The sequence below is a fragment of the Camarhynchus parvulus genome, chromosome 11 (genome assembly GCF_901933205.1).
Source record: "Camarhynchus parvulus chromosome 11, STF_HiC, whole genome shotgun sequence".
Classification (NCBI taxonomy): Eukaryota; Metazoa; Chordata; class Aves; order Passeriformes; family Thraupidae; genus Camarhynchus; species Camarhynchus parvulus.
The window spans coordinates 5,486,327-5,630,505 of NC_044581.1; the positions used below are offsets into that span (position 1 = coordinate 5,486,327).

At 43.1% G+C, this 144,179-nt stretch overlaps 1 protein-coding gene across 1 annotated transcript; it reads left to right on the top strand.

Annotated features, from left to right (window-relative positions):
* The first annotated feature begins 48,589 nt into the window (after positions 1 to 48,589).
* MAF (MAF bZIP transcription factor) lies at positions 48,590 to 110,559 on the top strand. The gene is given in 4 exon segments (XM_030956220.1): positions 48,590 to 49,887; positions 49,890 to 50,286; positions 60,922 to 60,987; positions 109,767 to 110,559. Coding segments are annotated over 3 exon segments (1,113 nt in total). The 5' UTR covers positions 48,590 to 49,205; the 3' UTR covers positions 60,956 to 60,987; positions 109,767 to 110,559.
* The last annotated feature ends 33,620 nt before the right edge of the window (positions 110,560 to 144,179 follow it).

Sequence of the window (144,179 nt, forward strand, 5' to 3'; positions counted from 1 at the left end):
ATACTGTAGGGGCTCTTTTACTCCACTGAAAATAAATAATACATGCTTTAAGGACTTGTTATTTCACTGGAATTTTGTTTTTAAATGGGAAAAAAAAATAACAATCAAAATTCACTGAGTTCCACTGCTGTGCAGTGTGCTTTCTGAGGTATTTTGTTGAGCACACCTCTGGAGCTGCAAACCTAGAACAAAATGTCAGGCAAAGCCCCACAATGGGGGCACACAGGATTATTCACACAGAAGATGTGTAATGCCTTCCTCTGGTCTGGGTATCTCTCCCTATAGCCTCACTTTGTGGGTCAGTGATTTTCCACCCTGCAGTAGGAAGAAGATGGAGCCACCCCTCTGCAGATGCTGTTTTAGGGCTCTCAAGGATTTCCTCTGCCCTGAGCCCCTCTGGCAGGGCCCTGCAATGTCCAAACTGCAGAGGGGACTGACTCACACCGGGAGTCACCTGGCAGAGGTTGGTTTTGGCACAATGAATGTGCCTCTCATACCTTCCCCCTGTCCCAGCAGCTGCAGAGCCACGAGCTGAGCAAGCCAGGGCAATGGAGCTGAGTGTATCCTCACCCAGCCTTTAGGCAGCGTGTCCTGGCATCACCATTCCCAGGACAGAGGCTCTTTCCAGCCTGTACCCACTCTGAACAGCCCGGGCTGAACGTTCAACCTCTATTAATTGCCCATAACCCCCTATTGTATTGTTGTATTGATGCCTAGATAGAGATCAGACAAGGGGAAGAGAAGTGCTGAAGTAGGTGTCCCTGGCTGCAGAGGTCTGGATCTTTACCTCAGCATTTGCAGAGGCTGATTTCAATGCAGTTGTCAGGCAAATATGCCCCGATTGCAGCTGGGACACAACAGGACTGCCTGGAGAGAGGAGTTAACTTTCAAAGCAAACTGCTGTAGCCAGGATGCCTCACTTCATGCCTGCTTTCTGAAGTAGATTCTTTCATCCACAGCCAGAGCACACACCACCCTCCATCCTTCTTCCTTGGGTGGTGTTTTTACTGGAGGCATTGCTGGATCAGAGCTTCATTTTATCCTGCCTTGCTGCTACTGTTTAAAAACCTGTCCAACTTGAAGACACGTGTCAGTGTTGCATCTAGGGCTCCAGCTTATCATCTTTATTTCTTTATAACCAAAACAGCACCATTTAAAATAACCCACATACCTGGTAATGAAGGTAGCCCTGCATGAGCTCTTCACAACAAAACCTCCCTCACTAATCTGGGATTGCAGAAAAAGCAGAATTTCCAAAGGACAGAATTTCTGACCCAAACTTGCCTTCAGTGATCCTCAAAGGCCGGAGTTTAGCTCTGAAACCACAAACTTAATAGGGTTGTTTGTTGGCTGGGTTTTTTTGTCATTTCCTTTAGGCTTTGCTGTATCAACATGAAACTCAAAAAGCCCAATTTGCATTTACACTCAGGTGCATTTGCACTCCCCTTTGTTAAAACAAACAAACAAAACAAGCAAACCAGTTTTTCAAAGCTCATTCCCTACAAGCCTAATGAGAGGTTTCTTCCACTGAAACATCTGGTTTTAGTCATTGCTGGTTGCAATATACTGACAATTCATCTGTTCTCAAAATGCAGGGAAAGCAGTGTTAATCCTGGGCCTGGGGAGCTACCACAGGCCCAGCCAAAAGAGCTCTTGTGACTATAATCATTCATTGCTCTTAGATATTTTATGGTGCATCAGAAAATGGATTCTATTTATATGAGCATTTCTTAAACTAACAGTGAGACTTTTGTGCAAGTGAGAAGTAGGCTCCAAACCTGTGCACGTTAAACAGAGATGTGTGACTGATGAGTCACACAAGAGCCAGCAGTGCCTGATTTCATTAGCTTTATTAATTTCTGTAACACAAGCCATCTAATAGAGGCCTCATCTTCAAGGAAAAGTTTTTAAAGATTTGCAGAGGAGAAAATAAAAGTTAACTTGGTTTGGAGAAGAGATGTGCCAAGCTACCTGCAAAGCTCAGCACGGCAAAGTGTCTGCTCAAAAATGCTGTAAAAAGGTTCTCTCTGCACCGTGGGCTGCTGCTGGTAAGCCTAGACCTGTAAATCACACTTCAGCCATGAACACTTTCCAAGTACTTTCCAACAATATATCACATTGCTCAACATTTTAAGACTGTCTGACAGGAGACTGTGTATACTGGTAGCAAGTTAAATAGATATGGGCTGGTGACACAAACCCATCATCCTTCCATGGTTCAAATTTAAACCTGATTTCTCCCACTTTCATGGTGTTTTAGTATATTTTTATTCCTTAAGTTTGTTACCATTAGGCAAGAATGAACCTTCCAATTCAACAACCAAAATTCATTTGGAAAGGGTCTCAGAGTGGGATTGAAAAGCCACTAAAGTAAACCTTCTATGGTTCAAATTAAAACCTGTTTTCTCCCACTTTCATGGTATTTTAGTATATTTTTATTCCTTAAATTTGTTACCATTAGGCAAGAATGACCTAAGCTAGATTTTGAAATCTGAACTTGTTTTTTATTTTAGAACCAAAAGTCACTTCCAAGCCCAGAGGACCATTTGTATGTGATGCACTTATAATCTCATGAAAACAGGGATTCTTGGAAGATTTTGACAAAGAGAATTTAAAGATTGAGATTTCTCTATGGTTGAGCACAACCCTTGTCTTAATTTCTCAGCTCAAAACCCAGAGTAGCCCTTAGTTGAATCCACCTCCAGGCATGAACATCTTTCTCACCATTCCATATTTTATGCTGTATTTATTTTTGACATTGGTTAAAATCAGTCTGCTTTCTTTGGTATGGACTGTCTGATTCTGAGATGTGCACTCAGTTGTTCACCTCTGGTTTAAAAACGTTGCTCAGCCCACCAAACAATAGATACGCAGGGAAAGAATTCTCAGTGTAGGAGAGTTTGTATATTTTTTGCTATCACAGTGAAGATTTAAGTTCCACCTCAGTGTTTTCATAACTTTACACAGCTGTTGCAATTATTTATCTGTAGTCAGAACTATAGCTCTTGTTTTACTGCTTAATGCTTAAAAATCCTTAACAACTGTCAAAGCAGAAATGAATTATGTTTTATCTATTTCAGAGCTCGTAATTAAATTGCTTTTTCTTGCACTAAGACAAAACCAGGGAAAAAAAAGCCAAACTCCTACCAGAAATGCTCACTGATTGCAAATTTCCATCAGCACAGTGCAGAAAGCAAGAGCAGTTAATACAAACCTGGGTGTAATTATTTACTGAGCAGTTTGCAGGGCATCCGTGCCCACTCTGTTTGTAAACTGGCCAATGTTCTGACTCATATAGGAGACACAAGTAAAATTCTGGGTATCTGTCCTACACAAGCCTCACTGTAAACAAATAAGACTATGTGAGATGTCTCCCACAGCTTGCACCACATCACAGCCCCTCTTACACAAGAGATCTGTAGGCACAGCAGAGATACCAGCGTGCCCATCTGCACCTTCATCATCCTTTATCACAGGGCTGCTCACAGCTCTCCTCTCTGTAGGCAGCTGACAAAGCCAACACCAAATTGTCTGTTCAGCTCAAGCACTGAGCAGGCACAAACCATGTGAAAACCACCTTCCTCTTCAGCAGGGCAGACAAAGATCAGCTCAGCTCCCCTGGCAGGTGCACAGCCCAGTGTGCTCTGCTCAGGGGCAATGGGGGATTCCTGCAGCACGGCCTCCAGAGAGCCACACTTTGGGCAGCAGATGGGGACAGGAGTGCCCTGGCTGGTGAAGGGGGTGCCAGCTGTGCCTGTAGCTCAAGAAGCAATCTGTACGTGGAGCTCAAGCAGCAATGCCAACCAGCTGCTGGTGCTGGGTGCCACGGAGGAGTCCCAGCCTGGGAACATCCTCTCGGGTTGCTGTTGATGTTCTCTGCCCCAAGAATGTGCAGGATGTCTCTGCTTCAGCCCGCGCAACTGAAGAACGAGTCTGAACTCTTCACTTTTCAGTCTTGAGGTTGTTTATTAATTCTTATCTAGAAAATTTTCTTTCTGCCCAGCCGAGATCTGCTCAGCAGGGCAGCCACAGGCACTCTGACCGCCCCTGAGGTGGTGTTGTCCTTTTATTCTACAAACTATGTATAACATATGTACACTTAATTCCCAATACCTATCACCTATGTTAGATAGTGCACTTCTACCCTAAACCAATCCCAAAGTGCCAACATCACTGCAGAAAATGGAGAACAAGAAGAAGAAGAAAGGCTAGACACATCAAAGTTCCTCCATCTTGTCCCCATAACCACCATACCAAAAATCCTAAAATCTACATTTTCACCCTGTGATATTTTTTTATTATGACACTATTCAAAACTCTGTGCCTTTCAGGTGCTCATACAAAGGTGGCAACTTGCTCCAGGGGTCAAAATCAAATCCCCAGGTGTTTTGGGCTGCATGCCAAGGTCTCCAAGCCCCCCAGTGGGGTCCTCAGCAACTCTGGACATCCGGAGGGATGTACTGAGCTCAACACATCCCACCACAAGCAAAGCTCTTGTGATGGGCCAAGGCTGCTCAGAGATGAAGGGCTGGAGGTGTTCAATTCACCAACCAAAATTCATTTGGAAAGAGTCTTAGGGTGTGATTGAAAAGCCACTAAAGTGAGCAGTGTGACCTGCCACTGGCTGTTGCCTGGTGGGGCTGGCTCACAAGAATTGGCCCCCTCCCTTCCAGACCCCTTTGGCTCACACTTTGTGTCTAATGTTTCAAAAGCTTCACATACTTTCAGAGTGTGTTCTCAGCTTTGGGAGGTGAATTGCTGGGAATTTTTTCTAATATAGGTAATTTAAACCAACTATACAAATATGTGACCTTTGAAAATACTGGTGGATTTTGACATATTTCAGATTGATGATAAGGCTGTGCCTAAAAAAAGGCAAAACAAAAAAACAAAACCAAAAAGCTGAAAAAATACCTCTTTCTGTTTATAAACTGCAATTACGAGGCAAAAAAACCCAAACTTGTCATGTTGCATCCTTTGTTGACATACCAGTGCTGGTCAGTGAAGGAAAATGGACTCGAAATAAAATCATGACCTTTTTTGTTTCTGAAGGGGGAATTCCCTTGGGAATATTATTATTTTTCTAGAAGCCTGCTGCAGATAATAGATGTGCTTTATCTCTTTAATGATGGCTGTTGTGAAGCTCATAGAAGAGCAATTGCAAGCTACACTGCCGCTTCAAAAAGTTGTACTTTAACACATCAATTACTATTAATGAAACACTTGGAAAAAGATTTACAAAACCAGGCCATCTCTTTAATTATTAGCTGTGCATTTTTTCATTCAGTAGTTTTCTTCCTGACCTCACTGATATTTTTGGGAAATCAGTTAATTCTGTTGAAATCTGTGGAGCTCCATCGGTTCATATAAACCTGCAAGGAAAAGTTTCTTCAGAAAAAACATAAAGTCACATTAAAATATATTTTAAAACATACTTAAAACATTTCATAAGAGCTTCATCTCCATTAAAGTTTACTTTTTGGTCTTTTATGATTTTCAAGTCTTTAGTAAGAACCAGATCCTGAAGTAAGATTAGAGGAGTGCATCAGTTTCCAATTGATTGCCTTACAGATGTTTAAAAGGAAGTATGTTATCAATAGAGATTATTATCTCTATCAAAATATTCAGTGAATACTAATGTTATTCTTTTCTCATTTAAATATAAAGATCAAGCCAAGACCCTGCTTGCTTGAAGTCAAAAAACCCACTATCAGTTGAGCAACTACTCCATGAATATTTTAAATAGGTTTTTAATTTTTTTTGTTTTCCATGCAGAATTCAGATGTGATTTCATGTCCTGTTCTAAGATCAGCATTTGGAATGAGGACATTGTTGTCTCACAGACACCTAGACCTGAAAAGTAAAATGCACAGAAAGAAAACTGATTTCAAATTATCTTTCTTGAACTTCTTTAATTAATTAAATAGATAAATAAACAATTTTTTTCTGAAGTATTTCTAGCCCAGAAATCTATTACCCTACAGCAGCTGGGAGGGAGATTGGTAAGTAACAATGTCTTTTAAAATGGTGTTAACAAAATACTTCTTAAGTCCAAATATGAGTGTTTGGCTACCAACATTTTCAATTAGTGCCAGCTGTGTCTGGTGCAGCCATGAACAGTAATCCAAAAAGAGCTACTGAGGACAAATTTATTTATGTTTTGCTCTAATTTCACTGGCCACTTTTTGGTGACATTTTTCAGGCCACCAATGGTCAATAGATCAGATCTGATTAGCACTACTTGAGAGGGTAAAAGTCTAAATAGCAAAACCCAGCTGAGCTCACCACGTATCTGACTTGGCCTCAGAACAAGCCAACAGGGGCTTCTTCCTCTGTTACTTGTGACTTGATTTTGCTAACAACTGCTTCAAAACTGAGCCAGTTTTGAAGGGGAAAATAGAGGGAATAAGGAATCTTCAGAAAACTAAATTGGTTTAGTGCCCCGTTGATGGACTGAATCATAAACCTCCCCTTAACCCCTCACATTTTGTCTCTGTGACTTTGCAGAGGGTGAGCCCAGGGAAACGGTCCTGGAGCGCACCTGGGGAGAGAAAATGAGTAGCCAGGGGATGAAATGGGTAGCCAGGATGTGATGTACCAAATGTGAGCACAACCTTGCCCTGTTTCATCAGGAGAGAGGAGCCTCCAGCTGATGGCATGGGGGCCCTACAGACCCAGGAGTGGGCAAAAGGCACCGCTCTTTATTCCCTCAAGGACTCCACATGCCAGTCTGTGCAATCTGATTTGCAATCAATTGCAAGTGATTACACATTGTTTATCATCGATTGGCACAAGGAATCCTTGAGAGAATAATGAGCTGCAGCTGATGACAATCAGAGACTACTGTCTCATTGCAAGTTTGATTGCACATCCTTCCACTGGTGCAATCGAGCACCCACCAGCACCACAAAGCACCCCCGAAAATAAATAAATAAATAAATAAATAAATAAATAAATAAATAAATAAATAAATAAATAAATAAATAAATAAAGGATGGCACCAGAAAGCAAAACATTAAAAGCCCTTCTGAAAAATGAAGGCTGAGTGGAAGCTCTTGAGTGTATTATCAGAAAGGTTAACATCGTTAGAATGTTTTGGGTTAGAAACACAATAAAAAGGTGTCAGTAGATCTTCCAGCTTTTCTTTTGACAAAATAAAATCTGGACAACAGGCAAACTTTTCTTTAAACAAGCAGGAGAAATTTTGAACCAAAGCATCTAAAGGAAATCTATTATTTTGAAATAAAGCCTGCAGCCAAGTTTGAAGTTTAGAAAGAAAGATGGAAATTTTAAGACAATCTGCTAATACCTCCTGGTTATCAGAAACTCTCCTGGTCTTCTCAACATGACCTGTCTTTCTATCAGCAAATGCACAAAGAGCAAAAGTAAATTATTTTATCCTGCTGGAACTGTGAGCTTTATCAATGTAGTGTACAGCTCTTTGCAAGTGAAACACCGTGGCCTCTCTGCTTTAGCAAAGAGCATCTAAATTTGAGTAACCAGCAGATCTAGACCAATACTGTCATGAAGGGGAGCTCATCCCTGGCTTTATGCTGTGGTTTAGGGACAGGAGCCATTAAGGATGTTGTATTCATTTTGTGTCTGGCATGGTGTGCAGGACAACCAATGCCTGTGACAGATCTGAAGTTACAAATTTTTGTAAAAGGTAGCAGCAAATGCAAACATGTCTTGTATCTGTCTCAGTGCCAGTGATTATGATGAAAAATATACAGATCCCTTCATTAGGGATTTAAGTTTTGGAAGTTTACTTTCAAGTTAGGTCTTGATAACTGTTTTGCTGTCTCAGCAGTGTCAGTAGGAACTTCACCATTGCCTGTGCTGGAGCTGAGATGTTTGCCTGAGATGTTTGCCTTATCTGTAAATCAGCTCCATGAAAATAAAGCAAAATCATTGCTTTGGGGTCTTGTGTTTCATGGGGCTATCTCATAGATCTCACTGCCTCCCTGGTGGCCAGCTGTCCACCACCTCCAGCATGGGTTCATTCGATGTGTAGGCCAGCTTGTATGTTCTCCAGGATCTGTGACTCCTTTTTTTAGCATTTCAGACAACATGGATTCCAGCTGGGTTTTCTCATTTAGGAGATTATTCAAAAAAGCTTCACTATTGTGAAATATTTTGGAGTAACAATCATCTGGTGGCTGAGTCAGGTGCACAGAGATCTCAATAATTCTATGAAAATGAGGAGATATAAATTGTTTCAATACATGCCCGAGAAACATCCAAATGACCATGTTTAATTTAGACCTTGTTTTCCATGGGTCTCCCCATACCAAGCTCCATCAGAGACCCTCTTTGCAGCCCTGTGGGCCCTAAATAAAATCCTGACTCTCATTTAATCTTCACCCAGTTGCTCAGGCAGAACAGAGCCAAGTCTACAGGCTCCCCAGCTCATAGCCCAGTGTTAAATACACCCACAAACTCAGAACTGTCCAACAAAAGCCACCAAGCATGACTTAGTCCTCTCCTTTGGTGAGAAATGTCAGGTAGAGCTGTACCAGCTTGTTAGCACAGAATACAATGTGCCTGGTCTCAAACTGTTAATCAATATCTCTATCTGAGAGGTGACATTTCAACAGCTGTGGAACGCTGGAGCCTGTTAGGATCTCTCTTTTTTTTTTTTTTTTTAAGTGTCAGATTATAAACTTCATAAATAACTGATGAGCACACCTCTAACAACAGCACGTGTGTTTGTGTGTGCCTGTGTCAGCACCTTTCTGGATGCGAGCACGGTGACCCTGGAGAAAATAGAATGTACTGCTTTACACACTTGCCCTGTGCTGCAAAGTTTTGATTAAGCTCTGACATACCCTGAGCCATTCAAACACCCCCAGACCCTGGAGGGGTGAAAGGAATCATAGAAACACAAGGCTGGAAGAGATCTGGAGGGGGTGACTGGTCCATCCTCTTGTCCCAAGGCCAGATTTAGGAAATCCCCAGCCCATCTCTGTTGAATTCATTCCTCAAAACCACCTTGAAATGGAACATCCACCACCTCCTCAGGTGATCTGTTTCTAATGTCCAAACTATCAAAGAGGATTTTCCTAATATTTAACATGATAAACTTCCTGGAGTTTAACCATACAGAAAAATCACCAAGCAAGGCAAGGAAAAAAATGTGGGGAGAAAGAGATTGGTGTGAAAAAGGGAGTTGGATGAAGAAAAGAAATATGTTTAACTGGAAAATGTACTTGGAAGGAAGTGAATGTCAAGAGGAAAGGCCATGCAGAGGAGGACATGCAGCTCTCTGCACAAGGCTGTAAGAAAACTTTTTCTTGGGGGAAGGGAGTCTCTGAGAGCAAGAATTTTCCTTTCAATGTTTTTCCCTTTCCCCTTTTATGTTCTCTATACCTTCTTACTTTTGCACATTTCCATGCTTCTCAGAATTCCATTTTCCAACTGTGCTGTAGGGGTTTTTTTTCCTTATAGTTAGAGGTTTTTTTCTTCTCTAGGTTTTATTGACCAAACAATGTATTAATTTGTCAGGATGCAGTATGCCCAGGGAATTTCTGAGGCCAAGCCAGCACCAGTGACTGTAGATGAATGCATACTCCAGTACAAAAAAAATTCAGACATCTTTCTCTGCTTGTACATATTAATACCTACTTACACATTGTGAAAAGCTCAGGAATGAAAATTTTTAACCAATCTTACATATTTCACATACAAAGTTGCTTTTGAAAGGCTTTTACTTTTCTTAGCCCTCTCAACACCTCCCTGAGATATTGGCAGTCCTTCTTTAAATGAAATGATAAGAGTAATGCAAGTGGATATAAAAAGAAAAAATGAGAAATGAAATTAAATCAAAGAGGAAATTCTGCTAGGAAAATATGTCTAAGTTTGTCATTATCAGGCTTGTGGTGTGAGACAGAAATAAAGTTTGTTTATGACTTTGACCTCTCAAATGTTGCAGTGACATTGTAATTTAATCATAAGCTAATAATTTACCAATTCTCTACTTTTGAGTAACAGAGAGCCATTGTGAGAACAGCAGTGAATTTTCAGCTCTACTTGTGTCTTCATCAAGGCTATAAAAACTTTTTACAAAAGACCACAAGAAAACCAGTGAGGTGATCACACACAATAGGAGAAGTTATCAATACAGTAATTTACAATAATTGTATTTGCAAATACAACATGAACATCATTACATATCATTGAACATCATTAAAATAACAATAACTATAAAATCCCAAAAAGATACTTGATGCTCTTGAGTAATTACATGCAATTAATTTGTATCTAATTCCAGACTCTGGCACACTCTAGCCTAGCCTTTCTCAGAAATACTTGCTGGCAATGAAAAAATAAGATGCTGCCCAAGCCACCTCTGCTGGGAAAGCTTTGTGTTATGCAAGAAGGGTTCAGTTTTGGCAAAGAGAAACAGTGCATCTGCAGGGAAACCTCTGAAGGATCCCAGTCTGTCCCTTGCACACGTGGTAACAGCATTTATGAGATTATTCCTGTCGAGGTCTTTGGTTCCACCTCCTCACATCCCTTCTGCTGCCTCATGCTGAGCTGTGCCCCCACAGCAGCGTGGACACAATTATTGGCAGTGGCCAAACCAAGGCAGGGAGGAGAAGGCCTTCTGCAATCTCAGCTGATGTTTTCCTTTCCCATGCTGATGAGTGAGGAGCAGGAGAATTTGAGCCTCCCCTTCCCAGCTGGCGGAATGTTTGTCACCAAATTTTTATACTCCCACATGTTAATTGAGGAAAGGAACTAAGGATTATTTCTGGACCATAGCTCTTCTTTTGGCTAGTTCTAGGGAGGGTTGTGCAGACCTCCAGAGACAAAGAAATCTAAACAAACAAAACAGAGGGAGAAAGGAAGAGTGTGGGGACTTTAGAGAATGCAAAGATTTTAGACTCCTAAAATAAGAATAAATCAAAATGCAAGGGCTTGTTTTCACGAGCATATATTTTTGACAAATGTACATTATTCATTAATAATCTATATGTCTTGGCACAAAGTTCTGTGTTATATCTCACTATGGATATTGTTTTTCATCTCCCTTGCTCTGTACATGTTCAGTTTCAACTTTTAAAGGAAGAAAGGAATTGAGGCAGAGAACAGTGCAATGAGAAAGAGGGTAACAGACACTTTTGCTGCTTTGCTTCATGATACACTGACCTAGTGATGGCTGAGATGATCATCCATCAGTACACATTGATTATTCTTTTAAAATTTAACGACTATCAGACACAAGGAAAAGTGATGTGTCTCTGTGAGCAGACAGGCATTCCAGGTGCACCTGTGGACTGGCTAGATTGGTTTTGGGAGCCACTACCTGTGCAAAAAGGTGTGATGAAAATCTTAACTGACCTACAGAGATGTTGGAAGAGAGGGACTTCTGCCCTAAACTCCTGCTGGGCTAAGCAGGAGGAAAAGGGACCCTGGGGCAGAAATGGTGGCACCTCTGCAGGCTGCAGCGCTCGGAGTGTGACAGGAACCTGGGCAGGGCACTGTGCCAGCACCTGCCTCTCTTTGCTCCCTCTGTGGATTTCAATATGAAAGGTGTGTGCTGCAAGATCCAAAATCACAAGCACCAGTTGTTGTTTGCTGTTATTATAAACAGCCCCACACTGCTTTTCCTCTTGGGCAAGAGTGTGTGTGTGTGTGTATCTGTGTGTGTATAAATACACACATGTAGAGGTATGCAGATCATGTAAATAAAACCAGTACCATCTACAAGCTTGGCTTTGATGTTAACTCAGTGAAACAAGGCGTTTTATTCGGAGTAGCTGGTGAATAAATATTGTTGCAGGCATCGCATAACAAGCAAACTTGAAACTCCTCGGTGCTGCAGCGTTGAGGCTCTGTATAATTAGGTCAGTGTTATAGCTAAGGGGAGGAGGAGCCAGACCTGAATGATGCACAGTCCTGAACCTTTCAATTAGAGAGCTTTTTCTGTGGGGGTAACTGAGCATTACCTCTGTCTGATGTTGAGGGAGGTCTGTTCAATGTTAAAGGTTTTTCTGGAGGCTTTGTCTAAAAGACAAAGCTGTGACCTGCCATTCTCTGCTGGCTTGGAGAAAACTGTCCAAAAGCACTCCAGATGCAGAAATGATTGCCTGAGTGGAAGAAATGGTGGGTAGAGGGTAAATCTCCCTGAAACAGAGGGCAGTGAACTGAAGCAGAGAATCAGCTTGCAGGTTTTTACATTCTAGCATATGCATCAGCTGCTCCTGGGAAGGGTGACACTCAGAAAAGAAGCTGTAATTATTTGTTTTGGATATTAAGTTATGTGTTAAAGAACACATGTGCCTTGGGACTTCTAGCTCTAACAGCTACTTAAGTTTCACTAAACGGAGTGAACAAATGAACCGAGTGAAAATGAGAAGGAAGCTTTTGACTCACATCTTCTCTCTCCTGACTGTAACAAGAAATGTCTTGAAAGCAAAATGTATTATTTTATGCTATCAATAAACTCCCCATTGAGTTTATGACAGAGTTATTTACCTCCGTCTGAATGTTAAGGAGGGGTTGGCAATAGAAAAACACACAAGTTTTTTGAGTTGCTTCACAAATTTGGTTGTGTGCAGATCTGAATGAAGCTGTGCTAAAATGAAACAAAGTATGACCTGAGAGAACATTAATGATAGCTGCATGACTAGGGAATTAACTTGGCAGGTCAGAGACCCAGACAAAAATCCCCAAACTTCTTGCAAAACCTCTGTCTCGAAATTCATACCTTTTGGCCAAAAGTTGTGATTTTGACAAATCAGCTCTTTTCAGCAAAGATATTTTAACCAGCTCACCAGCATGCTAATTTCCCCTCTTCTCATTCTCCACTTGACTTCCTCCAGTGTTTTGGGCTGCAATGCCAGAGCAGCAGCAATCAATAGCCCAGAAAATTGTAGTGTTGCATGTCACTGTAATGGCTCGAACGCTGGAATCTGTGTTCACTCCTTATCTGGCTCTGATGATGCCTCCTGATTGGAAAAGAGGGGCACTTGCAACAAAGCTCTTCTGAAATTATCCTCCCAAAGTGTGCGTGAGGCAGCTGGGAACCTTGTGATAACAAGCCAGTCAATCTTCACTTTCTCATTGTCTTTGTTCAGGTGAGTCTATCACCTGCCATGGGGATTTGGCAGAGGAGCTTTCCTGCACTTGGCTCTAGAAAAGAGGGCAAGAGGGACAGGATGCTTCTGCTGGGTTAGGAAACTATTACTCCACATTGTCTGAGGGATTTTTAAGTCCCATCCATTTATTCTGTGAGATGGAAAATATTGAAATGTGATTACAATGAAATGTGAATACATGTGAAATGCACAAGTACTGTGTTGATTGTGGCTGCTCTTATTTTCCTGTCAAGTCTTGCAGATGCAGCGGGGTTTATGGTGGAGTTCTCTCCCTGAGTAAGAACTCTCCACATCTCTGTCTCCTGAATGATTGTATTCCCTGGTTTCCAGTTCTGTAATATCCAAAAAGTGCAGTAAATTGTGCTGCTAATCTCCCTCACATTTCATCTAGCTCTTGTGGATACACAGCACAGGGTACTGGGGAAGGAGGCTCCAGCTCAGGGGGTTCAGAAAGATTGCTAATCAGAAGTGGATTTTCTGTGAGGGAAACAAGGAATCTGATGGAACAAGGAAAATAGTTGGGCTTTGGCTGTATTTCCAACTTTATGTGAGCAGCAAATGCACAGAGAAGGCTGTTTAGGGGATTCTTGGTGGAATAGAGTCATGCCACTTATTCCTGCGGTTTAATAGGGGACATAACCAGCCTGTTAGCAAAAGGGACATGTATTGTTTAAAGGACTCTTTGTTTTTCCTCTGTTATTGTTCCCCTGAGGTTTCATGAGTGATGAAAAAGGTATTCTGATAAACTTAACAGGAAGAGAGATAGAAATCTGATTTATCTGCTTTCTATACTGCTTTGAGTAGTGTTTTGTGGTGGTTGAATAGGTTCAGTGGTAGAAGTCCTTACAATTCCTCTCCTTTGCCTTGTGCTCTCCAAAGTTTTGGGGAAGGAGCATGGTGCAAATGTGGTTTTTGCTGTCCCTGTCTCTGACAGTTCTCTGGAGGAGGTGGAGGCAGCTGTTTAAGCACTGTTCAGTACTTTTCAACAGTAAAACCCCCTTCAGTAAAACCCAGGCCAGGGTTCTGGGCTTCCTTCAGTGGCTGAGATGGAAGATGTCTCCAACCAGATCCCCAAAACGTGTGTGTGTGTGTGTTTTCCCATCCCCAAGCAATGCCAAGTTTCTTCTAGAGCTCACAATGGATGCTTGTGGGCTGAGGACATCACTCATGGTGTGATGTCACCAGGGCAACCTTCCGAGAGCCAGAATGAGAATCTGGTGAGGTCAGATTAAATCATATGCCGTGCTTTCAATAAAGCACATTTTCTTTACCCCAAATTAGTCTTGGGAGATGACAATGAATTCCTTTGATACAAATGAAGAACGAGCAACTTCTGCTATATACTTTTGCAGGAGCTGTTTTTAATTCTTCTCTCTTTTTTTTTTAATCTGCAAGAATCCCTCCTGTGTATGCTGCTCTCATTACATACAGAGCTGTTCACCCAGCATAGTTGAGACATAGTATTTTAAAGCCTGCAATCAGTGTTTTTTCTCTTCAAAAGGGTGTTAACAGAAGGTTACAATTATACATACATTTTAATATGTAACCCTCTATTGTAAACAATTCACTCTTAATATGTCTGGCTTTTGTTTGCTATGAAGTTATACATTATATCTGGATAAATGATTCACTTGGCTGTATAGTAGTTTCTCCATATAGGTACAATCTGACTCCAGTCATCCTAGATTATTTTTTAACATAATCTAATTTAAAAAGAAAACCTCCTCCCTGTTTATAAAAATATTATTTGTTCCTGGCTTTCATACATATATTTGGAGGAAAGAAATGAGTGATACTGAATAATGACTAGCACTCAGTCTCTCTAACCACAAATTATGCGCCTCTATTTGCAATTTATTCTAAATGTTCATTGTTGTTGGGGTTTCTCTTTGTGTGTCCTCTCATCTTGCCGTGCATATTCATGCTCACAGCTCCCCTGAACCCATATGCAGAAACACAAGTACCTGATCTGGATTGTGGAGTGTGAGCTCCTGTAAAGGCACAGACACTTCTTTGGTTGCTCTGAGATTGGATTTAGACACACAAACCAGTGGGTGGAGAAATACAAAGACCAACTATTGCACCACCCCAGCACGACTTAGTCTGTATAGAAATGGGGGCATAAGTATCTGCTGTTGATATTGGAACAAAGCAGAAATAGGGAGGAATTGTTTCTGTGCTGTCTCAGAAGGGAAGACCTTCCTCCCTCTTCTTTCTTGGGGTGTGTCCTTGAGATACCATCTAGCTCTGAGAGGGAGAACACACAATCTCATCTATAAATAACAAATATTTCTGTAGCATAAATGCAGATGCCTATCTGAATAAGATCTCTCTTACAACAAGTTTATTATGTGGCAATGTAGGAGAGGAACCTCTGGATGGAAACACTGGAAAACACTTCTCTTCCCACCAGAGGAAAACCCTTGCTCAAGATGCTCTGGATGCCAGGGTAGGGCAATGACAGCAAAGGGCTATGGGGGTTATCCCACTCAACACAAGCCCTTTGTGTTTCCTCAGTGTTTGAGGAATACTCTAAAATCTGTGCTCTCAGTGTCCCCACAGAAGCAGCAAAGAAATGGGGACAAACCCTCCCTGGCATTTGTACTCCTGCATTTTTGTCACTGATGCCAGTGAAATGGGAAAATGGCACCAAAATGTTGAAGTTTCTTGCTGAGGATCCAGAGACAGGCATTGGGGCCACAGAACTAGGTTTTAGTTTGCTTAGTTAGAGAAGAGCACAGTTTCTAATCCCATAGGTTTTTCTTTCCCAGACTGTAGAAACAAATGTGCTTTGAGAAGTCAGCTCCTTGGACATCCCTGCGTTGGATCATTCAGATGGATGGTCCTGAATAGCTTCACATTCAGGTGTCTGCATTCATGATTTCTTGATCTCTGGAGTGACTGCTCCAGAGAAGATCCAAGCTGGGTGCGAGGAAGAGGAGCAGCACCAGGCAGAATCCTGTCTCCCCCGAAATCAAGGGCAGCATTCCTCAGATAACAGCTCCCACTAGTCCAGCCTCCCACATTCCCTGTTCCCCCAGAAGTAACGTTGTGAACTATGAAATAAATAAATCAGCTCTGCTTAATGGTGTTCTCTGGTCGACCATAGATCTAATACCTACAGAACCAGAAACTCTGAATACAGAGGTTTATCAGTCATGAAGAGGGAAATGCAGCTCTTTCTTCCCAGACAATGCAAAGAACCATTTTTTCAATGTTAATTCCCTATGTCGAGGTTTTGCACAGGTATTAATTAACTTCAATGCACACTTCATACATAGTTACTAATCTACTCTGTTCTTTCTAAGCAAGAAAAATAGTACTTTCCAACTCTATCCTCTCAGAAGATTGCAGGCCCAACATAATATTATGAAATGGAGAGGACTGTCTCTATTTTTTACCCAGAAATAATGTATAATGTACTGAAGTCCAAAGCCAAAAGAGCTGATGGCATGGAAATGGCAGGCAATCCATTGCATTAATGATCACCACTGGCTCCAGAGTTAGGCAATTCCAGCATGGAAAGACTCCAGGCAGCTCTGGAGTCCAAATGAGGAGTTTGTCAGCTTGGGAAATACAAGCATGGGAGTTTATGGGACTGAGATGACCTTTCATATGAGCAGAGGGTGGTTAAGAGATGAGTGTGCAGGCTCTGGGTTGACTTTATCTTCCATCTGACTTCCCTGCTGAGGAGCATCAGCCTCCTATGCTTAACATAAGCTCTGCCCTGATGCTCCTGTGCCTCAAGCTAAAAAGTCAAGGTTTCAACTGGTTTGGGACTGTCATAGGTGGATGAGAGGCATGTTAAGTTGCTATTTAGGGTCAAAAAAAACCAGGGAAAATGAGCCTGTACAGCTAAAGGCCTGCAGTTCACTAGAGCTGAGCACACACAGGCGTGCCCAGGCAGAAGGTGTGTGGATGGGGAAACAAATCCCAGAATTAGTGGCTTGAAAAAGACCAAGAGCAGAGAGGTGACTTAAACACAGCCACAGAAACATGGACAGGAATGGTGAGTGCAGCTTCCTTGTTTGCTAAAGTGAGACAGTCTCCTCATGAGAATTTTCAAAATGCAATGAAAGTTTTCTATTCTTAAATGAAGGAAAAAATACTGCAAACCAAATTTAGAGCTTTGGGTTTTAACCTTTATGTTAAATACATTAAAAATGAGCCTTTCAGTATTTCTTTTCACTGGGAAAATGGGTAAATTAGGTATGGCTGTGATGGTGAGTGAGAAACCAGGAGCACTAACCTGGCTTCTTCCCCTGTCAGTCTGGTTCAGTGAGAGCAACATGGGGCTTTGCATTTCTGAAAGTGAAGCCACTTATTTGGGAGAGTTGAATAAACAAGTTTACCTGCATCTGTACCTCGAGTTCCTCCCTCTAAGGCCCATGCACATTCTTACCCTGCTTTTCATAGCCTCAACAGATAAAATGAACTGTAATTACAACTCAAAGATGTTTCTTTCCTCTTGTGGATGCTCTGTTGGGCAGCAAGCCCTAACAGCCTGACTCCTTACCACGCTACTCCACTATTACCCTTTGATATAATCCATTGGACCAGTGGTCTCAGGAGTTGGAGTAATGGAACAAAATTATTTCATCACTGGATATGAAAATCTTTTGAACTCCCTTATGCTGCTGTTAACTGAGTTGTTGCCCCCTGTCTAGTTGTTTGCATTTTCTAAAGACGTCCAAAAATCCTCTGCAATTTTTTCTTGGCTTTCAGGCATATTTCATAGAATGGTTTGGGTTGGAAGAGACTGTAAAGATCACCTAGTTCCAATCCCCTCTCAATTTCATTTGTTGAAATTGAGAACATGTCAAAATTCTCTCCCAAGGTGGGAACCCTGAAGTGTTCATTTCCTGAAAAGTTCAGCTTTACTAATCTCAATCAGACACTCCCCAACATAACAGGTCCTCCTGGGCTTGTAACAGTCTTCTCAGAAATCTCACTCCCCATCTCCTATGATAATATTATCTTGATGGTGGCTTTGAGTCATTTTTGTGGATATTTACATGGTATCTACTGAAGTTCCTCCTGCATTTAAGGGTGTCAACCAAAGTCCAGTGAGAGATTTTCCACTCTCTTCAAAAAGAGTAAGATAAGGCACTTGAAAAGATCATTCATTTAGAGAAAATAAGTTCTCTTTGCAAGTAGATACATGCTGCTGGGCTTGAATCTTTGCTAAAGGGATTGCAGGCTCTATAGTGTGTGTGAGTCATGCTGGTGAATCAGAGTTTTCCCTGGTTTTCAAACTGTGGTTTTCTTTGTAATAAAGCATACATCGTATTTTCACAGCCAAAGCTCCACCATCACATCCCTTTCACAGATGTACATGCTAAATTGGAGAAGCTATCCGTGGGCTTAAGTATCTCACACAAATAAAAGGGGAATTACCAGAATTACACACTTTTGTTTGTTTGTTTGTTTCCAAACTGGATCTTTTTTAAGGTGCAATATCAGTTTCTTGCAATAGTTTCAAAATACAGGAACAGTTAAACTGCTCTGTATTTTGGGCAGGAGTCAGGCATTTCTGTCAGCTAAGTTACCTTCTGTAAATCTTCTCTGGGGAAAAAATGCACCCATTTTCCAGGGAGTAACTCACTGCTACTCTGTGATGAGTGTTGAGTTCAACGAAAAACATATGATATACTGCATGGTGCTAATTATCAGATATTTTGCTGTTCTGTCTTCATCCCTCTCTCTACAATATTAATCCTCTAGGCATTTCTGTTGTGGAAATGGTCTTGAAACCATAAAAACAAATGCTATTTAGGATGTTGTGCTCAGGTGCCTGGTTAGTGTAAATCAGCCCTGACTGGAGTGTATTTATATTGCTATCCAGACTGTTACCATCTTCTTTGGCCTTTCACCAGATGACCTGAGACCTGCTCCCAGAGGAAATGGGAGCCTCTCACCATGGACCCTCCAGATAATCACTGATGGGAGCTGAACCAGATGTACCTCTAGGTCCTTTCACTGATGGACACTGTGATACATCAAGTTAGCAACACAGAATTAGATCACACCAGATTAAAATTTTTAAAAAGACCCAATTGCCTTAGTCATTAGCAAGAAAAAGGAGAACAGAAATAGAGGAGAGAAAGATCTGAAAAGATTTTTGAACAACAGTTTTTAGGGTGTTTGATTTACTATTCAAGTGTGCACAGCTGCTGCTCGGGGGAAACGGCACCATGCCAAGGAGGAGAGACAAGGGAAGAACAGTAATGAGAGAGGAGAAGACTGTTTGCAGGCTGGACTATTAAATGAGCTTGGAAAAAGTCTCCTCATTCCCCCCTCCATAAAAAAGTTGTCTGCTTCAGTGCCCCAGTAGCTCACAGATATGCCACTTAAGCATTGTTGATACCATGAGCTGATGGCAGGACCAGAACCCACCCTTCATCCCTCCAGCCTGGTTTTTCTCAAAGGCAACATTAGCTGCAATAAAAGCTCCTTTATTGGTAGCATCTCCCTTGTGCTCTCCCTCTCACATGTTCAAACAATCAGCTTGAGTGGGAGATATATAATTATTCATTTTGGTGAAACAGCAGCAGTCAACACTGCTTGTCCACAGCAATTCCAGCTCTCAGTGTGGCAGCAGCACCATCACATAGGATGTCATAAAGCTGCAGCACCTGACATCTGATGGGAGCAGCCCAGGTATGGATCAGAAAACCCTCGCCCAAACTGATCAAAGCAGCCACTTCCTTACTTTTCAACAAGGTGAAGGATGTCTCCCTTTGGACCCAGAGATTTGTCATCATCCTAGCGCTGCTGTGCTTGTAGAGACCCTGATGGACTCAGTCTAATGGCGTTGATTGTTTCACTCAGGTGACACTCCTACAGCATGGCTGTTCATCCTGCTGCTCTGCCACCTTCTCTACTTCCTTTGATGCTATTTTTTGCTGTTCCACCTCCTTGGCTTTGCTCATGTTTTGCACTGCCTGAAGGTTTCAACACCACTCTGCTCCGGCTGTAAGGTACAAGGGCACAGGCAGCAGGGGCAGGTGCCTGTCACTGAAAGGGGTTTGACCCAGATTTTCATCTGTTCCACACTGACCAATGCTCAGCAAGGCTCTGTGTTGCTGGTTTGGATTACTCTGTTTATGAGAATCTCGCTTTTGGTGATTAATGCCTGTGCATTGTACAAGAGTGGCTTCAAATTTCTCTTTGAAACACGGCTCTAGAAATGCTGCCAGATGATATTTCTTCCCAGGCAAACGGTTCCTTTTCTATGGAAAATGGGAATGCTTTGGTGGTTGCAAAAGACCCTAATATGGTACAAATTATCATCTTATTTACAAACACAGCCTCTTTGTTCCAGTAAGAGGTAAGAATAAACTGTTCAAACACTGGGCTGTTCAAACTTACCATAAACTAAGCAGGCACTGCCCTCCCAAGTGACCAGTTCAAATGATTCACCAAACCAGCTATTGAATTCCACTGCCAGGGCTCTGGACACAACATCTGCTTCTGCCTAGGCTCTGCTGGTCACAGCCTTCTGATCCTCCAGCACTCACTTGGGAGCAGGCTGTGGATGAGCTGGAACTACTTCAGTCTGACTTAACAAGATATGGGGGTTTTTTCCCTCCCTATGGTATGGTCACAATTTCTTTTACCTTTTAGAAAAGAAAATGGTTTAAGGAGACATTTATTTAATTCCTAGTCCTACTGGATTTTTGAGATTCAATTTATCGTGCTCAGTGGTCATGACAAACACACTGTATCCAAGTGCAGGGAGAATTATTTGAATGCATATTGACATGAAGGAAAAATTTTCAGAGGAGCTTATGTGACTAAGATGTACAAATCCCATTGACTTTGAAGTTTCTACCTAATATCTTTCTAATGATCTTAAGAGTCCAGTTGTCTGGTTTACTAATAATGAAACCAATTTTCAAAAGCGTCTGTCAGACTTTTTCAAATGGGACTTAAATTCTTAAGTCACTAAAGAACTGCAGCTTTTGTGTTAGTGGGAACCGGGGTTTTAATTGAACTCAGAAATACATCAATGTGATTAAGAGACAGGTAGACACACAGAGAAACTGTGTGTTAGGACCTTGATTTCACCCAGCTGCCGCTCAGGTGGTGTTGGTGTGTGTCTGGGTGGTGTCTGTGGGCACTCAGCCCAAAACAATCACCTATGATACATCTCACTGCCATCCAAACCACTCTGCTGTAGTCTTTGTCATCTTTCTCACAGTTTGTATGTTTGTTTAAGTTGCTGAATACTATTTAATCTTAATTCCTTGTCTATGAAAATATTACTAGGATAAAATTTTGCTTTTCTTTGCCATCATTCTACCAGTGCTAGAAGATACTCTTGAGCTTTTATTCTACATAGTTTCAAAAGACCCTTTTAAAATGAGACCCTTTTGCCTCACTTCCTTTTGAAAATCATTGCTTGGTGTAATATTGGCTACCATTTGCCAATTTTACACATTTTCATGCAGAAAGTTTTTTTTTATTTAATTGGATTTCATTCTCTGTCTCACTCTTCTTGAGTGACTCCCTTTTCTTTGAAGTTGTACAAATTTAAATCCCACTTTGTCACTTGCTGAGTGTAGCAGGATCAATGGTTAAATATGTCCTTGGAATCAAGTCTCTTGAGATTTTTACCTTCTAATATTGTTCCTGAAGAGATTCCTCAAATTTACTGAGATACTGATGCCAGTGTTTGAGTAGAGGCAGTTTTTGGCTGACTCATTCATCCACAGCAAAATACCCCTAAAGCCCCAAACTGCTTCTCACTGTGACTGTTCTGGGGCAGTTTGAGTAGAGATGTTTCAGAGTAGGTTTTTTTTTTTTTTTTTTGGCTCGCTTAAAAACATTCTGTGTAGATGCATCTGCTTTGCAATCAATGTGTGGTCATTTGGCTGGTTATCCTTTCCAATAGAGCAATTCAGCTGCCCTGACTGATCTACTGATTTCAAATAGCCAACATGACATTAAAGGGCGAAGTCTCTTTGTGAGGTCGTCATTCTATAGCTGGCATTTAGAAAAGAAACAGTCTTATTAATAAAAATTGAGGGTTTGGGCTTGATTTTCTTTCCCTTTCCAGTGTGACACAGTTTTTACAATTTCTATAAATAGCACAGCAAATTGAATGAGAATTTTGATCCATATTTTGGTGTTTCAATCAAAAGCACGGGCTGCTGTTCATTATTTTATGTATATAATCCTGGACACACACACACAGAAACACACCCTTCCCTAACAGAAATCCCTTCCTGATATTGACGCATGGGATTTCCTAGGGTGCCATTTGTTTTCCTCAGAAGTTACTCATCCTCCTTTTTTAAATGCTAACAGGTAATTACAGACATTATCCTCTTTGAAAATTCCCTGAATTCTTGGAAATGAACTGGTAACCAGTATAGCATTCTCGTTTTCTGTAGCATTGATATCAAATTCATCGGAACAATCCAAACACTGATTAAGACAAAGTATTAGTTGATTTTGGTTGAGTCATCCTTTGTTTTTATCCCTTTCCTATCCGGTATCTCAATCTCATAATTGCTTTTAAATGTCACACATGGTACCAGAACTGAAACACTCTTTGAAATAAAACATGACCAATTATTTGCTTATTTACTACTAAATGAACATTGTCAAATTAAAACATCTTATTTTCCACATGTAGTAAAGCTGAAGGGAAAGCAAAATAAGGGAAATGGTCCAAATTCCTTTTCTGCAGGGATTTCTGAAAAGAAATAATTTCAAATTATGTGAAATATGCATTTTTTCCGACAAAAGACACAAAGACATTATACGATGTAGGGAGTGTTGTTAGTATGCAGCAATAGAGCTGAGTGTGTCCTTGCATCTGTGATTTCTAACTGGTTTCCCAATTCTTTGTTTTGGAACTGGGTTACCACCTTCACATTCAAAGCTTTTCTGCAAAGATTTGGGTTCTTCAGCCTGCGGACCAGCCCCACGGCAGCCTGTGGAGGAAATAGTGTGGAAAATATTTGGACTAAATAAATGGACTAAATAGTTTATTTGCTCACCACAAAGCAGAAGAGGATAGTTGAAATCTAGGTATCTCCTTGCAAGATTTTGGGTATGGCTGAAACTTGAAAATTAGGGAAAGAAACATCAGTCTTGCAAGTTATCAAAACTTTTAATGACAGTCAGGCAGATCCATAGTGGGAGCTATGAGATACCACAACCAGTGTATCAGCACTGGATTCAGATGAACTTCCCAAATAAACCCACTCCCACAGGATCACCTTGCAAGGACCAAATTGTGGAAACTTCTTTTGGCTACCCAGACTGAGTGAGCCAGTCAGTTGAGCTCTCCTTGGGACAGCTGTGAAGCCATAAAACACACCTCAGTGGCTTCCAGGGGCAGGCAGAAATGCAGTGGGACTTCTTGAAGTGTTTCAATGCATCTGAGCTCACCAATAGCCCTTGTATAAGGGAGCATGAGGCTATTAAAGGCAGTTTAACAGTGTAGAAGTGAACCCTACATTAAACCAGATAGCAGCCACACAAGCCTGCTTCATTGCAACTCAGCTGCACAACCTTCCCTATATAATAGATATCATTCTCTGTGTAGGAAAACCCTTCCCATAAATGCTGTTAATCTCATTCTAACCATACTTTTGTAAATACAATGACATGGTCAATGGTCCCTCTGAGACCACATTTCCCAATAATGAGGGAAATGGTATTTACAGGAAGGACTTAAATATTTCTTTTGTACCGGAGCATGCATTTTTGCATGGAGTGTATGAACCCCCTAATACAACTATGACTAATGTACCCATCTAATTAAATTTTTACAGCATTCCAGCGTGTCAATGTCAAATATTTGCATCCAGTTACCCTCCTCATAACACTGTCAAATAAACTTCTGCTTTTTATATTTAGTATCTGCCTCCCTCCTTCCTCACCATGTGAAATCAAGGCATCATCATCATCTTCATGAAGACAGGAGAACTGCCTCCTGCTTCCTCTTGTCCCAGCAGTGACCCCATAGCTTTTAACTTGCCGTTTCAGATATGCTGTTCTGCAGGAGGATCCCATGCACTGTTATTCAATGCAAAGATTAGAATTTGGAGTTATAAGATTACATGCGCTTGCAAACAAAAGGAAACAAAACATGGATAAAACTTTATTGTTTCGTTTGCCATTTTCTTTCCCTGCAGAAAAGTGAGGCTTTCCCACTAACCAGATAGCTGCTTGGAAACAATTTGGGCACAGATAAAACAGGAAAACAACAAGCCTAAGGCTGGTAACTGTTAGGACATCAAAGCCAGGTGAAAAGGTCTATAAGGCACCTCTAGGTTATATCCCTCTAAATAACAAAAAGGTTTATGGGGATAAAGTGGGATTACTCCCCCAAATCAGATATCACCAGAAAAATACAGACATTGTTTTGTTCAGTCTGTTTAATCTTTCCTTACAACACAGGCAGTTCATCATGCAATCTCCCTGAATCCCTAGGTAAGCACTAAGTTGTTGCCTTTAATTAGTCTGCAAGTTATAGTTTAAATGCAGTGGCCTGACATCTCAATTAGGTATGCAAGATAAGATCCCAATAAATGATTTCTCAAGTCTAATATTTTGCAGTGGGGCCTTCTGGGGTGCCAACACAATAGGTGTTCTCCTGCCCATGCAGCAGATGCAAACAGGCCCATTCACAGGGCTCTGTTGTAAAGGAGCACTGCATAGTGCTTTAATCCCTTCGTTTAAATGCTTTTTATTTGAACAGGTTCTAGAAAAGAACCCTTCATTAATATCATGAGGAGCAGACTGGGGCCAAGCCTCGTGGCTGTAGATATGGTTGGATCTACATGACAATAAAACATTGTTTGGGGGAGTTTATCAATCAACTGCAAATGAGCATTTCGAGTTCAAAAGTTTCTTCAGCATTAGATTTTCAGCAATGAGTAAACCAAGAGGAAAACCAGGACTTCAAGTGATTCCCATTCCCTCCTCCTCATGGAGAAAATCACGGACCAGATTTTGGTACAGAGTTGAGCTCTATGCCTCAAGGTTTGTGTTTTGTTTTTAGAGAATTTGGGACACTTGTTTTTCTCAAAAAGTGTTGAGCCTTTGACACAATAAGACCACCAAGCAGTGACAAAGACATCTCTAAGTACGATGGGACTTCTCATAGGAGAAATTGGGAAAAATGTAATCCAAGAAATTATTGCAAACAAGTCAAGTTTGCTCTGAGAGACTGAAGTTTTTTTCCCCTTGGACTACAAAATAAGGTTTAGGTTATGTGTAAAGAGATTAAGATGCAGTAAAATAGTTCCTAAATTCAGGGTGCTGAGTAATCCTGACTTTGGTGCCTAGGTCTCTAGGGGAAGTGTCTGCAAAATGCTCAGAGCCCAAGAATGGGATTCACACAGATGAGGACGGTCAGCAGGGGACTGCCTAAGTGGTCTTACAGAGAAATACAAGTGAAGGTCTGGATTTTTCAGAGATTTGGGGGCCTTCCTCAGAACAAAGCAGAGAACTTGCCTTTTTCAAAAAATCCTGGTTGCCTATCTTCCATGGACATTTGAAACCTGAATCTTTCCCCTAAAAGTGGAGAAAGGAAAGCTCCTCTCTGCTCTGAAATGCAGCAGTAGGGAAGGTGGAACCAGCCTGGCGTGCTGAGAGCACCACTTTCCTCCTGACCTTCTCCTCCTCAAGGCATTCAAGCCCACAGCTCTTACCTTGCTCTGATGAGATTCCTCCCTGCACCACGGCAGGACTCGAGTCATTTGCTGCCCTCCCCGTGCAAAGTGCTCCCCTTCTCACAGAGCCCTGCAGCCTGCAGAGAGGAGCAAACCTGTGCCAGGACCCCAGCAGGTTTTAGCCTGCTCCAAGATAAGGAGGGGGAAGCACAGAGGCTCTAAACCAGTGCATGAAAAACCCAAATGCTATCTAAATTTCTCATTTGGTGATTAAGTGGTTGAGAGAGAGAACCCGCACTGCCGTGTCAGTGGGTAAGCACTAAGCTGGTTCAAACAAACAAGTGCTTTTCAGCAGGGGCTTACTCATAAAAAATTTCATATCTCATTAACCAGTTGATTCCGCAAACCTCCCCCACCCGTTAATTTTTTTCCCCCATCTCTTTCCCTTGGCATGCTTCCTATTTCTCACAGAAGCAGCTGCACACAGTTGAATAGTAAATCAAACACCCTAAAAACTGTTGTTTTAATACAATGTCTAAGATTTCCCAATTCTCTTTTCGCCCCTTATTTTTCTTGATAACCATTCTGGCTCATCTTTGTCTGGTAGTAAAATAACTAAATCTGGTAGCAAAAGCCTGACCTGTATTTTTATTTTTTGTAGAAATTATTGGGTAGGTTAGTAAGTGAAAAGCAAGTAATCCACAAGCAGTTTAGATAAGAAGATATTACAGGCTTGTGTTGTTAAGTGGTATTAAATACATTTTTAAAATTACATTTCAGTAGCAAATGACTTTTCTCATCAGACTCTCTTGTGGCAGAGCTATTTCTTTCTTCATCGTGGTTATAAGTCTTTGGAGAAATCAGTGTATGCATCCCCCGCAGCCTTCATTTCATCCTCTCCCTGGGCCGTGCCATCTGGCAGTGTCATCTTTCTCTAAGTCTTCAGGTGCCTCTGTTGGCTTGAAAAACCTCCTGAAAGCAGGCTGAGCTCACCACGTCTTTAGAGACATCCTCTCCAGGACAAAAGCACCTTCAAGAGTTCCTGGAGGTGTTTGGAAGATTCCCAGCCCATGGTGCAGCATCAGAGGTGGCTTCCTGGCTCCAGGAGGGGTGAATGAATCCCCCCTGGCAAGGCTGCAGCTCTTTGAAGCAGATTGTTCAGAGTAATCAAGTGCTCAATCTGCTGAAGGAGTTATTGAACTTTTGTTATCTCTGACTTGGCTTGTCTAGTGTGGGATGTGCAACTTCTGGGTCGGTGCTCACGTCCCTGATTACACACAATACTGGGGTTTTTTCAGTTTTGTTTTAATCTGAGCTGTGCAGGGGAGCCAGCCAATGGTAATCCATCTTAGTGACATGCTGTCTGTTATGAGGTAGGAGGGGAGCTGTTTGGATTATTCCTGTGATGTGCAGACCACAGATGACACTCTACTCACTGCCAGGGACACCCCCAGAGCACTAGTGGGGGAAATGCCCTTCCCTAAAAAGCAGCCTCTGTGTTCTCTTCTCCTGGGAGAGGGGACTGTGAACACTGCTGAAGGCAGAGGCAGGGGTGTAAACCCAGCAATCACATCCTGTGCAAGCAGCTTTTTCCAATAACCCTCCAGGAGCAGACTCCTTAATGGAGTCTCCATGCTGCTATCAGTGAAGGCAAAGTCAAGACCACATTCTTGACTCCAGCCATTCTGAAAAAAGAGACAGATAACAAGGCTGAGAGAGGGAACACCAGCCTTAGAATGGGTCCTCACAGATTCTGCTGGCATCCCTCAGAGCTGAACACGGCCATGGCCACGGGGAGAGCAGAACTCCTGACATTCGTTGTTTGTTTGCCCCTGTAAGACAGTTCTGGTGAGGTTAGAAAGAGGTTCCCAGTACCCACTAGAAGCAAAAATCTTCTGCATGATTACTTGTAGTCCTCACTGTATTTCTGTATCCCCTGGTGGAAGCTGGGAACACTTAAGGGGAGCTGGAGCAGCTCTGGGAACTGAAAGAAGATGTGGAAATGTATCAGAAACCTCCTGGCTGCCCACTTCTCTCTTTTCACAGAAAGGAATCTGGGGAAATCACTACTACTATCTCTCTTTGTGCTCCTGCTCCTTCTTGTGGGACATTGTGTTTCTTGTGGCTTTTGGTCTTTTGAAGTTCAGTTTGTTATACAGTCTTGGTGAGTGCTTTGTGGCTTGTGGTGGTGTGTAGGCGAAGAAAAAGGACAGAGCTGTGCCGAGGGCAGTTTGGTCTCTGTTGGTAGAACCTGCTGTTAAAATCAAAGCCTGTTTCCTAAGCCATCCTTAAAAACCACTCCAGCAAGCTCTGCTCCCTGCTGCTCGATGCCCCTGTCTTCTGAAGCCACACCACCCGTGATTGTTTTGGCAGATTCTCGCTCTCCTCCGCCTTTCCCTGCTGAAGCTGTAACTTCAGAGCCTCCTCCCATGGTCCCATGCATTGCACTGCTTTCTGCTGGTCTGGTAATAAAAATGGGGCTGGGAAAGGTCTGCAGACCTCACTGGGCTAAAATCTGTTCTGTGGGACTGGGCTGAGCAACCAGCCCTGAAGTACATGTGTTAACAGTGTTCAGCACTGGAGCCAGCATTAATGATTTGTGGACAGACCATAGTACTCCAGCTAACCAGATTAATGCCTCACCTGGTACACAAACCCTGTGTAGCTGTCAAGTTGCACGCTGTCCCCAAAAGACTATGACAACCACTCTAGAGCCATTACCACCTAACTAGCAAATAAATATTTGGGCACGCAGGCTCATTAGGAAATGTGGATTATTTCCTGAGTGGCTGCAATGTCTCCTCTAGGTAAACACTAGCTCAGGGCAGTCTCTGCAGCTGGGTTTTGACCCAGTAGACCTTGGCTGGCAGGCAGGAGTGTGTGCCTGGGCAGCGAGCCCCAGGCTGGGAGCAACGTCTTGTTTCATCACATAATGTGTCTTCCCCTTCCCACCCCACTCCTTTTTCCCTTTACATTTCTCTTCAGAGGAGACAATGGTAGTTTTCCAAACAAGGAACTGGCAATATAAGTGTTTTTAAAATGTGTTTGAGTTTAAAATTAGAGTTTTTCAAATGAAGCCTTGAGAAATTCCATAATGGAATGGAATGGAATGAAATCCCATGCTGGAATCTCCTTTTCCAGGGACGTTAAACTTTATTTTGCATTTAAGGGCTGTGTTTTAGTGGACAACTAACTTCTTCCTCCCTCACAGGACACCTCCATGTTGGCCCTCAAAAGGCTCTTTCTCTGTGCTCCAGCTTTTTTTTTTTTTCACTCAAGTGCCTCCAAAGCACATTTCCAAGGCAGAGGAACAATTAGGGGTAAGCATTATGATCCCATTGGAAAGATAGATTTTGTGTTGAAGTTAAGGAACCGGACAAGCTCAGGGGAATCTGAGCAAGATTTGGGGTTCTGCCTCCCACAGTGCTCAGCTCCCTCAGTTATGGCTTTGGTGACTTGTACCCCAACCCCTGCAGATGATCTGGTGGCTCCACTGATATCAGCTGGCTTCAGTACTTGGTGCTAGAAGGTGTTCGTGTTGTAGGATTCTCCACCAAAATGGATTTCTTTCTGCTGAAATATGCCCTTAAGCTGAAATCTCTGGCAAATAGCTAAGCACTGTCCTTGTTTCTGTCTATCCCTGGGAGAGGAATGTTTATGCCAAAAGCAAAAAAGAAAAATGTAACCCCAAAACCTGAAGATGGTTTTGTTGGGACAGGTGATGTTCAGACATGCTAAATATGGTCTGCACAAACAGTATCTCTGAAAATCAAGGCACTAAATTTGTGTCTCTAAACATGGAGATTTAGGGCTTCACTTTGAGAAGAGGTTTCAAAGATACCCAGAAAATCATGAACCTATTTTAGGCGATGTTAAGTCCTCACTGCTCTTCTGCAGTTTTTAAAAATTTTTCCTCTCTCGCCAAATTTGAAAACATTTTCTTCAAGTGCTGTCAAGCTAGAGCTACTCAGTAATGCTAAAATCCACTTGAAAGAATGTATTTAAAAATGAATACTCTCAAAGATTATGCATTAATTCATATGCATGGATTCAAATACATTGTCTCATAGACAACAGTGGCAGCATATTGAATCTCATATTGGGGAATCATTTCACAGCATTTTACTGTGTGTTTTAGCCCTATCTCTTTGCATCTTTATCAGAAGCCCATATATGTCATCATTCATCTCTCTCCTTGAAACAACAGAGTTACAGAATTTGCTGAAAAGTGTTACTGTAAACTTTTTTTTTCCTTTTTCCCCAAGTGATCCCTCTGGCTCTGGAAGGAGAAGGGACCTGTGTGGGGATTTGCCCTTTGAGGAAGGTGAAGGGTGCAGCTGGAACCCAAACCCATCTGGATTTGGGTTTTATCAGGGTCTCTGCGGGTCTATGAAGGCATGAGAAATCTGGTGGATTAATCTGCTGTGGAAGGGGACCCTTTGCCACAGATACCAGACGCACAATTGTGCTCAGGATGTTTTTTGTTATGAGAACTTACTCTCTGCAGGGAAGGGGAAGCAGGGGGAGGGGGGCTTTGAGCAGGGGTGAGCACTACCTCCCATCAGAACATTAAAGTCTTTGCAAATAACCTCTGCATCCCTGCACAGAAAGGGTTCTTGGGGAGATTTTTAAAAAATCAACAGCAAGAGTCTCTTCTCCCCAGCAGTATTTCTTGATGATGACAGAGCCCCTCTTTCCCTTCCCCCCTTGCTATCAGCTGGCTAATCTGCCTGCACATTCTGACACACAGCTGTGAGAGATGAAAACTGTACTGTTGATAGATGAAACTTTGGATAAGATTACATGGTTTTGAATATCTTGATGACATATTTGTCTGAAAAGTCTTTTAGAGGACAGCCTAATATAAATGCACGGAAATGTTTCTAATGACTAGCATTTGTCTACGTACTTGGTTTGGAAGATTAACATTCACGTGTTCTTCGACTGTCATTTGCATTTGTATGTGGAGGCAAACTTTTCAATAATCACTTCTTCATGCCGAGAAGAGTTAACAATTTATTCAAAATACACAAGGCCAAATTAGTCCCTTCTGTGAGGCTGGGAGCTTTGGTGGAGCTGCACCAGTGGTGGGTTTGGCTTCGCTGCTCTCGGCAGCAGCCGCAGCTCTGTGCCCAGGAGACCTCGCCTGTGGTAATGACGAAAATCCTTCCCTAAGAAAGCTCAGCAGAAGGGTGGAAAAAACCCACCACCCAAGGTCAGGACAGTTGCATCTTTCATCTGTTTGGCTGCACTGAGCTCTGGGTTGTTTTCCATTTCGCACTGATAAATGAATGTAGTAAGACTCGTTTTTTTGTTTTTTGTTCTTATTTTCACAGCACTCAGTGGTGGGGTTGGACCTCCAGAGTCCCATTTGTCAGCTGGGAAGAGGGCAGAGAGCACCTGATTTTGACACATATTTCACAGACCAGTCAGAGTGTAGCACCTGGGTGCTTTGAATTCCTGCTCTTGACTAAGGTTTTCTGAACCTTAGGAGTTTTGTTGCCTCAATCACTATAGACAATTGACCTTCAAGACTCTTGAAGAAAAGAAGCATCCATTCCTAAAATATGGAAGTAGTTATGGAAACATAGTCCCATTCAGGTCACAGCAAGTAGGTATCTGTATCCCTCTACTTCAGTTTTGCTCTGATGCAACAAAGGTTGATGAAGGGACTTTCTTGCGAGGGTCAGAAAGGACTTTGGTGGACCATGTGTTAACATGCACCTTTACATCGCCCACTAATTAAACAAAAAGTAATTAGAGCTCATCTGTGCTGCAGTAATGTGAACCCTCTGCCTTCCTCCTTCCTGCATGCAGCATAACATGAAGATACTCCTCAAATCTGGCCTCTATATGATACATTCCAGATGTCTGGGCTAAAATAACGTAACTGAACACTGCAGAGCTGCACTCCTGAAGTGGTGGGGTGTCCTTTCCAAGAGCGTGCAGGGAACAGGGCTATGGGAAACCTCCCTGCTCACAGCACTGGACAGAGCTCGGCACAGCTGGAGAGGAGGCAGCACGTGGGAAGGGGAGGTGCAGGGCTGGATATTTCATGAGACGTGGCTGGGGTGAGGAAAGACAAACACTTGCAGAGACTGGTGGAGCTGTGCATCCCTGAGGGCTTTGGCCAGTTGCTGAAACATAAATGAACCTTTCAATCTGCCTCTAGTGATCTCAAATGGTGAAATGAGCGGGTACCACCGGGCACCAGGAGCACTGTCTGTGCACTGATGTTGTGGTCCCTTGATTCCAGGAGGGGACTCCTGCCTGGTGTTGCTGGCTGCTGGTCTGATCTGCCCACAGGCTGTGCAGACCCTCCAGGAGAATGCTGCACCCTCCACCGACCAGGAAAAGGCAGGAAGGAAACCTCTCAAGGACAGTATTGTATTGTTCAACAAGAGATTGTTCACCTCTCTTCTTCTTTAACACTACCACTTTCCAATCACCTGCTCTTGCTATGGTGAGACTTCCTGTTATAGGTCAGGTATTTTAAAAATTTATTTGAATATTTCCTAATGCTTGAAAATATCCCAACTACCTGGTTGCTTCCTCTTGAGCACTGCACATGCTTCTTCAAAGGCTCCTGGGATGAGCATGTCTTTGTCCAACAGTGTGGTACAGCCACAGACACTGTGTCATTTCTGCTCCTCTTCTCACACCACCCTGTCTCTGCAAACTTGCACTGACACTCTTTTGCCTTTTGGAAAATGTTGACATCCTGATGTCTTCTCCATAGACTCACACTGACACAGTGTTAGGGACTATGTGATGACACCGCAGCCCACGTTAGGGAATGGTGAAATAGCCCTGTCACAAACAATATCGTGAAATTTCAAAACTGTTTAAAAATGTAGTTTTCTAGAAAAAAAAAGGAAATAAATCCCAAGGGCCTTAAGCTTACCTTCAGGACTGCTATGGTCAGTTAGATACAAATATTGATGCTTAAGCATTTTAACCTATGACAAATATAAATGGTATAGAATGTATATGTATTTATATAATGGCTGTACATTATCAAAATTCACAGTACCTAGGAATGATTTTCATGACTTGTGGGCACATCTCATGATATTTTTCCAATGCAGGGGCTTTGAAACTCTGGCTCGACTGATACTTGACAATAAATGTTTCGCTTTTTTCTTTATATGAAGCACAATGACAAAATTTGAACTGCCACAATCTGGGATTTAATTTTCAGTTATGAATACTCTTTATTACAAATACAGAATCAACTATTATTCCTTTTGGAAATGGTGGCATAAATTACTCCAGTGCACTTACTTAATTTCTTCTGAAATTGACTCTAATACAGAGTATTAATTTCTGCTGAAAATTACTTTGAAGCTTGACAGGGCTCTGTCAGAGTTTATCAGTGAAAGCCTCACTATGTGTGGCAACAGTTGGTTTCTCTGTTTCTTTTGACAGTTACGAGAAGCTGAAAGAGGCCAGGTGAAGATGAGTGAGATTGCCTAGTTTTTACTCCTTTGCTACTCCTTTTAACCATTAAAGACTGCAACCAGCACAGTACAAGACTGAAGAAAATAACAGCTTTAAAATAGGTGCAGGTCTTACAAAGAATTTTTCCTGTTAATATTTGAGATAGTCATTATATCTGGGATGAGATAACTTGGACAAATCAACAAATTAAGATAAATAGTTTTGATTTCTTTGTTTGTTTATGGAAAAAACACACATTTGCTTAAGAATGTTGGAGAGGTGATTTTGTCTCTTGATCCAAAAAGTGATTAATAGTAGGGCAGGCAGACATACAGTTGGAATTTGACCACACAGGACAGAGTTCATGAGACAAATTCAACCCTGCTTTAAATATTACATGGTCTAATGAGCCTCAGTATTTAGTTATTTTCTTAAATGTCTGCCTTGCAGACACCTCAGATCTGGAGTCGGAACATCCAGCTGTGCGCTTGCTGCTTCTCACAACACACTGTAATTAGAACGTGCTGATAACTCGGTTGATGCATGAGAGATAAAAATCCATTCTACCTCATGCTGGTGGTAAAAACGTGGTTTCATCAGGAAAGAGAGCAAATATGAATTAAAAACACACTGAAGATGACAGTATCATTTTCACCAACACACTCCTCTGACATCACCGACGGCAGTGTGTGTTGAACTCTGCTGCTTTATCCCTGGCATGGCATTGATCTCAGCCATGAGTCAGGACTCAGTGATACCAGACACTGCAGAGAATAAAAAATAAAATATTCACAGCCCTGGATGGTTGAGAAACCATCTACCCAGTGGCTCCTGCAGCAGAGCAATTCGTGAAGAGCTCCTGCTGCTCCAGAGTCAGAAGCCTCTAATGGAGCTAATTTTTCTCCTGCATCCTGGGATAAACTTGTCACACAGCTTTGTTTTTATGAGCGGGGGACATGACATCTAGTCAGGTTTTCCATGCTAAGAATTTAATGTTACATATTGTTAAAGATGACTGAAATAGGTTATGTACACATCAAAATGAGTGAACTTTTACCTTTCCTATTGCAAGTTATCCGTGACATCCTTGGAAATCATTGACTTCTCAGCTATTGACATTGGTGGGGGAAGGGGAAAAGGGTTCATCTTGCAAGAAATGCTGACTCAGAGATTTCTCAAGAAAATCTACTTTCTTAGCTGAAGAAGGAAGATTCATTCTTTACTCATCTTGGTGAAATCTAATTGTGATATTTATATTCTGTATTAATTTGATTCAGTAAAGATTTCCAACATAGGCAAAGAAGCCAATCGTAATAATTTGTTCTGAAGCTTTTATTACTATTGTGTTTTGAATGCAGGTATTAAAACAGCAGTGGAGCAGCAGATGCTATCCCTTGCATATTGTTAAAGATGCTACCTATGCAATTCCTAAAAGCATGAGCCCTTATAATGGGAGGAAGCAGCAAAACACCCATTGACTTCAGCTGGTTATAGATTTCATCAAGTAAATATGGGGCAGTGCTACTTGCTGGGGAACAAAGTCGTTTGCAAGGAATAGTTTACAGTAGCTTTTGCTTCTTCTTTGTACTTTTTACTTTACAAAATAGAGTTGAATTCCATATATAAAAGTGACTGCTTTGCATTAAAAATAAGTTTTCCTTTCAAGTTGAACAAGCCTGCTTAAAAAGAAGAGACATTTGGTACCAGTAGCTGTGATTAAGTGAATATTTTTTCTACTTTTTCAAGTACTCATTACAATTCCTACTTATTTTATAGCAATATCACACAATAAACATTTCTTTTCTGATTAAGGGATTGAAGGAGAACTGAATTATAAACAGTATTAATATAAGAGGGAATTTCTATCCTGTGCTCTGTAGGCCTGAGTTTATGTGACCTTAAACAATCAGTCTGAAGAAGTGACATCAGCTGCTGTACACATTCCACATTACTGAGGAATTAAATTAAGCAGCTTTAATATCTGTGAAATGGCACAGGCCTGAAAGAGAATCGTTCCAATTTATGGACTTTGTATCTGATTTACTAGCGCATGTCTAGCAATTTCAGAGCCACCAATTGCTTTAAGACCACCTCCAAAGTGTTTTTATCACTTACAGTAAATGTGCTAACATAATGTTTTAATTAAACATTTAAAGTGCATCAAACAAATTTATTGATGCTGCCAGAAAAAAAAAAAGATGGAAAGAAGAAGAAGAAATTCTTCCCTTTGCAAAATAAACCAATCTCCACACCATTTTGTGACCCTGGCAAGATTGGTCTTAAACATTTCAGCTAGCATCTATAAATTAACAAAAAGATTCCCCTCCCCTCCAGTTCCCTCATTTTCCATCCCCAACCTTCAAATCATACTTTGTGCATAAAAACATGGTAAGAGCTTTTTGAAAGCTATTCAGCTATAATATCAAATGGTTGTGAACACTGCATTTATTTTTTCTCCTTGAACATAGGCCTGATATTGAAAAGATATAAAAGTCCCAGCAGCACTTTATATTGATGTTGGCATTAAAAATGCTTTTTCTGTTAGTGAGAGAGGAGTTCCCCCTTAAAAAAATAAAAGCCAATACCAGGCCTATCAAAACTTTATCATCCTGTTACCACTTTGGCACTGTATTAAAATATTCACAACTGAAGCTTGTTTTCATTAAAAATCCTTTTCCATCCTGCACAGGGGATCACAGTCCTGACACAGATCCAGAATTCCTCTAACCCTTTAAAAAGGAGAAAAGCAAGCATTGCATTGACATCACCTGAAAACAACCCCCACATTCAGATTTGGTCCCAGTTTGCTCCCAGCTGGGCACTTGCAGAGATGATGAGTGGTGGCAGGGGCAGCCATGGCTTCTCCTCCCCACCTCCTGCAGCTCTGCCCATCTCCTCCCAGCAAGGTGCACCTCGGGCACTGTGGCACAGCAGCTCAGGGCAGAGAGGCTTTTTGCACAGGGCTAAATTGTGATTTATGCTTTATGGCACCAAAACTACGGGCATGTTATTTGTGTAACATAACATAGCTTAGGTTTTCCTAGCAAGGGGAAGAGTGTTTTGTCTTCCTGAGTAAGCATTCATTTTGGAGGCAGATAATCATGGCAGGTTTGCCTTCCTACATATCTTCTCTTACATACATCTGTCGTTGTGTATGAGAGAATAGCTAAATACAGTGGGTCATAATATGAATGGAAAGCATATTTCCATACCAAAGAGACTCAAGGACTCTGGTGCCTGGAGGTGGGATTCTAAGAAACTCTTCGGTCAGTACTGCTGCTAACAAGCTGATATACAAATGTAGAGTACATTTTATGTATATTATTATATTATATTACACTGTACTACATATCATCTGCAATTCAATTTGCTCTATTTTTTCAAACATGGTAACTATAAACATCATGTGGTTGGAAAGGAAATGAGCAAGGAACCCCATAACCATTGGAGCTGCCAGGAAACAAAAGTCAAGGCAAAACACCACGGCAGAGCTGAGAACTGGCTGTTCCTGGGAGATTAATCTTACCTTTGTTAAGAAAAAAAATGTAAAAAAACCAGACAAGTGAGTTCATCATGTGGGATCAGAACCCTCATTTTTGGGCATCATTCAGTCATGGGTTGCATGAAAGCTGTCCTGTCATCTATCATGATGCAGGATAATCCTTTCAGTGTGGTAATTCAGTGATGCGAGAACCACCACTAACCCTTTGTCCTTTGTGCTCTTTTGTCACGTCCTGAGTCACCCCAGCTTTGCTTCACTGCACCTCAGAAGACAAATCTACTGCAGGCTCATGGTAGCTGTGGCTCATGGTTACCTTGTGGTCCACATCTATTTTTGTATCTGTTGTCTCCTTCTTTATATTTAGCTCTTTGGGCATTCCAGAATTTAGCATAATGGAGCCCAATCAATGATGTGAGCCACTGAGCAGCGACACAGTGTGACTATGAAGAAATAATAATTGTGGCTTTCAGCATCAAGGTGGAGACATTTTTTCTAGAGAAAAGAAATAAAGACCTCAGAAGAAGGGTGCAGCATTTCTCTTCATATCACTTCATCGTGCATGATTTACCATTGTGTTCTAGGGGACTGATTTTCAAAAAGAATGAATTTTGCATTAAATTCTGAGTATGGTTGCTGCAGAAGATATGATATTTGCCTATTCAGATGATGAGCTGGATGCATAAGTGATCACATCAATGGGTAATATGCACATTCAGCCATGAGAAAAAATTTGCATGCCCTTTAAAGGCCTAAAAGTTGAACATCTGGCCTTTTCTGTGGCACCTCAATTTTTTATCAATGTCTTCCCTTCTTTGAAAGGTTTATTCCTAAAACAGTCAGATCCTCACAGGCTTGATACAACATTCACTGTACCCTGCTCACAAATGAGCCAGGCTCAGCTGTGGTGAGAATAACTTTATTGTTCTGCATTACAGAGGTGGTGTTTACCACAAAGTCCTTGAATTGCACATGACTGGACACTTGTGAGCGCTGTACTTGGGGCAGTCTGTGTTCTGTCCAAATGAAAATTTCATTGAACCTCTGTAGCATATGCTTTAGGTAGAGTTGACAGCCAAAGGGAATCAGATGACAACTTTTTCCTCCTCATCAGCTCTTGTGTTTTCCTGAAATAAATAGTTAATTGTCAGTATGAATTATAAGGAAAGAACACCTAAAATGAGATAAAACTAAGTACCAGACATTGCTCATTTCCTCTCAGATTTTTTCTGCTCTCCTATCTGATTCCCCATCCCTGAGTTTTCTGCTGGGTTTTCTGGTGAGACCAATATCTTCAACTTTCCAGGATACTGTATATTTTTTCATATCTTACTAATTTGGACACATGGTGATGAAAACTGCTTCTAAGCAGAAGGTCTGATGTACTAAGCACTTTTCTTGTCTGTTTACTACTACCTGGCTGGTGGTGATGAAGAGCATTGATATGCTATGGGTGTTCCCTCCTCAGAACAAGCCTCACATATCTCATCTTCATTTCTGTAATTTTGCCCTTGCCCCAACCACTCCAAGCCTCTAAAGAAGTTTGGATTTGGGCTGTGAAGCTATGAGTCATAGCAATATTTTCACACATCCCAGTATATTAGTTAGGGGACTTGTGAAACAGAGGAAGGACAGAGTGTTATTAGTTGAAATTCCCAAATGAAGGGCCAAACATTGAAAAACTTCCTCTGTTTTCATCCAGCCCCAGATGAGGCAAAATTCTTATGTAGCATCAATAAAGAGTTACCTGCTACGTAATGAAAGAGGGTTTTCTGCTACATTCTCTTCATCAGACTTCCAGTGTGGGTGGCAATGCTGGGGGTGCACCTGCCTGGGGTTTGCAGGACTAATATCCAGAATATTTAACCCCATTTTTATGCTTCAAATTGTGAAGATGAGGAAACCCAGTTTCCACTCCTGGCAGCTGCAATCCCAGTCCAAAAAAAAAAAAGGATGGCCCTCTCCAAACCTGGGTATTGTTAAAGCAGGTGATAGGGAGGATAACAAGGGGGTTTACACTTCATCCTCGCTTAGGCAGACTTTGCATGCTTGTACTTCTGACCCCAAGATCAAGTTCCAGATAGTGATGTATGCAAAGTTTAGTTATCTTTCAGAGAAGCCACCAGAAGCCTAAAACTGAACTTATTTTTTTTTTCCATGAGGAAATCTTGTAGCAGCCCTCTTCTGCTCAGATAACTGCAGCTTTGCAGCACCTTTGCTGTGAACAGGCATCAGAGGAATTCTTGCTGGTGTCCAGCCAGTAGGCAGAATGAAACTCCAATGAAAACAGAAAATTCAGAAAGAGGGGTCTGGGAAGGAAAGGACAGACACTTGGGAACAGTCACCTCCACTGAGCTGACAACAGCTTGCCCAGCTGAGGCTTGGTGTGAAGTGTTTACTCATCTGCCTTAGCCCTGGAAAACGAAAAAGAAGTTAAAAATTAATCTGTGCAGCTGGCAACTGCTGGAGTGGGTTGACATGGTGGTGCAAATTTTTATGTAGCAGCAGGGTGAGCAGGCATCAGGGTTCACATGTGGTAGCTTGACCCATGCAATACCAGGCACTACATGACCTTTGTGGAGTGAAGTGCCCTTTTCTGTACTGACCTGTTTAATTTTGGTGACACAAAGGTGTGGGTATCCTGATTCTTCTGAGATGGTGCTCACCCAGCTTCAGCCAGCTTTTCATTCCCAGCTGTACTTGCAGAATAATGTGGCACAATGGATATCTTCCCTTTAAATTTGAAAGGCTAGATTTGCTAATGGCAGGCTCTTTGAGTCATCTGGAAAACTACAGAAACCTTATGGTATATCACCTGTTTATTAGTGGCTCCTAGAGCTTGATTTTGTATCATAACTCACAAAAGGACTTTGCTAGGTGCTGCTGGAATCATCTTCAGGCTGAACCTTGAATTTCAGGCAGATAAAAAAATGAATCCCTGTTAGAAGAGACTGCAGGGGATGGAATCTAAACCTGCTGGGGCTAAACTAACACCAGAAAGTGCTAGCCTGCCACTGCAAGAGGCCAGTCTCTAAGTAGTTTGGTAGTTACCTTAACAGCTATAAAAGGTGTAAATCTGTAGAGAGGACAGAAAGAATAAAGAGAGAAACTGCCCTACCTGTCTCCTGCTCCACAGGGAATAACACAAGCTACGTTCACAGTAACTGATCCTAGTAACTGCTCTAAATGGAGAGGAAAAAGCTGTGGCTGAAATGTCTGTACAAATTACAGGGAGACAAGCCTGTATCTCCAACTCTCACTCGAATTCTTGTGCTGCACCACTGCTAAAGAACTTTAAGTCCCTTTGTATGACATAGTAAATATGCAACTAAAGAACTTCAGGCAGAGGAAGACCTCTTCAGCAGCACCAGGAGATTATTACTGTCTCCCAGAACAATGCGTGCAGTGCTGTAGGATAGGTGTGTATTGCCTGAAAAAAAAACCATATCAGACTTTACATTTAGGAGAGGCAAGAGACCACCTTCATTGTGTTATGAGTACAGGTAGTTGTAGAAATGTGCTCACACCCTGAGCAGATGGTTCCTGGGGCACAGGGAATAGTTTTTTTGCTTTTCACAAGCCAAGCTGGTCCTCGCAGCAGAGGAGAATAAAAGCTGAAACATTTCAGATATTCGGAGTACATCATGTGTGGCCATTAGGGCAGGATTAAACAAACATAATTAGAGAAAGTCCTTCTGAAAGATGGTTCTGCTAAAGGATTCGAGTGCACACCTATTCTGCGCCCTGCTTGAAGTCCTAATGCTGCTCCACTGCTAGAAGCAAATGCCTTTTGAAGGCAGCTCAGAGCCACCGAGCAGTCGCTTAGCTTTATAGTTTGCTAGCTGCATGTCATCTTTGAAGGCTGGGAAATTGCAGAGGCAGTGCCGTGATTCCCAGCCGAGTGAAGCAGACACTTGACACATTTCATCCCTTGCAATTACGGGAGAAAAGCAGAATCAGGGGAAAATTGAAGCAGCATTTTAGCAATAGACCACTCCCTTATCAAGATGAAGTACAAGCATAGATATATGCAGGATGGATGCTAAGCACAGACAGTAATAAATGCATGTGAACTTTGCATTAGAAAGCCTCACACTTAGAAGACTTCTTTTATTGCTCTTAGTCATTTACACACATCCTTCTAAAGTGAGGAAGCTCAAACATAATCAAACCCTGTGTGCAAATTACCAAGTCAAATGCTGTTGTTCTGTTCTGTTGTCTTTTAATAACAGAGCGCAAACTTCCCAGTGCAAAAATACAATCTTGTGATAAAATGACTAATACATGACTAAAGCCAGTTTCCATTGTGCAGGCATAGCTCTGGGGATCATTTGTTTTTCATGGTAGATCCCTCAGACAGTGAATTCCTCTGGTGGTTGGGATTATATTAATGACCAAGACTGTTAGTCACCTCAAGGGAGCTGAAATAGGATGCCACTCTGGTTGCCATTATTAATTCCAACTGCAGGTGTGAAAATTAATTTCATGGGTATTTTTATCATTTCCTTTTAGTTAAGGATTAGAGTTTCCGAATGACCCAGACTCCGGATGGAGACAAATCTGAACCAGGTCTGCCCAGCCTTCTTGTAACAGTGGACCAATTCTGATGGTGTAGGAGGGGAAAAAATGGGGTATGAGGCTTTCCATCCCTCACTTGAAGACAATTAATGGCACTGAAAGATATCAGATGTCATAATGACATACACTTCTTTGCACCAAGACTCTGTAAAGCAATCCAGTAAATTGCAGGTTGTTTTCATTTCTGTGAAAGAATAACACATTTGCCAATCGTGGGAGAAAAAAAAAGAAGTTAAATATATCAAACCAAATCAAATGTAGCTGATTAGAAAGCTACAGTTTCCATTTGCTGGCACGGGTACTGTTTTCACATAGATTTTCTGACAGATACTGCTATATCTCCATAGTCAAGGCAGCTCCAGCAGCCAAGCTCCTGCCTGGTGTCCTTAACCATAGGTGGAGTTGGGCTGTTGAATTTGGGGAATGGGAAGGGAATGGCTGGGAGGCGAGCTGGCTCACCTTAGCTGGAGAGGGCAGGAGTTGGAGTCAGCTGGATCCATTAAGGAGAGACAGACTGGGAAGGAGGAAACACCCCCCCACTTCTCCCCCTCCCCATGATTAAACCTCAACTCCTGCCAGTTCAACTGGCAAAGGTGCTGGCTCCAGAGCTGTCCTGTATTCACCGACACCTCCTCCTGCCAGAGCCCCGTGAGTAATGCTCAGAAGATAAGCAGGTTAGGCCAGATTCAGTCAGATAATTAAGGCTTGGAGGTAATGTAAGATCCTTAGGTGCTCTTACATACATACTGCTCATCCGGGGTTTGGATTTATAACTCGCTGTGCTCATAACCACCTTCCATCCGACAGCTTTCCTCATGTCTGCGGCATCTTTGCCGTGCGGGCAAGCGCTGTGCCTGCCCCAGAGATGGACAGACAGACAGACAGGCGGGGGTGCAGGGCTCGGAGCTCCCTCTCCGGCTGCGTCGCAGCCATCAGCCCTCCATCCCTCTCCAAGCGTCTCTTCCTATTGCTGCCATGCGAGGTTTTCCCGGCCGATCCCCGTCCCCCTGCCCTCCCGGGGCCGTTTCCAGCGGCGCTATCCCAGCGCACAGCGGGCAGGAGCTGCCGCTTGGAATTGGCTTCGCTCTCCCCTCCCTCCCTCGCTCCCTGCGCCGGGCGACCCTCCCCGCTCGGAGCTGCCAGAGCCGCGGGGCTCGACGCCAGCCCTCCTCTGTTATAATGAACCTTTTTAGGTCATGTAAGCCAAGAACCTTGTGTTGCTAAAGACCCCATCAGTTACTTTAAGCAGTTATCGTATTTTACTGTTTACAGGGAGTAAGTCCAGAGCATGGCGCTCAGCCCATCGCATGCAGCACAGTTTATCACCAAAAATTAATGAGTTTGTGCCATCTCGCACTTCAAGGCATTAAATCACGGTTTTGTTTAAAATTTACTGAAGTTCACAACTTTTAATAAAGACCATCTCAACCTTCACAGTTACACATCAAAACATCATGTCAGAATTGTGCCCTCCTCACCGTTTACTGATGGCTGACTCCAAGAAAGAGATAGCATATAAAATTCGCTTATTTTTTCATGCTGCCACTGCAACCATTCTTACTGTTGAAACAACTTAATGCAGAGCAGAAGGGAAAAAGGCAGCAATAATTTTTCTGAGCTAAAATAGATACAAATGCAGTGTGCATATTGCAGGACATTACCAGGATAGCTCAGACACGTAACATTAATGTAATAATTTTATTCCCTCCTCTTAACTAATGCTAGTTTTCTGTTTCTCTAGAGTTTTCAGTTTTATTTGTGCAAGAATTTTTACCAGATTCTCCATTTACCCACTTCAGCTAATTTCAGAGAAAACACCACACTGTATAGCTGAACATGATCACCCAGGTTATAAATGACAAATTCCACCATAAAGCTGTATAAAAATCTTTATTGCATCTTAAGTCTTTATTTCTTTTAAAGAATAGATTTTTTTCTAGCATCAAAATGTCTTCATTGATTTTTACATTTAGGCAAAAGCTGTTCACGAAAATTAGTAAAGTAGGACATGCATCAGGGAACATGCACAGTGCAAATCTGGTGATGCCAACCTTTAGCCACGTCTCAGAGTTACTTGCAGCTTTCCAGTCTTCCCTTTAGAAAGAGAAATTCATTCAACATTATTTGCAATATTTCTAGCATTTTATGAACAGTATAAACAAGCAATGAAAATATCCTGATTGCTAAAAAGTCATCACTTCATTTGGATTCAAAGTAGACAGAGCAAACTCACACACTCAAGTGTAGCACCGATGCTGCATTTTCCATATAGTGACTGTCAGGCACTTCCAGGGGAATAAAATAGAAGCAGCTGCTAAAACCTCACAATTCCTAGAGCTAAAACACAAGCCCTCTTGGATGTGACACAAAAGCAACCAAAATGTGTGTTTAAGCCTGCCTTTTTAAGCTACTTTTTTTCTAATTTAGCCACAGAAACTTTACATACAACTGAATAGAGGTTGTGTATTCATGATCTGGGCAGAATGGCCAAACAGGAGACTGTATAGGGAAATAAATACTTTTATTTTCTCACCTTCTGCAGCTTTGAAATGCAGCAAGTCTGGTGGATTCAGTAACGCTAATACAAAACTGGAAAGTGAAGAGAGGAGAAGCAAGTTTCATTAAGAGGGAGAATTCTACATAAAATATACTGGAGCTGATGGAGGAAAGGAAGAGACAGCCAAGATGTTCAGCTGCAAGTGGAGTCCAATTTGATGCTCAGCATGAGTTTAAAGGGAAGATTTTCTCAGCCTTAAAATAAAAGAGCAGTATTGGATGCGTACGGGGCAGAAAACTGTCGTCACAGAAATGGATTGTGCCGGGCTTGGGAAAAGCGAGAGTGGCAAAAGTAGCTCATTTTGCTGTGCTACATTTATAGATGTGCTCATTTGAATGCTCCCAGGAGGACCAGCTTTCTGCGTCCAGACAAAATTATACAGGCATCCCACCATGCTGCATCCCGGTGCTAAAACCTCAGCACAAAGGAGATCCACCACAGCTCTGCCTTTGGATTTTGGGGAGCAGACCTGATTTCCTGCCAGCAGATCTGCTGCTGTCTTTCATTTCTTGTAGGATCAGCCCTCTGACATAAACAAATTGCTAACATCAAGGACCTGATCCTGCTTCCACTGAAATCAATACAATTTTGTCATTGGTTTCAATGGCATCAAGGATTCAATCCCACCGTTTTTGAAGTCAATAGGGTTGGGGTTTTCTCTAAATAAGCAAGGTTGTGTTGATACTGCAGAATGGGCCTAAATTATATTGATTATTGGGACATAAACCCAAGCATAAAAACAGGGTTAGGGGGAAAAAGGGAAATGTATGGATGGTGAGTGTAGAGCAGCATCCATTCCTGGCGTGCAGCGGGTCAGCAGAAGCTCAGCCGGAGCAAAGGCTGCAGTGGCACAGCACCAAGGAGCCCAGTCCACCAGAAAATTTTGGGGGGAACAGAGAGAAGAAATTCATCCAGGTGATACTTTTTCATCTGCTCCTTCTAAAGCAAACCTTTGAGTCACTCATCCTTTATTAAAAACAAACAAAACATTGACAGAAGAAATTATTGTCACATATACACACACAGTAATTGGTTCTGCTTCTTCAGTGCTCCTTCTTTTCCCTCTACTCTGATACAGAGTTGTTCTGTGTTTCTGAAACAACTACTGGCAAATCAGAATTTATTGTACATATGTTTGTGTTCCACTTAATAAAAAATATACTTATATTTTCAGATAAACTTTGTTAGTAATTCATGAGGTAAGTGACTATTTATGCTAATAAGGGAGAAATATATTCTCAAGCATAATGCATTACATAAATTTGAATGCAAAATGTTCAATTATGAAGTAAATACAGGTAATGCAAACAGTAAATTACATCCAATAAAAATATATAAAGAATGAGTCTTCAAAGAGAGAGAGGCTTTTATTTGCATCTGTGAGTTGTTTAAAGAGAAAAGAATTAATAAATACTGAATTACTCTTATGATGATTTAGCTCATAATTCAGCAATCCATAACGACTCCCAGTAATCAGACTGTTGTTTCATACCCTCCAATATAAGGCAGGACTGTTTCCTCAGCAATTTTATCCCTACCAGATTATCTCGTCTGATTCTATTAATTCTCTCCCATAAATCTGCTAACAGTGATATGTGATTTACTTACCCTGTTAACTGATCTGAAGACTGTTAAAAGGATTTATCTAGCTCTGCACCTAGGAGTAGTTTATGCCTTATCACTCTGTTACCCTGCAGAAGTCTTTCTGAAATCAGTTTGGCCGGTTTCATAGTTAAATTCAGCGGACACTGTTTAGTTCCACACCATAAAATAAGACACTAGATAAACAAAAGGAGCAGTAACTGTACTTAACGTGTTGGTCTTGATACGTGTTCAAGTTATAACAAATGACTCTGTGAGTCCATATAACACGAAAGCTGCACGTTTGCTCCTGCTGGATGTGGTGTGTGGGACAGGCACACGCGCTCCAGCGGTGCAAGCTCTGCCTCTGCTGCTGGCGTGCTCCACACAGGCCGACCCCAGAGGCTCTGCAGTTAATGTTTCACGTCCCCCTGCACGGTCTGTCAGAAAACTCTCCCACAATAAATATACATTAGTTTGGAGGCTCATGAACCGGGTCAGCAGCACACTGGGAGAGAGCAGGGCTCCACAGGTACGTCGTAGAATGGAGATGCTTGAAAACAAACCGGAGCAAGAAGCTGTGAGAGGGACAGAGGAGTTTTCCCTCTGCCTGGCTCGGGGCAGGATTGTTACAAACAGTGCTGGGAAAAGGGAGAAGTCTCAGGGAATTGGCCCGCGATAATTGTGGAAAAAACTGGAGACTGAATAGCTCTAATTGAAATGAAAGTGTGTGATTGTTATGGAAGAAACACTGTTAATAGAGGACTGTAAATGTTTAGACACCCATTGTGAATAGCCAAATAATAAAGAAAAATACTACTAAATCGAGAATTATATACTGTAGGGAGGAGAATGTTGCTTCTGAAGGTTATCCAAAAATTGCTAATAATCTTTTTTCTCTGCTGCACTGAACAGTAGAGATATTTTGGTGCAGCAGTTCTGTGTAACAATCACACAAGAACAATATTGTCCAACTAATAATTTTACTCGCTGCTCTGGTAGGTCAGAGCTTCAATTAATTTGCAGTACTTGCTTACATTGGTATCAATTAAGAGACGGTCCCCATTAGCTGACACAATTTCATACTCTTTGTCTAGAGTTCAGAGTGTACTCAGGAAATTTACTCATTTGCAAATGTAGCACTTTGAATTTTCACATCCAAACAAACTGTTTTATGGGGCTGGAGCCACATTTCTATAGCCATCTACTACACGGCCTAGGGAAATACTACAACTGTGCATTCTGAAATGCAATCGCCTTTTCATTTAAAAATATTAGCACATACTTTATGTCTTAAGCATGTTAAGGGGTATATAGTTCCACATTCATCTTGCTCAGGAGAAAAAAAAAATACAGGGAATTGGCCTATCCTGGGGGGATTTATGCTGTGAGCCTGAAGTTTTGTTGATTCCAACAAAGTGAAGAAATGGGAAAGTCAGCCCAAGCAGTTAACTTGCATTAACTTTGTCAAGGATCGCCATCTCTAAGATCCAGCTGCAGATGTGCACGGCTCTGTGTGCGCGGGTGTGCTGCGGGACGGTGCGCAACTGCATTTTGATTTTGTTAGAAATGCTGGTAGCATTTTCTATCTTTACAGAATTGCCACTATGATAATTTCTAGATCTAGTTATCTTCCTAAACTTGCAGTATGCCCTACCCCTTTCAACTGCCAGGAACAGTACATGCTGTATGACTTTCAGATGTTAGTACTGGCACTCACACTGATAATGGCATAGTCAGAAGATGTTATCCATTCGTAAATCCACTCGCCAAGTGCTATTTCCTAAGCAGAGATTCTTTGGCTATTGCAAATGATGACTTTCACAGTCGGTGAAAAATCACCCAGAGCCCTGCTTGCACCTACAGAGTGATACCCTGAGCGGGGTTATAAATAGCAAACTCTGGGGGGGAAGGGACCGGGCTAGGGGAGAAGGGAAGATTTGAAGTACAATGTTCAAGAAGCAGGTTTAATATATGACCAAGTGTCAGAAGTCAGGTTTCTGAGAATTACTTTTCAGATAAACAACTTTATAGCACCGCACTTAATCTTACTTACTAGAGACATCTCATTTATCACGGAATTACAAGTAACTTTAATTCTATCGATATTCCCATAAAGCCCGGTCGGAAAATCGAGCCTGGCAGCCCCGGAGGCTGCGGATCTCCCTAGCCCGAGATGGGACGCGGCGGGTGCAGCCGGGGCCGGGCGGGACCGCGGCGGCTGTGAGGGCGGGCGGGACACGACGGGGGGGGGGCCGTCCTGTCCTGTCCTGTCCTGTCCCGTCCCGGCCCGGCCCGGCGCTCGGCACTGACCTGCGGACGAGAGATGGCGCTGTCGAGGTTCGAACCGAGCCGCTCCGCCGCTCCGCTCCAGCCGCCGCCGCTCCTCGGCCCCCGGACCGGCCCCAGCCCCCTCCCGAACGGGAAGGGAAGGGGGGCTGGGGGGGGAGGCGAAAGTAAATACAATTAGTTCTAAATGTATTAAATTAATTAGTCCTGGCCCGCATGCCGGGTGCGGCGGGAGGGGTGCAGGGGCAGCGCGGGGTTCGCAAACTTGCGGGGCTCTCGCACCTCCGGGCGGGCGTGGGGGATGGAGGGATCGATGCCCCGTCCCCGTAAGAAAATAATCAATAAGGGAGCGGGGCGCCGCGGGGGTGCGGAGCGATGACCCGCGGCCGGCACGGGGGAAGGGCCGCCCGCCCGTCCGCAGGTACTGCGCCGGGCGCGGCGGAGCCCCGCGCTGCCCGCTCCCTCCCGGGTGCTGCCGGCTCCCCCGGAGTACCGCGTCCGGCGCTCCCCTTCCCTAGTCCCGGCCGCCCGGAGCTCCCCCGCGCCCTCGGGTGCCGGGCCGGGCTCAGGGGCAGCCCCGGGCACTCCGCCCCGGGGCAGGGCGCTCGCCGCGGGCGCGCACGGTGCGGCGCGGGCGGAGCGGGCCGGCGGTGGCCGAGCCGAGCCGAGCCGAGCCGAGCCGAGCCCGGGCGCGGTGCCGGCGGCCAGGAGGGGGTTAAGCGGGCGCTGACAGTCAGCTGAGCCCTGACTGACAGCCCGCAAAGTTTCCCTGTCGCTAGACTCTTATGCTAATGAGGCCGGGCGACGCGCGCCCATTGGCCCGGCCCCGAGCCCGTGTCCCGCCTGACGTCACGGGCGCTATAAAACTCCGCAATGCTTTAAACTCTCCTGCCGGATCAAACCTTTAAATATTTTTCATCTTCTTGCTGTAGCTTTGAGGCCGAGTTGTTTTATTTTTTTTTTTCTCTCTCTCTCTTTTTTTTTAAACTCTTACTATTATTATTATTATTTTGGTTGCGATACAGACTTTGATTTTTTTTTTTTTTTTTTTTGCCTTCGCTCTCTTTCCCTCCTCCCTCCCCCGATGAACCTCTCTCCTCGCTCTGCACTTTGCAGGAGAGAGCCCAGAGGAAAAGCACCATGAAGTGTTAAAAATAACAAAACAAAACAACAACAACAACAAATTTACTCGCAACAACACCAGCTAACACTTCCAGCTGCGGCTCGCGAGCTGCGAAAGAGCGAGAGGAGAGAGAGAGAAGGGAGGGAGAGAGGAGGAAAAAAAAAAAACCTCTATGCAAAAGGCGAATAGCGAGAGCCCCGCGCTCTGATGCATCAGCGGAGCCTCTGCGAGGGATAACGCGGAGCGGGAGAGGAGCCGCCGGGGCGGACCGGATCGGAGGCAGAGCAGGAGAGCGGAGCGGAGCTCGCCAAAAATCAAGCTGGCTCACCCGGTGGCGACTCAGAGCAGCCCCCTCGCTCCCGGAGCGCACCCTTTCTGGAGGACTCTCGGCAGCAAAAGGATGGCATCAGAGCTGGCGATGAGCAGCTCCGACCTGCCCACCAGTCCCCTGGCCATGGAATATGTTAATGACTTCGATCTGATGAAGTTTGAAGTGAAAAAGGAGCCGGTGGAGACCGATCGCATTATCAGCCAGTGCGGCCGCCTGATCGCCGGGGGATCGCTCTCCTCCACCCCGATGAGCACGCCCTGCAGCTCCGTGCCCCCGTCCCCCAGCTTCTCGGCGCCCAGCCCCGGCTCCGGCTCCGACCAGAAGACCCACCTGGAAGACTACTACTGGATGACGGGGTACCCGCAGCAGCTCAACCCGGAGGCGCTGGGCTTCAGCCCCGAGGACGCGGTGGAGGCGCTGATCAACAGCAGCCACCACCCGCTGCCCGGCGCCTTCGATGGCTATGCTAGAGGGCAGCAGCTGGCCGCGGCCGCCGGCGGCTCCGTGCCGGCCGAGGAGATGGGCTCGGCGGCCGCCGTGGTGTCGGCGGTGATCGCCGCGGCGGCGGCGCAGGGCGGCGCGCCCCACTACCACCACCACCACCACCACCCGCACCACGGCGGCGGCGGCGGCGGCGGCGGCGGCGGCGGGCACCCCCACGCCGCGGCGCCGGGCAGCGCGCCGCCCTCCTCCGCCTCCTCGGCCGCCGGCTCCGGCTCCGGCGGCGGCGGCGGCGGCGGCGCCGGGGGCTGCACCACCCGCACCACGGCGGCGGCGGCGGCGGCGGCGGCGGCCTCCACTTCGACGACCGCTTCTCCGACGAGCAGCTGGTGACCATGTCGGTGCGGGAGCTGAACCGGCAGCTGCGGGGCGTCAGCAAGGAAGAGGTGATCCGGCTGAAGCAGAAGAGGAGGACCCTCAAAAACAGGGGCTATGCCCAGTCCTGCCGCTTCAAGAGGGTCCAGCAGCGGCACGTCCTGGAGTCGGAGAAGAACCAGCTGCTGCAGCAAGTGGAGCACCTAAAGCAGGAGATCTCCAGGCTGGTCCGGGAGAGGGACGCCTACAAGGAAAAGTACGAGAAGCTGGTCAGCAATGGCTTCAGAGAAAACGGATCCAGCAGCGACAACCCTTCCTCTCCAGAGTTTTTCATGTGAGTTCCCACAGCCTTGCCACCTTAACTAAAAGTTCTCCGTGTGAGTTGTTGTTGGGGGCTTTGCTAGAGCCACAACCCTGCTTGCCACCTTCTATTACCTTTTTAAAAAAAAAAAAAAAAACTCAAAACAATTTTAAAACAAAGTTGTTTTTTGGGTTGGTTTTTGTTTTTTTTTTTCTTTTTAAGGTGGGCTGGCTCCGTGTTGGCCAACCTAAAGTTCTACATGAGTTTCCTTTCTGTTTATTATTATTATTATTATTATTTTTATTTTTTTTGTGGGGGCTTGCTGTTGTGTTTTTTTTTTAATTTGAAAGATCCAACTCGCCACCAACTCAGTTCTTCATATGAAGCTTGCTCTTCTTTGAAACCTGCCATCCACATTATATATATATATTTTTAAGTTCATGAGGTTTTTTTTTTTGAGCTTGCTGTGTCCAAAAAGTCAGATTTTTTTTGCCATCCTGAGTTCTTCATATGAGATTTGAGCTTTGCAAAAAGAAAAATAAAATAAAAAAATTTAAAAACTAAACAAAACAAAAAATACAAAAAAAAAAAAAAAAGTGAAAATTTTAGACTCCAGCTTGCTGAGTTCCATCAGTTTTTAGCGTTGTTGTGCAAAACTAGAGATATGCCTAGATCAACCTGCCAAAATCAAGCCTGCATCAACCTTCGGTGTGTTCATGTGAGTTTTGGCCTTAATCTGCCAAACGTGAGACTTTAGTCTGCCATTAGAATCCCATACTCATCTCATGCATTACGCTTGCTATTTTGTCTTAGCAACAATGAACTATAACTGTTTCAAAAGACTATGAAAAAAGAGACATTATATTAATAAAAAACCCTGCATGCTGGTCATGTACGGTATAATTATTTTTTTTTTCTTTTGCTTGGAAATGGACTTTTGGAGACTATTATGGCATGGCATTCATCCTTTTGTTTTATTGCCTCATCACTTTTTTGGGTTGAAAGCAAAAAAGTGCAACCTTTGATCTTCCTCCTCCTCTTCCTCCCATTAAAGTTTGCATCTGCTCTAAAACTGCTTTGAGTTACTCAAAACTTCAGACTTCCTTTTAAATGCACTGAAGCATTCCCTCTCAAAAACCCTGCCAGAATGGATTTTGGTAACCTAATGTGGCAAAAAAAAATTTAAAAAATCAAAAAAAAGCAAAAACACAGAAAGAACTTTGGAAAGATGTTCAAAAACAAAATTCACATCCCACTTGGGGGGGACATTGAAACCATGCTGTTGCCTAAAAACAGTCTAAAATTAATTTTAGGTGATCTGCCCCATTTTCTTTTTTCATTTTACGTTTGGTCATTGTCAAATGTGGAATGCTCTGGGTTCCTAGTATATAATTTAATTCTAGTTTCTGTCATCTGTTAGCCCAGTTAAAATGTATGCTACAGATAAAGGAATGTTATAGATAAATTCGAAAGAGTTAGGTCTGTTTAGATGTAGATTTTTTTTTTTAAAGATTGATGCACTAAATTGTTTACTGTCGTGATGTAAAGGGGGGTAGAATTTGCAACGGGACTGTTTTAAAAAGTAGTTTATGCAGCATGTGCTTGCAACTTAAATATAAGTTGGGTATATGTAGTCCTTGCTATACCACTGACTGTATTTGAAAACCAAAGTATTAAAAGGGGGAGGCACCCCTGTTTATATCTATAGGGGTATTTTACATTAAAAATGTATGGGTTGGTTTTTTTTTTTTTTCAAAATTGAAGTATTTGGGACTGAATTGCACTAAGATATAACCTGCAAGCATATAATACAAAAACAACAACAAAAAAAATTACGAACCTGTTTAGAACGCTAATACAATTTATGCAGTTATAAAGATGGCATTACTGCACAGTTTTAAAATGATGCAGATTTTTTTACAGTTGTATTGTGGTGCAGAACTGGATTTTCTGTAACTTCAAAAATTCCACAGTTTTAAAGGCAATAATCAGTAAATTTTATTTTCAGGGACTGATATCCTGTCTTTTAAAAAAAAATGGAAAGTAAATCTTACCACAATAAATATAAAAAAATCTTGTCAGTTACTTTTTCTTTTACATATTTTGCTGTGCAAAATTGTTTTATATCTTGAGTTACTAACTAACCACGTGTGATGTTCCTATGTGCTTTTCTTTCATTTTCAACTCTATGGTTATATCGAAAGAGAGAATAATCTACAATAATAAACTGCATTTTTTTGATTCCGTACTCAGTTTCTTAGTGTGTAGTTCAAAGTTCCATAACTGCGAGCGCAGTACTTCAGCGTGCTGCCTGCCAAAGGGGCGATGCTCACCCACGAGCTGGACTCAAAAATGTTCAGGAGGGGAGAAGGAAAAGGATAGCTTTGTGTAAAATGGAAAATTGTCACCTGCTAGGACTCAAGTTCTCTTTCAGGTAGATGAGAAAAACGTGAGCTTTCAGGTGCTGCTTCTGACTTCTCAGTAGTGCAGTGAGGGCAGTTTCAGTGACTCAGATGATCCCACCAAGTTCTAGGAGATCTCAAAGGGGAGGTCTGCTTAAAAACCTGATGACACGATATGGCCCTGTATTTTGATTGTTTTATGATGGAGTGAAGTGAAAGAGAAGACTTCACATCCTCTTATCATCTGATCCCAGCTAAGCATGCCTGTCTCTAGTAAGAGGTGACATTGCATGAGGTTTGGCTTGTCACAGAGCCACTTAATGCTAGATTGAAAAATTTCTTATCATTTTGGTCCATACTGCCTCCTTTTTTCTTTCCTTTGCTTTTTCACCCTTCTTTTTACTTTTTTTTTACCCTGTGGATTTTTTTTTTTTTTTTTTTTTGTTTTTTTTTGTTTTGTTTTGTTGTTTTTTCTTTTGCTACAGGCCTTAGAAAGTCCAGAGAGCTGAGGAGCAGAGAAAAAAAAATCCAAGGGACTTCCTCCAACTTTTGAGAGTTATTTGCTCTAAACAATCAACCCCAAAGGTTAATGTGCTAGAAACATTCAGGTCTCTGAGCCCCTCTTCACTGCAGTTCCCCATGTCAAAGGGCATTTGAACTTTGAAAGGCTCCTCAGATGCTTGACCCAGTTCATTTAAAGCCACCTTTCCCTGAGAGCCTGCAGTGTCCCTCGGCAGAGCGCTGTCCTGCTCTCTGAATGGGATTATCTGTCCCCTTTCTGTGAGAGGCAGAGGCCTCTCCAAAGGATGCTCCAGCCTCTCTAGGATGGAGGGTTTATCTCCAGACACAGGCTCATAAACCAAACACCTTTTTCTTCTCCTTTGTGTTTTTCTCCCCTGCTGCTGGTGCAACTTCTTCCCAGCAGTAAGGTCATCCCTCCTGGGTGCTGGTGGCCCTGAAGGGACAGGACCTGTTGCCATCCCTCTGCCTGGCTGGTCCAGCCCCTGTCAAGGGTCGAGCTGCAAGGTCAAGGTGTGGCTCTGAGCCCCCCTGCAGCACTTGCACCCACAATAGCCTGTGTCAGTGGGCAGTGGCTGGTGCTGGAGGTCACTCTGCTCCTGCTGAGGTCCCTTTGGCAGGGATGGACACCAGCCTCTCTGTTGGTGACAGCAGTGGCTTACTCTCCGAAGCCGATGCTGTGTCTCACCCCTCCCCAGTGCCAGGGCACCAACCTGCCCTTTGGCATCTGACCTGCTGTTGCACCAGCGTTTGAGTAATGGTTCAAGCTCCAGATTCTGGTTAATTTGAGTTCCATTTTCTGGTTAATGTGTAATCTGTGGGTAAACTGGTTGCGATTGGCCGAGCTGGGAATTATCTCCTCTCATAAAGACAAGGCTCGTTATTCTGTCTCCCACCTTCCCTTCCCTTCCCTGACTGAGCCTTTACCGACGCCCAGGTGTTTTTGCAGGGACTCTGAAGCTTTGCTGCTGCCCTTGCTGAGAGCAAGGAAGGGAAGGGACAAGACCTGCCATCAGCAGAGCCCCCGCGGAAGTGGTGCTGCAGCCCCCAAGGGAGCACAGAACCCCAGGCTGCCCGGAGCAGGACCACTTCTGGTCCAGCCTCATCCTCACACCCTGCTGTCACTTCAGGCTTCCTTGCAGGCAAAGTTAGGAGCAGGCAATAGGATTTTAAAAGTCTTGTGAATTGACTGAGTAGTGAAGAGCGAGGAGAGCACTGCTGCCTCCCTGAAGTATCTTCTTTCACGGAGGGGAAAAAACCAAACATCCTATTTGAACGATTTGAGAGATTAAAGAAAACCTTCCTAGAAACAGATTTCCTAGAATAGGGTGACAAAGGGAAAATTCCCATCACACCCCCAACCTGAGAGGGGGAAAGAAGCTTTCTTCCAGTTTGGCATTGTGGTGACAATCTTGCTTTGCACATTAAAAAATGCAACCTTTCTTAGGCTGCACTTGAATTTTAGCCTGAAACACACCAACTGCCCAAGTGAAGGGGAAAAAAAATAAGGTACACATTTTAATATTCACTAAAGCAAAGTGAGTATTGGGGTTCTCTGTATGAGTCATTGCAGGGGAGCGCCCACCTTTGCCGCAGGACTGCTTGCTGAGGACTAATTGGAACCGCTCTGCTCTGAATAACCTACATTCATTAATCACCCCTTGCTTGACTCTGGCCTCAATCCTGCTCCCATTGAACTCAGAGGTGCAATCCTGGGGATTTCAAAGGGGAGCCGGATCCCACTGTTCTCCCACAGGTAAAAACCGGGTGGAATGCTGCCCGGGCCAGGCAATTGGGTGTCAAAAGGTGTGTGTGGTCTTAATCTGCCCATCACTAACAACATCCTATTTTTCCCATAGTCCTGTAGTGCCTTTGCATTTATTAACTACATTACAAAGAACTTTCATGTGACCGGTGCTGGGAGATACGTGCGTGGACAGCGGCCCTTTGCTGGCTGGGAAATGGTGTGCACTGAGGCTCAGCCCCCTCATCCCTCCCCAGCCCACCTTGCCCCTAAGCTTTTTTAATTTCCACACCCTGAAACGAAACATAAACCTCTCCTGCCCTGCCTCCAGGCTTCTGCTGAGCAGAGGCCGAGAGTATTTTTTTGGGTTTGCTACAGCATTTTCCCTGCTTGAAAAAATGTCATCCTGGACTGAATCCTAAAAAAAAGACGGGAGAAGGCAGGGAAATATCCCAGTCACACCAGTGCATATTTATTTCCTGAATTATTTCTCCCTAGGCAGGCAGCGTGAAGTGCCCGTTTGCAAACTGAGTGAGGAGATCTTCTATTTATTAGAAAGTCTTCATCACCCTTTTAAAACAAAAACTCCAGCGCTGAATCAAAATGTCACTTGAAAACTCCCCCCGTGTGAAACATGGCAGCAAATTTTTAGTTTAAAAAATGAACTTTCCCAGCTCTTTTTTCTTTTCCCTTCCGAAAGCTTTTATGCAGCTGTTTCCTCCCCCTCCCTCTGCGTAGTGTGTAGGAAGTTCTTGATCTAGAATCATTCATAATTTTAATACCAATTTCTATTTGACATAATATACTAATATCAGATAGAGAGTGTAGCTGCTTCCTGGATTTAGGGAGGAAATGATGCATATATCAGAATTATCTGCTCAGATGCCAGAACTACATTGGTGTCATTTCAGCATGTGCTGTGTTGAAAGGAAATCCTCTATATTTATTACTCCGAGCATCAGAGGAGCTAAATGGACCCACTGTTTCTGACACCTGTTCAGATGGCTGAATTTAAAATTTCATGCAGGAAAAAAAAAATCCTACATACTTCAATGTTAGGAATTAAGGTTTTTTTAATACCCTTTCTTCCCTCCCTCTTTCCAAATCGCTGTGTTGTGAGCGGCTGCCATGAGGCTTGGGCATTCCGGGGGTAGCTATGGAGAGCAGGATAGATTTTGTTTGCTCAGCTCCGACAAAAACCAATCCTGCTTGAGCACACACACAACACACACGCACACAGAGTCTGTAACCAAATGCTTCAGATCTCTGTTTTAAGTGCAGGTCTCAGTATGAATAACATGATGTAGCACACCCCAGAATGTGGCAGAGGTGAGCGGCCAAGAAAGAGCTTGTCTTTTCAGGAAGGAGCTGAACACTGAACCACTTCATAATTTTAAGGCTCCTCTAATGAATTTTTTTGGGCACAGCAGGTACAAATCAATAGATTAAAATACTGTACACTCTGCTGCATCTAATTCTTGACTGCCTGAAATTGCGGGGGAGGACCGAGAATAACATTTGTCACTCTGAGGGCTGAGTGCATTCAGATTTGTGAGCTCTAAGCCAACACAATGCAAAAATAGTCCAGGATGTGACTTAAGTTATCAAGTGAAAAGCAAGAGGCCAGGGATCTGCGAGGCTGTAGTTGGCAGACAGGCAGCTCCATCCCGAGCTATCTATCACCGTATCGGGTTGACCCGGCACAGTGTGACAACATCTCAGTGCCCTCGACACACGCTGCCTGTATTTCAGCACTCTCTGAAATGATCATTTTCGTTCACTATTGCTGCACCCACTGTTTTCCCTCCAAATTCTGGCTTTTAAAACTGCGTCACTTGCAACACACAGTGAAGCGTGCAGGCCTGTAATCGTGGTGCAGTGACGAGGACAGAACTTGCCCTGCCTCTCTCCTTGCTTGTTTTGAAGCCCTGTGGACTTTGTGACATGATTTGCTTTTTTTTTTTTTAATTAATAAATGTCATTGTTTTATAATGCATCTCAATGCAACACTTTACATGGAAGGAATCAAAGAGAGAGCAGAAGTTTGCTAGAACTGGTGTTTCTCCTCCATGCAGAAAAAAAATCCCCAGTAAATAACAAATCGAGCAGTGTCCTCAAGTTTCCAGCGGGGGTAGAGGTTGGAGTGTCCCTGGGTGCTGCTCTCAATTGTTAATTCATAAAGACCCACAGTCCTGAGCAATGCTGCCCCAGCTTGTCCTGATACAGCAGAGATGCCGATGGCTGCGGACGGAGGCGTTGAGCCTCAACACCCTGTTCCAGCGGAGGCTCTGGCATCTCCCTGACCTTCAGTCCTTGGGCTTTCCATTAAATCTGGGTGTCTCTGAAAGGCTGCAGGGTGTGGGGACAGTGGGGTGTCGGCAAAGCTCAGAGCCCACATGCCTTTGCCTCCCTGCCGCCAGCCCTGCCGGGTGAGCAGCAGCCCTGGGGAGGGCTCTGGCACGGATTTTCACCTCCGTGCTTCCAGCAGCTCCTGAACGCCCCGGGCCGGGGCTGTCTGTGCAGGGATGCAGCCCCTCCCCGTCCCTCACGGCACCGGGGCCGCGGCCGCCGGCATCGCTCGGGGGGCGGCCGGGCCTCCTCGGGGGCTGCCGTGAGCCCGGCCCGGCCAGGCCGCCACGTCCAGGGGCACAGCCGGGCACAGCCCCCGGCCCAGGCACAGCCGCAGATCCCGGCAGAGCCCTGTCCCCGGCACAGCCCCGACCCCGGCACAACTCTCACCTCAGGCAGAGCCCGGCACAGCCTCGGCCCGGCACAGCCCCCGGCCCCGGCACAGCCCTGTCCCCGGCAAAACCCCCGGCCCCGGCACAGCCCCAGCCCCGGCACAACTCCCGGGCACAGCCCTCATACCCGGCACAACTCTGACCCCGGGCACACACCCTGTCCCCGCTATAGTCCTGATCCCTGTCCCCGAGCACAGCCCCGAGGGCTGCAGCGGCCGCCCAGCCGCGGGTGCCGCCTCGGCCAGGTGCGGGGGACAGGCCCTGCCGCCCGGGAGGGGCGGGAAGGTGAGGACCGCATCCGCTGTTTGTTTGTTTCTTGTTTGTTTCTCTCTAAATCCCATCCCTGCAACAAAAGGGGAGTCTGGGCGGAACTGTGGATCCGTCTGGCCGCGCATCCAGAGCGGAGCTCCGGTTGTCACCCGGCGGCTCCCACGGGCCGCCCGGCCCTAGGTATGTCCGCAGAGCACTTCCCTCGGCTTTGGTCACAGTATTTCCAATTTTTTCTTTTTCTTTTTCTTTTTCTTTTTCTTTTTTTTTTTCTTTTTCTTTTTCTTTTTCTTTTTCTTTTTCTTTTTCTTTTTCTTTTTCTTTTTTTTTTCTTTTCTTTTTCTTTTTCTTTTTCTTTTTTCTCATTCCTTTTCTTTTTCTTTTCCCTTCTCTTCCCCTTTTTTTCCCTTTCCTTTCCCTTTCCCTTTCCCTTTCCCTTTCCCTTTCCCTTTCCCTTTCCCTTTCCCTTTCCCTTTCCCTTTCCCTTTCCCTTTCCCTTTCCCTTTCCCTTTCCCTTTCCTCTCCCCCCTTTTTTTCTCCTTTTCTTTTTCCTTTTTCTCTCTCATTCTTTTTCTTTCTTATTTTTCCTTTCCTTTTTCTATTTCTTCCTCTTTTTTTTCTAGTTCTTGGATTTTCCCCTTTTTCTTCCTTTCTTTTTCCTTCATACCTGTGGGCACACAGAGACAAATCTAAATGCAAAGGCAATCAAAGAGATCTTTTAAAATGACTTTTTGGATCAGGCCTCGAGTTCTCTGCAGGGAGCAAGAATGGGAGCGGGCAGGATTTACATTTCATGGCTTTTAAAGAATCTGAAGTGCAGGGAACGGCGTTTGCCGAGGCTGAGTTTCACAAGTCTGTGTGGATGTGCCTCGGAATGTGTATATGATTAAGCTTAAAGCCCTCTTCTGTAAGAAAGCAGGCAGATTCCCTTTCATGCAGCCTGAGCCCTGCTTCTCCAATTTTGAAACAAAACTTCTTGCCAAGGCCTTGGCAGTGGGATATCACTGCTGAAGGGGATGGGATCAGGGTGTTGGTATTGGCTTCCAAAGCTGAGGTGTCCCCACTGCAAACAGCCCCTGCTCCCTCAAGCACTGAGAGCCGTGACAATAAAAATTATCCCAAAATTGAACCAAACAAGACCTAGTATTTTTTTTTCCTTTCCTACCCCTTCCCCCCAGCTCGACTGCTTCCAAACTTCCTGATGAAAGCATTTTAATATGTAGGAAGAGCTGCTGGAGTCTGCAATGCGATTCAGTGTTCTGTGGTGTGGGATGAACAGATTTTCCTTTCCGGAGGGTTTCCTCCTGCAAAGTCATTGTAGAGGAGGGAATACTGTAAGATTAAATCTGGTTAAAATACTATATTCATGTCACACCAGATACGGTCTCCAGACTGTGCACAGTCTTTCAGCTTCCTTTATTGTGAAATCCTTTTAAAATAGCACAGTATAGTGTAGAGAACTTATTGAAGTATAACTGTCTTACACCAACTCTGTCAGATAAAATGAAGGAAAGTGATCAGGCTTCTTAAATTAATAAATCTGCTTAGTGTCTCTGGTTGCCTTCACGCTCTCTTACTGTCTTTGACTCTTTCCTTATTAATAAACTGATAGTTAAATAAAGCTGCTAAGTGAAGCAATGCACCTTGTCAGTGGAAGAGGCTTGGTGTTCCAGGTGTGCTGTGCTGGGAATGGTTGTGGGTTTAGGGCAGGGATGGCCACAGCAAAGACTGAAAGCAGGCTGACCACATCAGTTTCTAGATGCTCCTCAGGTGTGAGGCTTGAGTACCTGTTCCTCTCAGCCCCTTGCATTAATAACAGCATGAATTAACCGATTGGCATGAAAGGAGAGGTCGTCCTGAGAAAAATGACACCAAAGGTCCACAGGAGTTGTTTGCTTTTAGAGATCTCGGGCCAGGTGCCAAGTATTGCATTTATCTAAGCATTGTCCCCTTTCTCAAACAAAAAAAACCCAAAAAACAAAACAACAAACTCCAAACCTGAAAGAAAAAATCAAACCAAAACTAGAAGGCAATATCTCTTTCAGTGGCCTGTGGGGTTCTTTCAAAGAGGGGTGGGTTCTTTTGAGTGGGGAACTTGGGGTGGGATGTGGGACAGGGATCATTCAGCTGGCTCTAAATGTGCTCACTTTTGTTTTCAGAGCTGCAGAGCTAATCTGGAATCAAAATGCTGGAAAAGCGCCTACAGTTTGTCTTGCTTTTTTTTTTTTTATTCAAGTCAATCGGGCTTGTGGTTTATTCTTGCTCTGATTATGCTGCACGGTTCCAATAAATGCACGGAGCTCAAGCATTCCTGCAGGCACTTCATAGGAAATACATGTGTGTGTCTGTGCATGCACACTCAGGGAGGGAAAGTTGATTGTAAGGGACACAACAAAATATCCATATTTAAGAAATGTGGATTGACTCACTGACTTATCTCACTTATTGTACAAAGATTCACTCTATGCCGATTTTTTTTTAAATTAGGTTTTAAATATGTGTTGACAGGATGAATTTGTACAGTGTGAGTAACTGCAGGGGGAAATGACAGCTCTGCTTTTGTTATTAAACTACTGTCTTGAAAATAATGGACTGTGTACAAAAATTGATTATTATTTTGCCAATTACATTAGTGCAGCTAATAACAATCATTAAGAAAGAAATGCAGAAAGCTACACACTTTCAGATATTAGAAACTGATATTCACTGGTGAGGCAAAAATACGTGTTCTTAAGGTAATTTGTCAGTAAGAATCTCCTGTTATTAATGTGAAGTAAATGCTAAATGTGTGAGCTAGAAATGTTTCACTTCAAACTGTGTTCATTTCTTCTTCACTCAGCCAGAGTTAATAAACAGTACAAGAGACTTTCTAAATTTAATTTAGGATTTGCATATAAAAGGTCCTATTCTGTACCATAGTGGCACAACAGACAGGCTTTATGATGTTAAATATTCCTTTTAATAATAGTTTATTTTAATATATTTACTAAATTAGGTACCCGAGAGAATCATCTACAACGGTGATGTGAAAATCCCTGTTACCTGAGGTCAAAAATAAAAGGTATGTTTTCCTTTTCATTAGCAATTTGCCATATTTCAGCAGGGGTGGTAATTTCTCTGCTTTGTTTTCTGCTGCTAAGATGGTGCTTTTTGCTCAGCCCTGGGGAGCCGGTGACAGGCTGTGGTGCAGTTTCCTGGGCTTTTGGGTGAGGCTGATTTCAGGTGCCTACAAGAACCACTTGCAATGATGGGGCTTTGTACTTTTGTCAGCCAGGCTGCTCTCTCGTGTCCCACACCTCATATATAATCCTTTGCAAATGTTTTCTTTCTTTTTCTTCAAATGCTAGCGTTCAGACATCAGCTACAGGGATTAAGGATGGGTCTTCTGAAGATCTCCCTCAGATCTTGATGAAAATCATGAGTCTGTGTTAGATGACTTCAGTACTTACAAATTACAATAGAGTTTAATTCACAGCACTGCTTTCCTCTGGAAATTCATGTTCATTCAATCTGTCAACATTGACTAAAAAATATGCTGCTAATGAAAATGTGGGAATTAAAACTTTCAATCCCTTCCCCTGCTAGACTCAAACAGGCACTTTATTTTTTTTTTCCATGGAATCTGACTTTTATTGACCTTGACTATAAAAATACTAAGTGGGTTAAATGAGCACCAAGGTTGCAATGACAGATTCCTGTGTGAATTTTTTTTATGAAACCTCCTATTTTAGTTTAAGAACACAGCCTGCCGTACAGCCTGCCACGCTTTGATCAACGGTTAAGTGCTGTTAGAAACAGCTGAATTTTATTAGCTCATGGAATTAAGCTTGTTTAAATAATAGATTTATTTTTTTATCTTTTAAAAGAAATGTAAATAATAAATTAAAATAATAGATTTCTTTGTTAATTTTGAAAATAAATTTAAGTAACAGATTTATAAAAATTTAAGTGAGGATGGGGAGGATGTAACTGGTGCTGTAGCCTGTACATTAAATGGAATTGAGAGGAGTTTTTGATGGTGTGTGGGCTGTAGGAATAGATTTCTCAAGAAACACTACAGGATGTTCATTTTAAGCCTGATGCTCCTCTTACTTCCCTGAGGAACACCCTGGATAGGGTTTTGCCTGCATTGCATTTTTTTTTCTGTTTTTCACTACTGTAAATGAGAGGGAAGCCAGACCACTTGTGTTTTTTTGTGAAAATTTAGAGTGCAATATGCTTTTTTTGCAAGAATAGAGCCAGGTTGCTATCAGCTGAAGTAAATACATAAAGTGTGTATTTTAATAGCAAAGGTGCAGCACTTGTTTAATCAACTTGCTCCTAGGGAAACATTTCTAATTTCAATAATCCCATAGTAAAATCTGCCATGCTTCCTGTAATTCATATATGTGACTATAAGATTTATATAAATTAGTGGTATTTATTATTTTTATCCATATAATAAAAAAGCAAATATTTTTCCCTTATCGACACTTGTGATCTCAAGACTTGCTTAGCCTGCTGTTCTCTGGGACAATTCCTTGTGTCTTCCCTTAGTATTTTGTGGTTATATTTTCCCATATTATAGACAAAAAAAAAAACCCACAAAACAATCAGCAGCAAAATCTGTTAATTTTAAGCAAATAGCTCTTGGGTCTTGGAAGAGTTAAGAAACTTTTACGGCAAGGTTCAGGCAGTTCTGACCCCTATGGTAATATTTCATCTAAGGTTACTGTTGGGAGAGAAATCAAATTTCAGCTGTGAACATGATTGACAGGTGAAAGCAAGAGAGAGAAAGACATCTGGTCAGATGGGGAATTTGGGCAGGAGAAGGACAATTCAGGGAAGTGTCTCTGTGATATTAGGAATAATAAGCTTAGATATGAAAACTCCGATCCTCCACGCTGTCTGGAGGAGAGCTCACTTGATATTCATGGAGGTGGCTTGGTTGGGGGAATTTAAGTACATTTATAGTAGTGGACAGTAGTCTCCACGGTCTGACTTACTAACTTGGCTCCTTTGAAGGAATTATGTTATTTCTGGCAAACTTTAAGGATTTCAGGGCCATTTATTTAATGACTGTGACAGGAATATTTGGTGGTTGCTGGTTAAGAGGTTCTCACCATGATGTCCCTGGCAGGTCAGGCTGCAGCAGGGGTGGTGGAGGCCAGCACTGGTGTCACTCCATGTCCTCCCACTTCTGACAGCTTTCAGAGTAAGCTCTGCAGGATGAATTTTGTGTTTATGACATACACTCTTATACCAGCAACAAAATTAGTTGCTACCCCATAAAATACCACTAAGGGTCCATTGTGGTGTTTTACAAAACAACTGTTATTTTGCAAGGGCTGTGTTTTGTCTTATTCCAGCAGCACCAGCTAACATCCCTTACAATACATACATAACCCCAGGTGAGTTTCACTGTGCTTTATTTGGTGCAGAAAAGCTTTTCCATCCTCCAATGTCATGGAACAAATAAGAAAAAAATATCCCTGTATTTCCTGATCAGAATGATGTTGGAAAGTAGAATTTACTTTTGACATAAAATATGTAGCCAGGTTTTTTCTTAAAAAGGGCAAGAAAAAAATCCGTTGATTTTCTAACTGCTGTGTGTAACAATGTTTCAGTTTTCAAAGAGGCTCTGAAGGACCTTTTTAGAGCTCCAAGGGCAGGATGAGGCAATGATGGACCCTGGGATCTAAATTGCATCCTACCTACATCCCAGGTGAGAGGAGAGATCCTGAATGGGCTTCTGGCCCCACTGAAGCCTTTGGTAAAATCACCCTTTAATTCCTGAGGCCCACACTTCCACCACAAAGGAATATCTACAGGGGAGGTTGTAAAATAAAGAGCAAAATCTGAACTTATACGGAGGTAGCTGAGCTGTGAATTCCCAGGATGGATGTTCTTATTTGGGAGTAAGGGTGGATTTCCCCCTTCCCTAATACAGCTAAGCTGCTTTCAAAATAAAATAAATTAACCAGGAAAATCCACTCTCATTCTAGAGTAGGAGTGTCCACCCAGGCAATGACTAGCACTGCAGTATAGTTTATTTCCTAATTTCCCCATATGGATGAGACCTGAACTAAGGGGAGAATAAGGAGCAGTAAAGAACAGAAATGTATTTTTCCAGTTTGCCTCTAAGACTTTTCACACAGGGGAAATCATGGTGCTCTGAAAATACACATTTACTTACTTTTCACTGCTATTCCTGCATTTGCACATGCATTTTTAAAAAAGATTTGTGTTTTGTGCAAGATCTTTTGCATTCTCATACTATTCACGTGTATTTTTGATGTGCAGTTGAGTCTGTCTGTTCATGACATCATTTTTCTTCTCGTGGCCGTGGCCTGGGATATCAAACTACCCAACTTCACTGGAAATTAGATCTTGTTTTTATTCCTAGACTGTACATCTGATAAAATTGAAAATTAAATCTGAGAACTGTAAAAACAATCAAATTTCTTTGTGCATGAGCAAGTTATTTTTAACTTTACATTGTTGAATTAACACTCCCTGTAAAATGTCTTTATTTTCTGAGGCTGATAGCAAGATAACTTCCATGAAATATTATTGGCAAACTTCCCACAGCAGTCAATGGGAGCCTTGTATGTATTTTTCAAGCAGATGTGCTGTATTAAGCCTAAATGAGAATCTTTTTTTTTATCAAATGGGATGCAATATATTAATCTTGATTAAAAAATTCAGAGTAACCTCTCCCCCTCCCTTTCCTCTCCCCAAGCATATTTAGTACAATTTACAGATCATTTTGCGCAGGTAAAAAATAAGTTCTTGAGTGTTTATAAAAAGCAGGATTTTACTATGCCTCAAATGCCTTTCTAGTTCATTCCTGTGAACTTGAAGTATGAAAATGTCTCAAATCTTTATGAGTGAAGAGAAAGTATATTCCATATGTAACAGCTTTTACTCCCCTAAAATTCCCAGGCAAGTCAATTTAATACTTTTCCCTGTGTTTAAAGTAAGCTCTAAAATATTTTCTGATGATGTAGCTCTTGCTGTTGTTTAGGTCTAATAAAGAATTTTAAGTGCTAAAAAAAAAAAGTTATATTTTTAACATGTCTCCTGGGTTTTCTAATTTGTGCCACTTACTAAATGATTCACACTGTACCAAAATACAGGAGATTGATGAGACAGGAAAAGTACTTATTTAACATCCCACATATAAAATTACTTCTCAAGCTCCACATATAGTCACAATGTTTAGAGAGTGAAGAAAACGGGAGTTGGGAGTCACAGTCTGACTCACTTGTGAGACTTTGACCCACTTATTTGATTCTAGATTCAGCAAAATACTGAAGCACTTTAAACTTGTTATCTGAGGTTTCTTCTAAAGGTCTGTTACCGTTGATCTCTTTATATCTCAGTTTACACAGTTATAAACCTAGATAATTAATTCTTACCTTCTAGGCTTTTGTGGGAGTTAAAAAATAGCTGTAATGTTCCTTGAAGCCCTTTAATGAAAACTGGTTTATTGAAGTACTTGTCATTTACCTTACTTCATACTCTGGGATGAGAAATCACTGGTGTTGCCCAGGTCCCACGCACCATTTCTACTGGGGTGGGAATTTATTCTCCTGAGTTCACTGGGCCAGGATTACAAAGATCAGGTGCTTTGGGAGCTGGACATTTTCTGAATCACACATAACTTTACCCTGATTTTGAACGTGCCAAAATGTAGGCAAAATCAGTTATGTGCCCCATCTCTCTCTTAAAGACAATATATCTTTAATACCTCTATGTACAGAATAGCTCCTGTGCACCTGCAAGGCATGCAGAGGTCACACTGTCCTTGTAATTCCTCCCCTTCCTGCCATTACCTTTTTTTCCCAAGGTTCGAGCCATTATCATTCGGCAGTTGTGCAGCTTTTCTTTTCTTCCATCCCCAAATTATTATTGTTTCCCTCCTACCTTCTACCCCTCCTGAACCATAATGGAGTCGTCAGCTGTAAATTTGCTAACTATAAAGATTTTTGCTTGAAATGTTTTGAAAATGCTGTGAGAAAAAAAAGGAAAAAGAAAAGAAAGCCTATGAACAACACGCTGTGCCATGCTCCAGCATTGCACTTCTGTGGGAAAGATAATAAAGATATTAGCACTCATATAATTTCAGATAGGAAATGAAACCAGACATGAAAGAAACACTAGCTCCAGCTGTTGAGTGGGAATCAAACTAGCTATGGGAATTACAGGTATTGTCACCGGAGACAGCCTGACTTCTGAGAAATGACCTCAGGTGTAGGAGCTTGCTGTGGCCCCTTGCAGATATTAACACCTAATTAACAATCTGCGAGAGCATCCTACATCTTAATCACCAGTGAGGTGAGAATGACAATCACAAGGAGGAGAAGGAGAAGGGAAATGGTAATTTTTCCTCTGCATGCATCATCTAATAACCATGGTTATTCAGATGCAGCTAAATGCGATTTCCTTTTAGTCATTTCTGTCTATTGGATGGCACAGTAAGTTCATTTGCTAGCAGGTAGGCAGCGGAGGTGAGAATTGAATTGATCTGAGATACTCTGAAAAATTGACCCTGAGGTCATTCCTAGTTTAAATTGGGAAGTAAGGCTGAGCTCATGTCTTCCCTTTCTTCTCTCCCCTCTCCCTATTCCCCCTCTTTTTGTGTTTTCAGGCATATTAGTCTGTACTGCATAATTACTTAAACATACTCTGATGGTGGGGAACCTTGTTCCCTCAAAGTTAATCAAAATAAAGAGAGCTTTTGTTAGCAGTGATAGGTAATTAAATCTCGGCTCGGCTTGTGCAGGGCCTTTGTGCCAGGTTATTGACGGCAGAGCCGCGCTCCCCGGCCCTTCTGCTGCAGCACAGCCCGGAGCAGGCACCAAGAATCAGGCCCAGGCTAAATTAGGAAATGGGGTGTGAAGGCCTGGGAATCTTAAGGGGCCCAGGCTGTAAAGGAGAGAGGTGCATGGCAGCACATCCTGAGTCTCCCAGAGGAAGGGCAATTTTTCTGGGGAGAGGTGCATGTTTTAAAGAGGAGAAAATCAGAGGTGGCACTTCTGTGTTTCTGCAATCTTCTGGCTGTGGTTTTAACCAGCAACAGCTGAAAGTGTGGATAGGAACAGCCTACTAACCCAATTTCAGCTTCAGTGTACACACCTAGGGCCAAATTCTGCTTCCTATTACCTGGTGTAAATGCTCAGCAGCATGGGGGAGCTGATGGAGAGGCTCTGGGCTTAGTCCCATACCAGAGGGCTCGTGCTAGTAGAAAGCAGAAAGAAAGTAAAACAAAGACCAGATTTACTTGGTGCCACCGAAGTCAAGGCAGGAATAGCCTCCTTGGGATCTGTGGTGATGCTCCAGCTTGCCTCTGGATCACTTGGGCAGGATCCAATGGAGTTGTAATGTAATGCCTTTTAATGGATGCTTTTATGTGCGCTTCCAAACAGCTTCCACTTTCAAACGTCTTTACAAGAGAGTTAAAACAAGAGGGAGGCAGGGAATGAGGAATAAGCTCGTCAGTACATTTGTAGTCCTGATTCTGCAGCAGCTGTACCCATGGCACTCCCTTGCTGTGCACAGGAACAAACTCTTTCCATATTACTTGGACCCAAATTATATTCTAATAAGGAGAGAGTGGCAAAGTGAAGACAGTATTATATTAACCACTCAGGTTCCATGGAAACTCAGATCATTTTCTTTTCCATGACAAGAGATAATCTCTGTGTTTTTTGTTATGCTCACTTCTTCGACTCCTTTAGCTTTGTTTTCATGTGTTGGCCTTGCACTAAAAAATATAACTTGACATCTTGTGTCTTCTCAGCTAAAAAGGTATCAGTTCCTGGACTTAATGTCAGCTGTACCCAGATCAAAGGCAAGAAACATAAAGGTTGACATATATTATTTATTTCATGGTTTACATCAATGATGCTTCTCTCTATCCTTTTTTGTTATTACTGCTGATGTTTTGCTCATAATGTTGTGCTCACTTCTCAAAAGTGTTTGTCCCCTACAGACAAATATTCATATTAATGTAATCCATCAGCAGCTAACAAATGCCAGCTCACTTCAGCATTTCCTGCACATCCAAAAATTCCATTGTTTTTGCAGGACTTGGGTGTGCAAAGAATGCAGGATCGGGCCCAGGGCTGGAATTTGGGAGCTGGAGACTTTTTCCTTCAGCCCCTGCAATGCCCAGGGTTGGCTGGAGCAGCCTGGGGTGCTGGAGCAGGGAGTGGGAGACGCTGCATTCCCTCCCTGCATTGTGAGCTGCTGCAGAGGCGAGACGAATGTCAGGCTTTGAGGGGAGCAAAAGCTCTAAACAGACTTTTCCTTTATTTCACTTTAGTTTGGGTTTTTTTCCCCTCTACCTTTCCCCATCTTTCTTGTTTGCCTTCGGAGTCCTGAGTGAGTAATGCAGGGTCTGTCTTACTACTGTGTCCAGAAAATCATGTGAGATCAGTCAGATATGCTGCTCCAACCTGTGTTTCCCTCTGACTGCTCCATTTAGTGTAAAACTTTTCTTTTTTTCTCTCTTTGTCAACAGTTGTGGCAGGTTTTACTTCCTGAGTTACAGAAGCAGCTGAAATGCTGAGTCTGATCTTGCCCCCTACCCTCCCACGAGCTATTTTTTTTCCGCAATGAAAATAATAATGCTTGAGAACCATCCTTGGCTTTTTTGTTTTCTTTTCTTTTCTTTTCTTTTGTTTAGTTTGGTTTTATTTTAAAGCTTGCTGACAATTGTCAAATGTTCATTCTAGCAAAGAAGTCCTGGGAGGGTCTAGCCCTGCTGCACAGCCAGCAGGAGTAATTTGCAGTGCTCCTTGGAGCTCAGCTATTCAGCCAATGTGTGTTGCTTTACTATTTCTTTAAAATTTAATTGGGATCAGGCAATCAAGTGTCTCCAAATTTTTTGCCTCTTCAGGCTGCAATAAAGCCACTTATAATTTATAATCAAAGTTTGGTATCGTTAAACTAAACTGTAAAACCTACTTCAGGGCTTCAGTCGTAAAATAAGTATGCGATAAATATTGCAGTGGGGCTTGAGTAGCACAGCACGTGAATGAATACACACACACACACATATTTCACACTTCTTTCTTTTTTTTTTTTTGAGTGTGTGTGCATACGTTTAGTTCCAGAGGTAAGAAAGATGTAAATAATAGATAACTGCCATGTATTCTTTCTTGGAAGGATTGAAGCTAAGATAGATTTATAGCCCAAGTAGTTAATTTAAATGCAAAATAAAGTGTTAATTCATTAAAGTCATTTATGCATCAACATTATTTTTATGTCTTTATTTATATTTTCCTGTAATGTGCAGCAATGTAGTATTCATCCTGGGGTTTTTTCTGTCTGTTGACTGTACTGCTCCTTTGCTTAGATTTTTTTCTAACAAGGCAGCTCATTTAGAAAGAAATGTTTATGTGAAGTGCTTGTCAGTTGGCATTTTTACTAGTGTGCTAACCCAAAGGTAAAATATAAAGGCACGTCTTTTCCTTGCTGGCTTGTTGCTACTAGAAGGGTTCCTCCCTTGTTAGCTTGATAAATAATTTTACTAGCGGGAATCTGCTGAATTTTTATGCTTGCTGTCTATTTTCTGCTTGCTGCAAATAAATTCCAGCACTCAGAGGGCACTAAAACTCCAAACACATGGTATTTTCCCATTTCGTTGCTGGTTGCCTTGAAATATTTATTTCATCTTGTGTTTTTAATTAAATCTTTTTTTAAAAAAAGTGTAGGAAAAAATCCCTCAAGTTATACAATTATTTCCAAATTAATATTTTAGTCTGAATTGTATTTAATATAAAATCTTGAGTTTAAATAACACATTATCACAGGTACACTAAATGGGTAGTGTTAAATCAGTCATCACTCCAACTACCTAATGGTTTTCAGATTATGTGCAAGGATTATTTATTGATATATTATCCATTTAAGCAGTTCTTGCAATTTATTATACACTTTTAGTTTTCCCAGTTTTCAATCGAGAAAGTTAATTTAATTTGCCACATAAAAATTCAGGTTTGGCAAGAGAATGTGCCAGAAAACTTCAGATTATGGGATATCGTGGCATGTATGGCAGAAAAAAGTTTGCAAGAAAATAAACTGGGAAGGCTAAAGTGTAAGAGCAATTGGTTCTTGTTTTTATTTTTTTTTTTTTAAGATTTATGCATTTTAAAATTTAATTTAATTCAAGAAAACAAGAGTCAAACCCAAAATTCTCCCTTCCTCCACCATAGCAAGCTCTGCTTGTCAGAGGGTGTCTGTCACACATCTGGAGATTCGGTGCTCCTTGCAGCACATCCCCTCTCAGTGTCCCAGGTCTCCTTGCAGCACATCCCCTCTCAGTGTCCCACGTGCTCACTTTGGGGGCTTTTCAGCCTTGCATGGATTCGGGAGCTGCTTTTTGCAAGGCTTTCCTTCAGGTCTACCCAAGGCCAGCTCCTCCTGCCATGCCCGTGGGTGCTATTGCAGGGGAACAGTTCGCTTTGCTTCCAACAGGATCCCTCACTGCGGGTCCTGTGGAGCTGTCCCACCTCTTCCCAGAGTTGCAGGGATGCAGCCAGCATCGATTCCTTACACACCTGCAGCTCAGGGAGCGAGCAGGGAAAGGACCTGGATGCAGGCTGGGGCTGCTGCCCTTCCTATGCCCATCCCATCCTTTCCAAGAGAGGGGATACAGGACAGCCAAGCAGCAGGCCCTGTTCAGACTTTCCCTCAAACAGCAGAAAGACAAATATCTTTGAAGACGGCAGACAAATTCATACAAAATTTTAGAATTATTTGCATATTTTTAGCACAATTTATCTAAAAGCAAGCCTCGAACTTTGGCCCAAATTCTTGCATTCCTACACCAACCACCCTCCCATTCATTTGCTTATTTCCATAAGAATTAGGTGATGGATCTGAGCAGTGTAAGCACATGCTGCTGCCTGGCTGCCCTGCAGATATCAGCCTTTTCACTTATATGAGCACATCCCAAATCAAGTAATTGGCTGGTGGGAAGAACTAATACACCAGCCCTGGGCAGATAAAGGAAAAGCTTGGGCAGTGGGGCAAATTACCCTTGGGGGCTCGGCCATATAAAATCATAAGTGAAACAGGGTTTTTAGGAGTCTCAGGAGGTGATGTAATCCATCCCTTTGCCATGAGGCAGGCTTACATTATCCCTGATGGATATTTGCATAACCTGTTGTTTGAGCCCCCCATGGAGAGTGTGACACATCCATAGAGCCTCCCTGGCAGACCTTCACCATCCTCTAACCCACAGCTCAGGTCCCTCATGTCCCCACACCAAGGACAGCCCATTCTTTTCCTCTTTGCTCTCACCCTTTGCATATCTGAAGGCTGTTGTTATGGCTTGCAGCAGTGTCCTTTTCTCTAGACTAAACAGCTCCACGTTTTCTAGTCTTTCTTCATAGGTTATGGTCATGACATTGTTATTTAATATCTTGTCTGAAGAGTCTGCATACAGTAAACTTGCTGGAATTCAATTTACCTGTGTTGAAGAGGACTGTGAGGATGCTGCCTGCAGGCTTTACAGCATCTGAAAGAGGAATAATTTAATTCTCACTCTGATATTCTGTCTTTTGCAGGGTGGAGGGTACAGAGCATTTCTTTACCTGGGAGTGTTAACTGCAGCCTCCCCATGAATTTACCCTGGTAACAGGAATATTGTAGTGCAATGTGCAGCCAGAGTGTAGTGACAGGCTTCAGGAAACATGCTTTAACATTTTATAATTTTATATATGAAAGTAAGAATGGGAGATAGGATTCTGCCTCTGTGCTTGTAGGTTACACCTTGGGGTGTTCAAGGTGCTGCATGCATAATCTGTCCCACAGGTTTCATGAATTTCGAAAGCAGCTGAGCAGCTACAGCCACCTGCACACCACCTTTCCCTCTGCTGGTATGGCTGCTCCCCTTCAGTTTGGGTAGATCAGATTTTCCATTGTGACAGAAGGAAGTTTGCCCCAAAATGCCACAGATGAAGGTGAACCAAAGAGAATTTCTTGGCCATCTGGGTGGACTTTGCTCTTGGCTCTAAGTTTGTTTTTTTAAAAGTTGAAAAATACATTTTGTGCTTTTTCAGTGAAGATTCTCTTTGCTCCTTGGAAAAAAAAAAAGAGGGAAAACAGAACCCTCTAATTCTGTTTCTTTCATTGACTTCCAGTTTCTTCCCTGGGAGGTTGGTAGGGAGATATGCTGGAGCAAACCAAAGGTATTTACTTGTGAGTAAATATTCCCCAGGGACTTTTCTTCTCAGATATGCTGGCACAGATTGCTCTGCAGTGGGATTAATGTGCATGGCAGAATACCAGGCAGCATCTCCTGGAGGTGGATTTAAGTTTTGTAGGATTTTGGCTTCCTAACTGAAGGCTTAACCAAATCATGCCTTGAAAAGTGATAGCAGATGTACACACACTGCCACCTCACTAAAATACACCAGGTGCCACTTCTGGAGGTAAAATTTGACAGATTTTTAAGGGTGATAGTTGGTGTATTCATACTCATAATGTACTTTTATGAGGGGAAGATAAGAATTTCCATTTATGATACAAATATCTCTTTCTTCTTTGAGGTTCTACCTCTACTTTGCATTGTACACATCCCCTTTCTTGTAAAACTGCTTTGGACATCCATATGCCCCCAGTGATCACCTCATCAACTTAAAAAGTTGTCACATCTAAAAGTATGAACTTTCTGTACACGATGAGAGCGTATGCAGAATCAGGGAAAGCAGCAATCAAATCAAGTAAATATTTTACACTAAGTATTTTCTAGCTCTAAAGGAAGATCTTGTTGAGAAATATTCACAGAACTCTGTTATGTAGAAAGCAAAATGAGAATGACCTTGCTGAGCCATTAGCTCAAGTCATAGATGTAGCAGCAGAAGAGAAAATATATGCTTCCTTCCTTAAAGAATGGAGTTAGGGACCAGTTCTTACCATGGGAAAGAAGAGAGAGGGAAATGTATTGTCTTCCTTTCAGTGGTTCATTTTTCTTTGCAAAGTGATTAATGCATTACTATAGCGAATTTATTGTATAGCCTGATTACCATTGCCTAATAAATCTAAACAACTGTGACTGTCATGGTGATAAGGCTGGCATGATTTTGTCTCTCTTAAAAAAGGTTTATAAGTTAAGCTTAACTTTTAGCTTTCTGTATTTCTGGGATAAAATTTATTTTGGCCATTACAGCTCTATCTGTTTGAAACTGCACCAAAAGGAAATAAGTTTTTCAAAAGGACAGTATATTATAGGAAGAGTTTTACCTTCACTCAATTTGCAAAAGAAAGTGAACATCAGCATTAAAATGGAAATGAAGTTCAGGAGAAAATAATAACTCAGTTGTTTAAAAAAGGTTTTAACATTTAAAAGGGACTTTGCAAATATCAAGGATGGACAACCCAATTAAATTAACTGCATTACAGTCACAGCCGTTAACACCTCGGGCTCAGCTCTTCTCAGGCTACTGGAGTTTGCTGAGGGCTTGCCTGTGCCTGGATGAGAGATTTGCAGGGAGCTGCAGGAAGAAGGACTTGTGATGATGAGAGCATTTTCTTTGAACCACAGGAGAAGTGGTGCTCCACTATTGATGCTGTGGCTGTGCTGAACCAGACACTGGGCAAGTGCCGGGGTTGGGACAGATGTCTTGGCCGCACAGGCACTTCCCACTGCCCACGCTCCACTCTACTCTGTCACTTCAAACATGGAGATCAGTTGTTTCTTTCTTTTTCCTTCCCTCTCTCCCTGAACATGTGTGAAAGAGCTTTGCATCTCTGTGCTGCAGTGGTTCATGACTGTTCTGGCTGAATGCTGCGGTAAGCATCACTCTCGTGAGAACACCCAACCTTTGGAGGGTGTGATGTGGAAAGAGATCAAGTTTGCAAGTGCAGAGATGTCCATTTACACCCTTTTTTTCCCCATCAGCCATAAGGAATCAGTGCAGGGCAATAGCAGGGTGTGTTAGTGGCAGGGGAGCTTCCATGTCCTGGGTTTTCTACTCTTTCCCTCTCCCCAGCTCCTGCCCACCACCATGTCTCACAGTCTCTCCCTCAGAGCAGCACCAGCTGCTTTTGCAGAAGCAGAGATCACTCGGGCATCTTTGTACATCTTGGTCCACCATTGCTTTGTCTTCCTCCAGGTCTTCTGCACAAAACCTGGGACCAAGGCAGAGAGTGTGGCCTATTTAGTTGGTGGTAAACTCAGCTGTCACCTGAGCTGTAACTTGTAAACTGCAAATTGCTTCCAAAAAGGTGCAGCTAAAATTTCTTGCATAGTCGTGTGAATTTTGTAGTATAAAGAAAGACCAGGAAAAGATCATGAACCTTCCTACAGCCTTCAGCTGGTCTGGGAGACCTTTCACTTTCCATTGCCTAGGAGACACCATTCCCACTGACAGTCATCAGTGATGTTTGATTTGGAGTGGCAATACTGGAGTTTGGGTCTGGGGACATGAACCAAATATCTCAAAAACATAAAGGCTTGCATGTGGGGCTGGCAGTATCTGGTAGTTTATGTTAAAAAAAGTTGAAGGTATTTTCCTGATTTTAAGCCCCTGAACTCCTGGCATTTTTTTCCTTCTTTCACGTTTTTCCTTAGTTACATTTTAGATTATCTTGAAGCCAATAGAGTTCAAAAGGTCTCTATTTAGATATTAATTACTTCATTCAGGAATAAAGAAGAAAAAAAAAAAGAAGTTACTGGGTACAATCTGGTACAATCAAGTATCATGAAGGGGAAAAAAAACCCTTAAGTTTTAGCATAGGCTTTCAGGGACTCAAAGGCTTCTTTTTTTCCCTGGGTATGTTGAACATCTTGAAAATAAACCAGAGTGTTTCAAAAGAGAAGATAGATGTGTCTGTTCAAATAGGCATTGCATTTGGAATTGGTGCCTCTGGTTGTTAAACAGAATCCTTGTTTAACGTCCTCATTAAGAACTGTGACTTACCACCAGTTTTATGAAGATCAAGTCATTTACTTTTAAAGTAAATTAAAGCAAATTTCTCTGTGGTGACAAGTCAATAAAACAATGGAAGGCTCAAGTTTTTCAATCAACCAACATCTGTTCCTTGTTTTCCTCTAGATGTAGATGCCCGGTGTGCAGCAATAGGTGAACAGAGTGAGAGCCAATAGCTGTAATGGTGGGGGAGTTGTTCTGGATATTTTTTGTGGGTGATACAGGTTGGATTTGGGTTTTTTGCTTGTTTCTTTGTTTGCTTGTTTGTTTCAACACAATGTTTGCTTAACACCATACGCTCTGTCCACTTTTGGAAAGGGTAATTTTGTAGTTTCCCGTGGCAGCACATTCAGAGCTCCGGTCACATGTGAGCGGTGACAGCCGATGGCTCCGATGCTGCATTTCTCTGCTGGAAACACAGTAAGCTTTGCAGGGTAGTGTAAGTGGTAAACCACTTCTTGGAAACCCAGTCAGCACAAATGAGATCCCATCTTTTGTCCGAGCCACCCACACCAGCAGCAGACACCTCTGAAACTGAGGGATGTTCTCTGAGCTGTGGTGGGAACTAGGTTGTATAAAAACCTCACTGAAACCACTTCCCTGCTGTAGCCACACGTAACCTCTTTGTCTTGAAACTCTGTCTCAGAGAGAAGCCAGCAGCTGAAACCCAAGGTATCAGGTCCATTTTACATTTCAACAAGTGCAGGATGCAAACAGTGCTGTGTTTGTTTTAAGGGTTCTGGAGGGTTTGGCATTTGCTGGTGTGAGAACTGGCTCCCTGCTGTGTGAAACGTTCACATGTGGATTTGTGCTGTGTGGGAAATGCTGGCAGAGTGGAAAAGAGAGGGGAAGCTCTGCTGGGAAAGTAAGAGGGGGCTGAATATTATTCACTTGGGGCATAAGTCTTTTCCTAATTCCTCTTGAGAGGGTAGTTTGTCTTGGACAGCATAGCATTGACTTTTGGAATGGTTGAGGAGGACAGGAAGTCATTACTGGATTCATATGAAAATTAGGGAGCTCAAGATCATTTTAGACATTTCAAAAAATGTTAGTGAACATCCAGAGGCCATTGCTGCTCTCACCCTTTGACATCTGCCCGCTCACTCACATGGTAATGAACCCCCTCTTCAGAGGTGTAGGTATGTCCTTTATCTCATGGTGTCCTCTTCTGAGCCCTCAGATTGAAGACATTTGGTGGGAATGGTTTGCCCTCATTCAGATCTTTATGGGGCCAGGAAATAGGCTGCTCTACCTTATGGGAAATGAGTAATTAAGTTTCACCAAATTCAAGGTGCCTGGCTGTGGGAAACAGGCAACTTCTGCTTTGTTAGTTTTTCTAGAAAAGAATTAATAAATTTTTTTCATGCTATGTTTGCATGCTTCTGTTATGCTACACTAGGTTTTTACATACAGAAGCACATAGATTTATTGAGCAGTTCTGACATCTCTGTTTTGTCCAAAGGATGAATAATATAATTACCGTAATTACAAACACAAAAAACTCCAACCGACCAACAAACCAACCAGAACTGAAACCCAAAACTTGGTGAGTTTTGGATGATAAAAGAAATGGTAACATTTAATCCATCCCAAGAATGTTTTGGCAAGTGCTGCCTATTTTCAGCTTAATAACTGAATATGGGAGGGTATAAATCTAAATAGCTTTCTCTGCTTTCTCATTGTCCACATAAAGAGATGCTGCACTCAGTCAAAGGAGGAAGCTGCACTCAGTCAAAGGAAGATGAGTCAACCAGCCAAGATGCAGCTTTCTGGGCTATGAGCTGTCATGACATGGGGGTACCTGCTCAGCCCCTCTTTTCCATGGTTTCAGTGGGCTTTGGAAGGATCTGGGACCATCATGCTTGGACTCATGATAAGCAGGAGATATACACCCAAAGGCAATGCACAGATGCATCTTGGTAGGAAAAGTGTTTCCTGGAAGCACGGACCCACGGTGATCTGCAGCCAGCACAGGGAAGGAGCCTGCTGTGGGAAGGGTCAGGGACAACTACAGGAACAGCCATGCTGCTCCCAGTGGGGACATCTTGGCAGCTTCTTGCACCAGGGCTCTGGCAGCACTGAGGTCAGGTCTTTTTAAGGAAGCTCATTTAAAACTGAGACTGCATTTTATTTTTTAAGTGTCATGGTGGTTTTATTTTTTTAAGCGTCATGGTGGTTTTTAGATGTCAAGGGAAACCAAGGGAATCAAGCCATCCAGGGCCAGCTTCCTTCCTTGTGTTGATGACTGATAGAGATGAATTTCCAAGTGCAGCACAGATTGATCTTAATGCAGAACTCTGTGTTCCACCTAAGGCCAGCAGCTCTAGTTGTTCCTGCCATGAAGTGTCCTGTGAGAGGTCAGAGAGGAGATCTCCCTACGTTGTAACAACAAGGCATTGTAGCAACAACTGCCAGGTTTTCACTCCTTACTGCCAGTTTTACTACTACTATTTTATTTATTTGGCAGGGCCAGAGGTGGGACATACATCCTCACTTCGACCCTGGCATCTCCAAGTCATACTCCTCTCTATCTCTTCCCTTCTTACTTTTAGTCATGTAGATAGAAGGAAACTGTGTAAAAGCCTCAGAGTCAGCCCTGCCCATTGCACGCTGCTCCTTCCATTTCTCCTTTCACCCAACTCAGTGGAAAATCTTCTTTTGACTTTGGCGGTGGTTGTTCTGAACTCTTACAAAACCATAGAAGTGTCTTAAAGCACAAATGGATATCCCTCAAAGGCAACTCTGTTTTGTGAGCATCTCCTGCTGCATGAGGAGCATTCTCCATTTCCCTGGGGTTCAGGGGGAGGGTTGGTGCCCAGCTCCTCCTGGGACCTGCTCAACCCTGGGCAGGATGGGACCATTTGTGGGGCTAATTCTGAAATCCATTCATGTACCTGTTTGAATTCCCAGGTTGTATGGTTTATCTAGTGATCTGCTTAGAGGTGAGTGTGAAATAATAGTGCTTTGCACTTCCTGGGTGTCGTTCGTATTCCCAGGTATTTATTAAATAGCCCTCAAAACAGCCCTGTGATGCAGATAAGAGATGGATGGATATGGTTCCCTTCATGCACCAGTGGAACCCAGCAGCTGCCTGGCCCTGTAAAACAACCCTGCCCCCAGTTTGGGGCAGATTAGGAGGTGGATAACAAACATGTGTCTTGTTGAGGGTGCAGAGGGAATTTAGTTAGGTAAAATTTAATTACCTGTACTGGAGCTTGGCCAGAAAGTCAAGGCTCACCCTCCTCCTTTCACTGCTTTCACTGTGGAGTCTCTAACCCCATCAGGTTCTCATCCTGTTTAAGTTTGATCTTACACCTGGTTCTGGCTTGAGTGGATGTTGAACTCAGACCAGGGCGCCCTTTCTGGAACTCTGCGCCTGTGTTTTTCCCACAAAGATTTGGCCCTGTGTCTTTTTTTCCTGACTAAGTTTTTACATCGAGATATTGAGATTCCCTCTCTGATGTTCCCAGGGCACTTAGAGATGCACAGCATGAATTCTCTTTTGTTTGCCTTTGCAGTGTGTAACTCTAGAGCATAAAAATGTTGAAGCTAGAACTCAAATTTTCCCTATTTTGTGTTAATGCTTTTTATTAAATCTCCAGGCTCTCTTTAAAGCTTCACAGATAGCAATTTATTGTAAAGCTACATTTACTGTATTTTATGTCCAGTGTAATTGCTTGTTTCATCTAATTCAGATTATACTGGCATATAAGAAAGACTATCCCAAGATAAGAAGAGATGAATTATTAATCAAGAAAGTTTTGGAATTAAGATTTTAAATGTACATTCCAGATATATGTGTAACATTTACAAACAGATCTAAAAAGACTTGTGTGATGTGCTTTAATCAAATTTGAAAAGAAAATAACAAATATATCAAATGTTAGAAAGGAATTGACCAATAAGTCAAATCTGGAAATGGAAGTGATGGATAAATCAGGTTTAAAAAAGTAGACAACCAATATGTCAGTGCACAGTGTGTTTATTAAAGTAAGGAATTTCTTGGATGTGACTGAATCTGTGTGCTACTATCATGCAATTAAATACCTGAAATCCTTCAATAGCAAATTATATGTGCAAGTGTACACAAACACATGTGCCTCTATACATGTACACAAAATAAACACATGTATTCTTCTGCAGTGCTTTCAGCCACAATAACAGCATATGATATTCTAGGTGTACCCAGGATTTCAGTTTGAAATGTCTCTATTTCAATATTCTCATGTAACTGGACCTGAACACCTCATGTCTCCAGCTTTTATAAACAGTAATAGTTAGTATAGCCCAGATTTTAAAAATGATGGAACATGCCTTGTTCTGAAAGCTTTCTACTTTTGTTTTCTGATTCTAATTGTACACTAGCAGCAACACAAACTCCTTTGGCTAATTCAAAGTATTTTGATAGACAGCTTGGGCCCAAAGCATATTTTCAAGATCAAGACTATAAAAATCTCACTATGGAAAAATCATCATTTGCCTCACTGACTTTGATTTACATCTGTGTTACAGAGCCATGAAATTTAAAATAAGATGATCTAAATTGTCCTATAATAATGTGGGCATGAATGTATACTCCTGGTGGCAGAGTATCCCTGTCACCATACCAAATGAAATCTAGTTTTTAGTGCCAATCAGTTAGGCATCATTAACCCTTTAAGAATGGCATTAGCATTCTCACAAAGCTTTTCATCATGTTACAAATGTTTTCAGACTAAACTTCTCGAGGTCAAAGAATCCAAGCCAGAAAGATTTAGGACTTTTTGTCCTCTGCAATATTAGGTATACACTCTCCATCATACCAAATATAAATTATTAGCTGTGGTTTTTAAAAGCTTGCAAAAATGTAGTATTTGAGTTAAAAAGCAGTCCTTCATAAGCTGTCCCCATGTGCTCCTCCCCCTCATCCCTTTTTTGCTGTATAGTAGAAAAATTGCTCTGTACATGCATCCTCCAGGATCCAGAAATGAAAATTGCTTTGCATTTGCTATTACATTATGGTGCTCTCCATTCTGGTTTTTTTTCTCAGTTCATGTTGTTCTTTTTGCAATAAGTGTATGTTTGAATTGAATTGAAGAGTAGCATATTAAAGAACTGGTTTTCATAGCTGTTTATGTCCTTTCATCCAAAGAAGTGTGAGAAAAGCAATCAAGGCTTCAGATTGACATGCTAAAGCAAGAACTATCAGAAAAAGCATCTTGCTGTTGGAGTGTGGAATATTTGCATACCCAGTGTGTTTGTATTAGATCAGAACAAACCAAGGTATTTATACAACCAGCTTCAGCCTGTGGTCAGGCCTGTAATAAACAACTGATTTAGTTTCAGGTAAAGTAATTATTAATCTATTCCCCCCAACTTTATGCCTCTGAATGTGTCAAAATGTAGCATCTATAACCCTGACTCAGTGTATTATTCAGACTTTCCATCACTCTGTTTTTCAGCAGATGGCATCCGGGTGACTTGTAGTCTTATGAGTGGGATTTATGAAGTGAAATAGAGAAGCTTAAAAAGTAATTGCAGAGACAGGAGGAAAAATTAGAAATTAATATCACTGTAGGAAATGGAAGCAGCCTCATGTGGAAGTGAAATTCTCAATTGGCAGCTTTTACATCAAAAGTGGTGTTTGATTTGTATTTATTGCAGTATAAATAATGTGATGCAGGCAGCAGTATTGTATTGAGTAATTTCTCTTGCAGATATTTGGGATGAATTTCCCATGAAAGACAAGTGAGTAGGGAGCTGTAAGACTGCTACTCCTCTGCTCACAGAGAGCACTGCATCTTTCAGCTGGGGTTTTGGGAAAGATGCTGCCTGTGCAGTTCAAGTAAAACATCCTGTATTTTTTGGCTCAAAATAGCTCACGTTAAGGTTTTGCTGATGAATCGATGTGGCCCATGGAACGACCTGAATTACTCACTGAGACAATGTGAGTGTGTGTGAACTCAGGCTGGGTGAACAGTTTTAAGGGAAGGATGAGAACTCAGAAAATCAAGAGTACAGTTCACATGACTGGCTGAAAGAAATGTTTGAATGCTATTGATGAATTTAAGTAATATTTGTCATAGATTTGCACAGCAGCAGTGGTACAGAGAGTAATTTTCTCTGCAAAAGGGGTAGTGGTACCATAAGGGATCAACATCGTGGGTTACATCATCTGCACTGCTGAAATTCAGAAGAAATAAATGCCACATTTTGCTTAGGAGACAGTTTAAAGAACAACTTTCCTTCTCTGAGGTGCCTATCCAATATGAATCCTGTGTCACCAGTGAATAGAGATTCATGGCAAGCTCCAGGTAATCTGTGCTTAGAGTCCTACAGAAATTCCCAAGGGAATATGTTAATCTGGACTTGCTGTATGTGTGTTGGCACTGTGGTGCAGTCATGATTTTGAAAGAAAGCATGGATATGACGGGCGATTTGTTCTTTCAGTGCTAGCTCTGTGGGTTTTTTGGACCAAAATCCTCATGTAAGTACAAAATTAACTTGATCTCCAGCCTCTCTGATTTGAGTCAGACTCAGCTGTACGTGCCTAAGTATGGACTTAACACTTTAATGAATCAAGATCTAAATTCACATCTTCCTAAGACTAATGCTCAAGAATGAAGAGGTTATTTGTCTGTCCTAGTGGAATCCTTTTTGGTATAACACATTTGACAGCTCTATGTAAATTCACAGTGGTGTATGAAATACTTTTCCCCATCATATACTGTCTTTGTCACTACCTTCTCTTAACCTTTATCTCAGTAGAAAAGAATATTTAGAAAAGCACACTTGAAAAATGGGCACTAAAAACTTACTGCCCAAAAACATAGAAATTGTTTTAACTAAACCTTTTTGAGGCTTAAGGAACTTCAAAAAGAAATTTGGAATCATAAAAAATACTGAAGGTATTCCTTTTTTTGTTGTTGTTGTTGTTGCTTGAAAAATGAAAGTAATGGCTTCAAAATGTGTGCACTGAAGAGAGGCTTTTGTTCTGACAGCTTGTACGTCAAATTTCAGCATTAGTGGGTTTGAAATGGTAAAAGTTAGAATTTGATAAAACAGGCTTTTGGGGGTCCTTTCTCTAAAAGATTCCTTTATGAAGTATGAATCCAGAAGAAAATCATGGAAACGGAGAGGATGTTTTAAACTGTATAGAACTGTTAAGAAAATAATAGTGCAAGATGTGCTTTGAGATAATGGCAGGAATTTTGCGGTTGTATTGTCACTGTCAAAATCAGCCTATTTGCTGCAGTTCTATAGTATTTAGGTGTTAAAGTGTTAGCTTTACTCAACCCTTTTGCAGCACAAAAAAGAATGTTTTTGAAGTTTGATTAGTTTCTTCTTTCTTCAGATTTCCATTTTTGTACTCTTTCTACATTTCTCAAGCACTGTGACAACACCTTATGAAAGGTAAAAGCTTTTTTAAAGTGTTTTTGGAAGTTTTCCATGATATTTAACATTAGTGAAATGAAATACGTTGCCATCAAAAAGCAGAACTGAAAGATACTTTTCCCATATTAGCTGTTATCATGTAGGTGCTGTGTCCCAGGGTCTGGGACAGTGCATCTGTGGGACTCCAGGCAGAGAAGCAGGTTTGGATTTGCACATGAGCGATTTCTTGTGAAGAAGCAGTGCCTGAACATGGCTGAGGAGAGTGTGGTTGAGGCTTGGAAATTTGGGGCAGGTATTTTGAGAAGCAGAGCTGTGATGCTCAGCAGGAATGTGGGGCTGGAGCAGGGACGAGGGGCAGCCCTGCTGGGAGCTGGGAAAGCTCCTCTGACTGGTGCAGAACACTTGGGTGGCACCAAGGTCAGGGGACATTCCCCTTCCTCACCTCAGGTTGAAAAGAAGGTGTAAAGAAAGTAAACCTGCTCTCCCTTCCAGGATAATCCAATCTGAGGGGTTGGGTCCTTCCCAAAGAGGGAAAGAGCAGAGCCTGAATTTCAGGGAGGAGATGGAAGGGGCTGGAGCCTTCGAGGTGATATCCATATCCCCTTCTTCTCAAAGAGCTTAGCAAAACAAAATAGAGAAAGAAAAGCCTCCAGCAGCAGGGAGTGAACGGCTGGAATTTCCTTAATATTAGCTGAGCTTTAGGCAGCAAGCCTTAACGTGGAGAATTATTTTTAATTAATAGCTTTTCCCCTACTTTGGAGCTCAGCGGGAGGATCTTTGCATTGCACGAGGAGGGGAGATAGAGCAGTCCCGGTTTTGTAACTGGTAACTATTTCAGGCCAACTGCATTGCCTGGAATAACTTTGTATTCAGAAAAAGAACAAAATGTTACATCAAAAGATACCTTCTTCTGGTTCTCGGATTTAAATTACCTCTCTCGATAAACCCACAGCCTGACCAGAAATGAGTTGATGGATTTTTAAGAGTCTCCAACCAAATTATTCCCTCTCTCCTTTTCTTCCTGCTTCTCTCTCACTTCTGTGTTATCAGCATGGCATTTGGCCCTAAGAGGGGACGTTCCAAGGATGCTGAGCAATCCCAGCTATGCCAGGGTCTGAGGCCCCAGGACCTGTGCTGGGTGGCAGGGCCCTTTACCCAAACTAGCCCAGATCCAGATGGAAAAAGAGGCAGGAAGGTGTTGTGAATTTGTATTACTTTAACACAATGGGTTTGTTCAGAGACAGTTTTCAGGCAATAAATGGCTCCTTTGTGTTCCTTCCCTCCCCATGGTAGCTTTCAGAGCTGTATATGTGCATATCATTTTGCCTGTGTATTAACAAGCAAGAAGGCTCCCTGGCTTCAGGCTCCCTCCTCCTCTTCCTCTCCCTCTCCTTCTCCCCAGCTTACAACACCCTCTGCTGCAGCGCACAATTAAAACAAAATTAGCAAAATAAGTACAAGTTTATGGCAGGGGGAGGGGGGGACAGCCAAGAATCCTTTCTTTTTGCTTCTCTTATTTGGAGTATTGTAAGAGGCTGTAGTGCCTCTTTTTATGAGAGGCTTCCTGGGAGTCGGGACATTGGCTTGTTATGCTGTGGCACTGCAAGAGGGTGATCGTCATGGACTATAAAGTAACGGGAAGTCTCACAGCCCCTCCAGCTCTGTAACACAGTAGCTTGGCTCACACAGGAGAGAGGGATTTATAGCACTGCCTTGTATTTTTTAACATATTTTGACTGCTTTTTATTTACAACCCAGCCCAACAGTTCTTACTTTGTCCCCTGCCTCCCTGCCCTCCTATCTTAATTCTGCCTGTTCCTGGTGGTGTGTTGAAGCCCCAGAATGGTACAAAAAAAAATCACTTTAGGTGGAGAAGCAGCATGGATAAGTGCTGAACTTTGAGGTGAGCACATTCCCCTTCAGGCACTAAGTGCAAGATAAATATCTGATTTTCTAGGCTAGGGGGAAGGCAGAGAGGATGGAGCTGGGAGGAAGAAGCAAGAATATGAAAAAGAGTGTTTTCCTTGTTAACAAACTTGCCGAGCTATTTTCCTTATGAGCTTTTGTTAAAGCCCAGTGTCTTTCTCTTATTTAAATAAGTCTAATCTCTGAAGGAGTTCTGAGTTGCTGCTTTTCAAAGCAGTGGGTTGTAGTTCCGTTTTATTAGCTGTCATTGAAGATCTGATGCAGTCCTGTCAGAGACTGTAAATGCCTTGATGCTGTCAAGCCAAAGCCGTGCCTGTCGTCCCTGGCACTGCCTTCAGAGTCAGTGTCTTCCAGCTGCTGGGGCTGATTTCCCAAATTTTGGCCTGGATTTGGCAGCTTTCATGGATGGCCATGCCCTGGTGGGGTTGGAGCATTGGTAAATCAGGATTAGTATTTACAAGAAGGGGGAAGGTTGTGAACGATGCAGGCATTGCCTGAATAATTAAGCAGCTTTTGGGAGACTTTGTCTCTCTGTTAGCATTGGATTCTGGTCCCAGCTCCCTTCCATTTGCTCTGATGAAGCAGTGTGGCATCATGCTCGGATTTGGGGTTATCTGCTCTCATTGAAACAATTCCCCCAGAAGCTGCAGCAATGAGTTAACCATCTGAGGTCAAGAAGAGGATGTTAAATATAATCAGCAGTTCCCTTAATCTTAAGAGGAGAATCCTCATTTGCTTGAACGTGTGTGCTGATCAAAGCTTGATAGGAGCCAGGATGTGATACAAGAACAGCTATTTCCCAGGAAAGATTTTTTTTCTCCTCTTTTTAAGGGCAGAAAGGAAAAGCACCAGGAATTTTGAATTGTTGGAACTTTTCCTCTTGTGGTTCAACTAATGCAGTGAATCAACTGCACTTGACCAGTGCTTGTACATGTTAACTATCAGCTAACATAATCTGAAGCCCTAGGAAAATAGGTTGTAGCACAGATGTAAGACACTGAAGGAAGACAGTAATTTTTTCCTGTAGATGGGAAATGCATATGTTGCCTCACTCACTTGTCATTACTGAAACTATAGGTAGGGACAAAAATAGAAACTACTGACAGCTTGATTTCTTCATGCTGGCACTGAGCTACAGCAGAGCTCTACAAGACCCTATAAATATGCAAGCGAAGGGAAATCCTACACAAGTGCTATCATACTGCTATAGTATACTGAATAGAATTAGCTTTATTGCAACCAAACAGTATGGACAGAGTCTGCTATTCAGAGCTCCCCTATCTCAGGAACAATGTAAAATGTGAACCAAAGGCAGCTAATCTGGCCTGTTTACTGGGAACAGTTCCAAAATATATTGTTGGAAATGACTAGAAAAAGCTTTGCACTGCACAGCTCTTATGGAGCAGCCCTTTCTTCCTTTTAAAGTGAAATGTCCTTGCAGAAATTAAACGCTGTTTCATAAAATAAAAGGGGGATGGGGCGGGGGGTAAGAGATCACTGTGATTTAAACCACTTATTAAAATTTGTGAAGGATCCAGCACGCATTGAAAATGCTCCCCCTGCCCCCAAACCTAAACCAACAAAAACAAGCCAACCCCATGAATAGCTCTTCCTAGCTTCCTGCACATTGAATATGCATGTTAAAGGACAAGGAGCCAAGAGTCGCTCTGTTTTGCTTTGCTTGGAATATTTTTTCTATGAAAATATTTCCTATTTCATTTTCATATTGCTATTTTTGATATGTCAAAGTCAGGGGCCATGCCAAGGAGAGGCTGGTGAGCTGGCCACAGAGGAGATTTCTGCCATGCTCACAGTGGTGAACAGGAGCAAGATGTACCCCGCTGTGTAAATGATGCTCCTGCGCCTATGAGCAGGGTTTAAAGACGTGGCAAGAGCAGAAAACACTGCTGCTGGGAGGGGAGTAGGTGGAGTGAAACAAGAGTCAAGCAGAATTCAGGGTAAAGGGACCTCCAAAATTGGGAAGTACTCATTAGGCATGATATCCTGGAACTTTTCATTGTTCTCAACAGAAGGTATTACTTGTGCCATCTCATGAGCCCTGCCAAGTATGTCTCCCCTCAAGAGCATGTCCTCCCTCTTACTTTCATTCACATCTCTAAAGTGGCTCCATCTCCCTCATTTTTCTAAGCTGTTGTTGTAAGTTTGCTTCATGATTTAGTTGCTCTCACTTCTTTTTTTTTTTGGAGGTGGCAACTGATTCTTCTTCATTAGAACTGAGCAGTGTATACAACTACAGAGTAAACATTTCTATCTTCCTCCTGGTTCAGGCAAAAACCTTGACCCCCATGCCAGTAGAAGTGAAATGTTTCCAAAACACACAGACAACTGGAGATGTGGCTGTGGTTAAAAACCTCCAATTTAAACACAGTTCTCCAGGAAACCATGACCAGGCGAAGATGACTCGTCCCTGATGAGAGGTTTGACTCTGTAACAATTTGTTGGCCCGCTTGTACATTGTTATTTTATTGTCTGTACCATGGAGCACTTACCTCTTAATATTTCTGATAATAAAAATACCACAGAAGTTTAAATTCGTGTAAGGCTCAGCGATCAGGCTTAGCTGTGATCTGGGGTCATCAACTCTCCTATCAAATTATGTCGCCTTCATTAATAACTGAACCATTGACCCTGAAATTCAAGGAGCTTTCCTACAATTTCCTAAAATCTGAAATTTTTATCCTGTCAGCCACAAACTCTTATGAGGCAGTGAGATTCCCACTGGCTGGCTCTGTCCTCCTCCCAGGTTCTCACCTTTTCTGCTCTAATCTGGTTCCTGGCATTTTTTACATTGGTGTGATCTGCCCCAAATTTTGTCACGTAGTGGGTACTGTACAAGTGCTGCAGGCTGAGGCTGTGCAAGGATGAGCACTGAGCAGGCTCCTGCCTGCCTGTCCACGTGCAGGGTGTGCACTGAGGAGCTGCACATTTCCTTTTTTAGAGAGCTGACCTTCTAAACTGGTCTGATTGCTGCCAGTATTCATAGCAGAGAGAACAGAGATAGACCTGTAATTTCATTGTCCTGTCCCACACACCAATATCTCCCACATCCCTCCCCCAAAATCTCTCCAGGGCTGCTAGAAGTGAAGAGTTCAGTGGTTTAATTTTCTGTTGTCTTGCCAAGTTAGAATGGGATTAAATGCTCTCAAGGTCTCTGGACTATCACTTTACCCAAAACATCCATCCCAAGCATTCAAAGAGGCATAGAGGCTCTGCATAGCTATTTATTTTAAATGCCTGATTAAAATTTCATGAAAACAGGAAGTCAGGGGAAAAGAATAGATTGCAAGAACGAAGAAATCCAGGGCTTTGTCATTTTTAACTCAACAACACACAACATTGAAGAAAAAACCCCAACACCCAGCACATTCAATTGTAACTGAGGAATATTTTCACAACTGTACTGAGGCCACTAATAGCATATTTTGTCATTGACAGTGGAGTTTATGAACTAAGAATGAAACCAATTTTTAAACTTAACTTATTACACAATTTTGATTGTGTTTGTAAATTGTCACCTCAAGGTAACCTAAAATTGCTGTTCTTAAACCCTGCAAACTTTAAGATTTTTTTGGATACTCTATTGTTTTTTCCTATCTCAGCAGCAATAAATATTGCAATATCACATCCTCAACAGAGCAGCGGCTCTTCTGTCCTGATATCTTTCTGATTTTCCATTCTTAAGCATATCTAATTGTCCAAATAAATAATGGGGGCAGAGACAAAAGACTGATTTTTCTGAATATTAGTCACATGCAAAAAATGTTTTTTTCTTAATGGTTTTTCTGGCTTCTAGAGCTCATTTTTCCTGTATGTAGCTTGCATGTTTTTATTTTTCCTATATGCCCTTGTTTTACAAGGAAATATCCTCTTTGCTGAAAACATATGAATCAGAAGCAGTGTTTAGCCAGGCTGCATTACAAAAAGATTTAGAGTCCGTTGAGGTCTTCTTGCCTTTTTAGGCTGAGGGAAGCAGGACCCCCATAAAGAGGCTGCAAATGCCCCTCAGCCATTTTCCAGTGCCACTGTCACCTTGACTACCCGTAGGTAGTCGTGGGGTACTTACAAACCATCAGTGTCCCAATCTGTTGTCCTGTACCAACCCCATCAAAAATAGATGGATGTTAAAATTCTGTATTAGCCTCTCACTGCAAAGGCAGCATATGTAGGGTTCTCAGCTAGGGCATCCGGTGGCTCTGGATATGGTATAATTATGATAGCTTAATGACAAAATAAGTTTTCTCTTGCCAATGTCAAATTAATCCTGTCAGTACATACGTCACTGCAAGTGCATTGCTCAGTGTACCCTTACAATATGCATAATACCATGTCTCCTTGCTTCTGCTTCTCATCATGTGGTCCTCTTGGTGCAGATGCTGTTCAGCCACTTAAAGAGCTGTAACACTACCAGGGGAAAGAAGAAAAAAAACTCAGTATGTTATACTGGAACGAATATAATGAGCCTAAAACCTTGGAAGCCTTCCTTTGTTCATCATTCTTGCTGCAAACAGTCACAGCCTTGTGGATTTCTCTATTATTTCAGCTGTAAAAATCATATTGAAATTTGATGGGAATTATTTCTAGAGGTAGTTAATTGGCTGACTAGGTGTATATGTGAGGAGAGGTAGCAGGGAGCCCATAAATGACCTTTTCCCTTGTTAGATTGCTCCCTGGCCAGCTGGACATTTGGTATCCTAAGGTGAAGAGTTTTTTAAATTACAGTTTCACGGCTTTGCCCCTTTACAAGACAACAATTTCTCTGTGTTAATTCACCATATCGAGGGGAGGAAAGAAAGTCAGCTGCTGCGGAATATCCCTTATGCTTTAAGAAAGCACGGCACTAATTGCTGGGAGACTTTTGCAAAACAAAATCCTGTGTGGCTCGGTCCACGGCTGCACACTCCAGTCGTCCCCGCTCCGTGCCAGCATGTCACAGGTGCACACCACAAGGGACAATGCAGCAAATGTAATTGGGAGGCAGGTGGCAATAGCTTGGACTCCGTGACACATTCATCCCAAGGTGCACTCGTGCATCTGTTAGAAAGTGAAGTAATTTTTTTTTTCTGTAATTCAGTCAGTCTAACAGAGATTTGAGCCATAAGAAAATATTTCCTATCTCCTAAATACAACAGGGAGAAAGTTACTAAAAGTCCTCGGAGACTGCAAGAGAGGTGGGGTGGAAGCTGCTAATCTTAGGGAAAAAGCAAGGGGTTGTCAGTTTACATAGAAGTGGGTCAAGTGTTTTTAACACACTTGAGAGGGCTTTTTCCTCCTCTGCTATTGCTTTAATATCAGCACAAACTTTTCCTTTCTAGATATGAGCCTTTTGTAATTGCATCAGCGCTGCGTGCTCTGACTGAGCCGGTCACCCTCCTGTGCTCAACCTTCCCTGCATCTTTCCAAGAGCCAGGGCAGAGCCTCTTGACGTGGGAACCTTTGTATTTCTGCTCTGAGTCCTAACAAAGGGTGTTTATTCCCTCTCTAAAACACAGAAAGGACCCCAAATGCTTGTACTCTTACAGGGAGCCTGAAAGTAAATCTTGCCAAGCCGAACTGCAGCAATCTCTGGGGTGGAGTATAACAGCTATAGTGCAGCATGCAGAATCCCTCTATAGGAGCGGGAGGCTGCTGCCAATTCCAGGCAAAACTATGGGGAATGGGATTCAAATGAGCACAGATGCAATGTGGCTCACGGACAAAAAACGAGCAGCACAGTACTGCAAAAATCATGTAGGTTTTAGTAGCCTTTGGTGGACAAAATACTGCTTTTCTATGAAGGATACCTAAACAAGGCAAACAACATAAAAATTATATCACACATTTTGAATGCCACATGCTTCCTAATCCCTAGGGGAATATTTTCCCCATCTGTCTCAGTTCCTATCTCCACTGCTCAACTCTCGTTTTAATCTGGAGTTGGGTCCAGCCGTAATCCAGAGTTCTTAGGGGGGATTTGCATGTGAAGCTGCTGGGAGGGTCCCCTTGCTCCTCTCCCGAGGTCTGCTCCAGCCTCTCCTGGCAGTTTGTAGACTTTGTCCTCCTGCTGCATCTCCAGCTCTTGCCTGGTGGCAGGGCCAGGTAAACGGAAAGTGTGAGGTTTCGATAACCTGCAGCAAGTGTTTTCCATCTCCCAGGAGAGAGCTGAGCTGGAAAACAATTTGGAAGACAGGAGCAGAGATCTGGCATCATTTTTGGTGCAGCTACTAGAGTTTCTTGCTGTGAGCCCTTATCAGTGGAGTCCTTGTAGAGCTGCTCATCAGCAGAGATCCTGGGGGCGAGCGCAGCGTTATTGCTTCGTCCCATGTGGCTTTTTTTATCAGTGCTGTTCTGGCTTCTAAACCTTCTGGAGACGCTGTAATTGGGTACTTTGGGGTGGCTTGGCTTTTTTTATAGTGTAAGTTAAGTTTTTAGACTGGGCTTTAGAAATAAAAATAAAAATAAAATAAAGCAGAAGAAAACAAAATAAAAGCAAGGGAATAAAAGGAAAGTAAAAGTTAAAGGAACTAAAATGAAAGAAAGTGAAATAAAATAAAATGAAAAAGAAAAGTAAGCATCTGTAGTTAGAAGAAAAGAAATGAAGTTCCAAATAAATAAATTCTACTTCTCTTTCTTGGAGTGATCTAGGACAGCTGATGGAGATTGACACTCTTAAGTTACATGAATGTTTTGAACGTGTAAAGAATGCTTTATAAATTCAGCTTGGTTTGCTGTGATACACTTTCCAAATTAGGATACTGTGGAGCAGATTGTGAAATGGTGATTTACATGACTTGAGGATTTTGCTCCTTGTGATTAAACACAATAGCACTTCCTTTGGTTCCCTTTAGAATACATTTTAAAAAATGTATTTAAATGTATGTGGAAATGTATTTAAAATGCAGGTTATTTCCAGAAATATAAAAATATCAGGAAAAAAGTGCATTATTGAGTGCTGTGTAAAGTACAGCTGAGCATGTCTAGAATTGCAGCATTCTAAAGGAGGAAATAAAATTACAACCAAGAAAAATATTCAAAGTACCATTTTTTTTTCTGGCAGGAAAGTGAAAACATGGAGTTTTGTTGGCTCATTCTTCCTTTTGCAAAGGATTTAGTGCTGAGCTTTTACCTCGCTACATGATATACTGCAGTGAAATGCACAGAAATTTGGGATTAGATATGAGTTGTAACATCGAGTAAATTTTATGTTGAGAAATTTAGAGTGTGCCAAGCAGCCAGCTCCTCGGACAAAAGACTAACATGAATAGGTTAGAGAATTATTAGCCTCTAATAATAGATGATGTACTATATATCAAGTAATGACTACTTACTATCCTGCATTTATCTGTTACACCATGTCCTTTTTAATTACCTACCCTGCCGCCACGGGGGTCGGCAGCTGGTGCAAGAAATGCTGCAAAGCTCATGCCTTCTTCCCTCATAAAATGAAAATATCTTCCCAATCTGTGCCCTTGCAGTTGTTATACATGGGTTTCCCAGGAAAAAAAAGCATCCAAAGCATGTCTTTTTTGGACAGTAGTTTTTAAGGAAGGTCATGTTACTGAAATTGTGTTTCAACATAGTTGCATCCAGTGGAGAGCAAAACTCTACCCGGCTGTGGCTCTTCCCTTCAGATTTTAATTCCTTCTGCTGCTTGTCTAGGTGAGGAACGGATAAAAATAGATTGTTAGATGAGGCTGTTGCTTTTAATTATATTCATAATGAGCATTCACCATCCTTAATTCAATAGTGCAGTATAACGGGGGAGGGCAGGGTAGTTTAACCTCATTTCCTAAGGAAATGAGGCATATATCATCCCACCACCCACCCACCTGGACCCAGGCCTCTCCCAACAATGTGTGAATGCTTTCTAAGTGGGCTTGAAAGGGGACAGACATCTCAAAGGTTACATTTCCTCATGGAAATTGGGGTGAGTGCAGGAAAAAGCTCCACATTGGTGTGCCAGGCAGGTAAGTTCAGTGATTATCTCTGCTGATGGCAACCCATGGCCAGTGATATCCCCTGCCTGCTGGGGAACAGCAGGGCTGGAAGAGCTGGGCATCAGACTTGCTGCTGGGGCTGGACTTTGGGATGGGCAGCACTGGGCAAAAACAGAGGAAATCACTTTTGCTCCCCATTTGGTTTCGGGTAGGAGCATAAATTCTGGGAACCTCATTTTACACTAATATTCCCTGATGTAATGTCAGTACAGGCAGCCTCCTGATTTTGGTGAAATCAGGGCAGAATGAGGAGCTGGTTTGCTCTCTGGGAGCAGGACAAAGCTCAGTGAAAATTATCCACTGTGCTTTTGGACCTGCAGTGTTGCAGGGGACCTTTCCCATGCTGTGCCCCCAAAAGAGCAGTTCCCCCCCTGCTTCCCTCCCTCCATCTGCTCCCACACCGACTGCTCTTGGAGCTGGCAGCACATTAATAAAAAAATGTAAGTTTTATGGGACAAAGTAAATAAGGCAATTCATATATCATTCCTAAGACACACAGAAAGGAGGCAGAGAAAAATATCCAACCGATATTTTATATGAGGATATTTCCATGAGTCAGCTCATTTTCACGTTTCTGGGCTTCCAGCTGCAAGCTCTGCTGTGTTGGCTTATCTTCTACTTGAGGCCTGGCATGTGCCAGAAGTAGCTTATAATTGGCTGTGTTTCCCCTTTGTAAATGGTAATAATAGAGCCTTTATCAGCAGAGAATGGCTAAAAATTTGGATGTCTTTAATTTCATCGCAACTTGTAATTTTTTTTTAGGTCTAATATTACACAAATAGATCACAGAGCTCCTTGTTCAGGTTGCAGGGCTGACAGCAGAGGGGTTGATTTTTGTAGGTGGGATATTGAACTGCCCTTCAAATGTTCCCTAAGCAATGGCCATGGAGCTGAATTTATCCTTTAACCCTTGTGGCAGGGGTTTCATTAACCCCTTGGCTTAAGAAAAGTCATAACAGCTTTGGCTCAGCCTGGCTGGGAGAGGCTGATGCATTTCTTGTGGCAGCCTTGGTGTTTATTGCAGGGCAAAAATGCAAGGTATTTTCAATGTATTTTAATTCATTTGAGGTTTTCAATGAACTCACCTCAGCCTTCTAAATTCCTCCTGAGATTGCTTCATGTGGATTTCAAAATGACTAAATTTAACTGGGTTGGGGGGGGGAAAGCAGCTCATTCAGTGTGATTTCTAAAGACAACGATGCAAGCTTTATAGAAAATGAATTTTAAATTTCTACATGGCAGAATAATTTGGTTGATCACAGGCATAGGAAGGATGTTGCAAGATTTATTTGACCAGTCACAACTTGAATTTTGAATAAATTCTGTCAAGCTGTTAAAAAAAAAGTGGAAATACATCACTTGACGCATTCAAATCACAAATATGTTTGAAGGGAACTGCAATCTGCTCAGAGATGTCCTGTGAATAAAAAAGATTTCACATGTGTTTAATATATTCCTTTTTGAGGAATTAATTGTCCACCAGCACTGACAAGCATGGGGGATGGAGGAGCGGAATGGGAGCGATTTGCAGTTCTTAGTGGGAATTAGTGGCATGACTATATTATAACAATCATAATTAAGCTTTGTACTTGAACAGTGCCTTTCCTTGGGGATCTCAAGGCACTCTGTCAAATTTATGGGGAAATCCCAGGGAAATAAGTGATTTCCCTACAGTTCTGCAAAAATTCAGTGGCAGAGCTGTGAGCAGACCCCCAGGTCCCCAGTCTCCTGGACTCTGGCTTCAGTTCACAGCCAGAGCTGCCTGATTCCTCTGTCACAAATGGGGCAGGACTCAGGGGCTTTGGGAGCACAGCCTGGGGGTGCAGGTGGCTGCTGGGGGCACTGGGGTGCCTCCCTCACCTGGGGCTGTGCAGGGAGCAGTGACACGACATGGACAGGGGGCAGAGGGAAGGTGACAGCAGGGACTGGCAGCTCACACCAGACAGCCCTTTCAGTGGAACCCTGAACCTCAATAAAAATAACAGTGGCAAACCACACTTGGATGTTGTTGTAACCTTGGGGAAGTCTTGACTCCTCTGTGCCTCAGTTTACCCACCTCTACAATTAATATGATGGCACGGTGGGACAAGTTGTGGTGGTGGACTTTTCATGACAAAAACAAAAAATCAGGAAATCTTACATAAGGATGTGGCGCTTTGAGCATCATTTGAAGTTTTTCATCAAGGCCAAAGTCCTTACCAGAAAAATGTGCTCTAGTTTATCTCAAAATTCAGCGTTTGTGCAAGAAATACACAGGGAAATTATTTATGTGTCATGAGGAAGACTCTGATGAGATAATCACAGGGGTCTGTTCTGTTTAAAATCCCTAAGGTTGAAAATCTGTACAACTTCATGCTTCTAACATGCTTTGAGACCTTCAGAGGCAAGGTCCCTTTGGACTGAGTAGGATGAATTGGCCTCCTCGAGTAAGCTGAGTTGAATTTTGTACGTAAGACAAGCAACATGTTACGTTATGGATTTGTTTGCTCCCCTGGCTCGTTTCACCAGTTTGTGCAGCCTGGTGAAAAATCAAACAAATTCACCTGATTGCACAGACAGAGCAAAGCCAATAGTAAGTTTTTCAAGTGCCTGCAGAGGATGACAAAGTGTTCAAAAGACAACTGGACTTGACATTATTGAGAATGTTTAAAGTAAAGTGTAAAACTTTAAACATTGATTTGGTGCTTTACTGGAACAAATAGAGAGATTTAAAAGTAGTGGTTAGATGCTGAAAACCACAGCTCCAGTGAAAATCCCCATATTTGCTCTGAATAAATCCTCTCCCTCCTGGGAGCAGGCTGAGTGTGGAGAGGAACAGAGTTATTGGCTTCTCTTGTTAGGCCCAGGCTGCTCATTTGGTTTGATGATGGGCAAAAGGATATTCTTGGGTCCATGTGAAGGAGCCTGTCAAAGAGCAATGGGTAGTCCTCTGGATGGGAGCATGAGGCGTTTTAGAGGAAGCTGTTGTTGATTCCATGCAGAGAAATCCCTCCCCTCTGCCCTGGGAGCAGGGGTCATGGCAGTGGCCTGGCGAGGGGCAGCGCTCTCCAGCAGCATTGCTGGCATCTCTGCAAGCCCCGGGTCAGAGGACCAAGGGTATCCCACCAGAACTGGGACAGTTGGCAATCCTCGTTCTTGTGCAGACTGTGTGAAATGCACACCATTCCCCAGAGCTTACAGGCACAGTTACAAACGAAGCAAAGATGGCAGGAATGACATTCCCTTGCTAATTATAGTGTGGTCCCATCTGTATATTTGGTGTTATGTCACCAACTCCAGCCTGCTTTTTTCTAGCAGGGAAATACTGCTGTAGGTCGAAGCTCAGCACAAAAGGCTCCAGACCTCTAGTAATGTTATAGTTGCTTGCTTAATGGGGGAAAAACTCTATGTTTAAGGGCTATCAGTTGGAAATCTGAGAGTGTGTTGGCTAAGGTACTTTTTCGGTAATTCAACAGTCCGTGTTTAAAAAGCACTTGGATGTGGATAAACATGACAGAGTTCAATGGCTGCACATTTCATTGAACGCCTCTGTCTCCATTGGCACATTGTGCATGGCAGCAAACCTGTGAGCTCAGGTTCATCCCTCCTGCATGGAAAAGGTGGGAGAGCAGCTATCTCCAGCTATCTCCCTGGCCATCAGCACTCTCCTTGGCTGCAGACTATTTGGTTAGTAGATAGTCTGTGAAGAGTTTGGACTGTAGGACCTGTGCGTTATCCTCCAGGAATTCCCTCAGAGAGATATGAGGACAGAAACTGCCCTCTTGAATCACTCCATGGGGTATTTCCTTTCAATCCTCTTGAGGATCTCATGTGTCCTCCTAGGGACCCAGATGCAGTCCTGGAGTCCACGTCTCTGTTTCTGTTGGTGGAGTTTCCTGGGTCCTTCTTGTAAAATGGTTGCAGTTTAGGACCTTAGAATTGCTCATGGAAAATGCCATTTGTCCCTCTGAAGGAGCCCATGGGGTGCTTCTTTCTTGCACGTGGTACTAGTGAGCAGTATTTGTGAGCCTCATTGCTAAATCATATAGGACTGAGATTTTTAATTAGGGTAGAGGTGGGAGCCTCCAAATCTCATGTGATTAGAAAGTTCTCATAACTTTTACATTTATTATATAGTCCAATTAGCATATTTCTTACTTTAATGTCTCTATTGCCCTGTTCAATGTTAAAAATCCGAAAAATAAGAGCACTTGTTAAAACTTGAAAGCCATTAAATGAAAATAGTCCAGAAACAAAAGTGGAAATGGGTGTTCCTAATTTAATTCACTGTTTGGGCTAAAAACAATTAATGGAACTTTGGCAAAACAAGAAAACAACATAAATAATGACAAGGAAACTAAAATCTGAAAACCACTTTTCCCCATCCACTGATTTGTGGGAATGGCAAAAGGAATTTTAAAAAGTCAAATAAGCCACCCCAAAAGCAGGCTTGTGTGAGGAGTTGGAGAAGAGCTGTGCAATGATGAATCTCTCAGGGCTTGCACTTGGACCTTTCCCGTGAGGTTAAAGCCCTTCTCTGTCCCCTGGTCTGCTAATACATCCCAGGGGTGTTTGGTGGAGCTTGTGTGCAGGAGGGGAAGCAGATCCTCAAACAGCTTTATGGGTGAGGAGCTGCCACATGAAGGCTGTGGTGTCTCTGAAAGTCAAGGAGAATTCGTACCAGCAGAAATAGGCTCTTGGTTTCTTGTCATGCAGGAAGCCGTTGGTGGAGCCGGAATTTAACAAGTTCACAACTTAACAAGTCCCAGCCTAGTGTCTGGACTACCAGAATAGATTTTTTTCTCAAATACCCCCAATCGCTCAATGCTTTTGTCAAATTTCTGTCTCTCTGTACCCAGTGTCAGCCTCAGCTTAACAATGAAGGTAGTCCCAGAAAACTTCTCACAAATAAGCAACCTATGCTCCCTGTTATGAAAGCAACCTCCTACTGTCTTGTATATTAATTCTGTTCCTGTGAGGCGCTGTAGAGGTTGAATTTTCTCTGCCTGGCATGGTAACTTTCATTGCTTTGATTTTCTTAGGAATTTCAAGTTTTTGAAAGGCTTAGAGCGAGCCATGAAGGCTCCACCTCTTTCTTGGCCCTGTAACCTGTGAGCAGTTCAGCTGAGGCTAGGAGATTTGTGTATAATGATTTGGGAAAGTTGTGAGTAAAAATAGTAAGGAATTTGAGATGTTTTTCCCCTCTGTAATTCAACACTCAATAGCTTCCCCTTCCACCCTGCACATAAGGTGCTGTACCAAAACCATGGAAAGAATTTGTGGAGCTTCAGATCAAGGAAGTTCATAAGATTGCAGGCTTTTTTCTAGCTTGCTCTTTTAAAAAATCTTATAATATCATCTCTTCTGGAGAATAGCATAGCCAGAGGACTTCACAAATTTTCACCAGATCCTCAATCCTCTCACCAGGAGCATTTGCCCCAGGGCAGAGGCAGGACAGCCCTCTGATCTCTCATGCACAGTGTGGTAAGGACAGGAGCCTGGAATAAGTGTTTAGCCTCAGCTTTTTCCTTTCTTTTTTCTCCTTTCTCTTTCTGATAGCAGCTAGTGCTGAAAGAATGTGTTCAACCTTCTCTAAGCTCCAGCCTCAGCCTTCCTTCCCATTCCACATCTCACAGAAATACCGGCCAAGGTATTGGGCTGCAGCACACAGAATACCAGAATCATTTAAGTTGAAAAAGACCTCTCACACCATGGAGCCCAAGCTCAAATGACCAGGGTCATCTTGGCCCCAGCTCTCTGATGAAATGCCCATCCCTGGAGTCCCAGGACAAGCCATTCCTGAGCACAGAGGTTGCCATTAAAAGTGGCAGCAGTGCTTGGAGCTGGGGACACCCTGGCCCGGGTATCTCTGTAATGACAGGTTTGCTTTTAAGTGCCCTGCAGGTTCCTTTCATCTCCATAGGCATCTTCATCTTAATTTCTCCTGTGCTTTAAACCCTGCACGTAAAATGCAATGTGAACCTCAAAACATCCTCATTATTCTAACAGAAATGTCATCTCTGAGCAGTATCCATGCAACTTCTCTGTAGCCCCTGTGATTTTAGCCTAGAGATGGGTCTCAGCTCTGCACTTCATCCCCAAAGCCTGATTGAGAAATTCTCCTACAGCTCTACAATTACACTGACTCGGGCACAGGTGGTGGACAATCACAGCATATATTTGTGTACCTTCATCGTCAGGCATTTGATGTATGGTTTCATTTTTGCGTCTTGACTTTATTTTGCATCATGATATTTGAACATGCAGATTTACAAATCAGGTCCCAGCATTATTGTTTAAAGAACCCTCAATGCTTTTGGTAAAAACCTGAGTAAGTATTTCTTATATTTAGAGGCAATTCTGCTTATTGTTTCTTCATACCATAAGCTTTTCACTGACCTAGATTTTGCTATTTCATTTTCCATTTGCTGTCCCACAGTACATTTGCATGGAAAGAAAGTCTTTTGTCTTTTAGTGTTCTCTTGCATTTGCTATTTTATCCACCAGCCAAAATCACACTCACTGCCCTGTGATAGTGTGAAGAGCTTCACTGGAAGTGATTGTGTGGCTGAGGATCCTGGCTTCAAACTAGAAGTAAAAAGCTATTGCAGCTTTTAGCTTTGTGGAATCCTTGGGCTGAAGAGTGCTGGAGGACCAGCCTGCAGCAGAAGAGCATGCAAAGAGGAGTGGTTTGTATGTTTTCCAGCAGTAGCAATATACAGAAAGAAAAGTGGACAGGGTCAGAAACTGGCTTCCTTTCAGTCGGAGGGAATGGTTCTCTCCCTGGATGTATATTACAACTATAGCTAAAGACACAAAACAACATCTTGATTTTAATTCTGGTTTCAGTTTTAGCATGTCATTAAAGAGATACCTGTATTGACAGGAAGAGTTGTAATGCTTTTGGGGAGTTGTTATTATCGTATTACACGATTATGGTGTTTATTGCGGTGGTGCCTGAGGGCTGAATTTACAAACGCTGCGGATGGATTACATGGGTATTATGCTGCACACAGACATTTTGCTGCATGTTCATGTTGAAATCCTGTGAACTGGACAATGTAAACAAATTAACATTATCAGGGAAAACCTGTTTTTTAAGTTAACTTTCCCTGCAGACTATACTCAGCCAAAGGACACTTGCTCTTGCTCTTACATCTCCTGCATCTCAACCTTGTTCAAAAATGTTTTTACTAGCACATGTTAATGAAAACCCTATCCTTTTCAGGAAAAAAAAAAAAAGCAGGCATGTTTTAAAATGCATTTGATCCAACCAGCTAGTATATTTTTAAACACGACAGTGTTATGTTTAACAGTGTGTTAGCATATGTCAATTAACTTGTTTCCGCAGAGTGCTGACAGAAGTGCCCCCGTCACCGCCAGCCCTGAGGGGCCCTGGGGCTCAGTCGAGTCAGCAGAAGGGAGCCTGTGCCCACGCCTCCAGCCCACTGAAACTCAGCACTGGCTCTTCTGGACAGTATTAGGGTGCTGGAAGAGGGCAGGGTAGATTTGAAGTAATTCTTCCTTCTGCTGGCTGTGATCTGCAGGTAAACACCCATGGTCGGGGAGATGCACCAGGGCTCCTCTGTCAGCACCCCAAATGATGTCTCCTGTGAGCACACACGTGAGCTGAGATGCTCTCACTGCACACAACGCCCTTCCAGACAGAATAAATAGAGACTTTTTCTCGCACTGTCAGGAGATCACACCCCTTCCCTGTGCCAGATATAGATGAGATGGAGGAGAAAAGATGCACGTGCACGTGCATGTAGCCCCGAAGTCTCTCCTGTGCCCAGAGGAGGTGGTGAGGATGGCTGTGTATGTCTGGGGTGCTTTGTGTGCCAAGCCATGGCCATGGCCATGTGGGGTACTCCAGACCACACTGGCCAGTGCAGAGGGAACACTTTAACCCATTGTTGGAAACAGTAGAGACCTTTCTGCCTGGAGACTGGCATGTGCTCCTGGATAAAGGCCTGGGAATGTGGGAACTAACCAGTTGTATCCTGGCAGGACTTTCCTGTGCATCTCAGCCATGAAACTGTGCATGGTGAGAAGTAAGTGGAGTGGGGAGCGCACAGGTCAGGTCTCAGCAGCAGAGCAGGAATACACACTGCTTTCCCACAGGGATGTGGAAGTGCCCGTCCATGCATGGCAGCTGCAGAGACACCGTTGTGTGTTTGACAGGGCTCATCTGTTACTGCCCATGCAGAGGGTGTGGGAAGGGTATATATATGGGCAGTTATGGCAGAAGAGGCATCCAGAGCCTGTATCCCCATGCCCTGCTGCTGAGGGCTGCTTGGTGTAGCCATGTCCCAGCCAGACTCCATGCGCAGGAGCAACTCCCAAGCAGACAGATCCGCCTCTGCTGCTGTTCCTCATCCAGGGAATTTGGGCAACCTTCATTTCTCATTTCAAGATTAGCAAATGCATGAATGATTCCCACGTGTTCTGGGACGGTGTTAATGGGAACGGTAGAAATACCTAGAATAAGCAGTGTCCAAAAATAGGTCTCTTGTCCTGCCAAAGTCTTGCACATGTTCTTAACTTTCCTGCCCTGGGAAGCAACTCCTGGCACCCTGCAGGGCAGGAGAGTTTTTCCATTTGCTTCACTGGGTGCGGGATTTCATTCTGCCTCACAGACCTGTGGATTTTAAAGGGTCTGTCCATAAGGCACACTCGAACTCTTTGCAGGGTCGAAATATTTTACATTTTTAGCACTGACACGATGGTCATGAGGGAAAAGCACGTATTTGCCTCGCTCGAAGGGCATGGTCAGACATGCTGCTCTGCTGGGGCTGCTTGGGGTCAAGTTGTTACTGGCCCTGAACCATTTCTTCGGGTGCTGCACCTTCCTGCTACACAGCTTGGCTGCCATAATTGGAGCCGTGGAGCTGACCTACACCAGCCGAAACATGTTGGAAGTGGGGTTTTATAAATAGATTGTGTGGACAAAGGGTGTCTGCTCCAGGGTGTTTATGGGGCTGGGGAGAGGAGCTTGGGGCAGGGGATGGAGCCTGACAGCTCCCAGTGAAGCAGCACAGCCCTCTTTGCAAAACAGGGAGCGTGGTGCTGGCAGAGCCTGCAGCAAGCCCTCGGCACAGGGAAGGACTGAGAGGCCGTGACCCGGGGTGTGGGTGCTCAGCTATTTTCTCCCTGTGAGACTGGCTCCCAGGCCTTTGCTCATGCAAACCCTGACAGATCCCATCTAAATGAGTAGATGGAAATTATGTGCTCCCTCCCTGGTCTGGGCTGGAGCTGAATCCTGCTACCAGTCTCAGGGACTAGCTTTTGCTGCTGAATGCAATTAAAAGAACCAGAACTTGGCGCTGTGGGATCTTGCCCAGTGCTGGTAGTCAGGGTGATTGACACTGAATCCTTTGATTTCTCCAGAGGCATCATAATATTTTAAACTTATTATTAATTGCCAGTGTATTAATCTCAGAATAGTATTAACAGTATTTCAAAATATAATTTTATCCTATCAAACCCGCTGGGAAAAAAAAAGCAGTTTTGGATGAAGTGAACAACTTTATAGACACTGTGCTTTATAACCAGATAGATTTTCCCTAGTTAGTTCCATTTCTATCTAATATTGGGGGAAGATTAAAGATACTGAATCAATGGCTGTAAAAGCTTACATTAAAAATTTGCAGTAAATGAGAAGAGGAAAATTTCATTAGAAACATAAATTGTAGCAACTGGAATGCCTGCAACTTATTTTTAGTATTCTACTGACAGTCACACTTGAAAGCCTTTTTTTTCCAAATGTTTTCTTTTCTCAGATTAAAAAAAAAGGAAGAAAATGACCTCTAATATTTTGAAATATAGAACTAATTACAGTATAGAGTGATCCTGGTCCCACTGAAGTCAACTGCAGCATTCTTTATGACATTGCAGGATAGTGCCTCTATTAAGAAATAATAAGGAAATGAGATACTTTAAAGAGAAGGGTTTAAAATGAACTGGTCTGTTGGCCTCTTTTGTAAAAATACCTTAGAGCCACTTTTATCAAGTCAAAAGGTTCATTGAAAAGAGAGAAATTAAAAGATGCTGCTCATGGAGCCTGGCAAAACATGAAGTTAGCAACAAATATCTCTCCAACCCAATTATAACATTCAAATCAAGGAGGAAAAAATTATGAAATATAATGAAAGCTTTCTTTCTACTGAAAAAGTCTACTTGGAGGTGTCCAGACCTAAGGGAATTACCAAGTCAGCATTATAGTGGAGAAAAAATGTAATGTAAATGAGAGTGAAATAATCAAATTTTTCTGGTGGAAATAAGTGCAGTTGTTTGATGTAATTTCGACACACAGCATAATTTCAGCATCAACAGTGAAGTTTAAAGAATCAGTGTGTCTTCATGAGAATTCTGTACAGAAAAGCCATTCAATAGGAAAATCTAAATCAGACTTCAGTTTGCACATTGGCCCCTCTGTGAGAGAAAGACCTGCATTATTTTAGTTGCAAATAGAAAAATAGAGATGACCCCTTTTCATTAATTTCTAGGCATTTTTTCCACTCAAAAATCCAGCATGATTGTGGCATATAAATCACAAGAAATGTGATGTGTGACTGGTTTTGTTCTCACAAAAATTGAACTTTGGTTTATATCTCTAATACCAGCTCAGCCATTTAAAACTGCACAGTTTTCCACAGTGAGCTACACTGGACTCATGTCACCATGCTTCTTGCAGATGTAATTTTTCAATATCATGGGGATATAGCCCAAACAATTAAAACAATTAAAGCAGGTCATGTCTTCAGTATTTTACTCAATCTCATAGTCTGTATGAAATATATTTGTAATTTTGTTTTCATTTCCAAATGGAGACAGATTCACACACCCTCACAGCCAAACTCGGGACAAGAACCAACAATTAAATGAAGCCTGAGATCCAGTCCAAAGCAGGCATATACTCAATTTAATTTTTAAATAGCTTAATTAATAGTTTCAGCTAAAGCAAAGAAGTGAAAATGGGTCAAACTATGTAAACATTGGTTAGAAAAATACACTGTCCAGCCAAAGCATTGTAGAAGTGCTTTTAAGAAGAATGGTCTTTAAATTTAATTTAAACCTGGGTTTCCAACTTAGGGAAAAGCCCAGTTCAGACGAGGCCCAAGCCACTTCTTGTGCCACAAGGAATTACCGAGGTATGCTGAGAGTTTATTTAGTCCTTGCTCGTTCTGAGGCCGTGTTTCACCGTGCAGTCATCATTTTCTCCTGGCTGTCAGCATGTTGTTCCCTCTCGGCGCTCACAGCCGCCGGGACCCACGCGAGGGCTGCGAAACGTCCTCCGCAAATATTGACCGGGGTTTTGAAACGGGCTGGGAGGCGCTGCCATTGCACGCTGGGTGTTTGCCTTCTGCACACGGCCAGGTTCAAGTTCTTATTGACACGGCTCAGATGGGTGCCGGGGTCCCTTACATAAGCCTCAAGGCCAGGAGGGTGATTTTGCTCCGGAGTAGTCAAAGCAACGCTGTGTGTCTTATCTGACCAGGCATTGCTCAGCAGCCCTCACTCCATGGGAACATACACTGGTTAATTTCTTGGTAGTTCCTGGATTCCAGAGGGGCAAAATTATAAAATGCAAGCAATTTCTCTCAATCCAAAGCATTACTGTATTACAGAAAAAAACTATTCTTTACTCAAAAAAACCCCCATTTTTTTCAAAATTTTTCCGTGATACTTAAATTTCAGTTTAAATGACCCAAGGATGTCATTTGAAAGGGGTAAGGGTGTTGTTTTTAAAAAATAATTTTTTAATTACACAGTAGCTCTTACATACACTCTACATATTTGTAGCTTGAAGTTTCTGCTATACTGAATTCTTTTCACGTTTGCTGATTTGCAGTTAACTTCCAGGATCCTAACTTTTTGGTTAAAATAGCTGAAGGGGTTCTGTTTGCTGGTGTAGTTTGGGGTTTTTTTTCTGTATATTTTTTTTTAACTTTAATTCAATTAAGTTAATAAAAAGAAAAAAGAAGAATAGAAAAAAGTTCAGATGATAAGTACCAAGACTGGCTCAGGTACATTGCTTTAGGAAGATGTCACTGCCATCCTTCATCAGCACTTCTTACTAGTATGATAAATTTGGGAGTTTGATTCTAAACTTTGGCTAACTTCTATCGCATGAGAATTTCCCCCCATTTCTTAGGTTTCACCTTGATTTGTGCAGAGCAGGTCGTGCAGCAGAAGTCAGCAATGTCTGAAGGCGTCACTGCTCTTTGCCAGCCATCCCCTTTGGAGTGTGAAGTCAGGTTTGGGGGAGGAAGTCTGTGGTTGGTGGCTTTTTGTAGAGTATGTGGCTGGCAGATGAGAATGTTTTGGCCTTCCTGATCTGAAAACTTTTGTTTCCATTGTGAAGGATGACACAATCTGTGCAGGCAACAAAATCCAGCTGGTTATCCACTCCACCTGCAGAACATCTGCAGCAGGAGGGGAACGTATCAAAGATCCTTATAATGAATGACAATTTTTGCTGTTTATGTTCAAAAGCAAAACCACAACAGGAGACAATATCCCTTTCATGAGAATGAAGCAAACAAACATTTTGGGCTGGAGAACAGGCTGGATGAGCTGACCTACTCCAGCTGGTTTGAAAAGTTAAACGTGTCAAAGGTTCTCTGCCAGGAAAAGGGAAGATGTAGGAGAGATTTTTATAAATGGCAGTTGGGCAATTAATGTTAACCATCAATATCAGAATGGCTTAGATTACATGATTAACTAGTAAGAGTTTTGAGCTGGCTGGTAATTTTAGATTAAATAGTCAGCCAGCCAGTGACTTGAATATTGATGAATATCCGGTGTTTTATTAATATGCATTCTCTATAAATTAGAGGCTTAGTACACAAAGAAGAATCCTAATGCTCTTGCTATTTTTCATTGCCACAGGTAGAGCTGAATAATTCATAACAATTAATTTATTTCACTGATTTAGCCTTTTGGGGAGGGGGGAGCTAGGGGGGAAGTTGAGCACGAGTAGTCTGCAGGTAATCTTTTCCATGTTTATTTACAATAAATAACTTACCAGAGACATTTGAAGACTAATTCTTAGTTGTGGGGGATTCTCTTTTTTTTGTTTTTGTATTTTAAATGGAGAAATTTGGAGGAATATGGGCATAAGTGCAAGCAACCTGTCAGTCAGTACGAGAACCCAAATGAATTTTAAATTGTAAAAAAAGCCCAACTAATTGCAAATACAACATATACAGGGTCAGGCCCATGTTGATTTGTATTGATTGGTGCAATGCTGGTTACATTGCATATTTCTGCTCTTCATTTAATTGATTCTAGTACTTCAGGACCAAGATTTCTTACAAATATTTCTATGGGCAGAATTCATTCTCTGTATTTAGTCCTTAATTCACAGGTAAAATGCTGCCCCTTTTGCAGCCAAGGGAAGTTTTACCCTTCATTCTGAAATATCCAGGATCCTACCTGCTAATGGCAACATTCCTGAAAATCCTTTCTGAAACACACTGAGCAACAACACATCCAACATGAAGGACATTTTATATTTGTGTAAACTTTCAGAATATCCATATGCAGATTTTAAAATTTTTTTTTCAGGCAGTGAGAGATGGTGCCGTAAATACGAGACAAGATGTTGCAGCACAAAGATCATTTGCCAATCCTGCAGCTCAGGGAGGCTGCAGCCCTGTCTCACACTCATGTCCTGAGCAGGTAATATCCAGAAACACACAAGGAGGAGGAGGAGGCTGCATGATTACTGCCTCTCCCTTTCTCTGGTTCTTACAACACACTCACAGCAGTGAGACTTGCATAGCACGCCATAAATCATTGCCTCATTATGCTCCTTCTGGAGGTTTGTTTAGGGCACCTATTCTAGTACTGGCTGCAGATTATTTGTTCTTCCCAGAAATTCCTCTCTGGTTTGATTTGCACACAAGGAAAAAAATCTCTGCATCTTATTTTTGAAATAATTTCTTAGTGTGCAGAACAATTTACATTACAGAGCTGCCTAAGAAAGTAATTTCAGCAATGTCTGGAGGTGGGTGATTTTGTTGAGAACAGGCAAAGGTTACAGAAGGTTCTTGTGTTTTTGTGACTTGTCATTATGAAGTATTAATAAATGAAACAGAGGTTCTTCCTCTCCTCCTTTCTTCCTTCCTCCCTTCTTGCCTGCCTTCCTTTTTGCTTTCCTTCTTCCCTTCTTTTTTTCTTGTGTACATAAAAGCTGTTGATCTCTTACCTAGCCAGCTTTTGTTGAATTCTTGTAAAAGAAGCCTAAGTGCCTCATTTACAAAAACATTGTAAGGTCTTCATTCACTTTTCCTTTATGTCTTTACCCAGCCCTAGCTCACAAGTGGTGCAGGAGGGCACCAGACTGATTGATAGAACAGGGATTTTGACACTTGGTTTTGACTTAAGGAGACAAATTGTCCTAATAAAAGGTGTGCATTAGTTAGCCTAATTTACTAACGAGGAGCAGTATTGCTGATTTTGATAAAACAGTATTTATTTAGCCTTGCACCAAGTAAATGCTGGAATAACCTAGATTGTACCTGCAATGGATTGGAACGGCCAGAGCTGAGACTTTGGAGAGCAGGTGGGTACACTGCAACACGGCTGGGTTTTGCTGCAGTGACAACATGATCTAGGATCTGATCCAGGCTCCTCAGAAATCAATGGAAATTCTACCCTTGACTTTACTGGGCTTTGGATCCTGCTCCAATTGTACCAGGATGGAAATGAAATTACTCCAGCTTGGAGGAAGAATTTTCTGGCTTAACCAATTAAGGGTTTTGAATTCACGGGTGTGTTTGTAAAGGGGTCCTCACTTCAGGTTTTGAGTGTTTTTGACATGTGCCTTGCCATGGTCCTCCCTCATAGTCACAGCTCCCTGAAACACAATAGATTTCTGTTTTGTGACCACTCACAGACATCTCAGATGAACAACAGCATTTCATAGATTATTGTAATGTGAAACCCAAAATTGTTGTAAGCTTGCTCAAAATGTGACCTGCCTTCACACAAAAGCTCCCTAAGCTGTCTGAACCTCCCAGCAAAGCTGGATGTGTTCACAGCCATAAAGAAACACAAAGCTAAGTCACTTTGGTGTGTTTTGAGGTTTCACTGCACATCCTCCTGCACCATCGTATCTCAGAGTCCTGGGTACAATTCTCATTTGATCTTAAACTCTTACAAGGAGCCTAGGAATAGAAGATGTGCTGAGGTAAGGGCCAGAAAACACTTTTTCTAACACCCACTGCAACCTGAGTTCCCCACAAACAATCAGGACTCAGCGAGAATTGTACCCAACTTTTTTTGATGGAAGTGCAGTGGTGACCTTCTAGATTGATTAAAGATGTGACATTGATTGACTTTGAAGGGAGCCACATCCACCCTTCTTCTGCCAAAAAGGCAGTGGCTGCAATGTGAAGCCTCAAGAATGGGGCATTGCTTTTCCAAGTACATGGAAGACATCCAAGGGTAACGGGATAATGCAGATAATGGGATAGGGTTTCTCCCCTTCTCTCCCTCAAATACCATATAGCTAGATTTTGGCTATCCAGCCTCATGCCTTAGAAGACTTTTCTCTTATAGCTACTTAAAAGATGAAATAGCTGAGGAAATGAGCTCTTTTTGCAGGTTATTTAGGAGATTTGGTGGTTGAGAATGTCAAAAAGGACTGGTGATGTTGACTCTGCAGGAATCTTTAATGGTGATGGGGGTATGATATTGTGAGGACCAGTGTCAGTGGAAGGGATGGTGTGATGGGGGAAAGCTTTATTCCTCAGGCCAACCCACCCCTGAGGATTGTTCACATTGTCACTTTGGGGTGTCAAGTTTGAGAGGTGCTAAAATGGTCCTATTTGGCAAAGATATAGAGTATCTTAACAATATCTGGTCTCTTTAAGGCACCTTGAGTTGGTACTGAGGAATATTGGCCTCCAAAATTGCCACTTTTGAAAATCTAGGCCACTGAACCCGATATGAACTATCAGAAAGCAGAGACAAGGGAGCACTTATGTTGGAGAATGTATAGTGGCTTGAAAACTACAAATCAAAATAATTCACCCTTTTATGTGTAAATCTCCTTCTCTTTGATACATAAATTGAAAAGCTGTCTGGTTTCCTTGTAGCTTCCATAAGCAAGCAATGTGTGACTGCACCCTCTAGAATGCTATTTAAGTGTTATTTAAAGTGCAGATCTGTTAAATTCAACCAAGCTGATCTGTATGCTAGAACTGAGCCCACCAAACCTTACACCTAAAACCAGCAGGGAAGGGGGTCTCAAGTGCCACAGCTCCCTCGTGACGAGGGCATGGAGTGACAAACAGTGGAGCACCAAAAGATCAAAGCACTTTTTCAGGCACAACAACAAAATCAGAGACAGAAAAACACCAGGTCCTGGTGCAGGTGTCTGGTCTTCCAAAGCACCGTGTCAGGTTTGACACAACCAGCCCATGCCAAGGGGATGCAGGCAAGAGCTGCACACTGGCAGTAAAGAAACATCAGCAAATGAATGTTGATGCTCCTGTGTGGTGCATTTCTGAGCTGGGAGAAAGGCTGGAGAGCCACTGCATGAAGCCCACGTGGAAGGGATTACTGGGACATGCTGATCTTACAGGGAGTTTATTGGAAAATTTCAGTGCAAGCATGGAAAGACAGTGTGATGTGTTTTGCTCATATTCCATGGTTGTTTTCCCTGGTTGAGCACCTCAGTGCAGGTCCTGTGGAAGTCAATAGCTGTCTTGCCTTTCAGAAGGATTATGGCCCTAAATAGCTTCTTTAGGAAGTGTACTTTGCTTGGTGATAACACAAAGCAGAGGGTGGATGATTAACACCAATTAGGATTATTTACAAGAACCTAGAAAACAATAGGTCCATAAATCATTGTCTTATCAATTGTAGTTCCTCCTGAGTAATTCAGTCATCATTGGGCACACTGTGTTTGTTAAATACAGATCACACTGATGTTAGCTGAAGTGTGTGCAAATGTTGAAGGTACAATATGACCTAAAATAGCAGCATGTTACAAAAAAACCCCTGTTTTCAACGTTTTTATGTTCTAAATCCCCAACAGTTTACCCCCAGATATATTGAGTGAATTTAAGGCAACTAACAGTAGCCTTGTTTCTCTTGGGTTATGCTTCAGCTCTGTTTACACTTGTGTCTCCCTTTGGGGTGGTTTTGCAGTAATCTCCTGGCTGTCTCCATTTGTTGGGCACTGGTCCAGCTGCAGAACAGCTTCAATGCTCACATATTCCTTCCAGAGGAGAGCCAGTGGGGAGTTTCTCCAAAATCAAGCCAGGGCTTGGTGGGACACAGTGCTCTGATCCAAGGGGCAGCCAGTCCACCACAAAGTCCTCCAGGGTGTCTGTCACCCTGCTTTGCAAGAGGAAGGATGTCAAACTTCCCAGAGCTCCAATACCAACCTGAAGTGGGGCTTGTGCTTTAGGGAGGGTCATCTGCTTTATGTGGCACCCTTTTTGCTGGTGGCTGGCATCTCTTGAACCACTACTTCTCTTTCTTCCACCAAAGCTTCTCCTGGCTCATTTTCCTTTCTAGTTAGTAAATGCCCAGTCTTCTGTAGCTGTTCCTCCTTGCTGCTGATCTTTTTTACTTCTACTTTTATCACTTTTTGTGATCCCTTTTCCAATTTCCAACCTTAGTCTCCCAGAAGACCCGGAGTGGTGATGCCTGGATGCAGAGGAGATCACACTGCTTATAGATCTGCACCATGAGGAGGCCAAAAGTTTCTGCAGCAGCAGGAGGTAAGCCAGGACTGCTGGTGGGTGTAAGGAGCAGAGAGCAAAGCCACGTGAGTTTGAGAAGAAGGCAGCAGCACCCTGAGGATGGAGACTTTGGGTCAGTCGTGGTCCCGTACAGAAAACTTGAAGAGACACTGAAAACTTCAGGTGGGAACACATCACCCAACCAGCTGCTTGTGTGGTTTGGTCCATGGACCTTTGGGGTCTGCACAGCAGAGACTGAAAACTCTTCACTTACCTTAAATTTCCTCTTTATGGACTTCTGATGTGATAGGAATGGCACAAAAAAATCCAATATATCTTCTTCACCATAATGTTTCCAGGCTGCTAACTTTCCCAGGACTACTTTCTGCTCAAATTACTGGAACTTAATTACATGAGGTTTAATTTCAGTTGCTTGGCCAGCTTTAAAAGCATATATTCAAATTTGAACCACAAGGACAGAATTTTGGGAGCCTCTTTGTCCTCTCACTTTGTGTTAATTTAAATGAGGAAACTGTGCCTGTGAATCTCTGCTTTACTTCACCTATTCCAAGTCAGTCTCAGCTCTGGAGAGACATCCCTGACTCCCAGCAGTTTAAAGGAGAGCACAAACAACTCCTTATGTTATAGTTTATGCTTTTGAAACTGTGCAAACAGTAGATATTTGTCTTCTGCTTATGCATTTTCTTGTAAATAAAATGTATTGAGACCAGAGATGGAGTTACACTGACTTTACACCAGATAATGTATTGGCATTTTACAAGAAAGTGTTGTATTATCCATCCATTTCACAAGTAGATCTTACAATGTTTAATTATAACACAAAAAAAGACGTGGAAGGAGAATCAAGGGAGCGACATGGAGACAGAATGCAAAAGGACATGGATGAGAAGTGGTGGAGTTGGAGGATAACAGCACCTATCAAGGCATTATCTGAGAATTCCTGTGATTAGGACTTATCTTTCTGGCTTCATTATTTCATCATAATCTGCTGTTTACCTGATAAGTAATAAATGGCCTCCAAATTTTATTGCATTTGCTCACTTTCTTCAGATTTTGCATCAGTTTGTTCCCCTCTTAAAGTCTTGTTTCTGTTAAGGAATGAAGATTTTATGGTTTTACTGGGGTTGACTTGTTCCTCTGGTATTTCAGGGTTGTTATTTAGCTAGCAAGGGTCCCACAGCAATTCCTTGAATAACCCTTCCATCTATCACATTGGGATGATCAAGAATACATTGCAGCTGATGTCCAAACACTGTTGTGTACCTGGGGTTGGGCACCCACCTCCAACTCAGCAGATATAAGAGGGCTTTTTTTAAACACTCCAGCCTGCTAGTGGATTATCTTTAATGGGTTGGCAGCATGCCCCTTCCTTCCTCTGCAGGAATGCTGGCCTGGCTCTGCACCCTGGGTTTAGGTTTTTGGTGGTTTTGTTTTATTTTTGTTTTGTTTTTTTTTTTTCTGTATTACAGCATGCAGAAGAAATAAAGTGTAAGACTGATTTGTAATAGTGTTTTTTTTTTCTCTGTTTTTTCTTTTTCCTGGGATTAATTTATTTACCTGCCAGGAGACAAATGTAGCGACCAGCCCTCCTCTTCGGGGAGTGACCCTTGTCAGCATGGCCCTGCAGGAGAGGGCTCCTTGCATGGGCTGGCTGCTGTTTGTGGGAGCTCACAGACACACCTTCAAAGGTTGAGGGTTCAGCTTCTTCTGCGTGAGAGAGGAGAGGAAATGACCTTCACCCAGCTGAGCAGGGAACAACAGGAAACCCTCACGGTCCTGCCATTTCCCACCCCCAGGATCCGGAGCTCGGGGACCTTTTTGACAAACTGTCAGTGTTTTTGTCAGGGTTTAGCTGCTGCAAATATATTACCAAAGTATGTTGATGATTCATGGGGAAATGGTGTATGCTGATTTAAGTGATGGACTAGCCATTCTGTAATGGATTTGAGAATTCCCAATCAGATTGTACTTAGTTTTATCAAGCAGGAAGCTGGCAGGCTGTGTTTTAATCAACTGATAGCATCTCTTGGCAATTGGCATCCAGCTAGTGGACAGAGTACTTCTCAAAGACCAGCTCACTAAGTTACAAACAGTCACAGCCATTCAGATCTCTCAGCTTTATCTCCTATTTTTTCTGTTCAGCCTGTTTCTTTCCCAAATGAAAATTTCAGCTGGAAGTGAAGGGAGATGAAACATATCTGCTTCTCTTTCACTGCTGTTTTAGGGGGAAAGGATGAGGTAGAATGCATTTGCTTCATCCCCCAGAAAGCTGAAACAAGCTCCTTGATGTAGCATAAAATCCCAGAACCAGACAAGGTCTAGGATTTGGTCCTTACACAAGTTTTTGGAGTGCTCACATTGCATAAGTGTAGTAAATCTACAATATGGGCCCACACCAGGTAAGACATGGCCTTTTCCCCTTTGATTAGGCCATGACTCATTATTCCATGACTCATTATCTGTTGTGTCACCAAAGACATACCCAGTGTTCTGACCTGTACCAGCAGATATCAAGAATGGTTCCCTTCCCTGATAAAACTCATCAGTCTGTTCATTACTTCTGGGAGAGACCAGCTCCTGCAGAGCATCCTCACTGCACAAACCCTCAGATGCCACAGCTACCTTAAATAATTCCCTACTCAGGATTCATGTTTTGTCACACTTATTGAGCTGTGGAGCCATCCACACTCATGGAGCTGTGCTCAAGCACAGCATCAGACCTGAGGAGCTGGTTTGTTGTGCCTGGCTCCTGTGGAGTAGTTACTGTACTTAGCAACCCACCTCCAATATAAATATATCTGCTACTCTGAAGAGCAGGCTTTGAAAAGCACCAGAAGGGATCACTCCCCCATAAAGAATTTTTTCCAACATTGCAGAGATTGTTGGGACTTTCAGAGAGAAATTCTTCTCCCAGTTAAGCATCCCAGCCAGAGGGGTGAAGATTTCACCGCGGCTGACAGAGCTCTGGTGCAACCCTCTTCAATGGGCCATGAACCCCCATTTAAAGTCCTGTGTGAGCTGCTTTTGAGCCCTGCAGGCATGGAGGGAGCTGGAGAGCAGCCATCCATGCAGGTGGGATTTGGGAGCCATCCCTGATGTCTTTTCGCAGGGGTCCCACAGCACTGTGTGGGAAAACAGCTCTGAGAGCTGAGTGCTAAAACCACATGGGTTTGAGACTGCTTCAACATTTGGAACCCTCAGAAGAGGCTGATGATTGAAAGGTTGTAAAATAATCATGCTCCCAAAAAGTAATAACAATAAAAGTGAGGTGTAAGGAGCAGAGAGGAGCGATTCATCAGGAAATTGTGCTCCTGAAATTGTGTGACAAATCCTGGGTGAGGGAGGAGCTGTGTGTAAGCACTTAAGGGCCAGATCCTGGCTTGTCCAGAGGAGTTGAAGATCCAGTGAAGATTAACAATGCACCTGTAGCTGAAAGAAAAATTTTAACTTCCATCTTAGATATTTTCTGTTGACCATTATCTGAAAATCAGAGAAATCAGACCCTATTTTCAGTGTCATGTCCCATGAGGGTTTCAGCAGACAATGAACCCCACTACAAGAAATGAAGTTTCCAATGCCAGAACCACCAAAAGGACATGTGAAAGCAAAGCTGAAAAAAGTCTCCTCTCTTTAGGGTGGAAGTATACAATTTCCACAGGGTCATTTTCAATTTCCACAGGGTCATTTTCTCTGTAAACATTCCTATTTGTATGTTTTACAGATTGAAACAAAAATGTATCTTCCAAACATATTCAATAAGTCAATTTTAAAGCAAGTTAATTAATGTATCTAAGCTTTATCACAGAGCATAAGTAAGTGGAAAAAAATCCCCCAGCCAAATGTGAAGAGTCTAATCTTGATTTTCTCACTCTTTGAGTTCATTTATTACAATGTTTGCTCACTTCTATAAAAGCCATGCTCATGTAATAATCTAATTTCTGAGAGCATCTCCAGGGACAAGAGATCACATTACAATATCTCACATTATGTGTCATTCAGGCAGTCTCCCAAATCATAAAACCTTTGGAAAGGGAATGACACTTGAATAGCAGATTCCTCCTCCTTTTCCTTTTCCCTTTCTGAGCATTTTTTTCCAGCCCAATGCTCTCCTCCTTATATTGTCTGACCTCATGCACCCAGGCTGCTCATCTCCATTCTGCAGAGAAACAGGCTGTGGTGCACATCTCTCCTTGCTCTACCTGACCACCTCATCCTGTCTCACACTGCCTTTCACACAGTTTGGGATTTTCCCTTCTGTTCTGGGCTTTCATTTGTGTCACCTCACTGCCTGTGTTTTGTGCCTATGGGTTCTGCTTTGTGAACTGATAAACTGGAGCAGAGAACTGGCCCTGATGACAAAAAACTAAAAAAAGCCCATTTCAGATCAATAATTCCCTTGGTCAGAATAATTTCATTTCTAGTCAAAACTGTCCTAACAGAGAGACTGGACCTCTCCAGCTGCCTCTGGTGCCACCTCACAGACCCATTGTCCTGCCATCTTCATTTCTTTTAGCAGCTTCAGGGATCTTCATAAAGACCTCAGGGGAGGCTTATATGGTCTTAAAACATTTCATTGATCCATTCATGTCCACACAGTCCAGGGCTTCTATTTTTAAGATTCCTTCCCTATTATCATGGAAACTGGCTAATTACGGTAGAAGCCTGTTAGGAACCTGCCTAAGACCCCAGTGTTGTGCAGCAAAGCACTTGCATCTTGCCCAAATCTCAGTGTGCAAAACTATGGAGTCCTTGGGATGAAAATAAGTATTCTAGGAGATTTTTCTGTTGCTCCAGATATTATTTTATCATTGAAATCTAAGGTCACAACCTCAATCCGAGCTCATCCTGTTGACCACACAGACCATAATGAATTTTATTTCTTATGATACACCAATTCAAAACTACCATTGCCCATTTCTTCATGTAGAAGTTGTGCACCAAATTATCTGGTCTGATTAATACCAGGTTACTGTGCCTACTAGTGCACTTACAACACAACTTTGCAATGGGAAAATAATCCTGGCCTTTTTAAACACAGAGGCAAGCAGAAAAAAAAGCACAACATCAGAATTAAACCAGTTCTGACAATTCCTCATTTCCATTTATTCAGAAAAAGTCATAATTGAGACTTAAGGAAAAAAAGAAAAGCCCTCCACGCCTTTAAGTGTAAAATCCATTTTAGTAGCAGGAAGCTGTTATATGGTTAGAGCAGTTATTTTTATTGTCTGTCTGGGTATAGTTTTTAACTGCAGGCACAGAATAAATCAATAGTGTCATAAAGCTACTCTCACCCTCTGCCCTTTCTAAAGGGACATTGTTCAGTGTCTGTGCTGGATGTGACACAGACTGTGCTTTGATGCACAGAATTATGCCTCTACTAATGTTCTGGGGAAGAGATCTGTGTGACACATATTTACCTGCATCTCTTTGTCTATATCATCTCAGAGTCATCAGATTAAAAGCAAAATGAAACACAGATATACACACAAAAATGCACAGAAGTTTTTATCAGAAGAGAGGGGATTTTTCTGGTTATTCTCTTGCAAATGATACTGTCAATTATTTGTGCATTCATAAATCCTCTCAGGTGGTGTTTTTCCAAGACTGTCTGAGAAAACATGCAGTGTTCATAGGACAGTGCACACAACTTAAACCTGACCATAACCTGCTCTTTAATACATTGAGGAAGGATGGAACAGGATCTGACTGATGAAGCTGGTGCTAGATAAAGTTGCCCAGAAAGTGTGCCTTTTTAATAGCAAGAGTAGTTAATGGCTGGAACATTTGGCTTAGGAATGTGGTGGATTGAGCATTGCTTTCAGTCTCTAAATCAAGAGTGAGTGTCTTTCTAAAGCTATGCAATAGCTTCAGCAGAAGTTATGGCTTTCATGCTGAAATGAGTTGGTGAAGTTCTTCAGCTATGTTACATAGGAAGTAAAACCAGATGACTGTGATGGTCCTTTTCAGCCTTACTAATCCATTAAATCCTGGTTTGGGGCCTTTCACACGCCAGGGTTTACAGCAGCCTCTTAGGTTTTCTGTATGGTTTCTGCAGGCAATACACGTTCCAGAGCTGGGTCTGACAAACTCTGTATAAATGGGTGTCAGGAATTGACACACTTTATAATTTATATATAAATCACTGCCTCTAAATGCAGTTCCAGATCCATTTCCCCATGCAGCTGAGCTCACTTTGTCTGTTCTGTGCAGGGGGGATTTTCCTTTGCAAAGCAGATATGCATCTGAGCTGAAACACACACCATGTGCTGCTGGAGACCCCAAAAACTGCCACCCCTATCACAGACCACAGAGAAGCAAACCTTTATGGATCAAATTCTTAAGAGATTTATCAGCAGCAATTCCTGTTGTCAAGTCAATTCATCGCTCCTCTCCTTGCTTGCTCATTGCAACTTCCCCAGGTTGGCACTTCTGACAGAGGCATGAAAATTGTACTTGTGCTGCAAGTGGGAGGTGGAGACAGCAAAAATCTGTGCCCTGTCTGTGGGACTCCGTGCTGAGACAGCTCTATTTTCACATCTAGTCACAAGCCAATTGGTATTACCTCAGTATTTGTTTTGAGGACGGCTCTCAAGAAATGGAATTGGAGTCTGGATTTGGTAAGATTAGAGGAAGTAAACCCTGAAATAATTCAAGTGGTTTCTGAAGGCAGCAGCACTCACATGCAGCTTGGTGCTGGACAGACAGAGAGGCAGAGGGTCTACAGGAGTTTCTGTGCTCCATGGTGAGCCTGGTGGGTACCACTCACCTGGGTAACCGAATGTTTGTTTGCCTTCTTTCTGCAAAATGCTTAGTGCTGGATTTTTCTGTCTGTAAATACGGATTTGAATTTCCCTTCCTTCCTTCCCCATGCTGCATTGAAAGCAAAGACATCTCACCCAGCACCATTTGCTGACTCCTTCCCTTCTGCTCTTCCCTGTCCCCCAGTGCGTGAGCGCAGTCACGTGCAGCCCCTTGGTTTCCCCTCAGGACACTGGCACTTGGGAAGGAGAATAACAGATGCTGGGGAAAAAACAACACCCTGTCAGGTAGAAAAAACACTTTAGCAAAAAAACCCCACCAACTCTATGAACTTCCCAACTTCTCAAACTTCCTTATGAATAGCCAGTGGCTGCTGGAACAGCAGCAATGGTAATAATAAATTACAGTAAATATCATCCTGTCATAAGTGACAGCAAACCAAACCCACTGCTGTTCAGAAATGAATTGGAGAAAATATTTCTTAATCTCTTTTTGTGTTATTCAGTCAGCTGTAATGATTTATAGTACTCCAAAGAAGTTGTGGTACAGAGCTGTTTCTTAATCATCCATTTCAGCACCTTGCTATTACCCACATGTCTGTGCTCTGGTGAGGACTCTGGCACTGCTGGATGCTGCAAAATGCTCAGCCCAAGAATAAGTTATTTAATGTAAGGGACATCTCAGCCTTTTTCTGGGACCCTCCTGCCTATGGGGCAAATCTGCTACAAGGAGGAGCAGTGCAGAGTTAAGGGGAGCCCCATAACAGTGCCTTGAAATAAGGTTGTTTTCCCAGAGCCATCTGGTTTGAGCCTGTTCAATCCTAGCTCATCCAGTTGGCCACACAGACCATAATCAATTTTATTTCTTATGATGCGTCCATTCCAAATTACCATTGCCCGTTTCTTCATCTAGAACTTGTGCACCAAATTATCTGGTCTGATCAATGCCAGGTTACTGTGCCTACTAGTGCACTTACAACACAACTGCTACAAGGAGGAGCAGTGCTGAGTTAAGGGGAGCCTCATAACAGTGCCTTGAAATAAGGTTGTTTCCCCAGAGCCATCTGGTCTGAGCCTATTCAGTCCTAGTTCATCTGAGCTCTGGTTTGAGCCTATTCAATCCCAGCTCATCCAGTTGACAGCACAATCCTAGCTCATGCTGTAAATACCCACATGCAGTGGACATGGAGGGCTCTGGTGCTGGATGGACACCCTGCAGAGGAGGCTGTTCCCCTGTGAGTCTGTGAGCACACTTGGGATCAGTGGGAAAATAAAATGGTGGGGGATAAATTGAGCTGGGAACACGGTATCAAGTGCTTCTGTCTTTGTCTACTTATTTCCAAAGATTTATACGTGACAGTGTGAGGACTGCTCAGTGACACATTTTAATTTAATTAAATTTCCTGTTGGATTGATGTCTGATCAATCAATAATGTTAATGTTTTTGCAATTTAGAGATTAAAGCTTGGATGAGCGGATATTGAAATACTCTCACATCCAGCTGCCTGGGAATATCTCTTTCTGCTTCCATTCCTCAAAAAACCCATTTTGGGTGAGAATGCATCCTGAGGCTTGCCATGAACTGACACCAAAGCTGAAAGCTTCACCCCATTCTAGCAGAGGGTGAGGGAGTCATTCAGGAGCAGTGTCACTTCTTGGAGAGACAGACTTGCAGGCAGCTAAAACTTGGCCTTATGCAAGATCTGTGTGGCTCTGTATCTTTCCCTCTCATGTTCAATATAGGACAAAGAAGAACGGGGCATTGCAGGTGTGACAGTCCCCTTTGCTACCTGCTCCTTGTTCAGGAATTTGTCAGTGCTGAGGTTTTACCTGAGGATTTGAACCTGATCACCACCAGGGCATCTACTGGCATCTGTTCTCCTTGTGTCCTTATCCCCTCTGGGTCCCACTCATTTCTCTGGCCACCACAGCCCCCTGCAGCAATGAGCTCCCTGCTCAGCTGATGCTTTCTAAGCTGCCACGCATGGGACAGCAGGATCTTGGTCTGGAGCTGAATGTAATACTGATTGAAGCTTCTTGCCTGCCCAAATTTCTCACAGATGAGCTAATTGTGCTCCACCCTCTTCAGGCTGTGAAGATAAAGAGATGCTGTAGCATGTCCACAGAACCTTTTTTTTTTCTTCTCTTATGCCTTGTTTCATTTAGTGCCTCAAATACTTTAGTAGTGAGGTCAGGAGAGGCTTTAACTTATTCAGGGGAGTTATTCTGCACTGACTTTTCTGTGAGTCTTAGACAGTTGTTTAAAAACTCATGACTCAAGAAAAAAAAAGTAATCCACATTTTCAAATTTGTAAAAATGTGAACCCAAATTTCATCTGAGTCTCAGGTATGGCTGTAGTCACAATAAGCCAAAGTAATTTGTCAGATCTTAACACTATCAAAACTTGGACAGTGAGAAATCCCATCTGGCTGAGGTCTGAAGGCTCCAGTGTCCATCTCTGGTCTCCAGGTCCTTCTCCAGAGTTGGCTCTGTGTTATTTGGGGTGCTTGTATTCTTGTTTTATTCAGGGGAGCCTTAAAAGGCCAATTTATTTCCCAAGTGTATTTTAAAACCTGTAAAATCTGTATGTCCTGTCCCTTAAGGATGTTCTAGGGGCTGTTTGCTGTGTACCTGTCCCTCAGACAACCCCAAAGGAACACACAGAGGGAGGAAGACAGAGAGAGAGACAGGAGGAGGGGAAAGAAAGAGCAGCTCATTTTCCACTTTAGCCCAGACACCTGAGGGGTAGAAGTCAGCAGTTTTTTTGACAGTACAAGAACTTGGTAACTTAAAACAGGAAGCAGAAGAAAAACCACGACCAAATAACTTTGCCTTGACCTCCTCCTAAGAGAGTCAATGACTTTAAAGTAAACTGGAACTTCTTGCTGGAATTTATTTGGATGTTGGCTGCTCCTTACCTCATTAGCACAGCAATACTCAGAAATGTGCCAAAAGATTTAGGCAGGCTGGAGGATGCAATGAAACTAATTTTTTTTTTTTTCCCAAGGGAAGGCTTCACATATTTGTGTCTCACTATCTAAATACTCTTCAGTGCAAGAGTTTCTTCCACTGGAATCTACTGTGTGCAGTGGGTTTTGTTTTGCCCTCTGCTGTTAACTCCACCAGACCCCACCAGTCTGGGGGAGAGGGCAGAGTGCCCAGGGTACCCACCCGTGCTTGGGGTGGGGGTGGTTGAAGGGAAGAGAATGTCAGCGTCACTCTGTGTGTGCAGGTGTGTGGGGAAGGCAGAGGAAAAAGGGGAATTTGTTCCTTGGAAGGGAGGGAAATAATCTACTGCTCAACCAGTGATTTTTGTAGTAGATCAACATTTTTATGCTCAGTCCCTGGTATAACACGTTCTTCAAGGCTGGCTTTCATAGGCAGGACTGCTGTGAGTTGGTTCACCTTGATTACTGATCCTTCCTTCCTTCCTTCCTTCCTTCCTTCCTTCCTTCCTTCCTTCCTTCCTTCCTTCCTTCCTTCCTTCCTTCCTCCCAACCACCTGTACAGGGAGAAGCACCCCAACATTGTTAGAATGGGCACTCCTGGCTGTTTGGGGTTTTTGCTGTGCCCTGCTCATTAAAAGAAGGGGGTTTCATGCAGGAGTTTTGTTTGAAGGAGCTGGGGCCGCTCTCTCTATCTCCCAGGTCCAAGCTGTGCCAGCTCATGTCTCTGCTGGTCCCAGCTAAGCTGTTTCACAATCCAAAAACATGATGAGCCCCGAGAAAATGGTGTCCTAAAGAGCAGCCCGAGCTTTTGCCATGTTCAACCATTGAGTGTTTGGGGTCTAGAATTCCCATTACAGTTCACTGCACCACCTTGCTCACCAGAGCAGGCTGGAGCAGGCTCTGGCCAGCTGGCTACTTTGGTGATTTAACCTGTCAGGAACGTGGGAGTACAGAACAAAACCACACCATAAATCCCACAATCCTCATCCTGCAATGAAATTCATTTGGACAGCATCATCAGGCTACTTTTTAGAGTTGTTCATCTTACCCTGAACAGTAAATTCCTATAGGAAAGTAATTTATGATCTGGGAGGGCTGTTACTTACAAGCTAGTAAAATAACTTTAGCTGGACTTTTACTACCTTCAGCAGCAAGCATCCATGCTGAAGCCAGGAATGAGCCTTTTCTTCCTAGCAGTGATACAGTGTGATCTATCACAGAGCCACATGGGTTTTTGGCTTGCATTCATCTTGTTTCCATGCAGTGTGTTTAAAAAGAAATCACTGATGTCTACTTGCAATGTTTACAGTCAAGTCACGTTATTCCAGCAACTGCAGGAGCTCCCAGTAATTTATGCATGAGTAGGATCAGGGTGGCTTCTGGCATAGCTTGGGCATCCTGCTTGAGACTTGTTCAGAAATCAGCAATCTCCTGCATCCAATTCCTCCAAGATCCCTCCATCTTTGGGTGGCTGAGTGACCCTTTTGAGGCAGTTTGTTCTTCTTGTTGACTGCAAGTGGAGTTGGACTTGGTGCCTAATCTTTGGTTAATCAACAAATGTCATCTCAAGTATGTTGTATTATAACAATCACTGTTTTTCTACTCCCTTCCTTGACTGCTCCTCAGGCACTCAGTACTTTTGGGTATCAGCTCCAGCATGGAAATGGCCTTAACAGGTGGCTGGTTGTGGATCTCATCACAAGTTTTCCACAAATAACTAAAACCACAGAAGCACAGAAACACAGCCCCCAGCCTCCCGTAAGGATGATGTATGTAAAAAATTACTGAAACACGTGCTGGTGCCACTCTGATAGCAGGGCAGAATTAGGCCCATTTCACCCTTATAAAACATTCCTCGGGGATGCTGAGCAAGCCTTGGCTACAAGTTTCTGTACAAACTGAGTCTTTCTAACCCTCAGAGGCTTCTAACTCTCCTGTACCCTTTTACCATATTCAGCATGAGAAAGGACCTTCTCCAGTTCAAATATTCATGTGCCAGTCAACAATTAGAATCCAGATTATTACTTTTATACCATGATTTTCCTGCTCTGTCTCAGGCCACAGCATGTGTGTGGGAGCATACAGCAACATTTAGCATTTGAATGCTGACCATGACTATCCAAAGCATTTGGGATCTGCATTATGGGTAAAGAAAATTAGGTCAAAACCGTTTGCAAGCATCTATCCTGTCTCCAGGAAAAGCCCATGGTTTTAGCCTTTATGTTCAGGACTTGCCAGAAAGTCATTGCTTTTGGGATTGTAGCCTCAAAAATAAAGTTTTGAGGAGTTGTGTGCCCTCCACTGTTGTGTAAGCCTTGCAGGCACCTCTGAGCTACCTGCCAGGGCTGGTGTTGGGCTCTGAGCACATTTTGCTCGTTTAGCCTTCAAAAACTGGGAGAGATAAAAGCAAAAATGACTCTGCAGAGAAAGCCTCAGTGGAGTGGGATTCAAGTCCCATACTCAAAAGACAAAAACTTAGGGATTAGGTTCAGATCAGGAACCATAAATAGCGGTGTGAATGTTGGAAAAAAATAGCTAATTTATCCAAGGGAAATAAATGCTCCAATTTTGACACTGAGGCAAGAGGTCTGGACTTCCTAGGTGGAAGAGAAATAAAGACCAGTTATATGTGGGTTGAGCTTTCCACGTATATTTTTAATTATGGCACATCTATCATTCTTAGCACTGCCTTGAGCAAAGAAAGATAAAACAGCAAAGCAATAGCAAGATTTCCACACATGTAGCCAGTCTCAAAATCAATGGGAGCTTGGTATCTAAATACCTTTAAAAACCTGATCAGTTGTCCCCTGAGGCCCCCCCTGAATATCACAGCTTTAAATCCTGGAGGATGTGCTGGCATTGCTCAGGCTGTGCAAAGCAGAGAGGCGCACTCAGGACAGCATTTGGTTTGTAATGTGAAGGGCTGAAAAATTGTTCATTGTTGTCTGATAAGAGCCACACACTTTTATCCTTCAGCATCTCTTTGGTTACAGGCAGTGTGTGATGGGGTACCAGCAGGGATTTGGTGAGTCCCTAGTTGTTTTTTAGGAAATGTTAATTAGCCCCACTTTTAAATAATTTACGGGGAAAATGCAAACCTTCACTAACTCTTGGTAGGAGAGGTGGAACAAAGGATGCTTACCTATTATTCTCCATACAAATAGAACAAATAAATATTCAGGCAAATTTTAAAAAAAGGAAAACTCTTTGCAGTGAAGATGGGGGACTCTGATGAGGCCTTGCCATGTGTTTGGAGTTGAATGGGAATTCTGGCCATGCCTCCCTTTGCCTCCTGCCACTCTGGCACCACTGCACTGCTCTTCTTGCTGCCGCTCACCCAAGGTTAGGCTACAGGAGAGACTTGCTTAGCCAAGGTGACTCCTCTCGTCTGTTACATATCCCAGGGTTATAAATAACAGAACAACCTCTGTTTGATGGGGGGGATGCTGACAACCCCCCTCCCTCCTTCGGGATGCTGAAGCAATTACAGGCAGGAGGAAGCCACAAAGCCCTTGTGCTGTTGCAGCAAACAGAGGCTTTGGGTCGGTCTTTGCTCCTCTTTAATTAGAGTTTATTGGTAAAGCAACCCCATTTTTCTGTTCCTGGAAAATCAGGGCTGTCAAGGCCTAATTCCTTGGGCCTATCAAGTGTGAGATATGTTTACCAAGTCTCTCCAGGATTAGCTGGGTTGCTATCAAAACTGAGGAGTGTATTTCTATCAATGAAAACCGCTATGACAAGGTCTGTCCCCTGAGACAAATGGCCTGTTCCATGGAGGCTTTAAATAGGAGCAATAATGGTAGTGAGCAGCACTGAGTTGAATAATTAGATTGTTCTTCATAAATCCTCAAGTGAAGACTTCCAAGCAGGTCCATTATGTGTGTCGTATGTTAGCACTGAGCTTTATGTGGTGTGGACACCGCTCTGTGCCGGGCTGCTGTGATGATGGGTGAGTAAATCACCAAAGATTGGGACAGGAGGAGTACAGCTTCTGCCTCTCCTGCCTTTTCCCCCACAGAGATCATCTGCTCTGAACTGCAAACATCCACATTATTTATCTCATTGCTCAAAGAGTTTTTGAGAGGACTAACTGGAGTAATTTCTGAATATTTATGCTTTGTTTGTTTATATTCAGAGACTGGAAAACACACATATTTTGTTCACGTCCCCAGACTAGTTCATTTACTGATTCACTTAAAACATCCTTTCAGATCCATTGAGAGATAACTTTTTCCTCAGAGGGATGCAGTGGTATAATAGCAGCTCAGTATTATCTCCCTATATTCTTGGTAGGATTTCCTCTTGCCAACTGAGAACTGATTTTTCCTTAAAAAAATTTGCTCCATCCTCCCCTTTCAATTATTCAGGTTTTCTCTTTCTCTCTTGCTCTCTGTGCCAGTTGCAGAAAGAAATCTCAGATGAGCAAAATGTCATTTAACCCTAACACAGATTGGTGATTTTTAGACAGTTTGTAGGAAATCCTGGGAGGCAGCAGCATCTGCAGGCAGGGATGCACACCCAGCCAGTGCATGATGCAGGTGCCTGCTCAGGCGAGAACTTCTGCTCGACCCAGCTGCACTCCATTCTCTCAGAAACACGTTTGTCAGACCTGGTTAAACAATGCTGGTAAAAAGAACAAGAAATCACATTATTCCCCCGAGAACTGTGTATACACCTAACTATTTTGCCTGCCAGTAAGAATCTTGTGTCACTGTAGGGTTTATAGGAGCTGACTGGCAAAGGATGCCCTGATGATAAATAAAATACCCCTGTCCCATGTGCCATGACTCTGTGCAGCTGAGCAGCTGTGGTGTCCTTTTCACTTACCTTGGTACGAAGATGTGGCATCTGCCTTTGCACCCGTTGTTATGGGCAGCTGATGGGGTCCCACGAGGGGACACGTCATACAACGGGGTCAGAAACAGACACCAGATGTGAGCCACCTTCTGATAAAGCTCTAGGCCTGCTGTCAAATTCTTCAGCTTGCACACAAGCCCTGGGATGATGTCTGGTATTGGTGTCATCCAGCAGCTCCACTGTGACCCACTGTTCTCTGGTACCAACTGCTTTGCTGCCAGGTCATCCTTCACTTGGCCCTGGTGGAAAAAGTTCTCCAGTGCTAAAACACTGCCAGGATAAAGTGTTAAGCATTTTATAAGCCAATTTAGGTGATAATCATCAGGGTAATAGAAAAATATTATCCATATTCATTTAAAGGTGTGCTGTGCTTCCCTTCCCGATTAGTGTATGAAACTCCTTGCCAGGCTATGAAAATAAAATGCCTGTGAGAATTTTTAAAGGCACATTCCTCCTTGCATCATGAGAGCATGAATTCCAGGAATTTCCTATCCACAAGGAGTTTGCATTCCTGGGACGAAGTGATTGCACCCTTGCACACAAACTGCCCTGATGCTGCAGCAGACACCAGCCCTGCTCCTTTCTGCTCCTCCTGGGCAGCCAGGGGTGCAGAGTTCCTTAGCTTGACCCGAGCTGCAAGTGCTGAGTGTGGCCAAGAGTCAGCCACATCATCTGAGGATGATTTTCAGTGAGATGCCTGGGAATTTATGCATTATTTTATTTCCTAAATGTGGCCTTTCATTCGGCTTGTTCTGTTTTGTGCCAAGCTGCTCAGAGGCAGGCGTGCTTTGTGCCCAGCGGGCAGAGCCAGCAGAGAGGGTTTCTTCCAGTGGGTTTGTCCATATCTGCTCTGAGAGGGCACCAAGGGGCATTTGACCACGGGGCACAGTAGTGATTCAGGTGATAATAACAATTTGTGTATTGATTCATGAGGTGAGATACAACCTTTAAACTTCCTCTGCAAAAAAAGCAGCTTGAGATATTTTATTGTCTCGGGTTCTGATCTGTACATTGGTGAGGGGCATTGAGCAGAGCTGTGGACAGATCTGGGGACTCCTGTCCCACCCAGGGCAGGTCAGAGCACACAGTGCAACCCAAAAATCCTTCACCAAAAGAAAGGTTCTACAGAAGTGGAGTTAGGTCTTCTCAGCAGGGTCTGGTCAGGTAAAACTGGTCCCAGTTTGGAGGCAGGACTGAGTCAGCAGCCCCACTCCCTGCTGAGCCCTTTGCTCCTGGCACCGAGCTGCTGATCTGTAGTGCAGCCGGACTGAGGCACCCAGGACACTCAGAGGAAATGGGAAATGTGTCTGGACAGTAGGTGATTCACAGTTGCTGGCAGCTGAACTGAAGTTTTCTGGATTTCAATTTTGAAGTCAGGCACCTTTATTCCGCCCTGTTCCCACAGTGGCACCTCCATCCTCTCATGAGCTCAGGGCTGTGTTAGTGCACAACTCCAGGGGCACTGCCTGCCTCAGAGGCATTCTGAGGAGCTAAAGAGTCTCCAAATTGGGGCACTTCAGTTCCAGGACCTTAAATACATTGATTTCATCTTCCAGAGGGTAAGGTCCAGTTTTTAAAAGGTCCTGGGAAATCTCTGCCTAAGCCAAAATCTGGTTCAACCACCACCCAATTTCACTCTTCCTCCATGAATCTGCTGTATCTGTATCTGCCTGGTCTGGTACCAGGCTCCCCCAGTGCTGTCATCTCTCCTGAAAATAATGGCAGTTTGGGGTTTTTATGCATCAAGCACCCCCTGTTTTAAGATCAGGAAATATTTGCTACAAAAACACAAGGTGTTCTTTGTTCTCCAAAGATTACTTTATAAAGCTACAACACGCCAGGTCCCAAAATGTTTGTAGATTGCCTGAATTTCCTAAAGAATGTTTAATAAATAGAGTCAAGACTGAAAACACTGTTTGCTTGTAGTAGGATTTCTCATTACATTTCATGTCTATTGCAGCTTTATCAGGATATGCTGCTTTAACTCCTTTCTGATGCAGTTTCTTAATACAAGCAGATTTTCTAGATTAGTAAAGGTATAGGAAGCAAAAACCTGGAATTAGATTTGCAGAAAGTCTGTTATTTATACTACATAATGGACATTAAACCAAGACAAAAGAAATGCACTGTCACAATAACAAATCCATTTTAAAATCCGTTTTCAAAGCAATCAAATCACGGCAGAAACCCAATGACAAGTATATAACAATAATGTATATTTATGTAGCAACTTTCACCCCAAGGAATCCAGAACCTGAGGAAGCCCCAGTGTGGGAGGTGGCTCTGGGGTGGACAGATCCCAGGGAGTGTCGCAGGGGTTCCGGAGCAGCCCTCACAAGGTCACTGGAACAAACTTGCCTCCATCTAAAAGACCCCCACATCTCAGGAAATGTGAGTTATGCTCCCAGTTGAGCTGCTGTGCCTGTGGTCAGCACGCACGTGAATGAGGGCTGAACTTTGCCTCTTTTTGCAAAGGGCTGAACAACAACAAAAAGAGAGCAGTTTCCCCTTTTAAGGTCATAAACAGGATGAAAGTGCTGCTTCAGCCCGTGGCTGTCCTGCTGCGTGAGGCTGCCCTGGCTTTGGGTGCACACAGTCAGAGTAGCTCTGCAAGGGGAGTTTTACAGCCCTCTGAAAAACACCAATATTTTCACTACATGTTAATGGAAGCTTGACTGGAAGTCAGCTTGAGTTGCAGAACAGTGCTTATAATAATGATTTATGTATTAAATGCGGCTGATCTGTTATTTTTATTATCTTGATGCGTTTTTGATGTTCAGCTCCCCGAAGAACAGCAGCCAAGTGGCACTGAAACCAGCTTTGAACATGTGCATGTGTGCATGCCTTAGCAAACACAACTCATGTATGATGTTCCAGTCAGGGCTCTGAATAATCAGGAGCAAGAAATGAGCAGATCTGGGTGGGATGGCGTCACTCCATCGCCTCAGTGTGACACAGTCATCTGTAGTCAGGAGGCTTTGTGTATTATCTGCAGGAGCTTTCCTGCCTTATCTGTGGAAAATTGATCCATACAGTCTCTTTAGAGACCTACATCAAATATTAATTTTGCCTATTTGTTCAATGTAATTAGCAGGTGTGATTAATCAATTAATCAATCTGCGATTCCTATCTGCGGCGCAAACAGCTGTGCGGGGAGGGGACAGAGGTCCCCCAAACACCTCCTCACTCCCCACTGCAGGGGCACCCCTGACCCCAGGGCGAGGTCTGCAGTCACCCATGGATGGCTCTTGCAGTGCAAAGTGCCCAGAGAGCACAGCCAAACCCCTCGAGTGGGGACATTGCCGTCCTTGCCCCCTAAAGAGTTGTGCCTTGCCGTGGGGCTGGGGGCAGGAGGATGCCCCTAGGTGAGGTGTGGTGGCCCCAGTGAGCCCCCTGGGCAGATGGACTGGTGGGGCCAGGGTTGTACTGTCCCCTCAGCACTCGTGCTCCAGGCAATGTCTCATTTTGCCTGTGCCTGGAGGGGACACAGCAGGGAAGAGTTGCCAAAAGTGGGTGAACTCTTTGTGGCAGGCTTTTGGTGGCATTCCCATCTCGATTTTGCTGGTTCAAAGGACGCAGGTAAGTTGTGTGAAGTTCAGGCAGAAATAAGTTCTTTTAGAAATGCCAGACTTGCTGAGTGGGCAGCAGACAAAATCCCAGCCCTGTGCTCAGGGACTCAATAACTTTTTAAAGCTCCTGAACTGTTGCTGAAATTCACAGAGGGTGGGGAGCTGGATCATGTTTCACGAGGGACTGAGCACCTTTGGGTGTTCCCACTGCCTGGGGCCCTTATTTGGGGGCAGAGGGAGGGATATGACCGTGGGTATTACAGGCAAAGCAGGGAGACATGTCACTCTGCTAAATTGCCAGGTTGGAGACTTTGCATTTCCTGGTGGCAGGAGGTGAGGACCTGGCAGAGCAGCACAGCAGGACCCTGGGCTGTGCTCTGCTGAGGGCAGGAATTTGAGCTAGTGCAGGTTCAGAAGCCTCCAGCACCCCTCCAGAGACTGGAGAGTTTATAGGGGACCCTATAAACCCTTTTCAGAGGGTCCAGAGTTTATAGGGGACATACTGAGGGACTTCACCACAATCTCCAGCGTGCACAGGGTTTCTTCCATCACTCTGGTAGCTCATGTTCTGCTTTTTAGTAAATGTGGCATGACCAGGGTGCTGGGTCACTTGTCTGAGTGCCCTCTGAAGCACTACCCCTTGTTCAGTGACATATTCTGCATCATCCCCATTCTGTCCTTCCTGGTTTTCTCTGCTTTCCTCCTGCCACAGGGAGAGTTCTCCTCTCCTGCACCTTGCTCACCATCACCCTGGAGAACCAGGATCCAGCTGCTGAGATGAAATAGAAATATAATCCAGGAGTACCCAGGGATGCCAAGTGTTGACAGTCCCATTCAAGGTCTGCCTGAAGTTCTTTTCCTGTCCTGTGATCTTCTAGCTCAGCAAACCCTTTTGCTGTAACATAAATCCCTCTGGACAACCTGACCTTAACCTGGCCTAGGGTGGGGTGCTTTTTTCTCATTTATTGGGCTCATTGGGCCTGATTTCATTCCTGTGCACTGAATGCTTTGCTGACCCAGGAAGATTTGATGTTCCACAAAGGCAAATGCCCCCCAGAAGATGAACTGGTCTTGGTTTCAGTGTGATTTTTGGATTAGAACTGCCCAGAGTAGCACTTTCCTCAGAACAGTTTTTCTGTGGAGTAAAAAGTATGTCTCCATCTGATGCCTTGAAGTGTCATCATAATAACCTCAAATATAGCTGTCTTCACCACATCACCGTCCTCCTCTCTGACCCATAAAGTTTTACCATTACAACCTGCCCTTAATCACCTAACCATTTCCTTAGTTTTCAAGGACAATGGTTTTTATGCCATACTTGCTAACCTTAGGTATTAGTCTACCATCCTGGGCTGCTTTTAAATGACTTTTCTGAAATCTATGTGGATTAGCTCCACTGCTTCAATCCTGCATGTTTTCCACCTTAGCTCCTAAAACAAATTCTGCCAGATTTGTCAGACAAGATTTACCCTTTATGGAGCTGGGCAGATACATTTTAATCAGTTCATATTTCTCCAGATGTTGGGTGATCTCATTCCTGTTAACATCTCTAAAATCCTACCTCTGATTAAAAAAAAAAAAAAAATCACATTCTGCAAGTTTGGGGCCAGACTTTCAGCTGGTGGGAGGGAGTTTGTGTGCGTGTGTGTGCACCAGATTTCATGAGCATCTGTATTGGCTGATATCTATTGCAAATATGTCTTGGTTTCTACCTATCTCTTCTCATTGATGCTCAAAAATCTTTGCTTTGTATCAGTTTCTCGTTACCACTTTTTAACTCCTAAAAATGACTCAAACCCCCTGTTACTGGGCACTTAATGTCTCCTGCTGTTCCATTAAGCAGTGTGGGCTCAAAGTGCACTCTGCACTCAGCCCTGCCTCCTTCCCCACGGTATGAGTTTGCTCTGGTGATTATTCATGCTCTCAGCATTTCCCTGCTCGGCTGTCACAGGAAACTTTGCTTCTCAGCCCCTCTCCCTGTGTTATTAAGCTCTCTTGACCACCTCTCAGTGGTCTGGAGGCCTCCCTGTTAATCTTGTCTCCTTTACCTGTTTAAAAGAAACATTTTATTGTTTTTATTCACCCTGTGGGCCATTCATCTCTCTTTGTCATATTTGGTTTCCTAATCAGCTTTTTACATCTTTTCAGCTTTGCTTTATAATCCCTTTCATCCCCTTAATATTTGCCTTCTCACCCATGTCAGCCGCATCTCTTGTCCCTCCGATAGCTTTTATGAGTTCCTCAGTGCTCAGCCTCCATCAGAAGCAGGCTCACCCACCCCTGCCTGACAGAAATGGCTGTTTCCAAGTGCTGCACTCATTTCCTGAGTACAGTTGCTGGGTATGTAAACGAGAGCTGGGTGAAAAGACACTGGTGCCTCCTATATTGACTTTTATTTCTTTCTTGCTGCTGTTTGCTCATGAGCAAATGGCACTATTCTCACATGCACTCATTGCTCCAGTTTGCTTCTGAGGAGCTTGGTGATTTTACCTTTTTTTCTTTGCAAATGGAAGGCACCCCCAGCAGAGAGCTGCCCATACAGGCTGCCACAAACCTGAGAAATGCGTAATAATATTCTTAGAGGGACTTTAAATACTGTGGGACTGTAGCTGGGCCATTCTGCTCTCAGAACAGCACTAAAATCCCCTTTGCCATCAACACACCTCCAAAGTCTTACAAAGAAAGTCAGAGGTGGTGGATGGAGCACAGGAAGGGAAGCAGTGAGTTAAATGACTTGCCTGAGGCCATCCAGCAGGTAAGTGGCAGAGACAAAAACAGCCTCGCTTGTCTGCCCAGGACTGTATCCACTGAGCCAGGATAATTCCTGGCAAAGCAGCAACAGTGAGGCCACAGACTCAGATCATTACTCATTTGGTTTTATTTGTTCCAGCACTAGGTGATGAAATGCAAATGGTACAGGCAGATGCACAGTTTCAAACCCTCTGTGTGTCACGCCTCCAATATCGGAGCAGGCTTGCTCTCCCTCTGCAGAGCTGTGCTTCTGAAGCTGCACGGGGGCATGGAAAAGGGTAATCCACGGGTTCATGTGCTCAGGGAAACCTGGACTGGCAGAAATTTCTTTCCCAAGCAGATTCACTCAACTGTAGTGTGAAAAATGTGTAGTTACACACACACACACACACACATACACACACACACACACATATTTATGTGTTTTCAGCAGTCCAGTCTCTATTGTAGCCTCTTAATCTTTAGGCTGAGGAACTGGGGAGAAGAGAAGAGGCAGAACAGGAGGAGAACCTAGGGAAATCTGCCCTGCCCCACAGCCAGTCCAGATGTGCACATCTGGCAGCCCCAGAGCAGGGTGAGGGCTGCAGGGAGAGGGAGGAGAGGGGCACACCTGGTGCGTGGCCAGCACTCAGCAGGGGAGTCCCCTCCCTCACCAAAACCCGTGGGCCAGTGTCGAGCAGAGGGCTCAGCAGTGATGTCAGGGCAGCAAAGTGGGTTTTTAATATATATTTAAAAGAAAGAGTTGGCACAAAGAGAGGTAGGAATGAGCTGCAAGTGTGAGAACGAAACCAGACCTTTGTTCTCCTAATGCTCTTTCCCCTGCTTCGTGGTGATTAGGCTTGGTCAAAAACTTCTTCATGCTATTTACATTTTTGACAAATATATTTTTTACTTTCTTGCCAGGTTTTCAGGCTTTTTCACAAAAAGAAAAACTCCCAAGCCCATACAGCTTAAAGATTTAATAAACTGTTCTGTTTCTTGGGGTTTTTTTTTTTTACTTTTTTTCAGTTCTTCAGCAGAATCATGTTGCAATCAGAAAGAAGATTGTTCAAGAAAAGGCACTAATTAACATTTTATTGTTATAATTATTTCCATCACATTCCCTCTGCTGTACAGGTCCTCTCTTTCATCATTTATTACAGTGATGTAACTATACAACAGGGCTTGTGTACAAGACAAAGCTGAAGGCTTAATTCAGCATCGCAAGCGTGATGAAAGGAACAAAGGATGATGCAGCTATGCCCTGATCCGGCAAATACTTATGCACATGGATAACTTCACTGCCAGGAGTATTTCTGCTGGCAGTAACTGAGCACTAAAGTGTCAGCAGACTTTAAGTCATAGGGCCTGATTTAAGCTCTGCCCGAGCCGGTGCACAAACTCTGACACGTTTCAGGCAGGGACTTTGCCAGTACTTACTTAGGGAAGCATTTTAGCGCTGCTGAGTTTACTTGCAACCTAATCCTGAGCATGCACAGGCTTTTCCGGGCTCCGAGCACACGCTCCAGCCACCAGACGTGACAGTGATTGATGACTTGATTCATCACTATTCTGTAAAATTACCTCTGGCGGGCACTGCCAGGTGCAGCAGCTCCGCTCGGCTCGGCTGTGCCAGCATCGCGCTGGCCCCGGGGCAGGGATGCCAGGGATGCTCTGCAGAGCCTCCCCTGCTTTTGTCCTGGTCTTCTGCAGAAATGATGTCTATGGTGAAGGAAACTCCCAGGGACCACAATCCCATGGCAGATAGGCATTTTCCAACCCTGCACGAGGGACATTTCTACACTTCAATTAGCCCCTTAATTGAGCTATTTGCAGGGGAAGGCTCAAGGGACATGAACACCTATTTCCTCGCAGTTTAAATACCACCAAATCTAAAGTCCCTTAAATAGGAAGAAATATAGTGTCTCGAGAAACTTTGTCACAGTGAACTGCCTAATATTTTCCTGACACAGTAATGTTAGTATCATCAAACTGTGGTATGAAAAATATTCAATTATAATTGAGTTTTGATTTCATGATTTTTTTAAAAATGTATTTTTAGACAAAACAGCATGCATTCCCTACAACTACTTCTAAAGCAAACAACTAGTTGAGTTTTCAGGCCAAATATTATGGACACAATTCCCTCTTTGTGTCAAATTTAAAAATAGTACAATCACAATGCTTCAGTGGTATACATTTATGGGGGAATGAGAAGGACAACATTAAAACTATCCTTAAAACTATAATAGGATGTGTACCTCAGGTAAGTATATCAAGGAGATATCTGGAAGTTTCAGGCCTAAGTTCAACTGGACTTTGCAACCAGGGCTGTTGCAGGGCTGAGTGCAGCCCTCAGCCCAGCCTGTCCTCTAGTCCCCCTTGCAGAGCAGGTGATGGATGTGCAGGAGGCAACAACCCTGAATGGAATTATAGGCTGGTTTGGGTTGGAAAGGACCTTCAAGATCACCCAGTTCCAACCCCCTGCCACAGGCAGGGACACCTTCCACTAGGCCAGGTTTCTCAAGAAAAACATCTCCTTCAGAGCCAGCATCCCAACCTATACCAAACCAAACTACACAGAGCAAATCAGGTGATTAAAACCAACCCTCCACAAATGTCTGTGTGATTGCCTCAGCAAGAGCTCTGTGCTGAGGTCCTTGGTGTTCCCTGGATGTAATATTTCTTTATGGTCCTTCCCATAGCAGTGAGACTGTGACTATAACCCTAAACCTGAGCTGTGACTCTTAGGTCGAGCTTTTCTTTAGAATAATTCCCACAAGTGTTGTCAAAGCCAAAATTAGCATTGCTATGGGGCCTCTGCAAGTAACTGCCACAGAGAAGCTGAGAGGCTTTTTTATGATTCTTCAGTAAACCAGACCAACCATGCATTGAAAGTCATCCCAAAGGCAAATTATCTTTACGATCAAGGGACTTCAGTTGTTCTGGGCAGTTTTCCATCAGGGCCTTACAGGGAAAGCTGCTGCAACATCTCACTTCTCTGTGGGATGACTGGACACAACTAATAAACACCCGAGACTGGTGTTTGCCCTGATTTTCATCTCCTGTCTCCTGGTTGAAATAAATGTGCTGTCACATGATAGGAGTAGCCCATGAGACTTTTGTATTATTATATCCAACTTGAAAATTAACTCTAATGTGAGTTGCACACAACACCAATGAAAGTAACCATTAATTGTTAATATAAACTATTAATGAAACACCAGGATGAAGGTCAAAGTGCATGACTGAAACCTTCCAGCAAATGAAAAGATTATTTTGCCTCTTGCTGAGCATAATTATCATCAGAATTTCATCGACTTTCTGATCAAACCACTTCCCTCTGCACTGACCTGTTCCACCACTGCGGTAAATCTGCTTGCCAGAACTGGTATTTGCTTTTCCTTGTCCACCAAGGTTTTTATTAGCACAGTGGATGTCTGTGAGAGCAGAGAGCTGGCACCCTTTTGCCTTTGTTCCTATGGGAGCTTTTTTCCCCCTTTCCATTGTCCATTACTCACAATAAATTTGCATTGACCTGGCTCCCCATAAATTATCCTGTCTCCTGCTGGTACGTCCTTTAAGTGTCCTGGTTCACATGTCACAGGGCCATGACGTGGTGGACACACCTGAGGGCAAGCAGCCCAGAGAGAGAGCAGGCCCTTTCCCACTTTGTGCAGGTCAGAACGTCAGGGAGATGACAAGTTTGGGGGGATGCTTTGGAATGACTGTCAGTTTTTCCTTCCTCCTGAGCATGACAGTGTGATCAGCCTCCCCCTAGCAGTTTTACTTCAGTAATTCCTCATACGGGCTTTGACTGCTCAGGTACTTTCTGCTCAATTTTTATTTATTTTTTTCTGCACACAAACACACCCAAGAAGTCTTTGCCCAGAGAAGAGTTTATACACTTTCTTTTTCCATCAGAAACAGAAATCCTAGCAAGTGAAAAAGACTGGATGTGAGGGTAGAAAGATGCTGGTGGATTTTGTTTCTAACAAACCCTAAAAAAATTTTAGGGGTGCAAGAAAGATGCTCTTTATAAACATTCATTACTTTGAGGAAACCTCAGAAGTGCTGATCTGAGTCAAGATTGCATAGCAGTAACACCTCTGGCTCAAAGGTTTGCTGTTACCATCCTTTCCCAAGCTTCAGGTGCACTTGCAGGTGGACTCCAGAGGCATTGACTTTACCCTGCCTGCCTTCTCCATGCCCTGCTGGGCAGAGAGTCTTGGGCAGAAGTGCAGCTCTGTTGGGGCTCTGTGACCACCCAACAGTGCTTGCCAGGGGTGTGTGGATTGCAGGGGACAGGGGTGAGGCCAGGCTGGCTGGGCTGAGCCCAGCTGGGCACACCAGCACCCCTGCCAAGCCAGGCTGAGAGCAGCTGCCCGGACTCAGAGCTCTGAGTTACAGGGGTGTTAAACCCATTCCTACATTTGGATACATTTTAGTCCTTTTTTTTGAGTTTCCTAAGACAGAAGAAGCGCCTGGGATCAGTCAGTCCCAACACCAGGGGTAGGTGCTGCTCTAGAGCAATGTCCCAGCCGTGGGTGGGTAGAGGTAGATCCAGGCTGGATGGGAGTTGTATGAAGTCCAAATGCCCAGTAAATGGAAGTTCCCATGGCGGAGATTTATTGAACCAGTTGGCTGCGGTGGTTATGTTGGTGAGGACTTCAGCAGGGCCTGCTGACCTAATTAATACATGAGATTATGCCAGTGGACTGCTGAGAGTCTTATGCATGTTTCTGTTTGCAGGTTATCTGTAGAGTTACCTGATTTTCCGTGAAGAGCATGACCCATCTGCATGGTTTGGTTTCTTTTTACTTTTACTCTGTATGCTTTTTTTTTTTTTTTTTTTAAGGAAGCAAGAGTACAACCCTTGGGTTGCCTTTACCAGGGGAAAATACTGTGCCGTTTCTGTTAGCATGGGCATGTGTGAGCTGCTCCTTTGAAGAGAAGGTCCTAATATGTTAAGGTATGCCAGGCTGTGACAAGCTGAAATCTCAGCTGAAGAGCCCTGTCAGATCTGTTCTCTCATCCATGCCCTCCCTCCGTTCAGACCCTGACCTTCCCCATCAGATAAGCAGCACAGATCTCGGCCCTGTTCCCTCTGCAGTCTCAGCTCATTAAAAATTCATTGCCTAAAGTGAATCTATTCTGTTGCTGCTGAAGTGTTATTTACCTCGGCCTGGATTTCCTCAGGTTCTGACAATTAAAGAGGGTCCAAGGAGAGGGCTGAGTCACGGGATTAAGGCTTGGGCAATAATTCTCTTGTAGCAAGAGATGATCATGTAAAGCCATAATTTCCCAGCTGCGTTTTGGTTCCTCTTCAGTGCTTCATTAAAGGTGGTGACTCAACAGAAAGGACTGAGGCACAGGTTAACAAGAATCCCTCCTTTTGTGGGATTAGAGCCTAGCATAGCCAGGCTCTTTCAAAGGCAGGAGATGTTGTCAAGCATCATTAGGAAGCTGTTTTAAACAAGAGTCATAAAGCACCCTTTGCGGTCAGACCAATTTATTAGAGAGGTGAGTGAGTGGAGGCAAACAGGGTAGGAGAGAAACAGATGAACAATTTGCACGGCATTGATAACAAAGCAGTTCACCAGATCCAGAGCTGCTACCATTAGAACAACTTAAAAGGATTTTGCAAAAATCCCAGGGTGTTTTTCGTTCTGGATGAAAGCGGAGGCTCTGTGGATGGTGCTGGCAGACAACGGCAAGTCTTGAAATCAAGGTTTGTGTGCAGGTTAACTGTTTCCCAGCCTCGTGGTTATTCCTTCCAACAAGTGAGAATGGGAAGAAACTGGCCTCTTGTTGTGCCCCAGTGATCCTGAAAACCCCCACAAACTCCAGCTTGGATGGCCCTTCACAAAAGCCAAGCAGCTGGGGGAGAAATCTGGGGCTTTTCTTTAGGGAGCCCTGGGGTAGGAATATAACCTGGCTTCCTTTGGGAAGGTGAAGTATTTACAGTAATTTCTCAGACGACTTCTACAAGTATTCTCCAGCAATGTGCAGTTTGAAGGGCTGTTGGAGAGGCTTCAGACATTATTGGATCTTTGATAGTGTCTGGTTTTGGAAAGAAAGCAAATACTCTTCTTGGGTTTGATATGAGGGAGAAAAGAGAGAAAGAGGGAAATGAAAGAGGAACAGATGAATAAAAGCTACTTGTTTGGAAGTAGGTAAGCAGCTTTATTATACAGTTAGTGTGATGGACTATGTACTGTGTTTGTTTATTGAACCAACGGCATAAATCTAAATGAACCAGTAGCTCAAATCTAAACCAGCTGTGGCTGAAGGTAGAGGAATGCCAGATACTAATCATCCAGACAGCACCAGTCCTGGCCACGGGGTTTCCCCCCACCCTCGTCATTGTTGAGAAATGTGCAGTAAAATCCCATTTTCTTTGCATGATGCTTGGGCCACACAGGCCCTGGCTCTGGCAGGCTGATGGGAGCCCCACGGAGAGCCCCGTGGCTCCTGTGTGTATAAATGTTTTTATGCCTGGGGGAAGGACAGGGGCTGGCAGTGGGACAGGCAGGGCAGGAGTTTGGATGGACTGTTGTTTTTGGAGTGGTTCCTTCCACTCTGTTTAGAGGGCTCTTGCTGGAGCATGTTTGGAAAGAAGCAATGCTAATGTTGCAGAGACGCGGACAAAGAAGCAGGGTAATCATGCTGTCTCTTTAGAGACTGAAGGGTAGCTGTTCATCAGGAGGGAGGCTCTTTGGAGTGGAAAACGGTGGTCAAAAGTACATCTCCTGGCTAGGAAGGGGTTTTTATTTTGTATTCAATTATTCATATGTGTTAGCTGGTTTGCAGATGAAGCTGCATCTCCTCCTTCCCTCCCTCCTTCCCTCCTGCCAGTGCACACCAGGAGTCTGCAGTGTGGAGTCGGGAGCTGGGAGTGCCCTAGCTGCTGTTCTGTGCTGGGATGCTCTTGGACAAAAAGGATGTTGAAACTGAGGTATCCAATTTTGGGATCCCTAATTTCTTTCAATGCTCTCTTCACATTCTTCTGCTTCATTTGTGTTTCTCCACCAGAAACCTTTCTTCCCCTCCTAACTCCAGAGCCCTTTGCAGGGAATTCCCGGGTGGGCACTCACAAATGCCAATGGCCCCTTTTCCTGGGCGGCAGCAGAGGGGAAGCAGCACACGGCTTTGCACAGGGGGCCCTGGCAGAGCCAGGGAGGGGACCCGGAGCATTGTCTGGATATAATTTAGGCACTATAAACAGAGGCAGCAAGGGGTCACGCTTTCTATTCTCATTGTACCCCCTGCAATGTCTCTGCTAACTGGTGCATACAACTTGAACTCTTGTAAAAATTAGCAGAGAGCACAGTACCGGTGACAGAAAGCTGAACTTTTCCAACAGCAGGCTCTCAATTCGCCGTGCGCACTGAATCCACTTAAACTTTAAAGAGACAGCCTGCTTCCTATTCTTTCCACCGCTTAGCTTGGAAATGACTGCGGCGCTAATTAAAAGCAAATTGTTTAATCTCGTTGCGTCAGGAAGGGAGTCTCTCTTCAGAGAGGATGATGCCTCCTGCCAAGGGGCGGCAGCGCGGGACCCCCGCGGGCGGCGGAGCCGAGCGAGCGCCGCTCCATCAATCCCGCCGCGCCGGGCCGGATCGCAGCGCTGCCGCTGCCAGCAGGTACCGCGGCCGCGATAATGATATTTGTGTTGACTCATTATATAATAATCCGAATTTCCTTCGCGAGGCGGCCGCCGGATGCCGGGCTGCGGCGGCGCAGATGCATTCCTCGCCTCGGCGTTACCGAGGAACGCCGGCGCAGCGCTCGCCCGTTCCAGCCCGGCTCGGCTCGGAGCGTCGGCGGATTTAATGCTCAAACCCCCAAGTTTGTCTGAAATCTACCGTGAACAACAAGTGCTTCATCCCCAAATATCCCATCCGTCCTGGGGCTGAACAGAGAAAACTCCTCGCCCCTGCACCCACCAAAACTTCTAGCTGATGCATTTTTCCTCACACGGAGAAGCATTATTTATTAATTTTTTTCTGATGTTCATATCAGCCTGCACTAATGATTTCATATGACCTCAGCATAATAGAATAGGACTTTTTTTTTTTTTGCTTTTCCCCCAAGTTTACATTTGCACGCAAGGATGTGTAACAACACAGAGAATTGATTTCTTCCCCTGTATTATCTTTGGATAACATGCATACCATCTTTGCTGGCTAACAAAGAAATAGGAAACCTCTCTTCTTTTACTTCAGGATACCCATATGACACCCTGTTCCTGTATTTACTCTAAAGCAGCTGGGCATTGATAGCAAATTAACTAAAAGCCATAGAAGAAATCCATACCCATTTTCCTCCCTACCATGTGTAAGGAGAATGAGTACAATGCACCTTTTTTTAGCAAGATTTTTATTGAATTAGATAATATGTCAATGGTTTTAAATTTAAGTCAATTGCGGCAAGGCCACATTTTTCCTGTAGCAGGCCGGAAAAGAACAGTGAATAGAGAAAATTGAAGTCACTGTGGATTTGAGCGGGGTTTGCTGTGTTCAGCTAAAGTCCGGCATAAACTGATGGCATTTTGCATCAATTAAGAAAATTTCTTTAAGGCAGGGAACTGGTTTGGGTGGGTAGAGTGCTTGTGTGCAGGTGCTGCCTCTTCTGCATCAGATCCCTGTGAGGAGGTGCCTTCAGGCTGATGGGTACTGTCCCTATATATTCCTGATTTTGAGTATCTGGGGTTTCTTGAGTTTGGGTGACAGCTGAGCCTTGGCACACAATGCCCTCAATATCTTTGTGCCTTCAGCTTGAAGGACTGGGAGAACTTTGCAGCTCCCCAGTGGCAAATAGCACAGTATTTCTGAATTTTAATGTATGAAGGGCACTTGAAGTTTCCATTCCATCTCTGTGGGGATGCCCAGGGTGTGCTCAGCACAGGACATTGTGCACTCCCCTGGAGCTCCAGGATCAGCAGCTTCCCAGCCCAGCCAGGAAGGACAGATGGCACCAGGAATCACACCTCTAAGGTAGGAGGCTGCTGGAATACCAAACCAGTGTTCTGACATGTGAAACCTGCACTACCAGACTCTTTTAGAGAAAGGTCACAAATGCAAATCAGAGGAAGGTGGCTTCCCAGCAGTTCCTTGGTAAAAAGGCTTTGTTGATTCCCAGTGTGGTGTGACACACTGCAGCCTGGCATGGCTGTGAAGGCAGGGCTGGTGTTCCCAGAGCAGGTGTTGTGTGTGGCAGGGCAGGTCTCCAGAGCTGCTGTGGTGGCCAGGTTCCTTTGTGCTCTCTGCCAAGAGACTGCTGGGTAAAACCAATTTTTGGCTGCTTCTTTTGCTGTAAGAGGATGAAGACAACTAAACTGCTTTGTACCGTGACCAGCTTTGCAAAATGGTGTTATGGCTGTGACAAGGGGTCTCCAGGGCACAGCCCATGGGTGATGCTCCAGTGACACTGTCTGAGCTGGATCCTGCACCAGCTTTGTGCTGATGGGATTCCCTTCCCCTCAGTGTTATTTTAATTTACAGCAGTGTAAATTCAAGCCTGACCTTGCTTAGTGGCTTGGTGTGTTTTTCTCATTCCCTGTGTAAAATGGAGATCTTTCCAGGAATTTGGTGTCTGTAAGTCTGGTGTCCAGCTGTTTCACACAATACCTCTGGTAGAAAGGCTGAGCATCATGGATTTTGCTGTCTGCACCTTTTAGCAGAGGAAGCATTAGTTTTAATGGGTAGCAGCCTATGAAATAATAACTATGTCTTCATTTATTCGAGTGCTGCAGCATTCTAATTAAGATTAACAATATTATAAAGCATGTAACATGAACCAAATCAGATATTTTGCCAATTTCAGTACTTCTACTTAATAAACCTGAAGCCTCTCCTGTTTAAATGTCTGTCTGGGAAGGCTGAAGTCAAAGCAATGTTAAAACCATTGTAAGAGGGAGGGAGGGAAATGAGGATTATATATAGACTCCCTAGAATTGAGTCCTTGGTTATTACATTGTGTGTTATTTATGCTCCCCTCTTATAATTCTGTTTTACACTCCTCTTTTAGTATCTGTGCTCCCACTTTGTGGGTCACTGTATAGCAACCTGTGAGCACTTGTAAATGCATTGACTCCCACAATTATAATTTTTTCATTCCTAAAGAATCTACAGCAGAGATAAAGATTTTTCATATTTTTCTGCATTTCACATCTTTAAGCAGCAGCTTGGTGACAGCATCTGCTTCAAACTTTCCAGAACTCTGCCATAAAGTGAAGATAGACTATTACTGTTATAGATTTTATGTTCACTCTGTTTGCTTTGAAAGGGTGTGCGGACATGTATGCACAATGTGTGATTATTAGAAATTCTCTCCTACATTTGTAAAGCCCCAGACTTTTGTCTGTTTAGTGATATATCATGGAAACAGAGCAAACCATTGCCTCATGCATGAATGACCCTGTAGCGTTTGTGCTGATCTTTATATGTTTTTTCAACACGTGAAAAGAGAAGGCTGTGAAGTGATATTTTTCATTTCCTGATAATTGTAGTAGGCAGTTACCCAGAGTGAATGAAGTGAGCTGTGCTTCAAATGTGCATTTTCTGTTCAGATACAATCTTTCATAGCATTAGAATGGGGCATTGCTGCATTAAATGTTGCTGTTGTAGATGGCAAATGTGGAGTCCCCAGTGCTGATAAAGAGCAGGGAGCCCATGAAGTGCATGATGCAGTGACTGGTGAGGGGAAAACAGATGCACATAAACAGAGGAGTGATTGCAGTGCTTTGTGATGATACAGAGTAAGAAAACATAATGGAGGGACTATTTGTGACTGTCCTGGGTAGTAGGTGACAGGATTGGCACTTCTGAGTTTCTCTATTTTCATTTAAATATCTGGTTTCCAGACCCGAAAGGAAACAGAGTTGAGGCAATGTGGGTGACCAGCAATATTAATTACTAAAATACTGCTTTTTGAGCAGTCTGACTAAAGACAAAATGAGAAGTCACCCAGAAACTGCATCATTCCACAAGGTCCAAAAGTGAGGATCTTCAATGGGAAAGGTGAGACAATCTCTGCCTTGATTCACTAGAGATAAAATGTAATACTAAAAAAAGGTGTGTAAGCCCCTCAATGGGTACAGGCTGGCTTAGCTCATCTCAAAGGCAGTGCATCAGTTTAGATCAGCTAAATACTCTGGTTTCAACAAAGGTTAGGTTGAGAACTTTCTGAAAGAGCCTCTTCTGAGAGTCAGAGCATCAATTCCTACCTTTGTTAAAGGACCCAGACCTTGAGTTTCCTCTTAATCTGGCAAGTTTAACACTTCTGCTCATGATTTCTACTGCCAGGGCCTGTCACAGCCTTTCACCCTGAGAGCTCCCTGGCAGGAGCAGTGACCATTCATTGCCCATTTCTTGCTGCAGTGCCATGCTCCCAGGGCCAGCACATCCTGCTGCTTGTCCCAGGTCCTTCCACCCCAGCTTCCCAAGTGCACCCTGTGTCCCTTTGTGCCATTTCTATTTCTCACATACTTTTATATAAAGATAACACTGCCAGCCATCCCAGAACTCTGATCCACATCTATAGATGGTGCAGCTGGCTGATCAATTTTATTGATTTCTTTCAAGTGCCTCTGTCAAAATGATCACACAGTGCTAGACTGTTTTCCACATTTGCAGGCACACTACTGGACTAATACATTCTTTTGGTATCTCTACATGTCTCCTCCTTTTAAAATTCTTTTTAATAATGTCATCTGCATTTATTTTACTTTTTTTAGGAAAAGGAACAAGTCTGTTTGGATAGCAAAGAATTGATTATGTCTGTCAATTTGACTGATTTGTTTGTACACAACAGAAGTCTATGCAACATGATCTTTTAAAATAGTTGTTCAGGTGTCTAAGTCAAGGGGTTGGCTATTATCAGGTGTAATTCAGTGGTGGACTCAGTGGCTTTTAGAATAGAAGAGTCTGTGAAGTTACAGCTCAACTGGGCAATTTATTTCAATGTTCTGCTAATGATGGGTGGAATAAAGTTGCTTTCAGCATTTTACTAGTTCTGTACCTTCTGTGGAGATGATGGACTTAATGCTTATGTTTTACTTTGCAAGAATATATTATTATTATTAGTAGTAGTAGTAGTAGTTGTTGTTGTTGTTGTTGTTGTTGTGCTTGTTAGCTATCCCCCTCCTGTCCCAAGGAGTTGGATTTTATGAACTGACATTGGTGGTTGGGAGAGCAGATGGAAGTTGAACTGTGTTTCCCCTGGAAGGTAAAATGTTGCCAATTGCAAAGGCAAAGTGTGTGTGGAGGAAAATACCTCTGGGAGGGGAGAAGTTGAGCGCAGAGGTGCTGAGCATGATCACGATTATTTCCTTCCTGTGATGTCCTGCTAATGGTGACAAGGCCTTGTCCTTCCTTAACACCTGTCAGAGACAACATCCACGGCTGCACCCCAGCCAAAACTCTTGGCAGATTTTTCACTTCCTCTTGTTTATTGTTTTCACTAAATCTCCTTATTCGTGGTGGTCCCTATGTAAGTGAAAGGTGAAGGCTTGTGACACTGAAAACCGTGGCAGCTTATCAGCAAAAGGTTGTGATAAGGCATTTCCTTCCTTGAAAATGCATAAAGGCTCGGGCAGGGCTCTCTCCAGAGCCCTGGGCTGGGGAATTCTGCTCCCCCCAGCCTGCAGGGATTCCCCTGGAAATGTGCAGAAGCCACCTGGGGCTGTTGGGCTTTTTGTTAGCACCAAAGCTTATGTGTTTCCTGGAGAAATGCTGCGGATGCTCTGGAATTTACCTTAATAAATACAGATAATACAGTTTCATTAATGTATCACAAAAGAGCTGGAGTAGCTCATCTTAATTCTTTAATTTCCTGCTTGTCTTCTTGCTCCTTGTTTGTCTTGGGAAAGGAATGGAAACCATGAATTTCCCTGTATGCCTTGGCCCATCCCTGCTGCTACCACAGTCCCTGAGCCTGGTATCTGTGCTGGTGGCCTCGCTGTGCTGAGACAGTGTCAGCTTCCTATTCTGCAGGGAATGGCCCTCTGTGTGTTTGCTTGGGATATAAGAATATGAAAAATTGCTGATCATAGATCATCTCCATAAATCTTACAGACAAAAAGTCATAAAACCTTGTGTCCTTACATATGGCAGTAGCCCAGGGACAGCTTCACCAGATGTGAACAACAGCCCCAGAAACAAAAAATCAGTTGAAAAACTTCTCCTGCTGTTTACATTGCCTGGAGTTGAAGCTGTGTCTTGGGAGGGCTGGGGCTGGTGCTGTTACTTTTCCCTTTTTTCTTTTCTTTAATACCTTAGAGTTACACTGACACGTCTATTGCATGGTGAGAATTCCCCATGCACTAATTAAAAAGCACTATCATTTGTTAACTTCTCCTCTGCATCAGCTGCAACAGGACAACAGGCTGGCAGGCTGTGAGGAGACCTCCAGGTACTCCTGAGTTTCATCCATCTCCCCCACCCAGCATCCCTCCTCCCACC